Below are 123,775 nucleotides of genomic sequence, written 5' to 3'. Positions count from 1 at the left end.
ATATATATTTTAATTTGTGCTAAACACTTTTTTTACTTTCTTTTTTTTATTTTTCTTTTCTTTTTTATTTTTGATTTATTTTTTTTTGTTATTATTATGTTACTGTGTTTTTTATATATTTTTTTTCTTTTTTTTTTAATTTTTTCAAACCACATTAACAAATTATGCCTAGTTAGTAGGTATATATTACATTTACAACTTGTATTTACATAATTTAACATGTTTATAAATGAGATGAAGAATTTCCATATCATTTGTAAATATTAAAGTATTAAGATTTATTGGGAAAAACATTTTAAATTTTTTAATTCCTTACAAAGGTCGTTTATATTATTTATTTGTAAATGACATTCTAATATGACATGTGTTAGATCTCCGATTTTGCCACAAGTACAATTAGGAGTATCTGACAAGCCGATTCTATGTATGTAAGATGGCGTAAGAGCATGATTGGCTCTCAGCCGATTAATGGTCTTTATAAAATGTCTATTAAATTTTGTGTAAAACCATCTTCCCGAGAATATCCTAGGGCCTAGGGTTACCATGAGCAAAATTTGAGCCAGTATTACATTCTCTGTAATACATTTGCCAATTATTTTTAAGTTTTTGTCTGCTAAAAGTATCGATATCTGAAGCTTTTTTTTTTGTAAGCATTTATTAACAATCAAAATTACATATTCTATAAGCTAATTTGATAACAAGTACAATAACATATATCAATGTATTATTGTACACTAAAATGGCGTTATGAGGTACATCACCCAGCGGTTTCACCTCAGTTTCAGCGAAGATCTATGGGCCATAATCTTCGCAATCTTCTGTTGTTTAGTGGCTGCAGTAATGGTAATATTAATTGGTTGGGGTGGTCTTCCAATTTCTCGTGATGTCTGTTGGCTCTTTTTTGAATTACTGTGCTGACTAACGGGATGTTTAGGTCTGTATGAAGGGTTTGGTTGGAAATGTACCATGGGGCATTTGCGATGGTGCGTAGAATTTTTGATTGAGTTCTTTGGATAATTTTTGTGTTTGATTTGCTGGCACAACTCCATAGTTCTATACCGTACGTCCATATAGGTTTGATGACTGTTTTATAAATCAGCAGTTTGTTCTCAATTGAGAGTCGAGATTTTCTACCTATAAGCCAATTTATTTCTTTCACTCTCAACTCAATTTGTTTCTTCTTCTTTAAAATGTGTTGTTTCCAGTTTAATTTAGAATCAAGATGAAGCCCCAGGTATTTGACGATGTTCTGTTGTGGTATGTTGACTTGATTAAGGCTAATATTTGGGCATTGGTCTTTCCTTAGTGTGAAAGTTATATGTGTTGACTTAGTTTCGTTAGCTTTTATCTTCCATTTCTTTAACCACTGTCCAATTTGGTCTAGGTGTTCTTGAAGTTTTAATACTGCAGCTCTTGGATCCTCTTCAGTTGCAAATATTGCTGTGTCATCAGCGAAAGTTCCAATGGTGGTTTTTGGAGAGGTTGGTAAATCGGATGTGTACAGTACATAAAGAAGTGGACCCAATATACTACCTTGTGGGACTCCTGATTGAATTTTGTTACGGTTTGATAGTTCATCCTCCACTTTAGTTTCAAATTCTCTGTGATTTAGATATGATTTTAATAAGTCAAAGTATTTGTTGGGTAGGGAGTTTTTGATTTTATAAAGTAATCCTGGGTGCCATACCTTATCAAATGCTTGGCTGATGTCCAGAAAGGCTGCTGTGCAATACTGTTTATTGTCCAAAGCTCTATTAATTACATTTGATATGCGATGGCATTGTTGCACTGTAGAATGACCTTGCCGGAATCCAAATTGGTGTTCTGGGATCCAGTTTTGGAATTCTAGGTCGCTCATAATTCTTTTAAGTAACAGCTTTTCAAGAAGTTTTGACATTATTGGCAGTATACTTATTGGGCGGTATGATGAAACATCCGTTAAAGCTTTACCAGGTTTCGGTATCATAATTACTTGGGCAATTTTTAGTGATATAGGCCAATAATTAAGTCTTAAGTTTGCTTTTAATATGTACAATAACTTCATTATACCTTTTTTAGGAAGTTGTTTTAGCATTGTTGCTGTTATGAGATCAGTGCCTGGTGCCTTCTTTTCATTCAAATGATTAATTTTATCTTTGATCTCCTTCGGTGTAATTAAAGTTAGTCGCTCTCGTTGATTAATTGGTAAGGCTAGTTCCTGCTCTACTTCTTGTACTTGGTCATTGTCGTGTGGCTTGAAGACTTCAGTTAGATGTTCAGCAAATAAATCAGCTTTTTCTTTGTTGCTTTTTGCCCATGGTCCTGGTGGTAATGAGTTTTTCCGAATTGGAGGTGAAGTATTTATTGGTTTATTTTTGTTTTTGATTGGTTTCCAGATAGAGTTATCTTGACGCGAAAGGTTTGATACATAGTTTTCAAATGAGTTGTTTCTCATCTGTTCTAGAGCTGTTTTTAAGTTTCTTGTTTTGTTATTATAAATTGTCCTGTCGTCTGGTCTGTGAGTTCTTTGCCAAATTGATCTGGCTTTTCGTTTTTCTGCTACTAGTCTTTTTATTTCAAGAGGAATGTTGGTTGAAAATTTTTTTTGTCCAGGTTGAGGGGTAGACTGTTTGGCAGCATTTTGAAGTAAGTTGATTAGATTATTAGTTTCTGTTTCTATTTGTTCGGGAGTTTGCAATCTCACTAGTAGATTTACTTCCTGTTCTATGATTAGCCGGTATGTGTCCCAGTTTGTTTTGAAGTTATGCAGTCGAGGTGTTGGTTTTTTGATTATCACCGTTGTGCTAATTGTGGCAATTATGGGACTATGATCTGATGATAAATCAAAACTTGGTACTACATCTGTATATGATTGAGATATTCCGTTTGTAATAAAGAAATCCAATAGGTCTGGTGTTTTATTTGGATCGGTTGGCCAATATGTCGGTGATCCCGTCGATAGGAATGAGTAGCTTTTATCCTGGATAACTTTTGCTAGCTCTCTGCCTTTGGTGGTTGTTAGGCGTGAACCCCATAGCGTATGTTTACAGTTGTAATCTCCACCTGCTATAAATTTTGGCCCTAGAGTTTCGAAAAAGGGTAGATCTTCTTTTGTATGTCTATGCCTGGGCGGACAATAAATTGCTGTGACAGTTATATCATATGTAGTGATGAGCAAAACAAGAACAAGACCAAGACCAGGCTAGTCTTGGTCTTGGTCTTGTTCTTGCAAGCTTGGTCTTGGTCTTGGTCTTGCAGCTAAAAGGCAGTCTTGGTCTTGGTCTTGGTCTTGCACTAGCTGGTCTTGTTCTTGGTCTTGGTCTTGCTGCAAGAGTCTTGCTGGTCTTGCTTTTTTGGTAGTAATAATTTGAACCAAACAATTTCGAATAAAATGTACATTGAAATAAATAAAGATGTGAAGAATGAAACTATATTTTTTGCTTTAAAATTTTAAAAGAATGTAGAATGTAGTTTCAAACGGATACCAATTTTAACATTATACATTCACCTAATGACCTAATTATTTCTCTCTATATAAAGAGATTAGAGTATATTTTTATAATGGTTATGTTTATCAGTAGGAAAAACCTGCATTTACAACCCTTGTTGCAATTACCGGCCTTCGGTTGTGTCACGTTGTGTTTTGCATGCTGACGATACCTGCCGCCTGCCTTCAGACCACGTCTTGAGTCTGGATTATTGTTTATTGCCCCTGTATTTTAATAAAATGTTAAAGAAAGAGAGCTTCGTAAAGGTGTCACAAATGGTCGGGGACCTTAAATTCACGGATTTTACGAAAAGGGATAAACGGTTTATAGTTGTTGTTAACAGATAATGATCTGCTCCTTTCACTCGAACACTGTAGTATTTATCCTACGAGGGTCAAATTTAAGAACATAAATTAAATTTTTTTAAGAGAACACAAAAATCAAATATTTTTACTCTATTTAATCATTATTTAATATAATTAACTTTTTTTATAAACTAACTAAAACATACTTTTTAGTAAATACGTACATATTTACCATACCTATTAATAGACCTAATACTATAACATAATAACTAAACCTAATGGGGAGTTATAAACGCTTAATTCTGTAATTTGTTATCTTGCAGTTCTTTAATTTTATTTAAACTACATTGCTCTCGTAACACGAGTTATTCGCACTTTTTATTTTCACATATTAATGGATTGAATACCCATTATGACATTTAAAAAGTTGAAAATATTCGGATGTGGGTAGTAAAAACTAGAATTTAAAACACACTGAAATGATGCGCATGCATTTCAAGTGCGGCACATAATATTTGTACTACTGGCCCTTTCTGGGGAAACCTAGATTCTTCCAAATATTTTTCAACTATGAAATCAGTAAAATTCTTTACACGTTTGTCATCCGGGATTTTCACAAATAATTCAACTTCTAACTTTCGTTGATTGTAAAAAATTAATCCAAAAAATAATTTTAAAAATTTCCCAGTATCGGAATTTTTGTCATTATAATATTCAGAACCTGAACCTAAGCTTTGGATTTTGCGATACCAAGCTTGACACATTGCAATCGACAACTAGTTATTTTTTATTCAGGCCACAATGCTTTCACAGCATTGTGAATCCCTTTTTAAAATCTATTATGATATTTTTTGTATTCATTTTAAATTTAACGACCTACATTTTTCCTCGATTATGCGAAAAGAATTGAAATAAGTGTCAGTATTTTTATTAGACAAAAAAGCGAAAACTACTGGTACATAAAAACCGTTTTTAATTGCATTTTTTTTAAATGGATTACCCTATCTATAATTACATTTTTTTGTCTTACAAGTAATTTCAATTGTCCTTGAACTGTCGCCGTTTGAAAACTTGCCTTTTGGACACTTTGAAGGTTGAGAAAATGCAAACCGTTTGACTTAATCAATACGACTTAAAAATATAACCAAAATATTATGTATTTTAAAAATTCGATATTGTTTAAGGTTTCTTACAATGTCAGTATATATTATTGAACTAAAAAAATAAAGTTAAATAATAAAAACCAATTTTTCTCAAAAAAGTGCAAGAGTCTTGCAGGTTGGTCTTGGTCTTGCGTGGTCTTGCAAGGTGCGGTCTTGGTCTTGGTCTTGTTCTTGCAAGCTTGGTCTTGGTCTTGGTCTTGCAACCAAAAGGCGGTCTTGGTCTTGGTCTTGGTCTTGCTGCAAGACCAAGACCAAGACCGCAAGACCAAGACCAGTCTCGCTCATCACTAATCATATGGAAGAGTTTGTATTTTTATCGATGTTGCTTGAATGTGATTTGTTTCGTATTTTAGCATTTCATAATGTTTTATAGTTTCTCTTATCAATACGGCTGAACCTCCGTGGGCTGTACCATCTGGGTGATTGGTGTAATATAATTTATACTTAGGTATCTTGAAGTAGGTTCTGTCTGTAAAATGGGTTTCACTTACTAGTAGTATGTCAATGAAATTTTGTTCCAGAAATAGTTTTATATCTTCTTTATGATATCTGAAGCTGGAATTAAATTTTTTCTCCGATCATATAAGCTGATTTAGCAAAATTCTCAACTATTTCATTACCTTTTATTCCAGAATGGCCCTTAATCCAAGCAATTGTTACATTTACTCCCAATTGTATAGTTTCAAACAGAGTTTTAAGAATATTCAATTCAATGTGGTTTATATGTTTGACTGTTACTCAATGTGTCCACCACGCTTTTACTGTCAGTAAATATAACATAATTACTAGTTGGATTCAGTATATAGTACATACTGAACAGCAAACATTACTGCTATCATTTCTGCTGTGTATATTGAGCATTCAATAGGTAGGCTATATTGATGATGGTAATTTTTATTTTCGTGGAACACTGCACAGCCCGTTCCATTTGCGTCTTTTGACCCATCGGTAAATATGTACTGAAAATCTTGATTGTGATTTTAGTATAGCTATCACTATAATATACCATCCAATCTGAGTTCAATAGTCAAACAAAAGTTTCTCAACTAAAACTGTCACTATCACATAGAGGTAGTTGCCAAACTCCCCTCATACGTCTAAAGGTGAGAAACTATCAATATAATGTAAATTTGTAGGTTTCTATTCATACTTTCTTATCTCTTTTTATTGCATAACGTATTATGTTTTCAATCTTTTTACCGGTGATTAGCGCACTCATCACTGTATACCGTTAATACCTTATCAAAGTTCCCATCTGACGTCATGCTTCAACGCCTGAATGCACAAGAGACCGTTAGTTGTTTATCGTGTGTCCGACATTACCAACGAATCCGGTAATATCGTATGGCATTTTTGCCGGGGATATCCTTTTTAGGTTCCGGCGCCAATTGCTTCTTTAAGCCTGTTTCAAGTAGCTGGTGCCCATGCATACTAGCCCAGGGGAACAGACGGCTTTACGTGCTCTCCAAAGCAAGGTGAACAGTTCACATCATTTTTAGAAATGGAAATGTCGGTGCTGAGATTCGAACTTGTTCGCTGGCTTAGAAGGCCAGTTATCTTGCCGCTGAGCTACGGCCGTCTACAAATCCGGTATATCAATATAACTAGGCAGTCTGTTAATTACTCATAAAACATTCTTATAATCAAACGAATTTCTCCGCTTGTTAAATAATAAAACAATTCACTTGTTTACGATTTATTAAAAAACATTTCTATTAAGTAAATATAAACACTTAAATATTAATGCTAATGGTACAACTACAGCAATATATTGACCAAACACCCAAAGTTTGTTTCTTAAAATATAATTAAAACTCTATCTGGTCCAGTCTATTAAATTAAAACCCTTACCACTTATCATTACGAGTAGATCTTATATTAACGCTAAATATTATCTATTTTTGAGAGATGTTGAGGAATACGCGGGATATTCAAACCCGGATTCTATAAGGGCGCATCTTCAACTGGATGACGAATATCCATTAAGTACTTTGGAAGAGATGATAGAAATGAATACAAAACTAATCCTTATACAGGAACTAGTGTAGTCAATGTCTCTTCAATAAGTCTTATAAGTTCTAACACATACTTTGACAAGCACTGCAGTGCTGTCACTAATAGTAGTTTATATAATTGCGTTTTTCGTTGTTGTAATTTTTATATGCCGCATCCCACGAGGATAAACACATCGCTTCACAAATACCGAAAGAGCATACAATAGCACATTGGATTAATAAGTGATGTAACATTAGTTGTTAAGGTAACAACAAAATTATTACAACTCGTAAAGTCCATCTATCAACCAAAATGAAGCAAAATACCTAGGGAGGTATGTCGACAGACATCCCATGGAGAAAACACATCAATATTTAAAATCCAGATGGAGTTCTGTTGTGAAGAACAACTCTATATCCAACATAAAGATTTCAAAACGCTTTCAGTCCAAGATATTGCGACTGATGAGCAATCCTTCATGGTTTGTTCCAACGAAGTCCGTTAACTCAGGAATAAAAAACTTTATATGAAATCTTCCGAACGTGTATAAACTCATCCAATGAAACTGGTTCCCAGTCTTACTTTAGAGCTATTACGATGTACAGGCTCAATTGATATACAGTCATGAGTGCACTAATAACCGGCAAAATAACGCAAAAGACCGAAAACATAATACGTTGTGAAATAAACTGAGATGAAACTAGTAGAGGTGGGAAATTATCGATAGTAACCTATAAATTTACATTACATTGATAGTTTTCCACCTTTACACGTATCGGAGGAGTTTGGCAACTGCCACTGGGTGACAGAATTTTATAAAATTCTCCCTCCTGTGATAGTTCTACACGTATCTACTGGTTTCTTCTCTTTTTATTTTACAACGTATTATGTGTTCCTATTTTGCCGGTTATTAGCGCAATCATCATTGAATACCGAGCTACTTAAAAGCTGTATTTTAGCGTGTTGTGTCCCAAATTGTACACTTGTTTTAAATTAGTAAATTTAGAAACTTCAACGCCACCGAGTATTTTCCAACATTACAAAATTATGATCTAATCAGTATAGTTGTTATATTTGTGTACGCAGATTTCAAATAAAATGATATTTCAACTAAAAAACAGTGTTAGACAAGCTTTCATAAAAAATATCGTTAATTTTGATGCACTTGTGTAATTATTTCCGAAAATGTTTCTCATAAGAATACAAAAATTAATACGAGTACAGACTAACAACGAGAATTTAACCGATAAACAAAAAGACATTTGAGTTTATCTTTTCTTAGTATCTAAATATATGTACAGTATGTCCCCGTAAGTTGTATCTATATGGAAAACTTTTTTATTATTAATTTTACGAAAAAAAGTTATTCTTCATAAAAAGCTCTGCATGGTCCAAAACCTAGGATTTAACCATCAAATATCAAATTTTTTGAATATTATACGAGGTATGTCAAAAAGTTTGAAATTCACTCAACAGTAAAGTAGCTTTATTTTTCACAAAATTGACAATTTCATAATATTGACTCTAGTATGCATTACATCCTTCTAATAGAAAATTTTTTTTTTTTTTGAAAATTATGGATAACTAACATTATTTTCAGTTATTTCAATTCAGGGACCTAATTCTTTTATTATTAATTTTACGAAAAAAAGTGATTCTTAATAAAAAGTTCTGTATGGTCTAAAACCGAAAATACAACCATCTTATGTCAAATTTTATCAATTTTATACGAGATATATCAAAAATATGAATTTCGCTCAAGAGTAAAATACGTTTATTTTTCACAATATCGAAAATTGTTACATATTATGAAACGTTATTTAGAATTAAAAACTATGTTTCAGTACGTAATTACATCCTTCTAATTGAAATATTCTGAACTATAAAAGTACTTTACTTTTGACCTAAATTTATCTTTTTTGACATACCTCGTATAAAATTGATAAATTTTGATATCAGATGGTTGTATTTTAGGTTTTAGACCACCCAGAACTTTTTATTAAGAATCACTTTTTTTTCGTAAAATTAATAATAAAAGGGTTATCAGAATTGAAATAACTGAAAATAATGTTAGTTATCCATAATTTTTCAAAAAAATTTTTTTCAATTAGAAAGATGTAATTGCATATTAGAATATAGTTTTTAGTTCAAAACAACTTTTCATAATAGCAATTTTCAATATTGTGAAAAATAAAGCTACTTTACTCTTGAGTGAAATTCAAACTTTTTGACATACCTCGTATTAAATTCATAAAATTTGATATCTGATGGTTGAATCTTTGGTTTTGGACCATCCAGAACTTTTTATAAAGAATAACTTTTTTTCGTAAAATTAATAATACAAGTTTTCCATATGGAAACAACTTACAGGGACATACTGTATATTACTCGCCAAGACTGGTAATGACTTTCGAAATTTTGCTCATCGGAGCCGAGAGCAGACATAGAAAGTATTCGGAAAGAAAGGGATGGATGACCGCCGGGCCTCGACTACGTGATTTTTAGATGTAGTTTACTTCTCCTACTAACATAATTTCCGGTAATTTTGCTGCTCATCAAGTGGGGGTGCCCATTGTAGGATTTTTAAAGTCATTCAGAGTTTTGACAAAGTGTACGAACATGTCGACAAAGAAAATGAAGATAAGCACACCCATAGAATAGAAAAATGCAGATACTCATCAAACTGAAATTTGATTACAGATGCATGTGCTTGGTTGTATGTTTCTAAAAACTGGATAATATTTGATGACAATTAAAAAATTTGCTACAATAAAAAATAGTCACACTTTTGAAATGTAAAATAGCTACAGGAAAAAATTGTGTCTGCATGTCTAAAATTACTTTAACTTTATTATACTTAGTTGTTCTCGCAATTGTTCTTAATAGTCTATGATAAATGTGGCAAGAGTTTGAAGGTAAAAATAAAAAACACAGTAATACGTTTATTGATTGACTTTTTTTGACGGATTGCTCTCTTGTGCTGCGTCTTTGTCGTCTATCTCATCCGCTTTTCTTTTCCTCTTGACCAGATGTGAAATGTCAGTAGCAGGCTTTGAGGAACTGGTAGATGGAGCTGGTTTGTCTGATTTTATTCCTTCCGTCATGGCCGATACTATATTTTTCATTGCCTATAAAATTAAATAAAAAAATATTGATGCTCTTTGTGCTCTACCAACAAAAATATTTATTTTTTAAATAGGTATATAATATGCAATATGTATTATTACTTTATTTTGGGGCTTTAAAGGTCTTGGTCTGGAATTATTTTCCCGTGACGGACCAATAACAGTATGAAAACCCTGTTTTTCATCTGCTAAACTTATCCTTTGATTCGATAGTTCTTGGAAAATTTTAGTTTTAAGTTTTAGGGTAATATTTAACGAGTTTATACCTCTGTAGTTTTCTGGCTGCTTTTTTGAATAGTAGAATTACGTTTGCTAATTAGTTCTCCATTATTCCGATATTTTATAATTTTGTTAATTGTTCTGTCATTGCAGCTTCACAATATTTCAGTAATTAGTTTGGTATTCCGTATTTACCTATCCCTTTCTACACATTTTGGCTTTATTAGTTCCTTTACCTCCGTTGTTTGACCTCTTATAAAGCGCCATATTTCCTTTTGCAGATCATAAAAATCATGTTCCAATTCTTTCGAAAGAAATTACCTTACAAAATGGCATCATTCCGCCATTTTTACGGATGATCCAAAAAGGACACCCCATATATCTTATGGAAAATGTAATGTCACTCAAATACAACAAAATTTACATGAATAGATTCGTCTTGAAATTACAATAATTTCATATCATTGCGTCAACTCTGAATTTTGATTAATAACGGCGTAAATTGATATAAATAAATCTAAAATCAAATGGGTCTGTAAATAAGATAGAAAGAGAAAAGATATTTTGTGAAAAGGCACTTCATAAATCTTTCTGCAGGTATTATGACAATGCAGTTCCAGTGACGCACCGCAAAATACTGGTCCGTCTCACGCTGGGTTAAGCTATTTTTAATAGCGATAATAACTTAGCAACTAATAGTATTAATGAATATGGACTTCAAAAATGTGATTTCGTAAAAAGGTTGGCGCAATGATATGAAATGATTGTAATTTCGAGAAGAATCTATTCATGTAAATTTTATTGTATTTGAATGACATTAAATGTTCTCTAATAGTCCAAGAGGCAGCGCTGAAAAATCTCTTTGAATTTACTAAAGCTAGATTTTTCACAGTTGATTACTGTGATTGTGTAGAGAAACACACTGCGGTCGGTCAAGCGAAACGTAGAACCGGGGTTACTGAGAGGGTATCAAAGTTGCTTTCCTACGAAGGTAATTAAATCCATTTACTAAGGCTGAAAATCAGTACACACATTCTAAATTAAATATAAATAAAAGTTATTATAGTCGGTCAGCTGTATGACGGGACAGAGCCGTTCGGTCGGCCCCAGTGAACGTACAGGGTTATTCACTATATTTTGACCCCCTTGTAAACTGCTTTATTTACAGAATTAGAAAAAATGTAAAATACAAAAGTTATTCGATTTTTAAATTATGATTTTTTGACATATATATCGTACTAGTAACGTCATCCATTTGGGCGTGATGACGTAATCGACTATTTTTTTAAATGGGAATAGGGGTCGAGTGCTAGCTCATTTGAAAGGTTATTCAATTCCCTATGCAGTAATATAAACATTAACATGATGAATTATACAGGGTGTCCAAAAAATTTTTGAATTAAATTAATTGTTTAATTAATCATTCAAAATTTTTTTTGGACACCCTGTATAAATAATGATCTTATTGTTTATAGTACTGTATAGAGAATTGAATAACTTTTCAAATGAGCTAGCACACGACCCCTATTCTCATTTAAAAAAAAATAGTCGATTGCGTCATCACGCCCAGATGGATGACGTCACTAGTACGATATATATGTCAAAAAATCATAATTTAAAAATCGAATAACTTTTGTATTTTACATTTTTTTCCAATTCTGTAAATAAAGCAGTTTACAAGGGGCTCAAAATATAGTGAATAACCCTGTACATTCATTGGGCCGACCGACCGGCTCTGTCCCGTCATACAGCTGACCGACTATAATAACTTTTATTTATATTCAATTTAGAATATGTGTACTGATTTTCAGCCTTAGTAAATGGATTTAATTACCTTCGTAGGAAAGCAACTTTGATACCCTCTCACTGTTCTACGTTTCGCTTGACCGACCGCAGTATGTTTCTCTACACAATCTCAGTAATCAACTGTGAAAAATTTAGCTTAAGTAAATTCAAAAAGATTTTTCAGCGCTGCCTCTCCGTCTATAAGGTGTGCGCGGTGTCCTTCATTAAGTGTTTCGGTTCAAAAATTAGTTAAGAAAAGAAGACTTTAGGACGTGCTATGTACAGCTTAATCGCTATGAAGTGATTAATTTTAAAGCCTATTATCAAACTTTGTAGTGTTTAAGTATTTATTCAATTGGTTAGGAAAGAAATAAAAGCCTACTGATTTATAAATTTTTTTATTAAAAAATAGTACAAAAGTTCAAAAAACGAGGCGAATGCAAAAAAGCAATATTCCTAACATCAGTCTTTAACAATTTTGATTAATTTGAGTATTTAACATAAGCAGCTATGTACAAAATTATTAACTGACACTTGGATGCTGTGAATAAAATTATTAAAACGAGACATGTTCACCCAAAAAGTTCCTGTTTTTTTTTTAATAAATATAAAGTTCTTAAAGTACAAAAGTAAATAATGAGAAATGGTAAACAGTAAGTAGTATATTAATAACTAATAAAAAAACTACAGAAAATTCTCTGTTTACTCGTTTAAAAAGACAAACAAGGCCTTTTATAAAACATACGTGATTACAAGATTTTAATTTGTATTTTGAGAACGGTTTAAGTAAATCGGAGTGTCAAATTTAAACCATTTTAATCAAAATTCTAGTTTACTTCCATTAAATATAGAACTTAAGGAGAAGAACTTATGTCTGTAACTTAAGAACTTATAGAGGGTAGGAGAAGCGTAAGAAAGAGACGCGTTTTCTGGTTGAAGAACCTGAGATAATAGTTTGGTTGCAGCTGAACGCAACTGTTCAGAGCAGCTGCCTCGAAGGCCAAAATAGCCATGATGATTGCTAACCTTCGTCACGGAGATGATACTTAAAGATGATAACACTTAAAACCACCACACACTGGCATAAATGCTGTGTGACTGGACTCAGCCTCCCTACCCTACAGAATACAAATAAAAGCCTTTGGAGAAGATAATAATAAATAATCATTAATAAGAAGACGAACATAATGTACAAATGGATGTACAATAAAACAAGGTACATATATTAAAGGATGATAAAATTACATTTTAGGATTTAAATAGAATGTATTAACAAATGAAGAACAAAATATGATGAAAAAAGAATACAAATGTCTAAAATATACTCACGGACAAAAATATTGCATATGCATATGAAATGAATTTTTTTTGTGCTGCTATCCTTAGCCCCCCAGTATCATGAGAATAGGATTTCGTTTCCGAATGTGATGTTTTAGTCATATAAATCCTATAGTCGGGTATATACTGGCCAATATAATTTTTAAATTGAATTTCATCAAGGTAAGTATTCACTATTCTAGCGACATGAAGACGTGCATTAGCGCCAATGTCTTTTATATAGTAGCGCCTATATGAAAATGTTTTTATCACCTCCACGTGTTCGGTATGTCATTTCAAAACAATATCGCTCCATGTCACTATGCCGCCACCACCATAACTAACGCTCTGTATGAGGTTACAACTGACATACTTTTCGCTAACTTATTTGTAGACGAAGTTTTGTCAATCTTGCTTCCATATCATGAACGGTAGTGGAGTGGTATTTCTTGGAAAGGAGATATCGAATTTGTGGAGGTGATTGGGTGAATGACAGCTGATATGTACATTAAAACCATTTTAGAAGATAATATTTTGCCATTTGCCAGCCACATTGGATAACAAATTCGTGTTAATGCATCATAAAGCAGGTCTTCATGTCGGTAGAATATTGAATACTTATCTTGATGAGATTCAATTTAAAAATTATATTGGCCACCATATAGCCCATATTAAATTTAAATCCGATTGAAGTAAAAAACATACGTACTCTCAATCATTTATTGTAACTTCCGACGACCGGTTTAGCTCTCTAAAGTATGAAGAGCATCGTCAGGTCAACGGTTACAAGTCACTAAATGCTACAAATAAAGACCAGAGTTAGAACAATGTCTGGTTGTAAAAAATGCTAAAGATCCATAAGATCAAGACAATATTGAACAACATACATAAAAGTACACTCGGGGGGCGGTAACAAACGTCCCCAAGCTCACAAACACATGCAGATGTATGCCGTCTGTAATCATGCAATGATAACGTGTCGTACTTACATTCGGTTACCAGAAGCTACTTCTTGAGTATTCATTAACCTGATATCTTGCTTAAGTTATGCTAACGGGATATGGTGGAATAGACGGAGAATGTTGTAAAGATTAACAAGTTTTATGGAAATTGGAAATTCTTGAGGGTGATGTGATAGTTGGAGAAAGACAACCAACAAATCTGTGCCTGTTATTTTTTGTTTGTGAAGTAGACTAAAGTGAATGTCATATATACAATTTTAATATGTGATGGTGATTTTTATTTCTATTTATTAAAAGATTTTTATTTATATTTATTAAAAGAATGTAGCTACAATTTTTAAGCTTTCCGACTTTTCATCCCTTATGCGACCACTACTCCTCTCATTAGAACATCAAGGAGTATTGACCTTAACAATTTGGGTTACAGCTGCACGTCCACAGCTAATACTAGATATCAACCCGTTTTGATCCAAACGTTGTCAGCCTTACACTAACACATACATTAATAAATAGAATTCTTTTAATAAATATAAATAAAAATCTTTTAATAAATAGAAATAAAAATCTTTCAAGACCATCACATATTAAAATTGTATATGACATTCACTTTAGTCTACTTCACAAACAAAAAATAACAGGCACATATTTGTTGGTTGTCTTTCTCCAACTATCACATCATCCTCAAAAATTTCCAATTTCCATAAAACTTGTTAACCTTTACAACATTCTCCGTCTATTCCACCATATCCCGTTAGCATAACTTAAGCAAGATATCATGTTAATGAATACTCAAGAAGTAGCTCCTTGTAACCGAATGTAAGTATGACACGTTATCATTGCATGATTACAGACGGCATACATCTGCATGTGTTTGTGAGCTTGGGGACGTTTGTTACCGCCCCCCGAGTACTTTTATGTATGTTGTTCAATATTGTCTTGATCTTATGGATCTTTAGCATTTTTTACAACCAGACATTGTTCTAACTCTGGTCTTTATTTGTAGCATTTAGTGACTTGTAACCGTTGACCTGAAGATGCTCTGCATACTTTAGAGAGCGAAACTGGTCGTAGGAAGTTACAATAAATGATTGAGAGTACGTCTGTTTTTTACTTCATTCAAAATGAACTCTCATATGCAACCCATTCAACATTTAAATCAGATTATTCCATTTATATGATACTTTAAAACATCGCATTCGGAAAAGAAATCCTATTTCTATGACACTGGGGACAGCACAAAAAATTTCATTTCACACGTTAATTTCAAAATATGTAATATTTTGTCAGTGAGATACAAAAATAAAAAGTGACTACCTAAAATTAAGAAGCAATATCCTTAGCATAATTCAAAAAGCAACAAATAAAATCTACAAACTCTAAATTAAAATTCCATATAATTTTCTTCTTTGATATCCATAGTGAGTATTATGAAAAATATACATATCGAAAACATCAACACCTATATCTAATATCCGTCTCACCTTGACTACAGTATAAGGAACATTGGAAATGTAGTCCTTATAAGAGTTTTTAGCGCGGTGATGCCGATTTTATCAAAAAGAATTTGTAACGGAACATTAAAAATGTTTTAGAAAGGCAATCTACAATTTTGAGATTCATATGCGTTTTAAGTTTATTTGATATACTATAGTTATTACGCATATGAATCCGAAAATTGTAGATTGCCTTTCTAAAACAGTTTTAATTTAATTTCTCTAATGTTCGATTACGCATTTTTTTTGATGAAATCGGCATCACCGCGCTAAAAACTCTCATAAGGACTGCATTGAATATGTTCTTTATACTGTAAAGTCAAGGTGAGACGGACTATAGACAAAAACAAGACATCCAAGTGCCAACTAGTAATTTTAGTTTAAACCATTCTTGTTCTATTTAAATGGCAACTTTCTCAAGAGCTTCTTCAATTGTGGTAGGCTTTCTTTTGACTTCAAGTTTATTAACACAACATGACTCGACTTTTTCGAAATTTGGCTTACAGACAAAATTTTTTATGGTGGTTCTAATATCACATTTACATACCTCATCTTTGTAAGTTTTCATGTCGGTAACTTTTTCCTGTATATCCGGTATGAGACTCTTGATTTCCTTAATTTCTTCATCGACCTCGTCTTTTTTGTCTTCGACACTTTCCAAATGGGCGATTCTGTTGTTAAGGTATTCTAAGGAACTGTTGAAACTGTTTATAGCTTCGTCTATTTGGGTGTTCGTAGAGTAAGCTACTCCTAACTTGTAATACGTTTCTGCTACCGTTCTGGAATCTTTTGCGAATATGTCTTTTTGTATTTTTAAACCTTCCGTGATGTCGTTGACGGCCGATTCGAAATTTTCGCTTTCCAATGAAACTTCGCCTAAAACTATCAGTGTTTCGGCAAGGTTCTTTTTGGCGGCGGTACCCTGTTTTTGGAAGATTTTCTTGGCCAGCTCAAGAACCTCCCAGGCGACTTGAAGATCTGTTGGTTCGTCCTCAGTTTCAGCTGCGGTGTCTTCTAAAAAAATAAATAAATAAATAAATAAATAATATCTGAAATCTTATTATAAACCAGAGCATTTAGCACAAAATAAATCGATTTTTAAATACAGTACCTAGAGACTTGCAAAGGAAAGCATAGCTGCATTTAAAAGTGCATAAAAAATATCCAAAAGTGCATAAACATGTCAAAATAAATATATTAACCCCTTCGGTACGGTGATGCACCCGTGTGCATCATGCTTGACTGTCTGGTCAGTACGGTGATGCACACGGGTGCATCATGAGTTTTCGTTCGCCATAAGGCGGTGACACCATCCTCATCATATTTCAGGTATTTTTGTTCCGTCCGAATTACCTTATTCAAATCTAAAAGTGGGAAAACCACGCCTAAAAGTGGATGATGCCCAGAAGGAGATTAGATTTAGTTAATTTGATTGGTGATAAGGTTGTTTGGATGTTTTGACTGATGGGATTGTGTGGGAGGTGAAGGTACTGTGCTGCTGTTTACAACTTACCTTACTATCCGTCATTCTCTTTGCCTTATCCCTATGCGGGGTCGGCTTCCCTAATTGCATTTCTCCACACAATTCTATCTTGGGTCATATCAATGTTAATCCCCTTTACCAACATGTCCTGCCTTATCGTCTCTCCCCAGGTCTTCTTTGGTCTTCCTCTCCTACTCCTACCAGGAATCTGCACTTCAGATATTCTTCGTATTGGGTGATTAACGTCTCGACGTTGAACATGACCAAACCATCTTAACCTATGCTCTCTCATTTTGGCATCAATTGGTGCCACACCTAGAATTCCCCTAATATACTCATTTCTAATTTTATCATTCTTTGTCACTCCACTCGTCCATCTAAGCATTCTCATTTCCGTCACATGCATTCGTTGTTCCTCTTTCTTTTTCACTGCCCAACATTCAGTTCCGTACGTCATAGCCGGTCTTATGGCTGTTTTATAGAATTTCCCCTTCAGCTTCATTGGAATTTTTCTGTCACACAACACACCACTCGCTTCTTTCCACTTCATCAATCCAGCCCTAATTCTACTGCATGCATCTCCATTTCTCCATTACTCTGTAATACCGATCTTAGGTACTTAAAACTATCGCTTTTCACAATCATTTCACCATCCAAAAATACCATTTTATTTGTAGTAACTCCATCTTTAAATGAACATTCCAAATACTCTGTTTTTGTCCTACTAAGTTTTAAACCTTTTTCCTCCAGAGCCTGTCTCCACTGTTTCAGTTTTTGTTCTAAGTCTCTTTCACTATTTCCTATTAACACTACATCATCAGCATACATTAAGCACCATGGAATGTTACCCTGTAGTTTCGCTGTTATCTGGTCCAAAACTAATGAGAATAAATACGGACTAAGCACAGAGCCTTGGTGCAATCCTACTTTCACATGAAATTATCAGTCTCTCCCACACCTGTCCTAACACTAGTCGTTACTCCCTCATACATATCCCTCACAATCTTTACATATTCACCAGGGACTCCTTTCTTATTGAGTGCCCACCACAGAATCTCTCGAGTAACTCTATCATATGCTTTCTCAAGATCAATGAATACCATATGAGCGTTTGTTTCTTTACTCCTGTATTTTTCCATCACCTGTATTTTTCCATCTCCTGTATTTTTCCTTACTATCCCTTGCAAGATAATTCGGATGGAATTTCCCAGATTAGGAGACTGGGGCAATATCAAGCACAAAATAATCTGGGAAATTCCATCCGAATTATCTTGTTTATCTTTTTTACTAATTTTTATTTAAAATGGTATTTTATGGATAAAATTAAATTTAACTCACATACTATGTAGAATAATAAGTTTAATAAATAGTATATTACTTTATGAGGCGGAGAAGCATGACTTTTCTTGACGCGCCCGATATTACGCGCCGAACAAAGTGAGGCGCGTAATAGAGGGCAAGTCAAGAAAAGTCGCTTCTTTGCCGAATAAAGTATACTATTTTTCTTCAAACGTAGCAAAATCTAGAATGCCTCAAATGACATGGGGGCTGGAAATCAAGCACGGTTGCCGAAGGATATATAGAGGATTCAATAAGAAATAAGAACGATAATGCTCAAAAAATTTTAAACCCTCATGATTCGGGAACATCGGGAATGATTGCTGAAAGTTGTGCTCGACCATCAGTATCATCAACAATTACCAATGCGTATCAAGAGTCGGGAACATTTTTGCACGGTTTCAATTTTGAAAATGCCTCGTTAACTAATTGTACTTTTAATATTACTATAAATAAAAATGATGTTTAATTGTTGTTAATGACATTTGTATTGTTGCTTTGTGACATGTTTCATATTGTTGCCATGACAACATTTTTCCCTCCGCCGTAAAGAAATGGGAAAAAAAACTGCTGCCGGCGGAGACATCAAACTTTGACAGGATCAAGTTAGATAAGTAATGTCATCATTATTTGACGTTTGAAGAAAAAATAGTTTTATTTCTAAAATTAGTGTTATTATTACATTAACTTTAATTAGTTGTAGTGTGATACTGTATTTTAACCGACCGCGCGAAGCCGCTTGGTAAATGGTCGAATCCGTATACAGGAGCTGACTTGCCGAATGACGATACGGCACGAAAGGGTTAAGGGCGATATGTTGTTACTCAGGGGTTTTTAGGGTCGCCGAAGACGAATACGTCATCAGAACCGACCACCGAAGCATGTGGTGCCCAGGTTCACTGCTAAGGCAAGTCATCTGAAGTTTCGAGGGTATTCGGCACTAAATTGATGCAAACAGATTACTCGGGGGTTTTTGGGGTCGCTGCACAAGAATACGCCATCAGAACCGGTCCCCGCTGCATCTGGTACTCAAAAACCCTCCAAACTCCAGAAGATAACATACCTTAACAGTAACCTTGGGCACCAGGTGGTCCGTGGGTCGGTTCTGATACCGTATTCGTATTCGGCGACTCCAAAAACCGCTTAGTGATCTATTTGCATGCATTTAAGGCCGAAAACCTTCGAAACTCCAGAAGATGACCTGCCTTAGCAGTTACCATGGGCACCAGGTGTTGCGGGTGTAAGTTTTGATGGCCTATTTCGTGTTTAAATAATTGATGGATTCGACCGTTACTTGATGGAAGTTGTTATCTAACAAAAGTATTGTTATCTAACAATAAAACACTGAAAACGTTTTTTTTTCTATACTTCCACAAAATTTAGTACAACTATGTGACTACAGCTGTTTCGGCAGAGTGCCTTTCTCAAGTGATCTATATTACTATGGGTTTGCCATTTTGAAGTCTTTACCTGAAGAGGTTGAGGAGTGAGGATATATATGTGACAGATATATTTATGAACCAGCTTCAAACAACAATTTCTAAACATGCCGTATTTAAACAGTTCTTATATTGGTGGAGGTGCGTGGATGATATACTAGTATGCTTTACAGGAACTAACAGGCAACTTGACCAATTTCTATCATACATTAATTCACTTCATAGTAACATTGAGTTTACAATAGAAACCGAAGAGAATAAGTCCATAAACTTTCTAGATGTAACAATTAGCAGACTACACAACAAACCATATATCATAAACCTACCCATACTGACACAACTATACACAATTCATCATCTCATCCTACACAACACAAATTTTAGCAGCCTACCATAGCATGATACACAGACTGACAGAAATTCGCAAGTCAAAAAATAACTTCGAGATAGAACTGAACACCATTAAACAAATTGCAGTAAACAATGGCTATAACGAACAAACAATTAACAAAATTTTAAACCAAAAACTCCATAAGAAAGCCCTGAAATTAGTCTATCCACCACCACAGAAAGAACCCAGTACCTTCTGCTCTATCACATACACTGGCAAGATAACAACAAAAATAGCCAGATACATAAAAAAGAAAGGAATAACACCAGCTTTCAGAACTAACAACAACTTAAGCAAATATATTAAGAACAATACGAGCCGAAAGAGAAATCAACTACAGAGTGGTGTTTACAAACTAACTTGTGGTGACTGTCCGAAAACTTACATCGGTCAAACTGGCAGAACCTTTGACAAACGGATAACAGAACACAAAAGGGCTTTCAACTATAGAAAAACAGACACCTCTACATACGCACTTCACCTTCTAGATCATAATCATTCTTTTAATGAACAGTTTCAAATTCTGCATATTCAAATTAAAGGCCTTAAGCTTAAGCTATCTTTATTAGAATCTATGGAAATTAATAAATTGAAAAATACAGATATAATTCTGAATGACCAACTCGAGACAAACAGCTCCCCACTCCTCAACCACTTCAGGTAAAGACTTTAAAATGGCAAACCCATAGTATAGTAATACAAATCACTTGAGAAAGGCACTCTGCCGAAACAGCTGTAGTCACATAGATGGAATACATTTTGTGGAAGTATAGAAAACAAACGTTTTCAGTGTTTTATTGTTAGATATTTCGTGTTTATTAACACTAAAAACCCCTCGTATAATCGGTTTGCATCAATTTAATGCCGAAATCCCTCGAAACTCCAGAAGGAGATGTGGCCCTAGAAACCAGGTGCTACAGTTGTCAGTTCTGATGGCATATTCGTCAAAAACCGCCCGAGTAATCTATTTGCATCAATTTAATGCTGAAAACTCTCGAACCTCCAAATGATTTTCCTTAGCAGTGACCCTGAGCACCAGGTGCTGCGGAGGTCGATTCTGATGGCGTAGTCGTCTTTAGCGACCTCAAAAACCCTCGAATAACAAAATCCGGCCCTTAATATGCTTATTTTGACATGTTTATGCACTTTAAAATGCAACTAAGCATTTCCACCCATTTTTCTATAGTAGACTTTTTTCCTGACATGCTGAACACAATGTAAAAAGTTGGAAAAACGTTGTAATCAAAATTTAGTCTAGTTCCCAGAAATGAAATCTCTAAAAACGAAAGGAACAATCTGAATTTTGCTGAGAATATCAAAATAAAGTTTGAGGAAGTGATCCGGACCCAAAAAATAAGGGATCACTAGACTAGATTCTGTATGGCATCTACGGTACCTGCATGACTACTATATCATATCTTATTTTATCTTATTTGTGGGGCAGAGCCTGATGATTAAAATTGTCTATACCCTGTTTTTAAACTAGGAGGAGTAAACTCAAAAGACAGATTCACACCCAATACTGTCACTAGAAAAATCACCAGATTCATCTTCTTTTTTTGTTGATCATGTCGGCCTTCGACGGTAATCCATAAATATGATATTATACTAATACGTCGTTAAAAAGTTCTAAAAACAACTGTTTTTTTATATAAATACAAACTAAAAATGTAAAAATTAAAGGAATAACGCAGAAAACACATAAAATCGCCGATATAACCTACAGTAGGAAAAATGAAAGAATACCCATGAACGAACATATAAAACACGCTGTATTTTTCTGTCACGGTGTCACAAAAAAAAATTGGCCAACGCAAGTACATGTAATAATTATTATTGTTGCATGTACTTGCACTGGACAATTTTCTTTGTGACAAGTTGACAGGAAAATACAGCGTGTTTTATATATGTTCGTTCATGGGTATTCTTTAATTTTTCCGACTGTATGAATTTTAAATGCAAATAGTGTCAAAATTTCAAAATTTAATGGGGTAAACTTGCCTGCGGTTGGACCAATTACGTAATTGGTATGTAATTGTAAGTGTATTAAATAGTGTGTTGTTACTGCCTTCTGGTTCTAATTAATTAAAAAGACTAAACACGTCTTATTCACTGGTATCCAATATCTAAACAATAACATTAATGATTCATAGCGCCTCGCCTTACTACATACTAACTTCTACTAATTATTTGTATATCTATATCCATACTGATTGCTCAGCGTATTTTTATACCTATCTGAACCATAACAAATATAGTTCAAGTTCACTCGTAATAAACATGTGATACAAACTATAAGCTATTGTTTTTATGTATGTTCAATACCCTAAAGGTTAATAACATCATATTTAAATTATGATTTATACAGAGGGTTCATAATATACCACATAAGGGTAAGAACAGAACAAGTCGCGGTGGAGGTGGAGGTCGCGGTCGACATCCATGTAAAACAAACACATTGTACTGAATGAAAGAGAACAGAGCAGGTAAGTCGCGGTGGAGGTTTAGCGCGATGCCATCCAGGAGGTTTACATCGATGCTTTTGAAAATAAAATGAGTTTGTTTTACACGGATGTCTACTGCGCCGCCTACAAGGATGTTTCCATGTAATTGGTCCGTTCGAAGCCAAGTTGTCATTACCTGCGCTATCTGAGTCGATACTTTTTATATAATCCCTTTTTTGTGTTCAGTTTATTTTTTAATTTCTTCAAATTTCATTAAACTACTTCACTTGATAGTGGTTCTAGCTCGACTGACAGCGCAGGTGACCTCCTTGCTATGTGCTGTCGACATCGCCCGCGACCTAACTAGTGGCATCCACCGCGACCTACACCTCCACCTCGACCCACTTGTTCTGTTCTTACCCTTACTCCTCCTAGTTTAAAAACGAGGTATAGTTTTATGAGAAGGGAAGGTTTATAAAACACTTTAGAACAGTGGTGGGCAAACTTTTTAAATGGGGGCCACAAAGTTCAACAAAATCTATAGGAGGGCCAGAATTATAGAAACCAATGCATTTTGTTTTAAAGCTATAGTATACTATTTATGTCGATGAACCCTTGGCGGGCCGGATTAAATACTTTCGCGGGCCGTACTTTGCCAATCACTGCTTTAGAAGTACACTCATGATTGGCATTAAATACTCATAAAATTTTAAAATATTCCAAGTAAGTAAAAAAATTACCATCAGCTCCATCTTCTTTCGTGATTCCGTTTGATGTACCTTCGCCGGAACCGTTTGCGACTGTTGTACCATTTTGTTTTTCGCCATCTGATTGTTTAGCATCATCTGTTTTTTTAGCATCATCGGACTTCTCAGCTTCTTTAGCCTCATTTTCATTATTCTCTTGTGGTTCGGTACTATTTTCACCTTCCTCGTCGTTCTCTTCAGTTTCATCAGCGTTATCTTCTTCTGACGATTCTTCATTTCTAGGCACGGCGTCACCTAAAATTCAAATTAAAAATTAGATTATTCTAAGACTAATAATAGACTGAAGTACTCCCACCAAAGTAGTTAGGCCAGTAGAATAGATTTGGAAGCAGGTAAAACTACCACAAGACTGGAACGTAGGTATAGTAATTGTACCTATTCACAAGAAAGGAGACCAAACTGTTTGTGATAACTAGAGAGGCATTACCCTCCTAAACGTGACCTACAAAATATTGGACTACATTCTTTAAGATCGACTGTCGGAATATTGTGAAAGCATAATAGGCAAATACCAGTGTGGGTTTCGCAAAGATAAGCCTACTATCCATCAAATATTCCTTCTAAGACAGGCTATGGAAAAAACATGAGTATGGAATTGATACTTATTATTTGTTTGAGATTTTAGATGTGCCTATGACAGTGAAGATAGAAATGCACTATTCAAAGCCATGGTAGAATTTAATATCCCAATACACTTAGTGAAATTGGTGAAAGCAACTCTCTCAACAGTCGAGTGTAAGGTTAGAGTGCAGGGGCCCTATTTTCGAATTCATTCGCATTCGAGTATATTTCGCATACGAAATTAGAAGAATTTCGCTCGAAATCCAGTTTTTTGTATTTTCGAATACTTCGTGTACGAATTTTTTCGTATACGATGACTCCAATGGGTATGAACCATTCGAATTTGGATGCTCGTATACGAATTGTTTTGTTGTCATTTCAAGGTCATTTCAGTTGTCATTGATGGTTTTATTCGTTGTTGTATACAATATTTTTACATTGAACTTTCTTTTCGATGGGTGGTTTAAAATATTTTTTTAATAGAAGGAAACGACATACTGTACGATAATGCATTGAATATATAACCTAACCTAACTTTATGTACGTATTCTAGCATTGGATGTAAGCTCTAAGCTACTATTCCATTATATAAAGTTATTTAAAAATAGTTTTGAAACCCCTCAGTTTGTTTTGAAAATTAAATAGTAAAATATCAGTGTAAATTCTCAATTTTTTCATACTATCACATTATATAAACGTGCATTTAAAAAATCGTTTTGAAACACCAAAAAACTAGTAAAATATCAGTGTAAATACAGGCTACAAAAATAATAAACAAAATAGTTGACTTTGCAAACCGATATTACTAATATTATGTACGCTTAAGATTCGATTCCAGCTAATATTTTAGCTATTTTTTTAATAATGTAATTATACCATTGATTGAAATTATACAAGAAATTAATAAAATAATTATGACAACACTGTGACTCTTCAGATGAAGGTTGAGCCCAATTTTGTTCGAATTTGCAGTGTTGCCGGTGCAAATTTCGAAGGACGTTAAAAAATACAGATTCAGATTCGTATACGAAATTTTTTATTTGAGTTAACTCGTATGCGAACAAATTCGATTGAATTCGAAAATACGACCCCAGAACAGAGTATCAAGAATTTTCCAGGCACAAACAGGACTTCGACAGGGAGCCAGCCTATCGTGCCTTCTATTCAACACTGCCATAGCCACCTTTACTTAACAAGCCATGAAGTTGAAATTTGGCAACATCTATTGGTAGACCGATTAATTCTGACAGTTCTCATTTGTTTTTAAATAATTTTCACTGTATTTACAGAGAAACTGAAATATTTTACAATATTTCGTGTTCCAAGTTATAAAGAACATTAAAAGGTATGTTATTAAGATGATTTTAGTTCAATATAATATATTTTTATATAAACTTGCGTGGATATAGAAATCCGTCCACTTAAAAATTTTGTCATTTTTAATGTCTTATATTTCCTAAACCTGTTGGCAGATTTAAGTGATTTTTTTAATATGTTATTGGTTATAGCCTAATTCTTTTACAATACCGCTGTAATAATATTGTTGCTAATCAGTTAAATTTTTATGGTGTACGTACCGGGCATTGGGCATTATAAAATTCTGAAATTAAAACCCAACTATAGACTCCGGTTTTCTTAACATTCTGTTTTTTTTATTAATTCGCTTATGTTTAACAACTAGAATTGTTCTTTATCAATTCAGGGTGTTTCTAAATGAGTGCGACAAACTATAAGTGGAAAGGAACAAAATGCAAAATTTTGACGCCTGTATTTTAAATGTAATCATTTTTTTCGAATCCTGAGAAAACTAATAAGTATTTTTGAAAAATTTAAACGCAGAATGAAAGATTAGTTTATTGCTGAGGGCCGAAAGTCCCTTAGAATGAATAAAAAGGTTTTTTTAATGACATATTTGAAAGTAAAAATCACACTAAATTTTCTTAGTTTTTCACCCCTGTGAAACTTATTAAAATAAACATAGAAGTTTTCAGGGACTTTCGGCCCTCGGTCCTAACGTAGTCTTTCATTCTGCGTTTAAATTTTTGAAAAATACTTACTCGTTTTCTTAGAATTCGAAAAAAATGAATCCCGTTTATATTCTTGTTATTGGTTTTTTTTTTGTATAATAAACGTTACTTACAAGGAATTACTTTTAATATTATTTTGTACAAACTTCTAATTAATAATATTTTCTTGTTCGACTCAAAAAATACTATAAATTTTACCAGAATTTGTACTTTACAATCGTAGTTTCGAAAGCGGTAGCCGAAAGTCAGACTACCGACGTCATCAATTGCGACGTTGCCTTTTTCTCTTCATGGCTTGTAAAGTAAAGGTGGCTATGACACTGCCCTAGAAAAAGTTATTAGAGAAACTGGAGTAGCAGCAAGGGGGGGGGGCATTATTAAGGCCTGGCGCAAATTGAACCTAAGCCAGACACAACCTGCGCCGGCGGCACGGGTGACCCGTGCATTTATTTTTCTAGCGTGCCGCATATTGAACACAAGCCAACCCAACCGTTGGCAATCGACGTGGCGAATAGAGACGGGCAAAATCAGTGCGGACATGTAACGGTTACTTTTGATACCGGTTCTCAGTGGTACTGAGTATTACAAAATACTGATGTATCTGATCCTTGTACTGAATTGAGTAGGCAACTTAAAATCTGTATTTCCGTACTTGTAACTAGTACCGTTTTAAAAATATCTTACAGGTCCCTAGTAGTCGTAGCGGTATGACTTTCGAAAACATCGAATTTGATCATAAGCGGGTGCATAAAACGATATCTTACACTGAGTATTTTATTTCTGCGCGTAATACCTACATATTTAAAATAATCTCTCCCCTACTGCTCGGACATAACTCATATTCCTCAATTTACTGCTCGGACATAACTCATATTCCTCAATTTACTGCTCGAATCACAATCATTTACAATTACTGCGGGATCGCAATCATTTACAATTACTGCAGGTCATAATTCATAATCCCTCCGCTACTGATCGGTCATAAAAAATAACACTATTTGTAATAAACAAAAATGTAATATGCCGACAAGTTAAATTTGACGGTAATACGATATTTTTATCGATCACGGTTTTAAGTAACATGAATATTTTCTTATGTGTTTTTGTAAAGGCATAACTTTGATTATTAATTTCGTATAGCCGCTTATTTAGTCTACCAAAAGTTATCAGAATTTAATGACAAAGACAACGCAGTTTTCACTTGGGGTGTTGACTTAGCTAATATTTTTATTTATCATAATAAATTGTACTTAGGTACCATCCGTATTCTTATCAGATACGTCCACCTCGCAAACAAAAACAAGTAAAAATAAACATCTGGCGGTGAGTCACGCGTCCCACGGCCCAAGAAAACTGTACGCCGATGACAAACGTTCCCAAGCTTGACCTGCGAATGAATGAACTGATAGTAGGATGCGCAGAACTGTCTACGCAGTTCGCCGGCGCAGTTTGTGTCTGGCTTAGATTCAATTTGCGCCGGGCCTAATAGGAGTGTATAAATACTAGCGTATGCAGACGATATTGATATTGATATCATAGCAAGAAGAAAGACGGACCTGGTTCAGTCGTTCACGGCATTGGAAGCATCAGCAATCTGATTAGGGTTAGGAATCTGATGAGGAGATAAAAGAAGCACTGCACGATATACATATACATTCTTCAATGAACACTCAGTGAGTCAAATATAATGATTAAACTTACCAAGAGCTTCAGATTCTTCCCGCGATAATCCAAGGAGCGATTTACCATAATATAGATATACTTCACCGAGCGATTCGTGCAAATCGTCTCCATGTTCATCTGCCAGAAGTTGGCTGGCTTTACCTAAAGCCGAGACAGCCGTCGAGAAGTCTCTTAGAATGAAGGCTCGTACACCTTGGCCGTATAATTCTTTTGAATTTTTGCTCTCAGCGTCTACTACGACATCAGCCATCTAGAATAAAAAAATAGATAAATTTTCAAAATTATAAAAAGCGAGAATAATTATACTAGTATCTAAGTATAATATCATGTGCAATAGTGGTAGTAGCAGTAGAAAGGAGTAAGAATAGCACAAATTAGAACATAACTATTAACAATCAACGAAGACAAACCAAATATATTGTATGTGCATTAACAGACAAAGAAGCCACGATAGAAGACTAACTCTCAACAGCCTAACACAAACATAAAAAACAGGATATATAAAACAGTGATTAGACCGGTGTTCATGTATGGGTGTAAGACGTGGACGCTGACAAAAGCAATGGAAAGAAAACTGGAAATAAAAGATGTTTTTACAGAAAAATCCTCGAAAGGATCTTCGCACCCTATAACTAACCAATACTAAATTAGAACAAACAAAAGATTAAATCCCAACGTATAAGACTATGTCCATAGGTTCCCTAATAAACGACTTACTAAGTTAATCTGGGAGGATGTCCCGACAAGGAGACGGCCCTTAGGACGTCCAAGAATGCTATGGGGAGATAACACGTTATGGTTAGATTTGGATATGGTCTCTTTGTACGGTCCAAATCTGCTAATTTTGTTTTTAAACAAGAATTTAGAGGAATGGAGTTTATATACTTTTTATTGGAGTTTTTTATTTTTAGAATATTAGTGGAGTCAGTGAAGGTGTATATGAGCTACTACCTCTGATTTCGTTCAACCTCCATCGATTTGCATGAAAATTGGTGAGTGGTTAGAGGATATCTCAAGAAACAAAGGTGACATGGTGCCAACTTGCGCTTTACCCTGGGGGTGGATGCCACCCCTTCTCGGGGTGAAAATTATTTTATTAAAAATAACCCCATAATTAGATAGAAGGACAAATTATAAGCGAAATTTGATATATAAAGTTATTAAAATAAATCAAAACTTTTTGAGTTATTAAAGATCAAAATTTTTAATTTTTCGTAAGAAAAATGCATGTTTTTAACCGATTTTTCATAGATAACTCAAAAACTGTGTTTTTGCAAAAAAGTTATTACAAAAATTGAAGCTAATAAAAAATTAAATAAACTCCTTACTAAAAAAACCTTTTAGTATTAACTAAAAGTGAGTTATAAGTAATTAAATGCATATTCTTTTCGGCAAGTACCCAAATCTAAGTATTCAAGCTTAAATTACGGGAAAATGATCCATTTTATAAAATAAACTTATTAAATATTTGTGAAATTACTTAAAAATATCTATCAAATGAGATACCGAACAAGTTAATAGCATTAAAATTTATGCTCAAAAATATTTCAAACTTGTATCTTTTAAAAATTTTTCCAAAAAATGTTATCGTTTTTTTTAATAACTCCGTTAATTTTTAAGATATCAGGTTCACCTAAAAACGCTTTAAAAGGTAATTCCAAATGCTATTAAAACGCGTTAAACATACTCTTTCAAATCCCTTACTTTTTTAAAACTCAAAGATTAAATGGCCACGGTTACATGGTTCTCGTAGCAAAATTTAAGCTTTAAACGTTTCTATCTCGGTTATTTTTCACCCTACAGAAATGGTAGAAAAGGTATGCTATTTGGTATAGAAAAAACTAAAATTTTGTTATTTACAATTTTTTACGTATATTGAGTATTTTCAGTTTTTTTTTATGGCATAGACTTGGGTGTCATTTAGCCAGTCACAACTTTTTTTGTTTTCTGTGCATCCATAAGGAAGGCAATGAGGTCCTTAGAGTTCCATAGCAAACTCTTCTACAGCTCTCTACTCAGTTCAAAAGCTGGCCGCTATGGACTGTCCAAGTTGCTCACCACATTTTCCATTATGTATCTTCTTCTTCTTCTTTTTTCATATGTACATAATATACCAAATTATCAGGATTAATAAGTTTAGAGGTTAATTTTAGTTTCACAGATAAATTTCATTAAACAATCATATATGTTCTTGCTGTTCAGAGACAATAGATAGGATATATATATTTGGAACAGAAGGTTGAATCAGTGAATACTGAGATTTCGATTGTTTACAAAGATCTTGCCATGATTGACTCCACTGATTTTTAACTCGATGCTTAATAGTGTTAACTAAGTCAGATATGCAAAACTTACGATTATGTGAAGTACCATATTCAATAGCTTTTTTAGCCAAACTATCAACATATTCATTATGCGTTAGTCCTATATGAGCCTTAACCCATAAAAAGTTCACTCTTCTTTTATTTTTATGAATTTCAAAAAGGATTTTCTTAATTAGTAGGATATAAATATTTGAATTGTTATTGGGAAAATCTATAGTTTGAATAGCAAGAAGAACAGAGAGTGAATCGGAAATAATTGTTGCAGATATATCTTCTGATTCTTTAAAATATTGCAGGGCCTCATAAATTGCTATGGCTTCAGCACTGAAGATAGAAAAATCATGGCCTAACTTAAATATTTTTTCTGTTTTAGTAGCAGGTATGAAAAAGGCACATCCAGTGCCAACTAACGTCTTAGATGCATCTGTATATTATATATTTATAGAATCTGGCCAATTATCTAAGAATGTTCTTAAGATGTTAGAGTTAATATTACTGTTTTCATGATAACTTGGTTTTACTAATTTAACTGTATGTAAAAAATAATGAAAATCTTTAAGTCCAAAAGTCCAACAGATCTCGAAAAGCCTCGCAAAGTGGAGGAGAGTTCTTTAGCTTCCAGTATTTATTAGTTAAATCCGCTACATTCAGCTTGTTAATATTTTGGTAAAGACCGATATTTAGGTAACGAATTTTCATTAAAAATTTCTGGCTGAGATATTTCCTTCTATAATTGAGTGGAATTTCTAAAGCTTCTACATGTAAAGCTTTATTTGGAGTTGATTTCATAGCTCCCAAACAGATACGGAGTCCTAAGTTCTGTACAACGTCTACTTTGTTTAAAATATGTTTAGAAGCTGAGCCATATAGAATACTACCATAATCAATTATAGATCTAATATATGATCGATAGAAAAGCAAGGAAGTTTCAACATCAGCTCCCCACCAAATCCTTGAAACTGATTTAAGAAAATTTAGACCCTTATTACATCGATTTATCATAAAGTCAATATGGAATTTCCAAGTCAATTTACGATCCAAACTCATTCCCAAATACTTAATGGAAGAAGCAAATGCGTAGTCGTAGCCATTAAGTTTTAAATTCTCTATTTTTGGGATATTATATATTTTCATAGTTATTATCAAAAGAAAATGAAAATGACGATAATTTTAAAAATTCTGATTTTTTTTAAATTATATCTTTTTTCAAAAATGTACATTTTAAACCGGTGAAAATTGTTAAAATCATTACTTATGCTAATACAAATAAATTTTTTTAAGGATTACTATAAATTTTCATTTTTGTACAAATGGCGTATTTTTCACTTTTTCGTAAAAAATCCGAAAGGGTTCTCTTAGTTTCATCATAACTTGCTTAATTTTGATGATATATTAACTTCTTCTGGAGTTTATTTATTAGGTATTCTGAAGTACTTTGATAAGTGTTAAACAAGTGTATTTTATAAAATGCATCGTTTTCCCGTTATTTAAGCTTGAATACTTATTTGAGTACTCATCGAAAAAAATATACATTCAATTACCTATAACTCACTTTAAATTAACATTAGTTTAGTACTTTGAGTGAATAGTGTATTCAATTTTTTATTGTCTTCAATTTGGGTAAGAATAACTTTTTTGTAACAGCTAATATTTTTTGAGTTATAAGTAAAAAACAGCTTTAAAACATGCATTTTTTTACGAAAAAATAAAATTATGATCTTTAATAACTCAAAAAGTATTGATTTACGTTAATAACTTAATATAACAAATTTTGCTTAGACTTTGTCCCTCTATCGATTTATGGTATTATTTTTAATAAAATAATTTTCACCCCAGAAAATGGGCGGCATCCACCCCTAGGGTAAAAGCGAAAGTTGGCATCATGTCACCTTTGTTCCTTGAGGTATCCTCTAACTGCTCACCAATTTTCATGAAAATCTATGGAGGTTCAACGAAATCGGAGGTGAAAACCTTCAGTGACTGCACTATATAGCTTTATTTAAAAAAACATCAACTATTTTGTTTTAAAAATACAGAAATAAGGCCCGATAGTACGTGATGCGATTTTTATACAGTGATGAGTGTGCTAAAAACCAACAAAATAACGCAAAAGATAAAAAGAAGAAAGAAAAGATAAAAAGAGATGAATCTAGCAGAAGTGGGAAATTATTGTTAGAAATCTATAAATTTCCATTACATTACATAATAGTTTCCCACCTGTAGACGTTCCCTTAAGAGCTATACTAAATTCCAATAAGCGATGCGGTGCATGTGAACAACGATTTACATTGTTAAATATGTTCAAAATTAATCTATTCATTCCATAATAACAGTATATTATTAAAATCACTGTATCACTTTTTTATTTTCTCCAATATTAGTTTTTATCGTATAGTATATAAATTATTGTAATCACTGAATACATAGATAGTGAAAAAATAATCCTATTAATTAAATTAAGCATAATTTAGGCGATTATACAAGTAACTATTATCCAAAAATATTCAAAAACTGAAATAAATAGCCATCTCGTTCGTTGCTGATGACGATATTGCTGTCAACTTATGTTTACATCTACTGCATAGTTTTATTATAGTTGACTTCAATCATAATTAATTATACGTATGATAAATAGTAAAATATTTTAGTTGAGGTATTTTTATCATTAGTTTGATTTACAATTAAAATGGCTACTAATTAATGCTGTTTACTAGCATCTGCCTTAATTTATTCAATCATTTGTTGTAACACTATGCTTTCGACGTCATAAGTATAATTATGACTGAAGTCAACTAGCCACGTATAAAAACAATAGCTTCATCTCGCACTATCTCACAACTTAATATGTTTTCCATCTTTTACGCTATTTTGCCGGTTCTTCGGACTCTCATCACTGTATATAAATTCCTGCATATTACATGATTTAATGATGCCTTAACCTTCGGATGACCAAGCAGGGGAAATTGTGACCCTAGCGTATGTTTTTCTTTAATAAATTCAAAAGTATTTTTAATTTTTAACTCATTATTTTTTTATTTGACTTTAATATCATTTTAGATATCCTCATATTTTGAAATAAAAAACATTCCCTATATTTTACGAATAAAAAATATATTCTGAAGTTGATATTTAGTAAAATAGCGTCTATGTGTAATTACAAGTAGTTTTACGCTAATGACGTTGACTTTGCAAAGTAACAAGACACTTACTTCAACATACACACTACACATGACACTAATACTCATGTTGTGACTGGCTGAATGACATAAAGTCCATGCAAAAAAAAAATTAAAAATTAAAAAAAAAACTTTATTTTTTTGTTAATTGTCATTTTTGACATTTTTGACCTGGGGACATTTTCCCCCCCGTTGGTCATCCGTGTAACAAAAAAAAGTTGGTCATCGGAAGGTTAATGAGTATACAGTGGGTGATCATATTATTAGAGCCACCTAGTAAATTTCAATGTTTTAGAGGAAGGGTATACAGGGTGAGTAATGAGGAACTGTACATACTCCTACCTTGTATAGAGGCTCCTATGGGGAATAACAAATGACCAATAAAAGTATCTGCTCCCATTGTTTTTTAATATACAGGGCGAGTTTCGCATTTTGAAAGAAAATTTGTATTAGTCATAATTTTTGAACGGTCAGATTGATGTGTCTCTTATTTTGGTCAATCGTTACACTATTACCACACCACCTAATCAACTGATTTATTCAAACTAGAAAAAAATCAGGTCCGGCTTTAAAAAATTAGTTCGTTTGGGTCTATAAGAGGTACGAGTATGTACAGTTCCTCATGACTCACCCTGTATAATTGAGCTGTATCATATATTAATTAATTTGTTTCCATTTGGCTGTCTTGTTACACTTTATGAAATTGCAGTAAATAGTCTGACAATAGTGGCAGCATGCATGTGTGGCAATGCGTGACTCAGATGCCATTGCTTGTCAGTGCTGCCCAGCCTCGCTTGCAACTCATGTGCCTATTATTTTGTATTCTTGGTGTTTAGAGTTATAATAAACTTTGTGAGTTTCCATTGCTCTCTAGTGATATTCTGACAGTCCTATACTATATTTTGTGAATTTAGTAAAAATTGCGCGTTCGTTACAGTAGTTGTACCAGAACATCATGGGAAATCCAAAGACATCTCACCAACGAAAATAGCAGAAATAAAAACTTTAATATTCAATACTAATCACTCCAACAGAAACATAGCATCCATTTCTAAAGTTTCAAAGGCAACGTGGACCGTATAAAGAAAAAACGTACATACCATTATTAAACAAAAGTAAAATTTTCTGAGGTGGCTCTAATAATATGATCACCCACTGTACTATACAGTTATACATATACATAGATAAATAATTTATATAAATAGGGCAGTCAATGAGAGCAAGAACAGGTTATTACCTCCGAATTCTATCCTACTGCATGGATTTTAATGAAATTTTAGGAATAACCTGAAAATCTCTCATTATTCAAAGTCTACCCTATGCCGATGTGTGCTTTTGTCTTGGGGGCGGTTACCACCCCTTCTCGGGGGTGGAAAATTGCTTGGTTAAACAACTACGGAAGTTGCTAGAGAACCTAATTCTAAGCAAATACTGTTCTATAATTTTTTTTTTTCGAAAACTCAATACTTTTTGAGTTATTCGTGGTTGAAAATTGGTCATTTTCATTGAAATATAACACCTTTTCAAACGGTTTTTTGCGAATACCTTAAAAACAATGCATCTAACTAAAAAATTGTATAAAACATTTTTGTAGCTCACAAAAAAACAAAGAGATTCGTTCCTTCTTCAATCTTCTAGTCATAACACAAAAAGAGATATGGTACGTAAAAAGAGTTTGTTTTTTCGGTGCATGCTCAAATCAGTGTATTCAACTTGAATTAACAGAGAAACGGTCGATTTTAGGTGTATAATGCTACCAGTACCTTTTATTGTGCTTGAAAAGTCCTTTCAAATATGCAATATTAAATGTCGTTTAGATTCAAACTAAACGAGATATGCTGCAAAAAATTGATGACTAACGAATTTTAAGAAAAAAATTGAGAAGTATATTTAACCCCTCATCCACAAGAATTTAAATGCACCATTTTCCTTCTACAATACATTTTACTACAGTGTTATTTTTATGTTCAAAAAGTTGAGCGGGTTTAAAATGAATGGTTTTTGAAAAAAAAAATAAGATCAAATTATAGAGCGCATATTTAAATTTTCTTAAAAATCTTCCTTTTTCTCTATGTAACTTGAAAACGATAAGAGATACTGTTATAAAAAAAATCAAAATGTTTACCTAGAAGAAACCTACATTTTTGTATGGCATTTTTTTTGGCATCTCTTATCATTTTCGAGTTACATGGAGAAATAGGAAGATTTTTAAGAAAATTTAAAAATGCGCTCAATAATTTGATCTTATTTTTTTCAAAAACCATTCATTTTAAACCCGCCCATTGAACATAAAAAGAACACTATAGTAAAATGTATTGTAGAAGGAAAACGATGCATTTAAATTCTTGTGGATGAAGGGTTAAATATACTTCTCATTTTTTTCTTAAAATACGTTAGTCATCAAATTTTTTACAGTTTATCTCGCATAGTTTGAATGTAATCGACATTTAATAATGCTTAATTTATAGGTCTTTTCAAGCACAACAAAAGATATTGGTAGCATTATACACCTAAAATCGACCGTTTCTCTGTTATTTCAAGTTAAATACACTGATTTGAGCATGCACCAAGAAAACAAGTTTTTTTCACTTACCATATCTCTTTTTGTGTTATAACTAGAAGATTCATAAAGGAAAGAATCTCTTTGTTATTTTATAAGCTACAAAAATGTTTTATATAGTTTTTTTAGTTAGATGCATAGTCTTTAAGGTATTCGCAAAAAACCGTTTGAAAAGGTGTTATGTTTCAATGAAGATGGCCAATTTTCAACCAGGAATAACTCAAAAAGTATTGAGTTTTCGAAAAAAAAATTATAGAACAGTTTTTGCTTAGTATTAGGTTCTCTAGCAACTTCCGTAGTTATTTAAGCAAAACAATTTCCACCCCCGAGAAGGGGTGAGAACCGCCCCCAAGACAAAAGCACACATCGGCATAGGGTAGACTTTGTTTCCTGGCCTATTCCCTACTTACTGTGAAAATATCACGTAAATCGATATAGTAGGATGGAATTCGGAGCCACATACCCTCATTGACTGCCCTAAAAAATAGCTCAAAACTTTTGCTTTTTTTCAAACAGTTGCAAAAAAATACGTATCTACAACACCTACAGCGTAACCGGTCAACACTTGTTATACAAATATGGGAATTATAGCTCCCAGGAAGCTTCTAGCATAATCAAACAACGCTACAAAAACAATAATAATGGTAATGGTGGGTTCAACATAATAAGATCAATTATCTTACCAGTGATTATTAGTAGCTACCAACATGTAAACGCGAAATCGACTTTTATGAAAAACGTCAAAAACTACAAAACAACCGAAATATTGCCGCCGACGCTGGTCGTCGTCGCGACCAGTGTTTATCGACGTATAATTTGGCGATGTTGCCAAATCGCCCAAGGATAATGGATCCGTATAGAATAATGACCTTAACACAAAAAGTGCATTAAGTGAATTGGTCGATAACAACAGACTAAATAAAGGAACAACAGTTTTTTTTATAAATGTACATATTATAATTCAATAATTGTATCTACCGTAAGTGTCTTCTGCTAGCTGAACATATTATTTCAACGATATTTCAGATTACTAATTCCTCCATTGTAACTTGATAAATCCAATACAGCGAAAGAGCTATTTACATAAATATGATAATCTTTCATGAGCTAATTCTCGGGATACAATGAAAGTAGTAAACTAAGATTGATAGTTCTAAAATACAGTTGCCAAAACTACTTCTACAAACAAAACATGATTTCCCTACATTGGCAGCAGAGAAGGGGTCTCCCTTGTTTGGACTGCTCTTTGATTTATAGAGTATAATGATAATGAGAGACAAAATTTTTACCGACCGTTATGAAATGATGAGCGCGCTAATAACCTGCAAAATAACGCAAAAGATGGAAAACATAATACATTGTGAACTAAAAAGAGATGAAACTAGTAGAGATGAAAATTATCGATGATATAAACGTATAAATTTAATATTATATTACATAGTTTCCTACCTTTAGACGTCTGTGACAGGAGTATTTTATAAAATTCTCCTGTCCTGTGACAGTTGCCATACTCGTCCGGTACGTCTAAAGGTGGGAAACTATGTAATGTAATGTTAATGTAATGTATATGTATGAAAAGGGGAACTTACTCACTTAAAATCAGAAAAAGGGGAAGGCCGAAAAACTCCTGGAAAAGAGATATCGACGAAGGAATGGCAAACTATACTAAATTTACAATCAAGATGCAGTAAAAATAAACACACCAAGACACGTTAAATGCTACTAGGAGCACTCCGGAATCATCATTTACAATTGTAACGGTCCCAATTTATCGTCGTATAAATATATCAGGTCCAACCCTGTGTGATGAATAAATTAGGCGTAAGGTATTGCGTAATCCTCGTTCCCACATCGATATATGGTGTATTCCACGAATATATACGTCTGTTTTGGATTATCGCGACAACGAATATTTTAGTATGCAACATAAGAAGTACGAAAGTATTTTGCTCTAATAATTACTCCAATAAACAACAATATAATTTGCATTTTACTTTCGTTCTTCATACTTTGCACAGTAAAATATTCGTTGTCGCGATAATCCAAAACAGACGTATATTCGTGGAATGGGGTATATTTTCCGTTTGCCCAGAAGTAAAGAATTTGTATATCTTCGGCGAATTATCAAAAGATTTAATGATTTTTCGAGACAAGAGTCTGAGTTTTTGTTGATAAGTGGTACTCATTAAGATCAGATTTCTGCAGCTGGTGAAGTGTGATGATAGCACTTCTGTGGAAAACGCGAAGGCTAAAGCTGATCTAGCTATATGATTTTTATTGGTTAAAAGAAGATTTACAACTTTTAGTGGGATGTTCTTAGGAACATACCCTGGCTATTTTATCGGCAGACGAAATTTTTGGTTTCTTTTAATTGGATAACTATCTGATGGTTGCCAGAATGGGAGTATAAATTTCTGTGTTTGAAAGGAATCTTGTCTTGAATGAGAACAAGAACGAGGAGTCAAGATCTAGCTACGACAGTGTATCGTAGCGGACCGATTTGGTCTACTCCGCGAGACAGTTTTGGTTTTGTGAGTTATCAGATGGAGTGATCTCCTATTTAGTATGTTTTCTTGGTGAGAAAACAAATGTTGGTTATAGTGAATACCACGATAGTATGTTTTGTGTCTAGTTGTCTAGCGTATTAGAAAGAATAGCTTCGTTATGTTGTTCTTAAGAAGAAATTAATACAAGTTCGCGGAGCGAGTTTCTCCAACTTTATAATAAGATAAAAAACTTATTTTTTTTTAAAACAAAATTTTACTATGCTCAAATGAACAGTGTTTACATCGTTCCAATGTGGAATGTTCCAATAACAATCAATAATTAGCAGTTACCTTTTTGCTAAAATAAAACAAAAAACTTTGGAATTTTATTCTCATATCATAAAATGTTGTGAAATAGTACTCTAGTTCTTAGGTGGATCGGTCGAGTAGTTTTTCAGTTACAATATCTACCGCATTTGAAAGAGCAGTTTTGAGAAAACCGCGTTTAACTTTGTCTTCGTCTTCTTATTTGTCTATCAAATCGTAAAGTGATGCACACCGGAATATGTTTTTGAATCGCGGAGTAATCTACAAAAGAGAAACGGAACAGGTTGTTGAACGTTTCTCACTACGCTCAAGCGTGCTGGTGCAAAGCGAGTCGAAGGAAGGAATATTGAAAATGCTGTATCTCTGGTAATTTTACTCCGATAAATCAGACATTTTCAGAGTATTCTTGAGGTTATGCACGTTTATAATTGAAGAAAATACTACCAAAAAATTATTTTACCTTTAGGATATAAAACAATGTATCAAAGGGGAACTTTACGATATGACTGAGTAACAATTATATCAATGTCTCCCAAAAAAAGTAGATAAAGGAAATGTGTAGATCGGCGAATGATATCCCTGGTAAGTCATGCTGCAAAGAACTTATATTACGAAAATATTTTTTATTGGATTCAAAACAGATATATGTAATAATATGACAGTGAAGAATATATGTAATAATATGAGTCGTTTCCTATACAGTCTAAGAAAATAACGGCGGAGAGATATACAGGGTGTCTGCGTAACTTGGAACCATATGGGAAACTTTTTTAATATAAATTTTACGAAAAAAGTCATTCTTTATAAAGTGCTCTGCATAGTCTAAAACCTAAGATGCAATCATCAGATATCAAATTTTGTCAATAGTATACGGGGTATGTCAAAAAATATGAATTTCGCTCAAGAGCAAACTACCTTTACATTTCAAAATATCAAAAAATTTTATTATGAAAAGTTATTTGTAATTAAAAACCATATTCAAATAAGCAATAACAGCCTTTTACTTGAAAAAAAAATTTCTGAAATTTTCCTAAATGACCGATTCCGAACATCATTTTTATTTATTAGACATGTAATAACTCTTTTATTAATAATTTTAGGAAAAAGGTATTCTTCATAAAAATCTGTGCATGGTCTAAACCTCAAGATGCAACCATCAGTTATCCAAGTTTGTTAATTTTATACGAGATGTGTCAAATAATATGAATTTAGAAAGAATTTCTAATTTTGCATCTTGAGGTTTAGGCCATGCACAGATTTTTATGAAGAATAACTTCTTTTCCTAAAATTATTAATAAAAGAGTTATTACATGTCTAATAAATAAAAATGATGTTCGGAATCGGTAATTTAGGAAAATTTCAGATTTTTTTTTTTCAAGTAGAAGGCTGTTATTGCATATTTGAATATGGTTTTTAATTACAAATAACTTTTCATAATAAAATTTTAGAAATATTTTGAAATATAAAGGTAGTTTGCTCTTGAGCGAAATTCATATTTTTTGACATACCTCGTATACTGTTGACAAAATTTGATATCTGATGATTGCATCTTAGATTTTAGACTATGCAGAGCACTTTATAAAGAATTACTTTTTTTCGAAAAATTGATATTAAAAAAGTTTCCCATATGGTTCCAAGTTACGCAGACACCCTGTATATAGACGTTAAAAAAATTATAGCTCAATCGTTGTGATTTCGTAGTTATGTGATATGAGAAAATTTTCGCATTATAACGAGTGAGAGCCCCGCCTTTTTTAAATCTGAACATACTTTATTGTCTTGTATTTATATTTATGTACATATATGTAATACTATTTATAAATCTTGGCAACGCAGCATATAAGTGTAAAGTACGCAACGCGGTAACCCTATATATGCCTCCAGTTAGAAAGGGTAGTGCTTTTAGGGAGGGTTTCCGCGGTTAATAAACTGAACAAATTCGATAAGAGAAATGTGAAAATTTTACAAAAAAAGCGTGAGCTGTCACGCCCGAGACAAGTCCGATCCATTGTTGAAACTCCACCAAAAATTCAATTATACCATCTAAAAAAAATTAGTAAAAAACCCCTTATAAGTAGTATAGAACGTATGATTACTGAGTGTTACCAATCTGTGTAAGAAGTCAATTAAAAAAAATTAATAATAAATATATTATAGTGCTTTTGAGTAAAGTTAAAAGTGCCTACGCGTTTTTCTATATTTTCGGAAAATATTTGAATGATTTCGCAATAAATTAGGTAAGACCTTTTAACTTAATATAATATTATGTAAATAATTTATGATTAATATTGCATTTTTTATTGTTAATACCAGCAATACAAATTTTTTTCATGAAATTAATTACAAAAAAAAAAACGAACACAACGAACAATATAAATTACTTAGACTTTAGACAATAAAGACACACCGACAGCAAAAAATTATAAATCAAATTGAAACATTTTAAAACAATCAAATATTACTTAATACAAAACAAAAATATTAATTATCAAAACATTTGAAAAGAACGCGAATCTGAGATACCTAATTACAAAGTTATTGGGAAAATATATGAAAATGGAAAATATTAACGAAAACAGACGCATCACAGAAAAGTGAAAAATGTGCAAAATATCAGTTACTACACAAAAAAATATAAATTAAATATTGCGACTCGTAAATCTTTGAATAATTTCATAAAAATATTCAGGGATAGTATAAAAAACTTTTAAGTAATATTTAGTGATGAGTTTCTTCTTTTTTTGCAGCTCTATCTCATACACTCAAGCTATCGCTTCTTATATAAATGTCGCTTCTTCAATTTTTTGGCGACATTTGAATATTATGGTTGTTTATTTTGGACTAGTGAACATTTTTCCTTCTATTATTATTATCATTAAAATTACCCTCTATTGATTTTTAGTACCTGTCTGGCAACAGGGACAACACCGGACATTAAAATCTCATCAATGTAGTTGATTTTATTTCCCAATTGAAGTAGATGTGAGAATTGAATGTTTTGGGTTGGGTCATTAGCCGGAGTCCCCAAACATTTTAATTTTTTAATTAATATATTTGCCAGATTGAAAATATTAGATTTGAGAATTCCAGACCGGAAATCGCTTTTACAAGTTCATGAAAAATTTTAATAAATCACTTTTGTTTTTATTTCTTGAAAACAAAAGTCTAAGGCCCGGTACTTTATGTCTCGATTAACAGCCGGCAGCCGGTTAGTTAATCTGGGTTTAATCGGGACCTCTTTAGGGTCTCTTGCGTTGTAATAAATGCAATTATAATTATTATTATACTTATTTATAATTATACTGATACTTGTAATTGCATTCATTACAACGCAAGATACCCTAAATAGGTCCCGATTAATCCCCGGTTACTAACCGGCTGTTAATCGAGACACAAAGTACCGGGCCTAAGTCTATCTGTGAAAAAATAATCGGCTTTTGAAGGTTCTAAAAGATATATGAGTGATAGCTGATGGTAAAGATTCCAAAATACAACATACAAAATCGTAAATCTGATTTTGCTTTGTTTTTTTTTAAATATGTAATCATAAAAGTGAAAAAATAATTTCTTTCAAAATTAGTAGAAACTATAAGTAGTATAGAACGGATATTTACTGAATGTTACCAATCTGTGTAAGAAGTCAATTAAAAAAATTATAATATAGTGCTTCGGGAATCTTTAAAGATTTAAAACGGTATATTTAAAAGACCCCAATAAGGGTTACATCACAAAACAAAACGTTTTCGGATTAACAAGTAATCCATCATCAGTGTTAAGCCCTAAAATGATAAGTATAACCTAATTAATAAGAGACAATGTTGTAAAAGTTGACTAAGGTTAAGAATTGACTGAGGTCATACTTACAATAGCATGCATGCGTGAGCCACCAAAAAATTATGGGTAAAAACCCTTTAAAAGGTTTAAGATCTTATATTCTACTACATATTATGTTTAAGATAGTTGGATGTCCAACTATCTTAAACATCATATTAATATAAGATCTTGAAACATTTAAAGGGTTTTTACCCATAACTTTTTGGTGGCTCACGCATGCATGCTATTGTAAGTATGACCTCAGTCAATTCTTAACCTTAAGGCTGTATGACACTATGCATTTTCTTGTATCATTTCTAATACGTTTCTGATATGTCAAAAAAATGCGTAGTGTCATACACAGATACAAGAAACGATACAAGAATTTGTGTCGGGCACAGATTCTTGTACAAGAACTGCGCCAATTTCTGCGCAAAGAGCAAAAACGTAAAACCTGCTGGTAAAACTTCTAAATGTCATAATGGCGGATGAAAATGAGATCATATGATTTATGTCTTGATGAATTTATTTGTGTTTTTGTAGGTATTATTTATAAATCTTTTATTGATACTTAATATACCGTTTGGTATGGACTACTGTTCTACTAATAAACATATATTTAGCTTCTAATAAAGTTTAAACTATGTATAACTTTGGGTTTCATGTTGCATAATTTTTTAGTAGAGGAAAATACAATAGTTCCTAATTTGGATCAAACTGAAGATAATTCTAATGCAAATATTTTAGCAAAAATATCAAAACAAAATAAAAAACACAAATAATCAACAGTCAACGTAAAAATTCTAGTTAACATTAAATATTTGTTTTTAAAAGTTTATAAATTTTATAAAATCCTTAAAATCAGCTGTAGACGCAGTACTACTATACAAATGTAACGTGACACAGGGTGACAAACAAAATTTCGACCAATCACGTGCCGAATTTCATACAATTTTCGATACAAGAACTTGCATAGTATCATACAGGGCACAAATGTACGTACAAGAAACGATACAAGAAAATGTATATCAGAAACGATATCAGAAACGATATTAGAAATGATACAAGAAAATGCATAGTGTCATACAGCCTTTAGTCAACTTTTACAACATTGTCTCTTATTAATTAGGTTATACTTATCATTTTAGGGCTTAACACTGATGATGGATTACTTGTTAATCCGAAAACGTTTTGTTTTGTGATGTAACCCTTATTGGGGTCTTTTAAATATACCTTTTACAAAGGATCCTGTATTTTTTGTGATTTATGGTATACAGCCAGCTACAGGAATTTTATTTTCCTCGTGGATTTTTAAAGGGGAAGAAGCCAATAAATTAAGAAGCGAATTTTGAGTGAAAGGATGACTCTCGGTGTCCTACAGAAACTACCAGGAGTAAAAACTATCTCCAGAGAGGCAAAATTGAGACTACACAGAACAGTGATCCAGACCACAATCCGTTACGGAAGCGAAACATGGGTTGTGAACAAAAATCAAGAAAATATGCTGAACATAGCTGGGAGCGAGAGTAAAAGACGTTTGGAGGAGACGAGCAAATGCAGAGATCAGAGAGCTGTACTGGCAACTAGTAGAAATTAGCCAGATCGCCAGAACAAAGAGACTTGGATGATTACGTCATCTTGCGAGAATGGCTGAGAGGGGAAGGAAAGTATAGAACAGGACGACCACGGAAAAAGTGGCCAGAAGCGTGTAGGGAAGACCTTGGAACAATCGGTATACAAAATTGGAGGACTGCGGCATGGACACAGGAAAATGGAGGAAAAGAGTGAAAAAATTCCAAGCCACGGCCTGTTGAGCTGTATATATGTATGTTATAGTCAAAGCCCGAATTTCAGGCACTCCTAGGTTTGACTAGGCAATCCTCAGGTCTGACTGACGGTCTTAGTCAAAGCCCGAAATAAATTACAGTTTCGGCCTTTGACTAGTCAAACCTAGGACAGACTACGTTGGTCAGGCAAAGGTCGAAATTTAATTTTATGAAATCGGGGTTTGACTAGTCAAACCCCGATCAGCTATTAAAATGTCGTAATTTGTTAGATTAGGTTTAATAAAACGCCATTTTTTAATTTTAATGTTTATTATTTTTATTATGTCGTAATTAAAATAAAAAATAATAGTGTTGATTCTCACATGTTGAGGCATTATGACATTTAGTTTTTTATAAGTATCTCCAGAACACTTCTATTTAGAAAAACGAAAACTGGTACGCTTATTTATCTCCCAGATATAAATCGATTCCATTAATTACAAATTTCTAGTACCGGTCATAGGCGTCTGTTTTGGGTAGGGCAACGGATATTTTATCTCATAACTTTTTTGTCATTGACTTCTAAGCACTTTTGACACTGGATTATTAAATTGTGAGGTATTATAGTATTAAAAGGTACTTTTGCTCTAAGTAGGTAGGATGCACCGTTTCTAGAAAAGTCGATTTGAAAATTTTTCGTTTTTTTTTAATTTGAAAAAACATAAAAAAACTATTTAGAAAAACGAAAACTGGTACGTTTTTTTTGCAAAATTGTAGTACAGGTCATATGCGTCCGTTTTGGGTAGGGCGACTCAGGAAACAAATTGATAATTTTAGAGCTCTCATGCAGTTACTACTGAAATTTTTTTCCAAATTCAAAAAACTAAAAATTTTCAAATCGATTTTTCTAGAAAACGGTGCATTTTATAGACTTAAAGTAAGAGTAACTTTTAGTATTAGAATGCCTCATAATTTAATAATCCAGTGCCAAAAATGCTTAGAAGTTAAAGACAAAAAAGTTATGCGATAAAATAACCACTGCGCTACTCAAAACGGACGCCTATGACCTGTACTAGAAATTCGTAATTATTGATGGAATCGATTTATCTCTGGAAGATAAATAAGCGTACCAGTTTTCGTTTTTCTAAATAGAAGTGTTCTGGGGATATTTAAGAAAAACTAAATGCCATAATGCCTCAACATGTGAGAATAAACACTAATTTATTTATTTTAATTACGACAATATAAAAATAATAACCAATAAAATTAAAAAATGGCATTTTATTAAACCTAATCTAACAAATTACGACATTTTAATACCTGACCGGGGTTTGACTAGTCACAGCCCGATTTCATAAAATTTAATTTCGACCTTTGCCTGACCAACTTAGTCTCTCCTAGGTTTGACTAGTCAAAGGCCGAAACTGTAATTTATTTCGGCCTTTGACTAAGACCGTCAGTCAGACCTGAGGATTGCCTAGTCAAACCTAGGAGTGCCTGAAATTCGAGCTTTGACTATAACATATACACTGTTCTGCATGCACTTAACTTTCCTTATTAGTCCAGAAAGAAAAATTTTGAGTAGCATACAAGATAAAACAATTGACGGTTTATATAGAGTTGATACGAAACACGGAACAATAAACACACTTTTTTCAATAAATCAAATAAGAGAATGCAAAGAGAAATCTCCTAATTTCGAAGATGTTCCAGACGTTAAGCTGTCTCTGTCTCTAAGAGAAATTAGTACAAAAGATTCTAAATTTGGAAGACAAGGATTTATAAAATGATACTGCAATAAGAAATGCTCTTTCAAATTACGTAAATGTAAAAGGTCTAACGTATTGTGCAACTCTAAATGCCATAATGCGTCAACATGTGAGAATAAACACTAATTTTTTTTATTTTAATTACGACAACATAAAAATAATAAACATTAAAATTAAAAAATGACGTTTTATTAAACCTAATCTAACAAATTACATTTTAATAGCTGATCGGGGTTTGACTAGTCAAACCCCCATTTCATAAAATTTAATTTCGACCTTTGCCTGACCAACGTAGTCTCTCCTAAGTTTGACTAGTCAAAGGCCGAAATTGTAATTTATTTCGGGCTTTGACTAAGACCGTCAGTCAGACCTGAGGATTGCCTAGTCAAACCTAGGAGTGCCTGCAATTCGGGCTTTGACTATAACATATACACACATCAAAACAATCTAGGGGACACCTATATTAACAGCTTTAAATCAATGTTAGCTGCAAATGCAAAAATAAATTTATGATTTTAATATTTATTGCTGTTTTTTCGATTGTGGTAATGCTGAAGAAGAACTTGGACGGTAATGCCGAGGAGAATGGCTATAAAAAATAAAACGTTCAGTATGCGTTTTTATCTTTAAAATAAAAAGTAATATTTTTTTATTGGCACTTGATTTTCCATGTCTATGTGGATTTTTATTTAGTTTTGCAATTGCCAATAATGGAGAGACACCATTTAAATCGCGAAATGCAGTGGCGTGCTAGCGGGATGCTTAGACCTGGCAGAAGTGAAAGAGACGTTGCTGAGGTCCTCCACATGAACAGCAATGTCGCTAATTGTTTGTGGTTAAGGTTTCATGAAACTGGTGACGTTGCTGAACGTTATACAGGCCCGTACAAGGATATCAAACCAGATTGAAGACCGTTTTCTTAGGTTGCAGGCTTTGCGAGATCTCACTATAACTGCATCACAATTACAAATGAGGCAGCAAGGGACCCATCAGGTGTTCTTGAGTTACCAAACTATTAGAAATAAACTGCATGAAGTAGCTTTAGATGCTTGTAGACCTGTGAGAGTGCCTGTGTTATCCAGAGGAAATCGCGTTCGCCGACTTCAGTGGGTACAAGAACACGCAAATGGGGTTAGACGTGAGTGGACCTCTACTTTGTTCACAGATGAGTCTCGATTTGGATTTGGACCAGATACGAGACTGACAAGAATTTAGAGACGATCTGGCAATGCTGAACGATTGGTCGCCGCGCAGGAGGTTCATAGTCAGTAAGGCGGCAGCATAATGGTATTACCCCAGTTAATAGGGAAAAAAACATGAAAAAATGTTAAGCAGGGTTTTGAAGGTGCTAAACGGTACATAAGAGATAAATGATGATAATTCCGTGAAGACGTACAGCTAATTTTTTTTCTTCTTTTTTTTAAACAGGTACAAAGAATGACAATCTCAGTTTTTTGACTATAAAACGTTTCTTGTAAATTTTAGAGAAAAATGTTTTAAATAAGTGTTGTAGACCTTAAAAAGTTCTTGAATTTGATAGTACCCATATTAATATATATAAACAATTGACCTAGATAATTGCAAACAACTCTCATTTTTGCACTAATTTTTAAATATTAATAACTTTACTTTTTACACAATGATATATAATTTAACTACTTTAAATTATGCCATTTAATGGTTTCTTTAAGTGCACTAAATTTCAACCAGATTGACCAAATAGTTTATAAGTTATTCAATTTGTTTATCCCAGAGAGCAATTGTTTATACAACTGTTCTTGCCCTAACAGTGAATCTAGAGATATTTAGCAAATCGCAATCAATTATCCGAGAGTCTACTTTTAAGATGCATTAAGAAAAAATTAACATTTTATTAAAATTGTTATTAAAAAACTCGTTTGAAAAAGACCCTACTTTCTAGGTTATAAACAATTTGAATAACTTTGACAGTTTTTATGTCACACGCTTGCATGTAGGCTCACTGAAAAGCTGGTGAAAAAATACATATTAAAAAAGAAAAAATAATTTTATATGACAAATAGGAAACAAGTCAGTATTTTTTTTATAAATCAAATTTTGCATTGTTTATAAACATCTGTATTTTACGATCCAGTTTATAGATTGCATATGCAGTGAAATAATAAAAACTTATGACCTGTTAAACTGATGGTACTCGTGAAACACCTCCAACGAAAGTGAAGGTGGGAATTGTTCAAGCTTCGCTTCCTTTTTTGGGAAAAAACTGCAATATATTATCACCTTCCATAGCATGCACAACCTTCTTTTTTAACTGGAGTAGCTCAAGAAAATAATAATTTCTGACGAAAAATATATAAGAACCCAACGTATTTTCTTAGATGAAAATGTTTAAAACTATTACAACTATAATAGATAGATTTTGCTTTTGCGCCTTTTTTTTCAAAATATATGTTATTGTTCGGAGCAGAGAGTTGCGTCAATATTATGAGTATATCAGTATCATTACCAATTATTACAATGGTCTTGTTAGTTTCATATGTATGTTCGTGAAGAGCTGTCTGCACTATTAATACGTCTGCATCTTCATCTGCTACTTTAGTTCGGTACCCAGATTTGTTGAGCTCTGCACATAAAAGTTGAATCAATTGCTTTTTATTTTTACTAACTGCTAAAAATATTTTTTGTTTTATGGATAAGATCGTGTTTTCAACCAATTTATTTTCTGGGCCTGAGCTAATTATTATTGTATATTTATATAAATAATATTCTTTAATTAGTAAAATATAAGTAATCCTTACGAGAAATTATTGTAAAATTAAAGCAAGTAATAGCAATTAAACTGCAAATTTTTTCAACATGTTTCAAATTGGGATTCCATTCTAAAAAATAAAACGAAGCTATTCTCACCTTCACATTTGTTGGCGGTGTTTCACGAGTACCATCAGTTTAATGAGTCATGACTTTTTATTTTTTTTACTGCATATGCAATCTATAAACTGGATCGTAAAATATAGACTTTCTTAAACAACTTATTCAATTTTCAGCTCTTAATGTTTATAAAAAATGGAAATATGATTTATTGAAAAAAAATTCTAACTCGATTTCTATTAGTCATATAAAATCCACTTTATTATTTTAATGTGTATATTTTCACCAGCTTTTCAGTGAGCCTACATACGAGCGTGTAACGTAAAAATTGTCAAAGTTAGTCTAATTGTTTATAACCTAAAAAGTAGGGTCTTTTTTAGGGGGTTTTTTTAACAACAATTTTGATAAAATCTTAAAACATTTTCAATAAATCTTAAAACTAAAGTCTCAAATAATCGATTGCGATTTGTAAAATATCTCTAGAGTCACTGTTAGGGCAAGAACAGTTGTTTAAACAATTGCTGTCTGGGATAAACAAATTGAATAACTTATAAACTATTTGGTCGATCTGGTTGAAATTTAGCTCACTAAAATAACCCATTAATTGGCATAATTTAAAGTAGTTAAATTAAATATCGTTGTGCAAAAAATACAGTTATTAATATTTAACAATTAGTGCAAAAATGAGAGTTTTTTACAATTATCTCGGTCAATTGTTTATATATTGCAATATGTGTCACACCAAATTGAAGAACTTTTTAAGGTCTACAATATTTATTTGAAACATTTTTCTCTAAAATGGATAAGAAACGTTTTATAGTAAAAAAACTTAGTTTTTCATTCTTTATAACTGTTTTAAAAAAAGAAGAAGAAAAATTAGCTGTACGTCTTCACGGAATTATCATCATTTATACCTCATCTATCGCTTAAAACCTTCAAAACCCTGCTTAACATTTTTACGTGAAATCGATGATTTTTTTCCCTATTAACTGGTGTATATGGAGTGGCATCACTCTTGGTGTAATAACCAATCTCGTTTGTCTGGAACGGTTTATAAATGCAACAGGCTACCACGATATTATTCTTGAAATTATTGTTGTACCTTTTGCATAACAAGTTGGTTCCCAATTTCAATTAGTGCACGACAATGCGCGTCCACATAATGCCATGGTCTTGCAATCATTCCTCGAAGATTGAAAATTGAGGTTTTATCATGGCCTGCACAACCGCCAGATTTAAACCCAATTGAACATGTATGGGACATATTGGGCAGATGCATTTTACAACAAAATATTGCGTTCAATACAAGACAGTAACTGTTTTGAGTGCCTTTCAATGGAGTGGAGCAAAATATCGCAGAAAGACACTGACCATCTAATCATAAGTTAAACTAACAGATGTAGGACAATAATCAACAACCGTGGAGGTCATACACTATACTAACTTAGCCTAAAGACTACTTTGTTGGGAGTTTAGGGACAATAAATTAGTTTTTTTTTAATTTTTTTATGTTAGAATTTTTTGACTTATGGATTTCTCTCTTAATTTATCTAAGAGCTATTGCGATCTAAGAAAATATGTTTATTTTATATTCGGGACACAAAAAATCTTTTTTTAAATATTTGAAATAAATTATTTGAAATCCGTCTGTAATCTTGCATTTTGTTTTTGTCCCCTAGATTATTTGGATGTGTGTATGTATCTATATACATAAAATCATTTCTATTACAAAGTAAAATAAGAACAAATTCTCTACGACGATACAATCCGCTTATTTGTGTTTTTAATACTTAAAAACATACATTCGACAGGTCTTAGTTAAACCTAAAGTTAAATACCCTTTAATTTGATTATTTTCTTAGTAAACCAACTCGTTCGTTAAGTCCTTGAAAGAATTTCACCATTAGACTGGAAAATATTAATATTCCATAATCTCGAATTACAAAACCCTGACCTAACCTAAAAACCTATATTTCTAGCTTATATTATTCAAGAATTTGATCGTGTTTCGTCATAATTCACAAAACAATCGACAAACCGTGAATTATCGACGACGGGTTAAATTCAACAGGGCAAAATTGTATCAATGTAGGTTAATTTATGGTTTTAGCAATAAATAAAGTACTGTATACCAACTTTACAATGAGGACGTTTAGATTGGAATAAATTCATTTTCTCGAGAATGGGCGATTTTGGAGGGAAATGCCGAAACAGGTCAATTTTTATTTTTAAATTATGATTTTTTGGCATATACATCATACTAGTGACGTCATCCATCTGGGCGTGATGACGTAATCGATAATTTTTTTAAATGAGAGTAAGGGTCGTTTGATAGCTCATTTGAAAGGTTATTTAATTCTCTATTCAGTAATATAAGCGTTAACAATATTTACCTATTTATACAGGGTGTCCAAATTTTTTTTTAATTATATTAATTGAGACAAAAAAAAAGAATGTACGTAATTCATTTAATTCAGAAAACAGAAAAAAAGTTTATTTGACAAATAAATATTACTTTTCACTTAAATTCAATGTTAAAGCTGCCACCCACCTATCTCTTAGCAGTTTGAACATTGACTTTAAGCGAAAAGCAATGTTTATTTTGCGAAATAAATATATTTACCTGTTTTATGACAGCAGCAAAATGTATTATGAATTAAATAAATTGCTTACATTCTTCTTTTGTGTCAATTAATTTTCGTCTCAAAAAAAATTTTTTTGGACACCCTGTAAAATAATTATGTTAATGTTTATAATACTGAATAGACAATAAAGAATTGAATACTCTTTTAAATGAGCTAGCACACGACTCCAATTCTCATTTAAAAAATCATCGTTTCGTCATCACTCCCAAATTGATGACGTCACTAGTATGATATACATGCCAGAAAAATCATAATTCAAAAATAAAAATCGACATGTTTCGGGATTTATTTCCATTCTTGAGAAAATGAATTTATTCCAACCTAAACGTCCTCACTGTATAATATAGTATACGTTAAACTAGTCTGATAACTAATCTAATTTGAAAGAAAAAATAGTTATTTTCCTAACAAGTGCAGAAAGTCATACTTTTCCGCACGCGATTGCAGTTTGCCGAACGAAGCGAAGCGGAGTTCGGCAAGCAGTCGAGTGCGGAAAAGAGACTTTCTGCAAGAGTTAGGAACAATATTTTTTCTACGAGCATTTAAAAATGACCAAATCTTAATCAATTAATTGAATTAATATAAAAATACATACACAAATTAAATCTTTGACAAGGTTATGACGACGATCTAATAACACCGAATTAAATTCAATGCGGTGCCTAAATTCCTGTTATGTACAGGTTTTAATATTTTAAAGGCAAAGCAACGATGTCAAACAAAGCAATTATTGTCAAGAAGCACGTCACATATTTTAAAATTGATCTATACTTACGAATTAAAAAATAATTCAGTGATTTAGATGGCATCAAGTGACGAAGAACTACCTCCATCTATCCTCGACATTGTCAATTATCTTAATTTGTTACCGGAAAAATCAGCAAACAGGTACAAGAAAGAATACAATATTTTTATGAGCTGGTGTAAAGAAAAAAGTGTAAATATCTTAAAAGAGGAAGTGTTGTTTGGCTTATTTTATTAGTCTATCCAAAATCTGCAAACCAAATACTTTGTGGTCCCGCTATTCCATGCTCAAGTCAGTATTAAAAATTGAAAAAAAATGTCAATATAGGCGATTATTTTAAGTTAACAGCATATTTGAAGAAAAAAGCGTAGGATTCAGTTGTACGTTCAATATAAACATTGTAAATAATAAATAGATATAATTAAAATTACATATTTTGTATTTGATAATAATAAAATTGTTAAAAAGTTGACTTAAATCTTTGACAATGTTGTCAAAACCAAACTTTCAATATAATTAGTTAGCATGACGACGATCTTGGTTTCCATGACGGTGGATACGCGTGCGGAAAAGTAAAAACCGCGTGCGGAAAAGTAAACCGCGTGCGGAAAAGTAACACGCGTGCGGAAAAGTAAAACTTTCTAAACTAAAATGCGTGCGCGAAAGTAGACATTTTTGCACGCTCGTAGAAAAAATATTTTTCCAAAAAATTCTTTTATTTTATTCGATATAGTGTGATTTTAGCTCAATACAAAGATTCCAGCGATTTTCCAACTTCTTTATGCCGTCCGAATAAGTGTAGAACTATAGTGAAGCGTCGCAGCTCGCCAAGCACATTGCTAGGACCATCGTCGAAGAAACAAATCCATTAATTTAAATAGCAGTGAACATAGTGAAGCCTCCCACCCCGCCAGGCAGCTCGCCAGGCAGCTCGCTTTTTGTTTTTAGTGCCTGGCGAGGTGCGATGCTTCAATATATCTTCTTCTTCTTTTTTTGGCATCATAACCCTGGATGGGTCTTTGCCTGTCTGGCTATGTCTTTACATTCAGATCTCTCTTGTGCCCTTCTCCTCCATTGTCTTATATTCATGGTTTTCAGGTCGTCTTCCACGTCATCCAACCATCTCGTCCTGGGCCTTCCTTTCTTTCGCCTTCCTACCGGCTTCCACCGTAATATTTTCTTTGTCGTTTTCATATCTTCTTGTCGCTGAACATGTCCCAGCCATGACAGTCTTTGACTTTTCACAAATCTTACAATATCTTCATTCAGTTCATTAATCTTGTCGTTTCTCTTGATTTTCCATGTGCCGTCTTCCTCTTGCACCGGGCCATATACTTTTCACAGTATCTTTCTCTCGAATGTCCTGAGTTGGGCTTCATCGCTTTTCGTCATCACCCAGGTTTCACAACCATAGGTCACCACGAGTCTAATTAAGGTTCTGTAGATAGTCATTTTGGTTCTTTTGTCTAATAATTTCGATGTTAGCAATGCTTTTTTATGCCCTTTTATTAGCAATGCTTCAATATACACACATGTCCAAAAGTTTGGAATACGTACAAATAATATATCTACGCCTATGGTGGTTTCAAAACTGTTGTTGATATTCATTTTAGAGCGTTTTTACATGAAAATGATAAAAACTTTGAATCGTTTTTGTATCATTTTGCCCATGTTGGTCACATTCAACTGATTAGCGTATTTACACATTATTTCAGTCTGTGTTTAAATTTGAATTGAGCTGTTTAAAAATGCTTAGAAACGTGATATCTCACTTTGACAGATCTAGGGTAATTGTTTTGTTACAACAGGGCTTTAGTCAAAGTGATATCGCGAATATTGTTGATGTTACTCAGAGTGCTGTATCTAAAATTAAAAAAAAATCCAAGAGACAAATGACGTCAAGGATCGTCCCAGAAGTGGTAGAAGTCGATGTAAAACAGCAGCACAAGATCGGCAGATAACATTGATAGCTCGAAGAAATCGTCTGGAATCTACAACTGATATATCCAGAGGAATTTGTGGGCTGCAAGGACTGAATATTTCACGGCAAACAATAACACGCCGACTAAATGCGGTAAATTTGTATCGTAGAAGTCCCTTACATGTTCCTAAACTAACCTACCAACACAAAATAGTAAGGTTGCAATGGGCTAGAGAAATGGTGCAACATGGTCCTACTGGAATAACGTGATGTTCTCTGATGAGTCAAAAATTGGCTTGGTATCTGATTCGTGAATAACACTGGTTTGGAGGGCCCCAGGACGACAAGCCCGACTAGAAACAGCCCAACCGTGTGTCCCCTTTGAAGGTGGCAGTATTATGGTTTGGGGTGGTATTATGAGTGGTACACGGACGCCACTGCTGGTTCTGGAGCGAAGTGTCACTGGTGCTGTGTACATCGAGGAAGTTTTAAATCCTGTAGTACGTCTATTCCGAGGGGCAGTAGGTGATGAATTTGTGTTTATGCATGACAACGCACCTCCTCATCGAACAGCAGCAGTACAAAATTTTCTGGAAGAAGAAGGAATATCTACATTACAGTGGTCCTCGAATTCCCCCGATATGAACGTTATTGAATATGCTTGGGACATTCTCAAAACACGCATCAAAAAGCGAAACATCCCCCTATTACACTTCGCGAACTAAAAGATGCTGCTCGTAAAGAATGGGAGAGAATTCCGCAAGCCCAGCTCGACCAGTTAATCGGCAGCATGCCAAATCGCCTACAGGCATGCATACAGGCCAATGGAGGAAATACTAATGATTACTTTTATTGAAAATTATTTTTTTCTTTACCAATTTATTTTTAAATGTAAGTTGTACTTTCAAGTTTTTCACTCCAAGAGAATAAATAATTTTTTTTGCATATCGTTTATTTGGCTTTGAGATTTATTTAGTATTGTTAAGAATTGAAACAAAATGATGTTTAACTATTCAGAAAAGTTTATATATAAAAATCAATAAAAATACGAAATATTCCAATATTCCAAACTTTTGGACATGTGTGTATACCTACACTAATATGATTCTGGAAGTTTTGCAAAATAGGTGTTTGTTTACAAGTCATCTATTCAGATTTGGGAACACATAATAATCGCAGGGGGCCAAATCCGGAGAATAAGCCGCATGAGAAAGCAATTTGAAACCTAACTCACGAATTTTTGCCATTGTCATAATTCTCTTGGGAGTCGGTGCATTCTCTTGGAGAAACAAAACTTTTTCTTCTGCATATGGAGTCCCTTTTCACAGAGTTTCTGCTCCAGTTTGTCCAATAATACACAATAATATTGGTTATTGATAATTTTACCCCTTTCAAAATAATAAATTAAAATTATGTTAAGCCGTTATGGCTTGCAAATTTTAGAAGCCTCGGAGGTGTGACCAGAGAAGGTTCCCATTGTTTTCAGTCTGGTGGGATGTAGAGTCATATTTTTGATGTTGTTTTATGTGCTATTAGATTGAAAACTTAGTCTTTTGTAGCAGTTGCCGCTAGGGCATCCCTGCCATTTCGTTCGTTGCAATCCGTAACTGCACGCCGGGGTTTGTCCTGGTTGGGTCAGAGAGAGCAGCATATGTGTCTCCTGATGAGAGACTAATAAGTTTCGAAATCGGTAGAGGTGCTTGCTGCACTCTGATTGAACTAGAATATAATGCGGCTGAGGTTTTGTGTTGCAACGAAATTGAAAATTGTTTTTCATTTTTAAAAGTATGCCTTTGTAATCCTAAAATGCAGTGGCCATTAGCATTTTGACCCATTGATCGAGTTTTGACCGCTTCGAAGCACTTTAGCTGGCTTCAGTCCATTTCCTTGCATTCATTATTCGTATGGTCTCCAGTGTAGTATTTCCTTGTTCGTCTCCGTGTCTGATTTTGTGCCCCGCAAATTTTCATTTAGATTCGGCTACTTTTTCTCTTACATCCTTCAACTTTGTAATATTTCGAATTCACTCGTTTCGTTTTTTCTCCTTCGAGCGTATTTGCAACATCTGTTGTTCCATTCCATATTCTAGATCTAAACCATCCCAAGTGAATACACCAAAGTACTGCAGTTCCTAAAAGACACTAATGCCTGGTTGCACCACCAGATCTTAAGCTTAAGACAAGAATAAGATAAGAATTTAATATAATAGAATTATACTATAATAAGGATATTAAATATAATGATAGATATAATTAATAATAAGGCAAGAATCGAAAATTATGGTGCAAGGTATGTGATACTCAAGGCGGCCCTATATACAGGGTGTTTCATTAATAATTAGCCATATAGTAACTGGCGAAACCTTAGCACAAAATACGAAGATTTAAACTAAAACACTTAAATAAAATGTGGTTCCTTACTGAGTTACAGGGTGTTTTATCTAAAAATTTGAAAACTATGTTTGCTCAGCATTTTAAAACTATTCGGCGTATCCTTTTCATACTTGGCAGATAGTGCGACTACTATACACCCTACTAAATTATGATAAACAAACGCTTCTAGCTACTACCAGAGGCGTACGACAGGGGGTAGTGAATGGTTGACCCTTCTCAAATTCTACGTCACTAGAGGAATTACTATTTTAGTACCATTTTTAGATTCTCCAATACTTTCTACGTAAATAATATACTCATTGGTAACGTTAAAGTCATTAGTTTTCGAGATATTTGAAGTTAAATATGAAACGGCACAGTTATTTTGATTAATTTATGATATGATTCATACGATTAAAATTTAAAAACTATTTGTACCCAGTACTTAAAACTATTTGGCGTATCCTTATCATACTACTAAATTAAGATAAAAAATAAACGTTTCTAGCTACTACCAGAGGCGTACGACAGGGGATAGTGGCTAGTCGACCCTTCCCAAATTCTACGCCACTGACGAAAATGCTATTTTAGTGTAATTTTTTGATTTTTTAATACTTTTTATGTAAATAATATACTCTTCATTCGAAACGATAAAATGATTAGTTTTTGAGATATTTGAAATTAAAAATGAAGCGACACAATACATTAATCAAAATAACCGTGTCGTTTCATTTTTAACTTCAAAGATCTCGAAAACTAATGACTTTGTCGTTACGAATGAAGAGTATAGTATTTTCATAGAAAGTATTGGAGAATCCAAAAATTGAACTAAAATAGCAATTCCGCCAGTGCGTAGAAATTGGAAAGGGTCAACCATTCACTTTCCCCCGTCGTACGCCTCTGGTAATAGACAGAAACGTTTGTTTAACATAATTTAGTAGTTTGTACAGTACCTATACTTCCTGCCAAGTATGAAAAGGATACATCGAATAGTTTTAAAATGCTAAGCAAAAATAGTTTTTAAATTTTTAGATAAAACACCCTGTAACTCAGTAAGGAACCACATTTTATTTAAGTGATTTAGGTTAAATCTTCGTATTTTGTGCTAAGGTTTCTCCAGTCACTATATGGACAATTATTAATGAAACACCCTGTATAAGTTGAGCTGGGCTAAGCTGGAACTTAAGATCTGTTGGTGCAACCAGGCATCTTTTTAATAAAATTTAATACCTATTTCAGATGTTCCACGCCAACAGCCTTGGTTGTCGAGGCATTATTTTTTCTCATCACTGTATGTAGTTTTATGTTATGGCCCTGGCACAATAATCCCACTGTCCAGGGTTGGAAACACTGTATGTAATTCCTATGATTATCAGAACTCCTCGTTACATATTTTTTAATGTCCCTAGTAATGATTTACGTTCACTACTACGTTATTATGTTGGCTATTACAAAAAACTCCTTTAAAGTTTTTCAAGGAAGTCGGATGATTAGCATAAAACAAATCTATTCCCTGAAACCACCCGCCCTTGAACCGCGGGCTAAGGTCGAAAGTTATTAATAAACCCCGAATTGTGAGACACGTAATGGTATCAATCAGTGATGGTATCATACGCCAGGGCAGATAAATAAAAATGAGCGATTTCAGGGTAAAAATCAATACAGGTATTTGAAGGTGCTAAATCGTAGGGGGGACATAGTTAATTAAAAATACATACAGAGGTACTCGCAAATCAACCTCAGTTTTTTTATAAACACAGGCTAAAGTCAGAAAATATGGTTTTTTGCCTGTAGCATTTTTTGTATCATGTTTACAGCAAAAGTTGTATTATGAAAGTTATGTATCATAAAAAAACAATTAATTTTAATTTTGATTAGTTAAAATTGATAAATAATTAACCGAGATAATTGCAAAAAACCACATTTTTTGCACTATTTTGTAAATGTTAATAACTTTTACTAAATATGACCTAAGGAACATATTGTACCTTAATTATGAGGATATTATGTGCCCTTACTAGAGTGCAAAGTATCAAGAAGATCGTTTTGTTAGTTTACTAGTTACGTTAATTGTTTATCCAAAACATTGAATGTTTAAACATCTATTGTTGCCCAAGGGGTATTTTCAGAGCTTTTTAGCCAAGTGGAATGAGTTTTTAAAGACTCAAACTACTAAGAAATTAAAAAAAAAATGATACATTTATTATTTAAATGCTCTTAAACAAGTCGTTTAATAAATAGCGAGTTTTTCCTTATAAACATTTAGAATAACTTTGTTATTTTTCACGACAAATAATTATAATTAGTTGTATCAGAAAAGTGGTAAAAAACACATATTAAAAACTAAAAATAAACTTTCTATGACCAATAATACCCAACTTATACTTTTTTTTTTGAAAAATCGTATCTGTATTGTTTATAAATATTAAGAGTCGAAATTTGCAAAAAATCATAATAGACATCTATATTTTACATTGCAATTAATAACTACTGTATATCTTGTATTTAAAATGAGTAATAACCCTTTAAAATGAAGGTACTCGAGCTGACTTAACTGGGACCGTGTGATGGGGGAAGGATCTCTGAGTCCGCTTTCGCGCTTCGAGATTTTGGTATGGAAAGTTCAAATTGGAGCACTTGAAAATTTTTACAATAACTCCGCTTCCAGAGAACGTAGAGCCTTAATTTTTTTTTAAATTGGGGTAACTGGAGGAAATAATAACGACTAGCTAATTTCCACTCACCGGAAAAATCGGGAAATTCTGGAAAATGGACTTTTTTATTCAACATTCATTTACAACGTTAACACTAATATATTTCAATAAATATTTTCATAGCATATTATAAATTTGTAAATAAATAATAAATGTACAGTATATATATATCTTTATATAGATATACAGGGTGGTTCATCGTATTTGCCTCGGTCTCTGTACGGAAAACGACTTGATATTTAAAAAAATATTCTTGACAGCAATTTACAGGGCAATTAACACTACAATCTAAAACTAATGAAAATTATACAGGGTGCTTCAAAAAAGAGGGGTATATTAAAGTTATATTTTCTCTTATGGAACACCCTACTCGTGAGCCATTTTTGAATTTTCCTTAAAAAAATAAGCTATATTTTTATAAGGGTTTCCTACACGTAAATACATGGTGTTTTGATTTATTTCAATTTTTATAAGAATGTAAGGTTTAAGAAAAAAAAATTAATATCTACGAATCTAAGAATCCGTGACAAAATTTTTCTTGGATCTTTATAATAGACTATTCAGCATATTGGAACAGATATTTATTGTAATAATATTTATAATTATTTAATCGTACATTTTTAGATTTAAAAATTAATTAAAAACAAAAACATTCAACAAAACTGAAAACATAAACAAAAACATACCTCATTATAGGGCCAAAACTAGTTTTAATGTGTATCTACAAAAACACATAATATGTTTTTGTTTATGTTTTCAGTTTTGTTGAATGTTTTTGTTTTTAATTAATTTTTAAATCTAAAAATGTACGATTAAATAATTATAAATATTATTAAGTATGTGTTTTTGTGTTTTGTGTTTCTCCACAATACACCAGGGTAGAAAAATAAATATGAGCGATTTCAGGGTAAAAATCAATACAGGTATTTAAAGGTGCTAAATCGTAGGGGGATATAGTTTATTAATAATACATACAGAGGTACTCGTAAATCGACCTCATTTTTTTATAAACAAAGACCAAAGTCAGAAAATATTAGTTTAACATAGTTTACAAAATCTCAAGAAGATCTGTTTGTTAGTTTACAAGTTATATTAAATGTTTATCCCAGACATCGAATATTTAAACAATCATTGTTGCCCAAGGAGTGTTTTCAGAGCTTTTTGGCAAAGTGCAATGACTACTTAAAAACTCAAAGTACTAAGTAAGTTAGAAAAAATAATATATTTATTTTTTAAATGTTGTTAAACAAGTCGATAAAAAAATGGTAAGTTTTTTCCTTATAAACAATTAGAATATCTTTGTCATTTTTTCTGATAAATAATTATAATTGGATGTGTCAAAAAGCTGGTAAAAAAATGTACATTAAAATAAAAAAAAAACTTTCTAGGACCTATAATAGCCAAGTTATACTTTTTTTTTGAAAAATCACATCTCTATTGTTTATAAATATTAAGAGTTGAAATTTTTAGAGCATGGTAATAAATATCTATATTTTATGACAATTGATAAGTACGAACTATTTTCTATATAAAACGAGTAATAACCCTTTAAAGTCAAGTTACTCACGCTGACTGAGCTGGGACCGTGTGATATGGAAGAATGTCGGAGTCCAGTTTCTCGCGTTGAGATTTTGCTATAAAAAGTTCAATTTGGAGCGCTTGAAAAATTTTACAATATCTCACCTTCCAGACAACGTAGAGCCTTTAATTTTTTTTGGGGTAACTCGACGAAAGTATACCAACTAGCTAATTTTCATTGGCCGAAAAAATCGGAAAATTCTGGAAAATGTATTTTTTATTCAACATTCATTTACAACGTTAGCACTAATACATTTTGATAAATATTTTCATAAAAAATTATAAATTTGTGAATAAATATTAAAATATAATTATAGTATGTATACAGGGTTGTTCATTTTATTCGCCTCGGTGTCTGTACGGAAAACGAATTGATTTAAAAAAAATTCTTCATAGAAATATACAGGGCCATTAACACTACAATTTAAAAATAATATGAATTATACAGGGTGCTTTAAAAAAGAGTGGTATATCAAAGACATATTTTCTATAGAACACTCTACACCTGATGAAATTTTTGAATTTGCCCTTAAACAATAAGCTAGACTATACCTAAGTGCAGGGTGTTTTGATTTATTTCAATTTAAAAAAAATGTAATGTTTTAAAAAAAAAATAAACAGGTATTTACGAATCTAAGAATCGGTGACAAATTTTTTTTGGATCTTCATAATAGACTATTTAGCATATTTAAGCAGATTTTTATTGTAACAAAATTTATAATTACATGATCGTACAAAAAAAAAACGTTCTCAAATTGAAAAAAAATGTATAGATTATAATTATTGATCTTCGTTAATTCTACACAGTTTTTGTACAGGTTCATCAATTTCTTCCACATTATCCATAATTTCTTAAAATAAATCAATTGTACCGAGCTTTGCATAAATTGCAAATATGATACTGATGAACAAAGATGCTACAACCTTTTGACAGTTATTATAGATGACAAAAGTGAAGTTGAAGAAGATTTGTTTAAAAAAAATAGAGATAATGTTTAAGAAATTAATAAATCTGTACATAAACTGTGTATAATTAACGAAGATCAATAATTATAATCTATACATATACATTTTTTCTTAATTTGAGAATGTTTTTGTTTCCAATTAGTTTTTAAATCTTAAAATGTACGATCAATGGCCGGTTTCACCAACGACGAATAGTAGTTTATTCTATGATTAAAGTTATTCGACCAATAAACTGGCATATCTCCATTTTACTAACGTCAAATAAGACTTATTTTATTTATTTATCAAAAAAATACTTACTCTTTGACTAAATTGGCAAGTTAATCTGACTGTAAATATTTAGAAGAAAGTAAATTCGCCAGTTTCACTTTAAATTATTAAAATTATATTGAAACAAAATATAAACTTAAACATCTAATACATTTTATTGGACGAATAGCATTCATTGATTTATTTGTTGTTGGGGAAATTGGACCTAAGTAATTATAAATTTTGTTACAATAAACATCTGTTTAAATATGCGAAATAGTCTATTATGAAGATACAAGAAATAATTGTCAACGATTCTTAGATTCGTAAATATTTATTTTTTTCTAAAATTTTACATTTTTCTAAAAATTTAAATGAATTAAAACACCCTGTACTTAGGTATAGTCTAGCTAGCAGCTAGCATATTGTTTCAATTTGAGCAATTCAAAAATTTCATCAGGTGTAGGGTGTTCAATAAAAAATATATCTTTGACATACCACTCTTTTTTGAAGCACCCTGTATAATTCATATTATTTTTAGATTGTAGTGTTAATGGCTTTGTATATTTCTATGAAGAATTTTTTTTAAATCAAGTCGTTTTCCGTACAAACACTGAGGCGAATAAAATGAACAACCCTGTATATAAATAAATATATAGGTACATACCATAATTATACTTTAATATTTATTCACAAATTTATAATATTTTATGAAAATGTTTATCAAAATATATTACTGTTAACGTTGTAAATAGAATGTTGAATAAAAAAATCCATTTTCCAGAATTTTCCGATTTTTCCAGTCAATGAAAATTAGCTAGTTGTTATTCTTTCGTCGAGTTACCCCAATTTAAAAAAAAATTGAAGGCTCTACGTTCTCTGGAAGCTGAGATATTATAAAGTTTTTCAAGCGCTCCAAATTGAACTTTCTATAGCAAAATCTCGACTAGAGAAACTGAACTCCGACATTCTTCCATATCACACGGTCCCAGCTCAGTCGGCGTGAGTAACTTGATTTTACAGGGTTATTACTCGTTTTAAATAGAAGATATTTGGTACTTATCAATTGTCATATAAAATATAGATATTTATTACCATGCTGTAAAAATTTCAACTCTTAATATTTATAAACAATAGAGATGTGATTTTTCAAAAAAAAAAGTATAACTTGGCTATTATTGGTCCTAGAAAGTTATTTTTTTCATTTTAATGTGCATTTTTTTACCTGATTTTTGACACAACCAATTATAATTATTTATCAGAAAAAATGGCAGAGATATTCTAATTGTTTATTAAGAAAAAACTTACCATTTCTTTATCGACTTGTTTAACAACATTTAAAAAACAAATATATTATTTTTTTTAATTTTCTTATTACTTTGAGTCTTTAAGTAGTCATTGCACTTTGCTAAAAAGCTCTGAAAACACTCCTTGGGCAACAATGATTGTTTAAACATTTGATGTCTGGGATAAACATTTAACATAACTTGTAAACTAACAAACAGATCTTCTTGAGATTTTGTAAACTAATAAAGGCACTTAATTACCTTATGATCAAGGTACAATAAGTTCCTTACAACCTATTTAGTAAAAGTTATTAACATTTCCAAAATAGTGCGAAAAACGTGGTTTTTTGCAATTATCTCGGTTAATTCTTGATGGATTTTAACTTGTAAAAATTTAAATTAATCGTTTTTTTGTGATACACAACTTTCATAATACAACTTTTGCTGTAAATATGATACTAAAAATGCTATAGGCAAAAAACAATATTTTCTGACTTTGGCATTTTTTTATAAAAAAATGAGGTCGATTTACGAGTACCTCTGTATGTATTTTTAATTAACTATATACTCCCTACGATTTAGCACCTTCAAATACCTGTATTGATTTTTTTCCCGTTTTTATTTTTCTACCCTGGTCTATCAGTATTGTATTTTTAAATTATAGCAAACGGCAAAGGCGGTGCATTTCTTTCAATAATTTATATCGAAACGACTTTTTCTTTATCTATCAGCAACTAGTTTGGAGTTTCGTGATTTATTAAAAAAAACTTTGATCTAGTTGGGGTTAAAAATCAATAAATAGTTAAACACATGCAGTAACATCGTCTTTGAGCTTTTTATTCCATAACACTTGGTGTAGGAGATTATTCTTTTGTTCTAAAGGAGCCAATTAACACACACAGTATACAGTTTACAGTTGGCAGCACTGAGTGTTGACAATTGCTACCAGGAAATTTATAAGCCGGATTTATACTCAGCCATTGCCACTGCTGCTGCCGTTGCCGGAAATATTGTCCGAAATACGATATCGACGCGAGTGAGGTGTTCACATCAGTTCCTCGCCAATGTCCTCACAACTCATTTACCGAACGACTCTCAAGAATGGAATGTGACGACGCAGCATCGTCTTGCTCCCTTACTCGCTTTGCCGGCGGCAAGTGAGAGAGAGAGAGTAGTTGAATGTGAATGCTTACTCGCGCTCGCGCTGCCAGTCCTTTGACTTCCATCTCGAAAACCGACTTTTGAGGGAGCGCCGTGCAATGACAGTAGCATGAGCAGCGGCAGCACGAGTGAGCTATTTACACATTCACGCTGCCCACTTCCCTCCCCAATTCCCTGTCCAACATGACTGAGTGTAAATGCGGTAATAGACTTGGAGGATGCTAATAAACAGCTCTCCCGTATGAATGCTGCACGATGAGGGCAACTGATTGGAACTTATAAAATCTTTTAAACTAGTGACTGCGCGTCCTACACCGTAAGAATTTTTGGAAGCGTGCATCGGTGTGTGAAGATAACGGGTAGCAAATTCAGTCGAAGTCAGGATTCGTTTTTAACTTATTTTAGAAGCAAAACATACAAAAAGATGAGATAATTAGCGTTAATTACTTGTTAATTACAATCTACATACCGGACTTTCGTAAACCTCGGGCCGACGCGACGTGACGATATCTGATACATGAATGAATGATACTAAACGACGATAGGAATTGCATTTATTTATTAACGTGAAATGGACATATAAGGAGAGGACATCTCGCTCAACTCACCAGAAGGAAAGACATGTAAAGAATTAAGATCACCTTTCGTATATAATGGGTAAAATTAAACGTCGAAATCGCTCAACGCACCAAGTCGACGGGGCTCGGAAGGGTTTCGGAATATGGTCGGGATTATTTAAATCACCTACTATACCTTCTTGTTTATTCTCCGTTCAGCTCACCGAGAATAATCAAATGGCTTTCCGTTTCGTGTTTTATACTGTTAGAAACGGTATAAAAACACATTTTGCTTAATACATTGGCGTACTCTAGATGATAAAATTACATTATCGTCACAGGTGTAAAGAACTAAATCAAAAGATGTTTTGTCTAGTATTTCTCGGAATGCTTTCTTTATAAGAGTAGGGGGTGTGTCATATTTGTTGTAAACGGTGAGGAAGGTGTCGAATAAAGTGAGGAATTTGGTACAGGGAGGGGTGACTGGAGAAGGGAAAGATCAGTGGTCTTAAAATCAATAGATTATTGAAAATATGACTACTGACTCGTGATTGGTTTAGATAAAGCCGCATGTAAAATTCGCATTTTAAATATCTATAGTATAAAAACTTGGGAGTTTAGAGGTATTAAAGTGTATACTTTTTTTTGGTGCTACTACAGTATGCGGTCTACCGTCGCGTTTCTGCTATAGCTTGCTGTCCACCGAGTATGTGCTGTATGTGAAAATTTAAACGTCGACTCCGGCCGACTAAGTGTAGAGAAGCTACATTAGACAGATTACGAGTTTGAGATTTGTCAAGACCTTTAAACCGACATCATTCGGCACAAAAGGCGGACACGCACCTCTAAGCTAATTAGGTTTGAAATTGTGAAGAAAGACAAAACTGTTCTCACTGGTTAAAACCAATGTACCTACTTTTTAAAACTATATTCTAAATATACTAACTGATGATACATCGTTTTCTTTTTCAGGTGTCTAGCAAAAAGGAAACGCACATCTGGAACAAACATCCAAAACCAAAACCAACCTGTTGTGCATACTATTTTAGAAAACCAAAGTTTTGCTACATAAAAACTAAATTGTACAAAAAACTAATCTCCAATGAACAAAAATGGCTTGCAGCAAATCTAAAATAACGGTACTACATAATTTGGCCTAACGGTACTACCTAATCAAATAAAAAATAAGTAGAAACCGAAATCGGCTTCTTACCAGTATATTAGTAAGTATCAAACGACACAACGACGTTTCTTAAGTGCGACAATATCCTGTGCTTCCTCAGGGAGGTTGCCATCAAACTGAAGAAGCACGAGCAAGAGTACGACCTTCTCATTGTCGATTACGAGCCTTCTCTGATGGAGAACTCGGACGCAGACGACGAAACAGGTTGGAACTGCAGTGTCCATCCTAGCGTATTCTTTCTCTTAGGTAAGTTAATTTTACCTTTTTGAAGAACAATAATTTCGACCAATGTCGCACTTGCCATTGTCGAGTCCGGTGTCGGAAAGTTGGTCGAGAACACTTCGTCGACGGAAAATTAGTCGACAACAGTTGGTCGAATGCACAATTCATTGAATGTACAATTCGTCGATGAACATTTGATCGAATGGATTTTTCGTCGACAAAGACCCAAAGGGAATAATGGTGACAAATGAAGGATTATTGATTTTTATTTTTTTTTCAAGATTTTGTTTAAATCTTCTGCTGTAGTCTAAAATGTTGATAAGTATCAATTGTCACCAAAAAGAAGAACGCTACAACATCACTAATTAAAATATCGGTTTATTTTTGCTGTCTACTCTCCCACCGCAGCCAATTTTTTCATGAAATTTAAAAATAATTAAGATTTAGAAAAAAAATTAACAAAACCCCGAAAAAAAAATAAATTCAGATATGTATAATACAATAGTCCAGTTAACAAAATAAAAACCAATAATCCGTCGTTTGTCACCATTAATCCCTTTATCCTAAAGAGAAATAACAGTTTGTCGACGAAAAATCCATTCGATCAAAAATGTTCGTCGACGAATTGTATATTCGATGAATTGTGCATTCGACCAACTGTTTGTCGACTAATTTTCCGTCGACGAAGTGTTGTCGACCAACTTTCCAAGACCCGTCGAGTCAGGGCCTGGATTCCGTGCACTGTAGATATCTACAGTCGCCTTCTATCGATGTCACGTGTCATGAAAATATTTGAATTTTTAGCTTTAATTGAATTATTTTCTAGTTTTGCTAGGTTATACTCTAATTGATGCTGAAGTGACACTTAGTAAAACAAGAAAATATTTGAATTAAAACTAAAAATTCAAATATTTTCATGACAATTGCCATCGACAGAAAGCGACTGTAGATATCTACAGTGCACGGAATCTAGGCCCAGGTAGTTCCGCTTCTCGCTGTTGCTTGAAGCAGGGTTGCCAGATGATATTTTTTTAATTCCCTAGAATTTTTGCCAAAATTTCTCTAGATTTCCCTAACAACTTGACAACAATTTTTAACCTAGAATTCCCTATATATTTTCAATAGGTCTATTCGCTAAGCACATCCTAAACTTATCCAGAGGGAGAACGCATGCGCATTACAAAATTGGGCGTTGGACAAGGTCGAATTTTTCACTCTGAGCAGCTAATGCGCATGCGTTCTCCCTCTCGGTAAGTTCAGGATGTGCTCTGCGAGTAGATCTAGTATTTTTGTGTATATGTTATGAGTTATGAGCAATGCCCGAAATTGGACAATCCTAGCATTGTACGGAAAATATTGTACACTTCTAGCAGTGTACTCCCAAACTGTACAATGCCCGAAATGGTCAAAATTAAAAATAATCGAAACGAATGATCGATTCGAATCGATTATTACTGACAAGCGATACACCAAATCAAAAATCGAACATTTATGGTTATCTTTTTTATATTTTCTATGTATAGAGTTGTTTTTTGTAGACTCAACAATGTGATAAAATGCTGTGTCCAACTACAGAAATTAATTCTAGCATCTCGAATTTTACATAATTGTTTATACCATGGTAATGGAAGAACCAAATCCCAGAGAGATCTCTGTGGATTTTATATATGGACAATAATTTAATCCTACAATCCAGAAATCAGAAACCCTGATTAATTATGGATTTACGATTTACAGCATAACCTTATTGATGTTTGTTTGCCTTTATTGACAAATGGGGAATAATCGTAAAAATCGATCTGAATCGATATCTGTCATATTCTCTTCACTTCTAAACTTTGACGCATTGCTGTGATTCCCGAATAATACGATTTCCAAGTAGATAATACATGTGCAATTTTGTAAAGTTTATAAAATCCAACAGATTTTTTAAAATCGTCTTACAAATATTAAAAATTCCCTAGATTTTTCATAGAATTGAATAAAATTTCCCTTTTCCCTAAGCTGGCTCAAAATTCCCTAGGTCTGGTAACCCTGGCTTGAGGCCAACTAACTGAACTGACTCTTCTTATCGATACTGTCACTTATATAGTCGATCGTGATACGCTTAATCCGCACGCGCGGTTCCTGACTCTTCTTATTGGCTCTGTATAGGTTGGTTGAGCAGGAGGGGTGATCGGCGTCGATGTCGTTGCCTGATTTATTTTGGCCTTTTTCTTCAGTACCGTTTTCCATGTTGTAGGAAGCCTTTGACCATCATCTCTTTGGTTTAGACTGTTGGGTTTTTTTTTATTTCTATCGATTCTCTGATTTCACTATTTTGATTTTTATGTTAGTTTCATCGTCGTGTGGTTCAGGTTTATTGTATGTCCTGTATTTGCGACATGTTGTGCAAGGGATGTTAGCTGTTAGCCGAAGAATATGGTAAAAATTAATAAATTACCTACAGATAAACTCCATTATAAAATTGCAAACACGTGAAATACATATGCACAGTACATCTAAATTACGTACGTTGTATACAGTATTGTTCATTTATTGGTTAAAAACTCAGTCAAACTGAAAAAATGTTTGTTTTTTCTGATAAAAATCGGTTCGGGTTAACCGGACTTCCGGGTTATCGGAGGCCGACTTATCGGGGTTCCACTGTATTGCTAATTTTGTCTACCCATGATATTGGTAATATTCTTCGATAACACCAACGCTCAAAAGCGTTGTGTTGTGATAAAATCGATTTTATTTTGTGTTTTCACTCTCCCTATTTTCTCTGTTGTATCCTTCACATCTGGCAGAATGGTTTTGCCAATCGGTTTTACGTCTTCAGTTGGGCCCTTAATTCTTCTTCGAGCACTCTGAGCTTTTTCGATAGTGTATGTTGAGAAGCAGTCTTTTCTTAACGCTGTTTTTCACATTATGCATTTCTTCATTTTGATGTTCTTGGTCTGTCAGTCTTTCGGATCTTGTAATCAAGGTTTTGATGACTGAATGTAATTGTTCAGAGTGATGATGTGAAACAGCATGTATATATTTGTCGGTTTTCGATACACTGTATGGCCTATGTGTCCGTCTTCTTTCTTTATTATTAACACATCTAAGAATGATATTTGATCGTTTTCTTCCAGCTCCATAGTAAATTGAATTTTATGATGGATATTGTTGATGTGTTCTAAAAATACTTTTAATTTTTCTTCTCCGTGGGTCCAGATGATAAAAGTGTCATCCACGTATCTAAGCCAATGTTTAATTTTTAAACACTAACAATATTTTGTCAGTCTAGATAAAAAAAGATTATTACAGCTAGACTTAACACCAAGTGATATAGTCCAAGTAATGAAGCTTAAAATAGGACAAAACCTCGCAATTTTTACAAAACAGATCGATTTGCTTGAAAATTTGAGAATAAGTAGAGGATAGTCCAAGGATCAAAATCTATATCATGCCAAAAGGCGCTTTTACCATGGGGGTGGTTGCCACCCCATCTCGGGGATGAAAATTTTTATTATATTTTGACTGCAAGAGTTGGTAAAAACATTCATTATAAGCAAAAAACGTTCTATACATTTCTTTTGATAAAATTAATAGTTTTCGATTTATTCGCTACCGAAAGTGTGAGTTTTATATCGAAAAAATCAATGTTTTTAATCAGTTTTCTGCTAATAACTCAAAAAGTTTTCGTTTTATCAAAACAACTTTACTTAACAAAAATGTACCTTTTGAAAAAATAAACAAAACCGTTTTTTTTTTAATTTTCCTTAAGACCAATAGTAATCGAGCTATACTTTATTATATGTTGGCTCTTCTTCGTCAAATGCTAAATATTGTAGTTTCAAAGTCAAAGGACGGGAAAACTATGCATTTTTCGAGAATAACTCGTTAAAACTAATTTAAAGTATTTAACAAAATGTATCTCTAGAAATAAAAAAAAATCTCTAGCTAAAAAAAATTAAGTGACTTATAATGAAAAGAATGTCAGTCCCTATTTTTTTCAGCAAAAAAGTGATCGTAAACAACCCCCTAATCACCACCCTAATTAAAATTTGTCATTGACCTGATTTGGTTTTCTTGATTTATGTATTATTAATAGGTTCTAGAAGTTTGATCGGCTTAGGATGATTAGTTTAAAAAAAATGGAGTTAAAAGCGAATAACGAGTTTTTGTAGTTTGGTAAAAAATGCCCTTTCCTTCAGAATAGAAAGATTAGCATCAGAGATACGAAAAAATATTTCAATATGAAATTATAGCTTATTTAATTCCCAAGAACCTGGTTTGCAAAAATTTTTTTACATCAAAAATTGAGAGAGCTATTGACAATTAAAACTTGTAATATCATGCAAAAACCACCTTTACGAACCCTTTCAATGCCACCTCTTTTTGTGACTGAGAATTTTAAAAGGATTTAATATTAATAGCCTTATAGATCTTGTAAAAACCTACAAAATTCTTTTTTAACGAACTTTCCAAGACAAAAAATTAAAAAAGTTACGGTTAAAAAATCAATATATTTTTTGAAAAAAAAAGGAGAAATCCAATTGGAAGCATAATAATGTTAGCGGCTTATTTAGTCATTGGCCTTATTTAATCTTCTCTATTTATGTATTATTAAGGGGCTATCCTAGTGTAAAAGTACGATATTCATATACTTTTTTTGATAATTTCTTAAATAAAAAGTACTGTACCAATTGTTTTGAAAATTTGCATGAGCATTTATTATAAAAAGAAGTGCATGTTAAACAATTTTGATAAAAAAAATATTGAAAAGTAAACGAATTATGCGCCATCTACTGACGCCATGAAAATAAAAACATATCTCTACTGCTGCAGTGATTGGGACTAAAAGAGATCCTGAAACATAAAATTTCAAAGTTATTATTGAAATATAAGTTATTTTCTATACCATCAACTAGGGGTTTTGTGATCGGATAAAAAATGTCAATTTGGCGGTTTTTGAAACAGAAAATGTTTTAGCTAATTTTAAAAAAAATTCAACACTTCGTCATTTTTCCAAATTTTAATATTTTTCAAAAATCCTAGTTGATGGTATAGGAAATAACTTATATTTCAATAATCACTTTGAAATTTTATGTTTCAGGATCTATATTAGTCTCAATCACTGCAGCAGTGGAGCCATGTTTTTATTTTCACGGTGCCAGTAGATGGCGCATAAATCGTTTAATGTTTAATATTTTTTTATGAAAACTGTTTACATGTACAGTGGAACCCCGATAAGTCGGCCCCCGATAACCCGGAAGTCCGGCTAACCCGGACCGATTTTCATCAGACAAAAATTTAACAAATAATTTAACAATTTTATCAAATAAAAATGTATGTAGGCCAAATAATATTTCAGAGATAATGTGTATTTGTGTAATTTGAACACATAAGTACAATAGTAAAAATGATTCATGCACACGGCGGCAGCCAGAGCGACCGTCTCAGCTTATCGGATAGAACAGACACCTGTCTGTATTCCTTTTTCTTTATTTATGTCAAACTGTCTTAGTATTGTTTAAAAAAGACGTGACTATTTAAAAATTCTTGTATTGTGTGTAGTACAGCCTATTAATCACTTCCGTTCTGTAATGTAATCGTGCTTCAGATTGTGTTTGCTTTGTCTACGTAATGGTAACAAAACGTAAAAACGTTGCAGTGACAATGGAAAAGAAACTAGAAACATTAGGTAGGATTGATAAAGACGAATCTTTAAAATAAATTTATTGCAGCATCATAATATGATATTATGCTACCATAGGTCTGGATCCCGCGTATGAAAAAAAAGTTGATTAATAGCAAGCTAAAAATTTATTAATAGCTTAAGGGTGTCTCGTCGGATAAACTTTGATATATGAGAACACTGGAACAGGGGCAGTTTTAATTGTGGAACAGGTCAAAAATTTGGAACGGTCAGAACACGAAAATGGCACATTTGTTTTGTCCGACAGAACAGACATAAACTCTCCGAACAGAGATTAAACTCTCATGCAAAAATCAGACTGCTATTTATCACCTGTCATAATTCCTGTCATTTGACATATTCTACATGTTCCACTCATTAAAACGCCAATTTGGTGATAAATAGCAGTCTGATTTTTGCATGAGAGTTTAATCTCTGTTCGGAGAGTTTAAGTCTGTTCTGTCGGAAAAAATACATGTGCCGTTTTCGTGGTCTGACCGTTCCAAATTTTTAACCTGTTCCACAGTTAAAACTTCCCCTGTTCCAGTGTTCCCATATATTAATGTTTGTCCGACTAGACACCCTTAAGCTAATAACAAATTTTCAGCTTGCTATTTATCAATTTTTTTTTGTACGCAGGATCCAGACCTACCATATTATGGTGTCGGTACATCTCTACAGTATGACTGAGTTTTTTACCAAGAAATGAACAAAACTCTACACTCTATACAACTATACGTAATTTAGATGTGTACTGTGCATATGTGTTTCATGTTTTTGTAATTGTAATGGAGGTTATTTATTAATTTTTACTATATTCTCCGGCTAACCCGGATTTTCGATAACCCGGATCGGCCGCGGTCCCGATTAATCCGAGTTATCGAGGTTCCACTGTACTTCTTTTTATAATAAATGCCCATGAAAATTTTCAAAACAATTGGTAAACTACTTTTTATTTTAGAAATTCCCAAAAAAAGTATATGAATTTCGTACTTTTACACTAGGATAGCCCCTTAATAGATTTTAGAAGTTTGACTTTCTTAGAATGATTAGTTTTTAAAAAACCGAAGTTTAAAGCGAATAACGAATGTTTGCAATTTGGTAAAAAATGCCATTCTCTTCAGAATAGAAAGATTAGCATCACAGATACGAAAAAATCTATGAATATGAAATTGTAGGTAATTTAATTCCCAAGAACTTGGTTTGATAAAATTTGTTCTACGACAAAAATTGAGTGAATCGTAAATGAGTATACCATCGAAAAACATTGATTTTTTCGATATAAAACTGACACTTTCGATAGCGAATAAATCAAAAACTATCAATTTTATCAAAAAAATGTATAGAACATTTTTTGCTTAGAATAAATGTTTTTATTAACTTTTGCGGTCAAAATATAATAAAAAATTTCCACCCCCATGGTAAAAGCGCCTGTCTGATTTTGATCCATGGACTATCCATTACTTATTCTCAAATTTTCAAGCAAATTGATCCATTCTGTAAAAATTGTGAGGTGAAACGCTTTGGTTCTTGGACTAATACCGCTACCGCGACATATAGCAGGATAGTCTGCTACCTCTGGGGTCTACTATCTTACTAAAAGTCGCATGGTCGATGTTTTTTTATTTATTTACAGTCAAATATTTACCATGAGTCGTTCGTTTATTCAAATTTAATTTCTAGGAACTCTAGTGCTAACAACTTGCGCAACGGGAATGCTTTGCGCAGCCATCATGACCGACCATTGGGAAGAGGTGACGTGGGACAAAAATGGTGTAGATTTTTTGGCTAATAGCTCAGTCAGAGTACAGTGGCTGCTTGACAGAACTGTTGCTAGGATATCAACGAACGAGCGAGATAGAACGATAGCATTTTTAGTGCCAATGCATGGGGGAATTTGGACATTGTGTGTTAGTTTATCAGGTAAGATGATTTACATATATAGATTTTGTATAACAGTTTTGTATCACTCGGTTTTAAAATGTTAAATCCGAAAACTCGATAACAAAATTACCTCGATATTTAAATGACAGCGGAATAAATCGATTTTTAAATACAGCACTTATTGACTTGCAACTTATATTGTGTTCAGGATGACGTTAGCAAGAAAGTCTACAACATAAAAATGAGTGGAAATGCATTATTGCATTTTAAAATGCACCCAAAAGTGCATAAACATGTCAAAATCAATATATTAAGAGGGCCAGATTTTGTTATTAGGGACGTTTCTGAGGTCACTGAACATCAATACGATATCAGAACCGACCCCCAGAGCATCTGGTGCCCAGGATGACTGCTGAGGCACGTCATCTTCTGAAGTTCCGAGGGGTTTCGGCAATAAATTCATACAACCAGATTACTCGGGGAGTTTTTGGAGTTGCTGCACACGAATATGACATCAGAACCGTCCCTCAGAACACCTAGTGCCCAGGTTGACTGATATGCACGTCATCTTATGGAATTTCGAAGGTTTTAGGAGGTCGGTTCTGATGGCGTATTTCTGTTCAGCAACTCCAAAAATCCCCTGAAAAATCTAATTGCATCAATGTAGTATCGGAGACGCTCGAAATTCCAGAAGATGAGGTCCTATCAGTCACTTATTATCAGTAAATTATGATGTCATATTCATTATATTAACAGTGTTCTATTATTAAAACCGTTGTGAAAACTAAAAGTGTTTAAAGGCGGCCCTTATTTAAAGTGTTGTCAGCGCAAGGACTTTTCCGGTCGTCTAAAACGAGTTCTTACCAACAATAATCAAAGACGCGTTCCCAGAGCTTATAGTCTCCAAAACGAAGCCTTCAACATACTTCGTTTAAACTGAATATCAGTGAAACATCCACACGTACACTGTTCAAATCTCCTGGGGGTTATCCTTACCGCTCACGTTTTGTTCGAGATTTAGGAAAACAGTATATCTGGTCGAACTGAATCAGAGTATCCAGCTCACTCACCTGATCTGACAGCATCCGATTTATACATTTGGCACATGCTGAACGAATCAGTATTAAAGTCAAAAATTCCGCCAGCAGATATTAGAGAACTATGACAAATAATAACTTGTTTTCAACAACTGCAGTACCCAATTTTTATAAATGAGGCCTATAGAATCAAAACCTGCTAGATCCATGTTTTCAAATTTTGCCAGGAGACTAAAAAAACATTAAAAATGTCCATTTTCCAAAAAGTATCCGGCATTTCTCATTCAAAGGGTCATCAATAAATGTCATAAAATTGAACACTGATTTGTCATTTTTCTGTATCTTCATCTTCAGAAATTTGTACTTTAATTTGGATTTAGCAGAACGAAAAATTTAGGATTTAGCAGGTTTTGATTCTGATGGGCTCAAATATGCTGGATTAACTGGAAAATAGTTAGCAAGCTTATTTGCAACGCAATGGTACACATTTCCGATATGTAAATTAAATAAACACTTTTAGTACTGTATAACATTAAAAACAAGAAGATATCCTACTACAGCAGTAGCAGAGCTTTCAAGGGGAGATTAGACAAGCACTTAGGGGTGACGTATATGTTTCTTCACTATGAAGACGACTGGTGCAAGGTGCAAGCATGTTTAAGATGTCTGCTACAGCAGTGACAGTAGCAGAGCTTCAAAGGGAGATCAGACATGCAGTTACGGTTAACTTATCTGTTTATGCACTACGAAGATGACAGTTACAAACAGATTTAAGATATCGGCGACCATCAAGAGTTTCTCGACTGAACCGTGAAAAACGAGAGTCTACACTGTAGTGGGCTGGAATTCGGTCACGCTTTTCTGAGAAACCGGGGTTTGCTTGATAAATGATAGTTGCGGGATTCATTGTTTAGAGCCAACCAACAAGAGCTGTCCAATTAGCCCATAATCACCCTATTCCTCCATTTACAGGAGGAAGCGCCATGTTTTTGGCTGGTATTATGGCTGATGGACTTATCTGCGATTAAGACAAAATGATGGATGATAGATGTATCAACATCCTGTCATTGGACTGCAGCGAGGAGCTGTGGGCAATAATTTTGTATTATGAACAATGCAATGCCCGGATTTTCGTACAACAGAGGTGGATGACTATCTTCAAGGTGAGGAATCAACCGTTTGGAATGTCCCCTGATATGAAGCATATATAGCATGCTTGGAATTTATATTATCTGCTTGGATTATAAAATTATTTAGTATTCAGTAGATGACACACACACACATATATATATATATATATATATATATATATATATATATATATATATATATATATATATATATATATATATATATAAAGTAGTTCACGTAGTAGTTTTTCTACGAATGAATCATTTACCATAGACTTTTCGTCGACTATACTATATCCTTTTTACTTGTGACGTTATAGCATTAAGTTGACTACTGCTCATCATCTTTTCCTCGTGCATGTAGTATTGCTTCCAAGAATGAATGAGTCATGTTTTTTATTTGGTCTGACCATCGCAATGTGTTTCTTTCTCTAGATATTTTTTCAGCTAATTGCCTTTAACTACCATCCGTTCCATATCTATTCTTCTGCTACTAATGCGTTCAAACATCTCAGTATACTTTGAGTTATTGGGGGCACTTGGTTAAAGTTTCAAAACGTCCCTGTGTCTCACTACCAAAAGTGAGTTAATGTTACTACTGTTGTTACACTGCTATCTATGAGATCTAGTGTCCCCCTTTTCTTGACTTCTCTGATTGTTTCTTAGTGGTTACAGCACGCAAGAAGTTTTGATTATCTAGAGACTGCTAGATAAATCCCCTTTTTATATTTGATATGCTTTCAGATAACGTGCATGAGTTCCTTAGGACACACAGTGGTTCCAAATGCCGAAAACGTGGTCATGAACCTTTAAAAGCGTATATTGTTTAAACATTTTGGAATTACTTTCGTTCTTAAGGGTTTTTGGCATCGCTGATTACGAATCTGGCATTATTTTTTTCTGAAAAACAAAATGGCGGATCCAACATGGCGGAAAGAAATTGAAAATATCAATCAAAAAGAAAAAATGTTTGTCAAATTTGTAGGTTAAGGTCGCTGATTACAAATCTAACTTTACTTTTTTTTTAAACAACATGGCGGATTCAATATGGCCAAAGTAATTCGAAAATTTTATTTTAGCCGCATTTTTGTTTAAAATTTTATATTATAAAGGACTTTTGAAACTGCTGATTACATAGGCGTAACCAGGGGGGGGTTTTGGGGGTTGTAACCCCCCCCCCCATTGGGATGTACTTCCAGCTCTATACGCTTAACATCATATCCCTCAGATATTTCCAGTAGTTGTAACCCCCCCCCTTTCAGGTAGATGTAACCCCCCCCCTTAGAATCATCCTGGTTACGCCTATGGCTGATTACCAATACATTTTCTTTATGAAGTACAATATTCAGAACATATTTCTTATGTACAACTGCCCATACATACTCAACAATCGCCAGAATCATGTAATATGCGTCATTTCCCACTTTTGTATTCAAACAACTGCCAGCAATGCATAGGCAGTTATAGGCAGCTAAACCAAAGTGATTCTGTATCTCCTTACAATATATTTTAAGACTAATAGACATTAGTCGCAGAATTATGCAGAATTTTGTACTTTTTGAATGCATCTTTACAAAATTTTAATTATTTCAAGTAAATTTTCACTATTTATGCATTAACAAATTTAAGGCATTTATTGTTAATAAATGTTGATTTAAGTTACATATTACATTACTACATACTTAAAAAAAAAGAATCTGCTTTACAGCGATAAAATTGATAAACTACAAAACATTTTACAGCGTTTTCAATATACGCGTTCTTTTTCACTTTCTTTGCCGACCAAAATAATCCCGGACATGGCCCACTTGTTCCTGAGTTGTGAACCAGAATACATCCAGTCTGATCCTCATACCTGCGTATTAGGACTCTACGATACTATGAGAAAACAACTGTAAACATGAAAATCCCCAAATATGGACTCCTTTTTTCGCCTCATGACCATGTTTTCAGCATTTGGAACCACTGTGCAGCAGGTTGAGAGTATATGCAGAGAAGTTTCAACCTTTACTCTCCAGAACCTGCATTATGTTATATTTACTATTTGCAGGTGCTTTCTAGTCGATAATGACCTGTATGTATTCGTGTTGAACAAGGTAAACGCTTTGTATTTAAACTAATGCAATCTTTAAATCGGCTATGAATATAGCTAGGGCTAGCTCTCTAGAAGTATTTTGAACAACATAGTTTTTTACCTATTTTGATAGGAGGGCCGGAGTAGCTCAGGTGGTAGTATGTCTGACTCCCATGCAGGTAGACCCGGGTTCAAATCCCAGCGCCGGCGAGAACAGCTAATAGGCCCCAGGTCGACTCAGCCTGAATAAAACGAGTACCTTGGGTAAAACCAGGGGTAATAATAGGCGGTTGAAGCGTAGCACTGGCCCTGTTACCTTCCTTTGTATACCGTAGGCCCTAGATATATCAGATTACCCTGCTATAATCCCAAAGCCGCGTTAGCGGTATAAAACGGGAGACTATTATTATTACCTATTTTGATACATTATTCGATAAGTTGGCTTCCTTCCTCTCCGCTATATCCGCAATCATAGAAGTGTAACTAAATGTTCATTGCTCAGTTCATTTAATTTCGTTAAACATTCCTATATCATTGTGGAGTTACGGTGTCGGTTGCTTCACCAACAGACATTTCTTTTTATCTAAGATGTTTTGTCCACTCCACGTTTAGTTAGCCGCATCTTCCTGGCGTGGCTTTCCCTTTTAAATATGCAAGGTATTTTACCCAGGCTGTCCGAGAATTTGGTTCTAGATCAGTAGACTCATATTCCAGTTCCTTCCAGTTTTAAAAATGAATTCCATTAATCCTCAATCTTCAAAAGTGACTTGAACGTGTATTCATGCATGGTTTTTTATACTGTTTATATTTATATTTATTGTATTTTGTTTCAGATGAAGAAATAAATCTACTGGGTAGGGTGGGTTTTCCAACCGTCCAGTCATGTGTCAACTATTTGTCTGGTGGAATAGATGGTGTACGAGGGTATGAACCAAGAGCTGATTGGCAACACCGTAAGTAATTAATTTAAGTACACTATCTTTTTTTGGAGCTAATGATAATTTATATAAACTGACCTCAGCTTCTTTTTCGAGATTATTTTTAGGTATATATTATATTTTTTATACATTATGTTTATATGGGATTAGCCACAGTTAGGTTGTAATGACAATTATATTTTTAAATAGAAAAGCACAACATCTATTTTTTCTCACAGCAAAGATAAATTAAAAACGTCTAAAAGTGGCATATATAAATTGTCATGTGGAGACTGCGACCTATGTGGGTAGAGCCATGCGACCTTTGGAAACACGTATTTGTCCAATGTAAACATTTGTCCAAGATTGATAAATCCAGTTTTGGTAATCATTTACATATTTCTAAACATAACTTCAGTCCCCAAAGAGATAGTAGAATTCTACATAGTATACTTGGTTTGTTTTCATCTATCTTACTTCTATTATTTAGTCAAGCATTAACGGTTTTGTCTTTAAAAATACTTTGATAATTTTGATAATTTATACACATTTTAACTTTTCACTTTACATTAACAATTTTAATTTAAAAAAATTAGCTTCCAGAATTTTATATTAACTTCACTTGACTTCATTTAACCTATATATGACAACTGACAACGTTGTCATTTTCAATTTTTTTTATTATTATTTAATAATATAGAGGTCTCCAGTTTGTTAGTCTCTGTGTCCAGGTCTGGAGACCAAGAGAGAACAGGCGAGGAGTAGGCAGACCGCAGAAGAGGTGGGCAGATGATATCAAACAAGTCGCGGGCAAGCAGTGGATGAGAATTGCCAAGAGTAGAAATCGATGGAAGCAAATGGAAGAGGCCTATGTCCAGCAGTGGACGAACACAGGCTGAAGAAGAAGAAGAAGAATATAGAGGTCGCATGAGACTCTGTTTCCGTTTAGCTTCCTTCTTCGTCATTTCAACATTGTCAGTAACAGCTGTTCATGTAATATGGTAGCCATATTGTGAAATACTCACATCAATGTGATATTTTATATATTTTAAGGGTTCTTTACCCATGACCAGAGGCTTAGCCCTGAGTCAATTTTAAATCTAGTGTGTTGGTCAACAATTACTCTTCTTTTGAGGTATTTATACCTACAAGACGTAAGTTTTTTCTACCTTTGTATTTTTTATGAATAAGTCACTTAACTTTATAGGTCTGGATCCCGCGTATGAAAAAAAAGTTGATTAATAGCAAGCTGAAAATTTGTTAATAGCTTAAAGGTGTCTAGTCGGACAAACTTTGATATATGGGAACACTGGAACAGGGGAAGTTTTAATTGTGGAACAGGTTAAAAATTTGGAACGATCAGACCACGAAAACGGCACATGTATTTTGTCCGACAGAACAGACTTAAACTCTCCAAACAGAGATTAAACTCTCATGCAAAAATCAGACTGTTATTTATCACCAAATGGCGTTTTAATGAGTGGAACATGTAGAATATGTCAAATGACAGGAATTATGACAGGTGATAAATAGCAGTCTGATTTTTGCATGAGAGTTTAATCTCTGCTCGGAGAGTTTAAGTCTGTTCTGTCGGACAAAATAAATGTGCCGTTTTCGTAGTCTGACCGTTCCAAATTTTTAACCTGTTCCACAATTAAAACTGCTCCTGTTCCAGTGTTCCCATATATCAAAGTTTATCCGACTAGACACCGTTAAGCTATTAACAAATTTTCAGCTTGCTATTAATCAACTTTTTTTTCATACGCGGGATCCAGACCTATAGTCTTTTTATAGGAAGCTCTGATGATGGCATTTTGAGATGCTGAAAGTACTTAGCTGATTTTTAATAAATGTTTTACACACTATCAGTTTTTTTGAAAACATGCACCTGTTGCCGTGTTGATTTTTTTATTTATATTTTTACCTAAAAAATACTTGATATTTTAATTTCCACTCCGGAAATCGTTTTCGAAAGATTAACGAGAAAATCAATCGTAAACTACACATATATAGGATGCAACACACAATACACGAAAATATTTTTTATAATTTATACCCCAGTAATTAATAACTTACATGTACCCCAATGACTTGACGACAATAATCTTTTGAACTCGATTTCCAGAGTGGAAATCGAGTTCAAAGCATTTTTTAGGCAAAAATGTAATTGTCATTATAACCTAACAGTGGCGTATCCCATATAAACATAACATTTAACTTAGACATGCCACAAGATAAGAATTTCAGAACCTTATATTTTTTACAGGTATGCAAAACTTGTCAATATCATGCGCCCTAGTTTGTCTCATAATTTTGGGTAGTGCTGCCCTAATCGGAGCCTTTGGGGTTTTCCAGCATCAGATAAGTGCCGTCCTAGTTACAGGAGTAATGTATTTATTAGCAGGTAAAACAATTTTTTAGAAGAATATTTTTTAAGAAATTTTTATTAAAGAATACTATATCAACAAAGACTGGATGGCAAACTAATGAATATAACTGAAACATCAACAGTAGAGGAGGTATATAGAAACGTAGTCGTTAGCGTTAAAAAAGCTGCAGAAGAAGCACTCGGCTTTAACACTCAAAGACAAAGTGAAAAACTATGGTGGAACAAAGAAATAGAAGCACTCGTAGAAGAGAAAAAGCAAGCGTATATCAGATGGCTGAGCAGTAAACAACAAAAAGATAGAGATGAATACCTGGAACTCAAAAGAATAACAAGAAGAACAACAGTAAAAGCAAAAAGAGAAATGTGGGATAAGAAGTGCCAGGAAATTAATACCTACCTGGGAGGCAGAAAATGTACAGAAACATGGAAGTTCCTCAATAAAATAAGAACTAACGAAACGAAGAGCACAAACATTCAATTAATATCCACACAAAAATGGGAAAAGTACTATGGGGAACTACTGACAGAAAATAGGGACGAATACTTAACTCAATCACCAACAGAGGTTAACATTGAAGGAGAAGATATAACAATACAAGTGACAGAAATTAGAAAAGCTATAAAAGAACTGAAAAACGGTAGGTCTCCAGGACCAGGGGATATCCCAGCCGAACTAATAAAATGTGGATCACAAAAATTGTTTGAAACCGTCACTTGGTGCATAAATCAATTTATAAATGGTTCTCCCGTACCCGACGAGTGGAAAATTGCTTATATTTCGTCGATCCATAAGAAAGGAGATAAGCTTAAATGTGAAAACTATAGAGGGATATCAGTGACTAGTACATTCAGCCGTTTGTATGGACGAATAATTAGAGACCGCATTGAGAAGGAGTACAAAGACCAAGAGGAAGAAGAACAATCCGGTTTTCGAACAGGAAGAAGCTGTACTGATAATATCTTCTGCCTCAAACAACTCATAGAAAAAAAATTAAGCACAAATCAAGAAACCCACCTCATGTTTATTGACTTGCAGAAGGCGTACGATACAGTTCCTGTAAACAAACTCTGGAACGTGTTACGACAGACGAATATTAGTGTCACCTTAATAAAAGCCTTAAGAAAATTGTATGAAGGGTCAACATCACAAATAAAAACTGGAAACAGATTATCGCAAAGCTTCCTGGTTAATAAAGGTCTACGTCAGGGGTGTTGTGTATCACCGACCGTATTTAAAATATATGTTGCAAAGGCATTGAAAGAGTGGAAACGAAAATGCAGAGGCATGGGCGTAGACCTTGGAGAGATTTGCTTATATACATTGCAGTTTGCTGATGACCAGGTTGTTATAGCAAACGATAAAGATGATTTAGAGTACATGGCAAGGAAATTACAAGAAGAATATAGAAAGTGGGGACTAGAAATTAATACAGAAAAAACAAAATACATACCTGCCAATAGGTACCGAACTATCGAACATCACATTAGAAAATAATGAAATCATCATGCCCTGCGACCATTACACATATCTAGGAATCGTTTTTGACACAACGGGGAAAGATGATGAAGAAATAAAGAGAAGAATAACACAATCCAGAAAAACAATAGGTTGTCTAAACAGCGTACTGTGGAATCATGAAATAGGAAAAAGAAGAAAACACAATATCTACGAATCTCTTATTAAAAGCAGTCTATTGTACGGAGCAGAAACTTGGCGGATAACCGAAAACAACAGAAGAAAACTGGAGGCAGTAGAAATGGACGCTTTTAGAAGATCAGTAGGAGTGTCACGCAGAGAGAGAATACGTAATGATGAGATAAGACAGCGAATGGGGGTTGACGGCTCTCTAACAACAGACATAGAAAGAAAACAGCTGATATGGTACGGACACGTCCAGAGGATGGATAACTCAAGACTAACTAAAATAATTATGCAAGGGGTACCACCAAACCGCAGAAAGAGAGGAAGACCCAAGAAATCTTGGAGAGAGGGAGTAACGAAGGCGATGAGCGCAAGAGATCTTAGAGAGGGCCAATGGGATGATAGAGTGTCATGGAAATTAGGCATCGGACAACGTCGCAAGACGTTTTAAAACCAATTGATATATATATATATATATATATGAAACTTAAAGCTAAAATCAATATCAACAAAAGAATATTAAAATTAAACTCACCAGGCTTCCGGGTTGAACCGCGTCGTTGGTTTCTAGGCCGAGCTTTCGACGTCCTCTCTGACGTCATCTTCAGGGCTTCCGGGGTCTCAGTCTCCTGAGGCTCCAGACACTACACTCACTACTCACTACTTCACTACTCACTGCAATACTGTTGTTGCTGACGCTGGGGCGGTCATTTATACCGTGGACTGGTGTGACTGACGTGGCTGTCGATGACGTGGCGGAGTGGGAATTAGCGCGAAGACGATTTGGAGAGGCGCGAAGATTTTTGACGGCGGGAATTGTATTTGTAGATGGAGCGGACGATGTTTTCTTTAGGAGGGGTCTCCAAGTCGAAGGTAAACGGATGCCGTCATCTCTTTTATTGAGACAATTTGGCCGTTTTTCGATTTCTATGGCTTCTCGGATAATTCTTTGTTTATAGAAGCGGATGGGGGCTATGGTTCTGGAGTGTTCAAAGTCAATTTTGTGACCTGTATGAAGATGGTGTTGGCCTAGGGCTGAAACTGAATCGGAATTGCGAACAGATATGGAATGTTCATAAATCCTATTTTGGATTCTACGATTGGTTTGTCCTATGTAAGATCGGGGGCAGTCTGCACAAGGAATTTCATAAACTCCGTGTTGTTCATTTGGAATGTTGTCTTTGACGGGTCGGACAAGAGATGAAAGTTTTTGTTGGGGGGTAAATACTGTTTTTATTCCTCGTGGTTTAAGAATTCTGTCGATTTTGTCAGTAACACCTTTGATATAGGGAAGAAAAGCTTTCGTGTGATCAGGATCTGACTCTTTGGGTTGTGATTGAGCGGGAGATTGAAGTTTATGGATGCTCCTATCGATGTGATTTTCGCGGTAACCGTTTTGGATGAGGGCTTGTTTTAAAGAAGAGAGTTCAGTAGATCTACTTGCATCATCGGAAAGACGGATTGATCTGGAGACAAGAGTATTAATGACTGAATTAATTTGAGAAGGTGGGTGATGAGAGTTGCCATGCAAGTAGCGGTTGGTATGGGTGGGTTTTCGATAAACAGAGTGATGAAAACCTTGTGATTGGTTCTTCTTAATAAGAACGTCGAGAAACGGTAAGGATGAGTCAGTCTCCATCTCCATCGTGAACTGGATACTGGGATGTATACCATTCAGATGGGTCTGAAAAGACGCTAAAGCATCCCTGCCGTGGGGCCAAATGACGAATGTATCGTCAACATATCGTAGCCAACATGTGGGTTTGAGCGTAGATGTGGATAGTGCTCGGGTCTCAAAATCTTCCATAAAGATATTAGCAATTACTGGAGAGAGTGGTGAGCCCATTGGGGCACCATTTATTTGTCTGTAGAATTGATTTTGGAAGATGAAATAAGTGTTGGACATGCAATGTTTAATGAGAGATAAGTGGTCTTGCTGGATACTGTGTTTCGTTTCCAGAATATTTAGGGTGTCATCTATAGGAATGTTAGTAAAAAGTGAAACGATGTCGAAACTTACTAGAATGTCTGAGGGTGAGATAGGATATTGTTTGAGAAGTTCGATGAAATGAAAAGAATTTTTGACGAAAGATGAGGCATTTTCGGCGAAAGGTTGAAGAGTTTTGGCTAGATATTTTGCCAAAGGTTGTGTCGGACAGTTGTGTCGGACAGACAACATTCCAAATGAACAACACGGAGTTTATGAAATTCCTTGTGCAGACTGCCCCCGATCTTACATAGGACAAACCAATCGTAGAATCCAAAATAGGATTTATGAACATTCCATATCTGTTCGCAATTCCGATTCAGTTTCAGCCCTAGGCCAACACCATCTTCATACAGGTCACAAAATTGACTTTGAACACTCCAGAACCATAGCCCCCATCCGCTTCTATAAACAAAGAATTATCCGAGAAGCCATAGAAATCGAAAAACGGCCAAATTGTCTCAATAAAAGAGATGACGGCATCCGTTTACCTTCGACTTGGAGACCCCTCCTAAAGAAAACATCGTCCGCTCCATCTACAAATACAATTCCCGCCGTCAAAAATCTTCGCGCCTCTCCAAATCGTCTTCGCGCTAATTCCCACTCCGCCACGTCATCGACAGCCACGTCAGTCACACCAGTCCACGGTATAAATGACCGCCCCAGCGTCAGCAACAACAGTATTGCAGTGAGTAGTGAAGTAGTGAGTAGTGAGTGTAGTGTCTGGAGCCTCAGGAGACTGAGACCCCGGAAGCCCTGAAGATGACGTCAGAGAGGACGTCGAAAGCTCGGCCTAGAAACCAACGACGCGGTTCAACCCGGAAGCCTGGTGAGTTTAATTTTAATATTAATTCTTTTGTTGATATTGATTTTAGCTTTAAGTTTCATTGTATTAACCGCGGAAACCTTTCCGAACATTATATATATATATATATATATACATATATATATATATATATATATATATATATATATATATATATATATATATATATATATATATATATATATATATATAAAACAATTTTTTTTATTTATACAAACAATGGAGCCTCCGTTATCAGTCGAATCAATTATTAGTTACCAAACTAGTGAAGTGAATCCTGAAGTGGATTTAGAGCAACGGCTGCAACTTTGTGAAAAGTAAGAGTGTTAATAAACTAGGTCCCTATTCCGCAGTAACGCGAAAATAGATGAAGAAGCATGCATGCAGTAGCCTTAGAGCAGAATGGATGAAATGGAAGGAGGCGAGAGATGTGTTGTGCGACAAGGATTCCAAGGAAACTGAAAGGAAAATCCATAAAATTGCCATAAGACCAGTTATGATGTATGGCACTGAATTGACAGTCAAAAATAAGGAAGAACAAAGCATGTAGCTGACATGAAAAAGTTGTGACAAAATGAAAAAAAAATCAATATGTATATATTACCGGAGGTCTACAGGCGGAATCAACTGCCGCCGAAATGAAAGAGTATGGGTTAAGATGGTTAGTGCACGTTCAACACTGAGATGATAATCACCCAAAATAAACAATCGCTAAGTTGCAAGTTACTGGAAGGAGTAGTAGTAGAAGAGGAAGACTAAAGAAGTTAACCATTTTTTCTAGGAATACGGAATACACTAGCAAATAAGACTTGGTGGGAGACGCTTAAACAAGAAATGCGATGGGGGTTAATGTTAGATTACAGCTGCTCGAAGATAGAACCTATGGAGAAACAATAATTAATTATTAGGGAAGACTATAACTCCTTATGTGGTTAACTTAGAGGAAATGGAATTTTACATTATTAGAATTATGTCATTGATTATTATTAGTATAGTATAGTTAATCCAAAAGATGGCATAACCCAGACATCCAAAGCGAAAGTTATCCTTCAACACCAAATTGTTCTATATGGTCCACACAATGTCCAGAAAAAAGTCACACCATTTTGAGCGTCGGGTTTGGGGGGGGGGAGAGAGGGGTGAGAAATCGTTAAATTCGTAGTTTTTAAGTTTTTCGCCAATATTTCTAAAACTATGCGGTTTAGCATGAACAACCCTCTATACAAAATTATTCTACATTAAATTTGAAATAAAAAAGGCCCTATGCATAATCTTTCTAAAATGAATGGTTCCAAAGTTACGGAGGTAGTATAGTATAACTGGTCCAAAAAAAGGCCTAACCCAAACATCCAAAGTAAAAGTTTTCCTAAAACATTAAAGTGTTCTATATGGTCCACACATTGTTCAGTAAAAAGTCACACCATTTTGAGCGTCCGGTTTGGGAGGGAGATGGGTAGCGTTACCAGGTGTCCCGATTTGCGCGGGACGTCCCGATTTTCAGGGGTCTGGGGACGCATACCGATTTGTACCTGATCGGGACACTAAATGTCCCGATTTTCACCCACGAAATCCAATTTCAGGAGGACTTGCAGTGAATTTTATAAATATCTTATAAAAACAAGGCATTCCTAAAAGCGGCAAAATCGAATGAACAATATAATTTTAATGAAAAATAAATAATTTGCTAAATCTACGATTTTTTTTTGTAATTTCGTCCGATTATTATTATTATGTAGGATTAAATACAGATTCTAGAAACACCTTGTAGTCCAGTACATGAACGGGAAGATACGGCGATACCGTGTAATTTTCAGGATCAACTCCGAATTGCATGAAAACGGATTTGGACGGCTTGTGCGCCATCGGTTGCTTTTACTCGGGGGGTGACAGTCATCCCCCGATAGGTATTTGGGGGTGAAAAACCGCGCGCTTAAAATAAGTGCGGAGTTGGAAAAATTGACTAATTTTAAGCAATTTTAGTTCTATAGAATTTAACTTAGTTAATACTTTTCGAGTTATTTACGATTGAAAATGTTTATTTTTCGACAAAAAAATCATGTTTTCAGGAGATTTTCACAAATAACTCAAAAAGTATTTGATCGAAAAAAATATTCTTAGCAAAAATATAGCATAATATAAAAAAATGAAAAAAAATGTGAACTCCTAAAGTCTATAGAACCAGCAAAAGCAAAGTTGTAGCTCATGAAAAATACGTTCTTATTCGTCAAATTCCAAATCAAATATTTCAACGTGAAATAACCAAGAAATGAAGCACTTTTCGGGAAAACCAATTAAAACTTTTCTAATAAAGCTTTATGTTTATGTTTTAAAAAAGTTTCTAACATCAAAACTAAGCGATTTATACTCAAAATCAAGTTAACTCCTTTTTTTGGTCCTATTTAGCACCCCAAATGAAATTAGTCGTTACCGCTTTACAAACAATTTACTTTACTTATATATTTTTTACATGATTGAAAGGGCCTAAACGAGTCACTAATCACGGGTTTATGCAAAATATGAACAACCAATTTTAACCAATTTTTGTCTTACAGAAAACCAAAATGAATCAATATTTATAAAAGCAAAACCTACCTACTTTTTACTCCTTGAGATTTTTAATATCCCTAATACTTTTTAAATTATTTTAAAAAAAGGCATTTTCCAATATTTTAGAAAAAATTTATTTTTACTATAAATTTTTTTTTTTCAAAACTAAGCACTCCGAACCGGTAAACCTTACAGATTGTATAAACAATACACATATAAAGTAAATAGTAAAGGGGAACGATTAATTTTATTTACGGTGCTAAATTTAATAGGGGGAGATTTTCACGATTTTTTTTACCAAAAAAAGGAGCCAACTTTAATTTGAGCGTAACTCGCTTAGTTTTAAAACTACTAGAGACTTTCATATACAACAAAATTAAAGATATTTTTAAACACTTTAAAAATTTTTAATAGGTTTTGCCCGAAAATTGCTTAATTTTTTGGTTATTTCAAGTTGAAAAATTCGATTTGGAATTTGACGAATAAGAACGTATTTTCGATGAGCTACAACTTTGCTTTTACTGGTTTTATAGACTTTCTGAACATATAATTTTTTTGCTTTTTTAAAAGCTACATTTTTTCTAAAAATATTTTTTTCGATAAAATTACTCGAAAAGTATTGACTTAGTTTAAAAATTATATAGAACAAAAGTTTTTTAGAGTTAGTCATTTAATCCATTTTGGGACTTACTTTAAACGTGCGTTTTTTTACCCCCGAACAGGGGTAACTGTAACTGTCACCCCCCAAGTAAAAGCAACCAACGGCACAAGTTCAACTTTGAAGTAGACAGTAAGTAGAACCTAAAACCAGATTTTCATGCAATTGGGAGTTAACTCTGAAAATTACACTCCAATACGGTCATTGTTGTTTATTTGTCCCGATCTACAACCCTAAATCCCGATATGTTTTTGCTTATGTACCGATTAAAAACAAATCGGACCTGGCAACACTAGAGATGGGAGAGAAGCCGGTAAATTAGTAGTTTTTTTACGATTTTCGTCAATATTTCTAAAACCATGCTTTAGCGTAAACAATGTTATATACAAGAATGTTCTACATGAAATTAAAAACAAAAAATGTTCTATACATAATTGTTATAAAATCAACGGTTCCAGAGTTACGGAGGGTGAAAAGTCGAGGTTTTCGATACTTTTTATATTTTTTGGACAATATTTATGATAGATATAACTATACCAAAAACCCAGACATCCGAAGTGAAAGTTATCCTCCAACACCAAATTGTTCTATATGGTCCACATAATGTTCAGAAAAAAATCACACTATTTTGAGCGTCGGGTTTGGGGAGGGGGGGGGGGGAGAAATCGGTAAATATAAAAAGTATCGAAAACCTCCACTTTTCACCCTCCGTAACTCTGGAACCGTTGATTTTATAACAATTATGTATAGAACCTTTTTTGTTTTAAATTTTATGTAGAATATTTTTCTATAGAACATTCCTTACGCTAAAGCATAGTTTTAGAAATATTGACGAAAAACGTAAAAAACTACTAATTTACCAACTTCTCCCCCATCTCCCCCCCCCCCAAAGCGGACGCTCAAAATGGTGTGACTTTTTACTGAACAATATGTGGACCATATATAACAATTTGGTGTTGAAGGAAAACTTTTACTTTGGATGTCTGGGTTAGGCCTTTTTGTGGACCAATTATACTATACTACCCCCGTAACTTTGGAACCGTTCATTTTAGAAGGGTTATGCATAGGACTTTTTTATTTCAAATTTAATGTAGAAAAATTTTGTGTAGAAGGTTGTTCATGCTAAACCGCTTAGTTTTAGAAATATTGACGAAAAACGTAAAAAACTACGAATTTACAGATTTCTCCCCCCTCTCCCCCCCCCAAACCCGACGCTCAAAATGGTGTGGCTTTTTTCTGAACATTATGTGGACCATATAGAACAATTTGGTGTTGGAGGATAACTTTCACTTTGGATGTCTGGGTTTGGGTCTAACTATACCATACTATACAGGGTGGTGAATCGGAAAACGGGCCATAGGATACTCAATGTAAAATTCTAAACTGTTGAATTTCTGCTTCCCTAATTATGTTACATCAAAAGTCATGAGAAGTTATTTGTAGAGGATTGAAATCTGTATTAGAAACAGAAGTTACAATTGTTCTACGATTTAAACACATTCCAAAATTTTGAAAAAGTATAATGTATTTACCGCAGTAGGTATGTGTGGGCATGTTAGGCCACACGTTACTATTTAACTGACAGTGAGCACATTATTGACTGAAGAAGATATCTTTATTATTAATACTTCTCCTTAACCAAGGGTATCTTATCAACTTTATTGTGTTTTAAACAATAAGTGATAAAATAAATAAAAAAATTGACATTTCAAATTGTTAATATTATAATAAATTTTTTGTCAACAAATGCAACCTTATACACATTATGGTATTGCGTGTGGCCTAACTTTGGCGTATTACTCTGAAAAATGTATTCTATTTTTACAAAATTTTGAATAATTATTGTTCGTAGAACAATATTAACAGTTGTTTTCAATACAGATTTCAATTCTCTACAAATAGTTTCTTATGACTTTTGATGTAAAATAATTAGGGAAGCAGGAATTCAACAGTTTAGAATTTTACATTGAGTTTCCTATGGCCCGCTTTCCAATTCACCACCCGGTATGAATAATTACACCTGAAGAAATACTTGATATTCGCATTATTATATTAATAGGATTGCACTTTCGTCATTTATTTCAAAGATTGATTTTTCATGTCTTTTAAAAGACATTTTTGTATTTTTTTTTAAACTACGGTAGAAATATTTTATTTTTAAATTAAATACACATCAGTACAATTCAAAGAATATTCAAAAAAATTTAAGGCAAAATATTGAAAAACACAAGCCAACGGTGTCAAATTCTTAGGGTAAGAACAGAACAAGTGGGTCGAGGTGGAGGTGTAGGTCGAGGTGGATGCTACTAGTTAAGTCGCGGTCGATGTCGACAGCACATAGCAAGGAGGTCACCTGCGCTGCCAGTCGAGCTAGAACCACTATCAAGTGAAGTAGTTTAATGAAATTTTAATAACAAAAAGACTGTGCTTTTGCGACGTTGTGTCAGTCAAGTGATGATAGTGATGAAATGTTAGCTGTAAATAATCAGATCCTCCTTCCAGTGGCGGCCGGTCAGGGTCGGCAGTGCCGACCCACACATTTATATAGATAGATTTTTTAAATATTTGTATCTGTGAAGTAAAAAAAATCTGTCAGATAATACAGACTAAATTTTATTCATCGTTTTTAAAAGGATTTGATCAATCTGAGCGTTAAGTGATCCCTGCGCATAACAGACTTTTCAAAAAATGAATGATCCGAGCCATTCATCTGACTTTTCGGCTAGCCGTACCTAACTCATCCGTAGCACTCCGTAGCTTGACGATTTACGCGTAAAACTCAACGAAATAACAAGTCAATGAGCAAGCGAACATACATTCTCTCCGTAGGCAGGTACAGCATATTTAAATCTGCCGGTCGGTGTTTCATTTGGCATCGCCAGATCGCATCGGCAGAAATTGTCAAAAATAATCACGCCGTTTTACGTCGTTTAATTGATATTGTAATTTTTTTAAGTTGTCAGGAATTATCATTTAGTGGACATGATGGATCGAAGCATTTGTTAAAAATCAAAGTAATTATAGAGAAAATAATGAAATTGTTTTAGAAATATTTACTTTCTGATTCGAAGTGTATTCGTAATACAGAATGAACTAATACATATACCTAATCAAATAGTTACATTTTGAATAACGTTATTGAATCTGAGATTTAGAAAACCATTTGCTTTTCGCTGGAAGTAGATGAAACTTCTGATTATTATGTCATTCACAATTATCAATTATTGTTGTTCGATACGCGTTACGTGGTAATATTTATGAGAGGTTTTTAGGTTTTAGAGACGTGAGTAAAAGCAATAAGGCAGAATATATTTTTGGTGTTTTAAAGAACAGATTAAAATTTTTTGATATAAAAAATAAATTGGTAGGGCAAACTGGGGCAATCTTATGACGGCGTTGCTGTGATGTGTGGTGAATTGAATGGTCTCCAGTCAAAAGTTAAAACTACATATTGCATCACAAGCTTTATTTACTCACTATTATGCGCATATAATGAATTTAGTTTTGCATGATACGTGTAAAAAAATAAAGAATATCGTCTTTCCTTGCCAGTTTAGCTCACCTAAACGGATTACTGCTTTAGAACAAATTTGTTTCGAAAAAAAAAAGCGAACAGTTTGTCAGACGCGATGAAATTTTAAATCTCGATTAGTTTTATCTAAGCAGATTATCTCTGGTAGTTTTAGTATCTGTAACAGATTTTCGTGAACAGCTTTTGGAAGTTTTTGATTTTATTATCGAAGGCGACGATTTTGAAATTGGTGATACCTCGATCCGTGAAGCAATCGGTTTGAGAACTTTATTAAATAATTACTCTTTTAATATTCTTTTACATATTTTTAAGACATAGTTTGCCAAGATATTCATTATTGTTCAAAATCAGTCAACTGACATTATTTATTCAAAAAATAGAATACGAAAGCTGGTGCAAAATCTCAGAGATTTTCGTAATGATAGTAGTTTCCAATATATACGCAGTGACATTTTGGATTCGTTTGATATTTCCGAACCATCCCAAAAAGGACAACAACATGATGCATCTCTCGAAAAACGAGTAGGTATATCTTGAAATTTTGGATACCTACTAATATATGCAAATAGATACTCGTTTTTCGAATTTTGAAGATTTTGCAAATTTTTGACCTCTTTGACGATTCAAAATTTAAAAGTTACCTTCGCCAAAGAATTTCCAAGATATTTATTATAACAAGTTAGGTACTTAAAAATTATGCCGATCCAAATATTTTCAGAAAGTGGGATAAGTTACAAAATATGTATGTATAATTCTATGTAGTAATGTACTGCAATTCATTATAACAAACTGTTCATCAATTTTCTTATCACCACCACCACCAATTTCTGCCTCAAATAAACGGGATTTATCTTGTCTCAAAAGAATCAACACGTATTGTCGAAACACCATGAAACAAGAGAGAATGTCAAGTACATCAAATAAAAAAACAAAAAACAACAAAATCTCCTATGATGATTTAAGCCTTTTAGTTTGATGGTATACCTATATGAGGAGACAAAAAAACCTTGCCGACCCTGTCTCCAAGGCCATGAGCCGCCACTGCCTCCTTCATGTTTCAAAAATTTACTGAATTTAATTACTTTAGAAATTCAAAAATGAACTGAATACACAAAAGGGATTATATTATAAAAAGTACCAACTCAGATAGCACAGGTAATGACAACTTGGCTTCGAACGGACCAATCACAGGGAAGCATCATTATAGGCCGCGCAGTAGACATCCATGTAAAACAAACTCATTTTATTTTCAAAAGCATCGATGTAAACCTCCTGGATGGCATCGCGCTAAACCTCCACCGCGACTTACGTGCTCTGTTCTGTTTCATTTACTACAATGTGTTTGTTTTACACTTTGAAAAACTAGTTTCGAGAAAAACGCGTTTAACGCTTTGATAACTTCGTCTTCATTTTTGTCTATCAAATCGTAAAGTGATGCAAACCGGGATATGTTTTTAAATCGCGGAGTAATCTACAAAAGAGAAGTGGAACAGTTGTTGAACGTTTCTCACTAAGCTCAAGCGTGCTGGCGCTAAACCGCGGCAAATCGAGTCGAAGGTAGGAATATTCAAGATGCTGTATCTCTGGTAATTTTACTCCGATTAATCTGAAATTTCAGAGGGTATTCTTGAAGTTATGCACTTTCATTTAAAATTAAAACATTGGAAATTTCAAACCACACCCAGATTATAGATTTCCAAGTTATTTAATAGATTTTTCAAGCTTATAAAATTAAATCTATGTGAAACTATTAATATTGTCAAGTAATCTACATTTTATAGATTTTATGTATTGATAAATTAATTGATTGAAACGTTGAACAAAAATGGCAGTAATAACCTATCTATTTGTTATAGCCTCTTTTGCGCTTTTCACGTTGACTATCATCCATTTCAAGAGACTCCACAGCCGCCCCCACATGGACGAGTCCGAGGGAACGGTGGACGGAGTCGTCAGCCCCACCGGGGGCAGGGGAGTAAAAGACTTATTACCCGCCAGAGTGTTTACGACTTCTTGGTCTCTAGATTTAGGTTGGGGAGGAGTTATGTTGTGCGTTATGACTTCTGTGCTTTGGATACTGTTGTCGAAAATAATGAGGTTTAATCCTATCTCCAGCATGATAAATTAAGTAAAAAATGATCATAAACATTGGTGGAAGGGTTATAAAAATCTTGTTTTTTTATATTAAACAGTTTAATTTTGAGTTTTAATTAATTTAAAATTTCTGAAGACCTTACACATGTATTATCTTCTTTTAGGAGTTGGTAGCTTCCTTGACAATTTGCCGATATGGCTCGTAACAATTCATCTGCTGAAAAGCCAGTCAATTGACGAAGGTTTCGGAGCCACGAATATTTATTGGAATGAAAACATCGAAAACTAATCGATATCCTAAAATCATCAGGACTCGATGGTAAGGATATAAGACTCGTCTCAAACTTATATTTCCAACAAAAAGCAACAGTTCGATTCGAAAATGAACTGTCCAAAATCTTCACAGTCGAAAAAGGAGTTAGACAGGGTTGCATACTGTCACCAGCATTATTTAACATATACTCTGAAAACATCTTTAGAGAGGCCTTGGACGAACAGAAGAAGGTATTGCAGGAAATGGACAACTTATAAATAATATTAGATATGCAGACGATACAGTATTGCTGGCAGATAGTGCGCAGGGGCTCCAAAGGATCATGGATAATGTTGTAGAAGCATGTAACAAATACGGCCTAAAACTAAACTGTAAGAAGACAAAAATAATGATCATTAGTAAAAACACCAACATAAACGCCCAAATTACCGTAAACAATACACCCCTAGAGAGAGTACAGAAAATATGCTATCTCGGCTGCAACATTAAGGATACCTGGGATCATAGCTACGAAATAAGAACTCGTATTGCAAAAGCCAGAAGCTCTTTTAACAGTCTTAGGAAAATTCTGTGCAACTTGTCTTTAAGTATCAATGTACGCATAAGAATTCTTAGATGTTACATCTTTAGTGTCCTCCTCTACAGAGTTGAAAGCTGGAGCCTGACAGAAGATGCCATAAAACGGTTAGAGGCGTTTGAAATGTGGTGCTACCGACGTATGTTGAGGGTCTCATATATACACCACACAACTAATAGAACTATTCTCCAGAGCCTAAGAAAAGACAAAGAAGTGGTTAACACCGTAAAGAACAGAAAATTGGCTTACTTCGGCCACATTATGCGTAATGAAAAATACCGACTGCAACAGTTGATTCTACAAGGCAAGATTGAGGGTAGGAGAAGCCCTGGACGTAGACGTATATCCTGGCTGGCCAATCTTAGAAAGTGGACTGGTCTAACGTCAACTGATCTATTTCGAGCTGCCGTAAATAGAGTAAGATGGGTCAATGTGGTCGCCAACATCTCCAGAAGATAGGCACCTTTAGAAGAAGAAGAAGAATATTTCTTCCTACCAATTCCTCTTTTCCGTCGATGATTCCGATATTCAAGTTTTCTCTTTTTTATCATCTTCATCAAGTCACCTTCTCCTTGACCTACTATGTTGTTTAAATCCTTCCCTGAAACCGAATTGTTTCTCATTGTTTCCTTACATTTCACATTTATTATACGGAAGGACATTTAGCACGTCTACATGATTTGGGTTAAATAAATCTTATTTCATTTCTTTGGTGGCAGCAGTTTGAATGCATATGTATAGAGATTTCAACCTCTACCTGACAGAATCTACTACTTTTAATATTTTCAGGTACAGTCGGCAATGATCTGAGAATTGAAGAACTGTTCTTTCAGAGACAACGCTTGAAGCGATTATTGATATTCTTCAAAATCTATAACATGAAATTTCGATTTTAAGTTTTTGACAAATATGAGTCATTTGAGATATGGCTAAAAATGCTAAATTTAAACTTTCACATTACAAACCAATAGATACCTATAATCAGTTACGGAGATGTTGAAGAGGAAGACACACTTAATGACACAATCTGGAAGAACAAACACCTAAGACAAGACACAAAAGCAAGATTCTATAAAGCAGTAATTAGACCTATACTGGCATACACGGCGGAGACAAGACCTGACACATCTAAAATGAGACGACTACTAGAAACAACAGGGATGAAAATACTGTGACGAATACCAAGAAAAAGTCTGTTGGATAGGGAGAGAAGCGAAAACATAAGAAGATCATGCAATGTAGAAGATATAAATGGATGGGTGACAAAACGGAAACAGGAGTGGAACGAACACATTAGTAGAATGGCAGAGGATAGGATAGTACGAATAGCAGGAGATAAGTCACCAAATAGACGAATAAGTATTGGCAGACCAAGAAAAAGATGGTGCGATAATTTAAACAATTTAGGAGGCTAATATTGAAGAAAAAACAGGCTTTAAAGCCTACATACAAGAGAGAAGAAGAAGAAGCAGAGATTACAAACGATCTCGCGTCACTGGAAATGATTCCACGAAAACGGCATTGGGTGGAATTTGTCGCTGAAGTTCAATCGAAAAGAAGCAGTTATAAACATTTTAGATTGTTTGTAATGTGAAACTCATATTTCAAACTCCCTCATATTGTTTGCCATAACTTTAAAATCGAAATTCTTTATTATGGGTCTTAAAGATTAGTCTCTAAAAATGGAAAATCCATAGCGACGGTCCTTTGTAAGTGATACATTTTATTGATCTCACGAGAATCATGAATAAAAAAATAGCAAAAATCGCACGTGTATTTATTGAACAGCTCTACTGACTTCATTTACGGCAAAATGCAAAAATTGCAAATGATTTTGATTTTTGTCTATAGGACACTGATCAAAAGATGTCGATTTTCATCATCGAGTTGATACAAATTTTATTTAAAACTGACATTCAAAATCGTCGGTCTTTTCAACCGTTGCTTCTGAGAGGATGGTTCATTCTACACAACAAGTGCTAATAAACATTTTTGGTCAAAATTATCTCAACAGTATTTCTAGTTTGAAACATTTTTTTCTACGACGTACAGATTTGTGATAAATCGATGTTTTCCATTTTCCGCCCCTACGCACGAGGGGTAGTTTTAGGGGAAAGCCAGGAGAGGCAAACTTTTTTGCATCTTTTGGGTCCCAAAATCGACTTTCTAAGCAAAATTCAGCGTGTTCTTATGATTTTTAGAGGTTCAGTGGCATTTTCGTCTATGGATCGTTTACAATCTGACAAGCGAGAGCTGGCGGGTGTCACAAATGCGTGGTTGCCGTATCAAAAATTTAGTTGGGATCTGAAAATTACGTTAGTAGATATTATTTACTATGACGTGAACTCCTAGCCGACAGCAACAGAAATGAGCAATCCCTTCCACTTTTCAATTTTTCTACGCGCAACCCGCCAGCACTCACTTGTCGGATTGTACTGGACTACAAGACTTTATATAAATCTAGTTTTTGTATAACCGTTCCACCAATATTTATTATATAAAAACTATGTATATGAAATCTATTTTGTTTGAATGTTTTAGTTGCAGAACACCTCCATATTTAAGTGAAAAACAAATTATAAAATGTTCATCAGTGTATTTTAGTTCAATAAGATACCAGTCTAGCAGCTGAATTACACTGACCTCTCTTTGTGACTCCCTTAGAATGTACATAAATCTTTTATAAGTGTATCTTTTTCTCCCATTTATGAAATAGGTTTATGATAACAATGTAGTATAACCCTAGCATACTGATGCCTTACTTTTTCTGTAACCTTCATCTGAAATGAAATCGGAGACTTCCATGACCAGAGACCGAATTATCAATTATGTAGTTGTTTTCCGGGTTTGTACCGTGTTTTGATTGGACGATCAATGTGTGAGTTTATCTCAAAGACTCATTGACAAAAAATATACAATTACGCAACATTTATAAACATTACAAACAAATACTATGTATAAATACTATTAATAACAAATACTATTAATACAAATAAATATGTATATAGAATTACAATTAAATTTAACGCTTCAGAGATTGTTTAAAGGCACTTAAGGACAAGTTAAAAAGAATTGTCTCATGAGGCAACCGATTAGCATGAACAAGAAGTCTGACCAGATGAAGGTATCTTCGAGATGAACCTACACACTAGTTGTCCAAACAAGAGTCAGTCCAAATCGGAAGACTAATATAATTCTTCATCGTATGCTACTTCCTTTTTAGTAACTGTACTCGTAGATAGTACTACCAGTCTTCCTCTCTTTCCTTTACATATTTTAGCACAAGGTGTATCTGCTACTTATGTTCAAATAGTGAAGGTTTGTATATAAATATAGTAAAACAAAAAGCATAATGTACATTAAAATCATCTCATAACATCTTCCTGTGCAGTGAAAGAGGCAGAAATCCTTTAAATTTCAAGACTAACTAGACGAATATCCTAATATACACTGGCGGGCAAAAAATGTAGGTCACTAGATGAATTATTTGATGCCTCGGATTTCCTAAACCTGTTGTCCGATTTCAGTGATTTTTTTTAGTATGTTATAGCGTTATTATTTAAGAATCTTAATCTGTTAATATTGTTGCTAGACAGGTAAATGTCATTTTATACCGGGTGTAACAATCATACTGTGTTTTTCCTTAAAGTTCGGAACACTCTGTGGAATATTATAGCATAGATAAAATATTGAAATTAGAACTCAATTGTAGCCTTAGTTTTTCTTAACATTTCCTTTTTTGATTCATTTGGTTATGTTGGATAATAAAAAAGTTAGGTACTTTAACAACTAGCCATGTTCTTCATCAATACAGGGTGTTTCTAAATAAAGGCGACAAACTTTAAGGGGCGATTCTACATGAAAAAATAATGACTGTTTGCTTTATAAACATATGTCCACAAATGCCTAATTTCCGTGATACGGGATGTTGAATGTTTTCTTACCAACTGACAGTTTATTTGTTGCTCTAAAACGGATTGAGATATGCAACTGAAATTTGGTAGGTTTTAAAAGGTAGATATTGCGCATTGTTTGACATATAATTAAGAATTTTATGTTCACCATTGGCGTGCATACGGGTATAAATATTTTAGATACATCCTGTATGCACGCCAATGGTGAATATAAAATTCTTAATTGTATGTCAAACAATGCACAATAACTACCTCTTAAAACCTACCAAATTTCAGTTGCATATCTCAATCGGTTTTAGAGCAACAAATAAACCGTCAGTTTTTAAGAAAAAATTCAACATTCTGTATCACGGAAATTAAGCATTTTAAGTTTAAAGTTTGTCGCCCTTATTTAGAAACACCCTGTATTGATGAAGAACATGGCTAGTTGTTAAAGTACCTAACTTTTTTATTATTCAACATAAGCAAATGAATTAAAAAGAAAATGTTAAGAAAGACTAAGGCTACAATTGAGTTCTAATTTCAATATTTTATCTATGCTATAATATTCCAGAGTGTTCCGAACTTTAAGAAAAACACAGTATGATTGTTACACCCGGTATAAAATGACATTTACCTGTCTAGCAACAATATTAACACATTAAGATTCTTAAATAATAACGCTATAACATACTAAAAAAATCATTCAAATCGGACAACAGGTTTAGGAAATCCGAGGCATCAAATAATTCATCTAGTGACCTAAATTTTTTGCTCGCCAGTGTAGTTACTACTACTATACTAGATTCCAGTATATTCATATGCACAAAAGAAATCACACAAAAATAATATCTGAATTTCAATAAAAATGATCCATCTGATCACGTTCGTTTCTGATCACGTTGCCAAGATTCGGAATCTTGGCAACGATCCCGCTGCTCCGGCAGTCAACATGACAGAAGTCACACCCGATCAGATAGCCCATCATCTTCTAATGAACGGTAAGACGACATCAAGAAAGAACAAGGTGAGAGCTCAACGGAATATCGACGAAGAAAGAGATGTTCTAGGTACCTCTTTTTGTCTAGAGGAGATGAGAGGCGCGATCCATCAAATGAAAGATAATAAAGCGGCTGGCCTGGACGACATACGAACAGAGCAAATAAAGAACTTTGGACTAAAAACCGTAGAGTGGCTCGTAAAAATGATGAATGGCTGCATCCGTACATTACAAATCCCCAAAATCTGGAGAAAAGCTAGAGTAATAGCCCTCTTAAAACCAGGGAAGGATCCGGCGGATACAAAGAGTTTTAGACCTGTATCTCTCTTGTGCCACCTTTTCAAGGCCTTTGAAAGAATGATACTGAACCGGATCGCAGAATATGTGGAGACTAAAATTATTCCAGAACAAGCAGGATTCAGACCCGGAAAGTGCTGCTGCAGTCAAATTCTTAATCTCACCCAACATATTGAAGATGGTTTTGAACGGAAGGAAATAACAGGAGTAGCGTTCATAGACCTAACTGCCGCCTATGATACAGTTAACCATCAACGGCTACTCGCAAAACTCTACGAAACTACAAAGGACTTCCGACTAACAAGGTTAGTGAAATGTCTCCTCCAGAATAGACGCTTCTACGTAACGCTCCAGTCCAAGAACAGTCGGTGGAGGGACCAAAAAAATGGGCTACCACAGGGAAGTGTCCTCGCGCCGTTTCTATACAACATATACACCAACGACCAACCCATACACCAACAAACAAGGCAATTTATTTACGCTGATGATACAGCGGTGGCAGCTCAGGGAAGAACCTTCAATGAAGTCGAAGTGAAGCTGACAGATGCCCTGGGAGACTTAGCTCTATACTATGATAAAAACCATCTGAAACCCAATCCCACAAAAACCCAGGTATGTGCTTTCCACCTGAGAAACAAGCATGCCCGAAGGTTGCTGGAGGTGGAATGGCGTGGTCAGATGCTGGAACACAACAAGACGCCAAAATACCTTGGCGTCCGTCTGGATAGAACTCTATCTTACCGATACCACTGTCAAGATGTTAAGAAGAAAGTAAGTGCCAGAAATAATATCATCCGCAAGCTAACTAATACAAAATGGGGAGCACAACCACACACTCTCCGCACTTCTGCCTTGGCATTATGTTTTTCGGCCGCGGAGTTTGGAGCACCAGTATGGGCAAACTCTGCTCACGCAAAGAACGTCGACGTGGCTCTAAATGAAACGGTCCGTATAATATCGGGTTGCCTGAAACCGACACCTATCGAAGAGGTATACCCCATTGCTGGAATTGCTCCACCACCAATCAGGAGAAAGGTCACGTCAGAGGTAGAACGGAAAAAGCAGGAGACGGACCGAAGACACCCCTTATATGACCACCAAACTCAGCCAAGCAGACTAAGATCTCGGAAAAGCTTCCTGAAAACATCAAGATCCATCCCCGAAGCGCCAGAGACGCGCCGAATACACCTATGGCAAGCGTCAACTACTGCGACACATTTTCCTCCCTCGGAGGAAATGGCTGCTGGACACAATTTACCGTATCCGACTTGGAAAGCGCTAAACAGACTAAGAACCGGCGTTTCACGTTGTGCTAGTAACCTGAAAAAATGGGGATACCAGGAGGACGATACCTGCGACTGTGGCGCGGTTCAGACCAGCCGGCATCTACTATCATGCACAGAGATGAGAGAGACCTGCACAGAACAAGACTTAATTATAGCAAATGACAGGGCCATCTATGTGGCCAACCATTGGAAATACAGAATTTAAAGTTGTTGGTGTTCCGGACACGGAAAGTAAGTAAGTATCTGATCACGTAGTTGTATTGCTACAAATGTTCTGTAGTTGTGGTATAGATTGATAAAATACAATTTAGAACAAGTCCAAACCAACGAAAAAGGCAATCAACTGATATTAACCAATCATATCCCATTAATAGAATACAATAATTTCATTAAGCAAATAAAGCAATATATTTTATTTTAGTCAGCTGTTTAAGATGGTGCTTAAAATCGCATACCCCATGTAACAACACAGAACAAATAAAATTCCAGATGCATATTCGTGTTCAGCAACCCCAAAAACCCCACAAGTAATCTGTTTGTATTAATTTAGTGACGGAAACCCTCGAAACTCCAGAAGATGATGTGCCTCAGCAGTGACCCTGGGCACCAGGTGTTCTGGGAGAGCGGTTCTGATGACGTATTCATGTTCAACAATCCCAAAAACATCCGAGTAATCTATTTACATCAGTTGAGTGCCGAAAACTCTTGTAACTTCAGATGACGTGCCTTAGCAGTAACCTTGAGCACCAGGTACTCCGGGGATTCTGTTCTGATTATGTATTCGTATTCAGTGACCCCAGAAACTCCATGAATAATAAAATCTGGCCTCTAATATACCTATTTTGACGTGTTTATGCACTTTTGGATGCATTTTATGAACTTTAAAGTGCTATTAAACATTTCCACCAATTTTTGTATACTTAGGGCCGGTTGTTCGAACGCTAATCAACAATGATCATTATCAAATATTTCATTACTGTCACCAACTGTCAATGTCAACTTTGTTTGGGTTGCTGAAAACATAATTAATTACAATAATTATGAGATTTATTAATCGATTATGTTGATAATTGTTATGTTAATTGATTAACTAGTCTCATAATTGTAGTCATTTATGTTTTCAGCAACCCAAACAAAGTTGACATTGACAGTTGGTGAGAGTAATTAAATATTTGATAATAATCATTGTTGATTAGCGTTCGAACAACCGGCTCTTAGCAGACTTTTTTCCTGACGTCGTCATCCTGAACATAATGCAAACAGTTGTAAGTCTCTAGGTGCTGTATTTAAAAATCGATTTATTACGGTGTTTTTAGTGCTAAATGCCCTGGTCTAATAAGAACACAGAACAAATAACATAAACAACTTAAATAAAACAGATTCCACATTGTCGAGACGAAATTTCAGAACTATGATTTCTGGAGTATACAGGGTGTCCCGAAAAATAGTGCGTTCCTTTAAGGTATGGAGAGAATACACAATTTGGAACAAAAAAGTCCTATACCATTTTTTTCTAAAGTTAACCGTTTCCAAAAAAAAGTTAACATTGTTTTCCATATACCTGTATTTTAATGTTTGGAAATTTTAATAAACTGGCAACATCGTACGCACTACGGAATAATAACATAATAAGAACTCGTTTGTGATTGTGATTAACAGTATTTAAAATAATCCAACCTAATAGTAGGTAATACTTATGTATTTACTATTTGTTTACTAAAATTATTTTCTTTTGAAATGTATTGAAATACCTATTGCATAATTTTAAACGAATTGCACATCTTTTAACATAAAAACACATCTTTTAACTGAACTAGTATTATGTATTTAGTAAGGTTTAAATGGGTTGAATGCTGAGTATTGCTGAGGGCTTTAACTGAATTACATAGTTTTAATAGTTTACAGTGGAACTTAAATACACCAGATAATGTCTCAGTAATTTGTTTACTTGTGAACTGAAATAACTAAGTTGTACTTACTTGAAAATAATTATTATACCGAATAGATGTTTCAAGTAACCTTTCACAAACACTATTCATAGGTAATAACATAATAGGTAATACACTCACTATTCGAAAACATTTTCGGCATTGACACTAAACAGGATTCTTTAAAACTATCTGTTTACTATCTATCTTCTATCTTTATGGGACTGTCTATGCTTAAATTTGTCAGATTTAAATTTGCCTACCAAAATACATTGTAATTTTTTGGTCAAACGGTTGCATTTAGAAAAAAATGTTATAAGAGTTTTTTGTTCTACATGGTGCCTTCTACCTATACCTTTAAGGAACCCACTATTTTCCGGGACACTCTGTATATATTTTGCATTTAAAAATCAATTATAGTACAAAAATAATGGTAGTTACTGAACTAAGAGTAAAAATATTTTGTTCCTTTGTAAAGCCTTTACAGAAACATAAAATTGTACATTTAAAAATATATGAAGGATTTCTGACTGTTTATACTGCGCTGACCAATGTACTCTTTAATGTATACAGCTGGCCTCTAAAATTTTTGTTAAATCTGTTTTATGTTTTGTTACAATCTTTATAACATGATTATTGAGTTGTTGTAACTATTTATATTTTATAAATGACAGGGTGTTAGTTGTTGAGAAAGTTTATATTAAACTAAGTAGAAAATGAAACCGATATACAGGTAACAATACTCTTTTAGCTCAGACTGTATCAGTTCATAAATGTTTGTAGTGAAAACGATTGTTGCTGAAATGTTTCTGGAAAGTTATTTATAACTTAATTTTTTATATATTCATAAAATTCTTTTATAAACATATTTTGACGAAAAATTTCATTGAGAAATTTTACTTCAAGTTTTAGGAATATGCAGGATAAGAGCTTTAAAATAGTTATAACAAAATAGTAAAAGTAATTAACTATTTAAAATAGCTGTAAAAGTACAGCTTTTTGTTCTAAAATTTTTTGTAATTTTTTCACTAACCTTTTAAGAGGAAAATCTCGAAATTCTAGTAATAACGTAATTTCCGGAGACATTTCTACAAAAATCTAAGTTCCTGCTTACTACAACCAACTTAGCTATTTTTAGATAGATGCCCACTAAACTATTCTACCACAAATACAAACAAACAAAATCAAGTGCTGAAATGAAAAGTAACAAATAATTAAAAAAACCACATTGAAATAGCACTGGATTCAAAAATCATCCTAAATGATAATTTTGCCAAAGTCTCTGAGAAATTTTTACTTATAATGGAACTTATACTAAAAGAAGCTTGTATCGGTTTGTATACTCAATAAATATTTATTGATTGATTTCCACAAAATGCAATATTAAAGTCATAGACAGCCAATATAGACCAAGCAGTATCTATTATAAGCATATATACTTATATGTAGTCAACTTTAAATTATCCGCTAATGTTAGAGGCCTTTCATGGTTTCGGCATACCAGCCACAAGCCCTTTGACTGACTTGATGGACAGCTGACAGATGAGATTAGAGGATGAGATTATGAGGTTGGGGAAGAACACATTTTAAGATTATGATTATGAAAGTTAAATCAAGAAATATATTAAGTTAAGGTTGCCATCCGAGTTTTATTTGTGAAACAAGACCAACATATACATAATTTATTGCATAAATCTCTTCCAAGTCTACATCTGTTAACATAATTTCAACATGTACTTTGAAAAAAAAAGTCAACAATTTAAAGTTATTCTAATTATTGTTTATTAGCTCAGAAATTCAAATTATTAATGAATGCCCCTAGGCCCTCCTAATTAACGAATTTTAATTTTTCAAAATGGATTTGAAAGTTTGAAGGCCCTCCTATATGTCATAAAATTTTTAAATTTCTGAAAAATTCATGAAAAAATTTTACAAAATTTTGAATTTGAAATATTAACTTTTTCAAAAAAGTTAGATTGAAATAAATGAAAAATGGGAGGAAAATGTTGTGACATTAAGAGGGTCAACCATAATATGTCAATTTCTGTCTTAAGAATTCTTCATAAACAGCATTAAAATATGATAGTGTACATGGCAGACCAAATATATAAGGCGTTTTTGCAGTTGGACACTGCAAAGTTGATGTTATTGGAATTCAACTTTGCAGTGTCCAAATGTAAAATCTACTACTACTACTACTCCACGGCGCTACAGTCCATGATGATACCGAGCCTGATTCAACTTCTGGCCTCCAAGCAGATCAACCTTAACACTTTGACTGCCAGACTGCCACGATAGTGAAAAAAAAAAGAAGTTCCTTCCAGCTGCAAATATTTTATCCTTTATATACACATACAAGCGCGAATCAATTGTTGATTCTCGTGGCTATAGATATTGAATGTGCATCACATTATGATTCTCATGGCAATTAACCTGTTAAGTTATTGTTAACCCTTCTGACTCCCAATTCTCCCCTAATACCATTAATCCAACGAAGACGAGGTTTTCCTCAAAGTCTTCTGTCCACACGACCTGTCCATTTCCACTACCAAATCAGATTTTCCATGCATGATGAAGACTTCAGTGTTTCTTATTACTGTATTGATGTATATTTGTTGTTATATGTTATTATGTCATTTATAATTATATTGTCCTTGCATGCCATACACTAAATAAAAATAAAACTACTCCTTGTAAGAAAATATCTAAGATTCTACCCCACTGGTTTTACTAAGACTTTGTAAACTTTGATATTTGATGTTCAACTCAGCAGCTAATTGTTAAATATTTTATTTAATGTGAAAAAACACCTATACCAGCTGCTATCCTTGCCTTTATTAGGTCTTGATGAACATTTCACATACCTGGATACCAAAGTATTTGAAATTGGGTAGTGCATGCACTCATCATCATCAATAATGACATTTGTGTATGGATCTTATACCCATCTTCACTTAGTTTTCAAGGTATTTGATTTTATGTCAAACCATAAAATCATGGAACAATAATAGTTAATAAACATGTTTTTACAGGACATCTATTCCAGGCATTACTCTTGCTTCTTCTGCTGAGCATCAAGAAATAACTCATAAATGGTGATTCGCAAGACATGTTTGATCTTCCTCTTCAGATATAACTGAATGGCATTTGGATATAACTGGATAGCACTGTCTCTCAGAATGGCAATGACTTTTTTATGTGTATATGATCATTACTAATGACTAGGCATAGCCACTTGGTGGAAACTTGGAAGGAATATAAAAAACAATGTCTTATAATTGAATCAGTTGTTTGAGATACCTGACATGTCCACAAAAGCAAAGTTGTGGAAAAGTACAAAAAATATCTCTGGGTTGCCGGGTTTCTCTAGATTCAGAAAAATTTCTCAACTCTCTAGGTCCATTTATAATGTTATACACACTCGGATTTCTGTCTACAGATGTGACTCTATATGTACAATTCCAACATCGATGGCAGGCAGTAGACGGCAACTGCAAACAGCAGTTACAGTTGTTACCATGACATACATATTTACTTTGCACTATTATAGTATATTATAGTTGCTAATAATTATACAAATTAATAGTGCAAAGTAAATACGTATGTCATGCTAACAACTGTAACTGCCGTTTGCAGTTGCCGTCAATGTCTGAATCATACCTTGTATCTAAGGTTAGTAAAAATACCAAAAATAAAAACGAAAATCGATTTTTCTGGACATTTCTCTGGGGTTTCTCAAACGATTGATTCAATTATTGTTAAAGATCAGAAAGCTCAATTATTGTTAAAGATCCATACTCAGTTAAAATTAGCAATTCAAAGAATATTAGATGATAAAATTAAAAATTAAAAAGTAACTGTTAATAAAATTCAAATCATTATGATGATCAGTAATAGATGCTCAATTGACAGTTTAAGAAAAAGACTTACAAGAGTATCTTGCCAAATAGACCTACTAGTTAGTATGTTGGTTATATTTGTTTGTAGTTTGTACCATAAAAACATAAATATGACCAATGTTTGGATGTTAAAAGAGTATGTTACCTGTAATAAAAGTTATGGAACTTCCTACTGTATATAGAGTATCTAACTGAAAATAAGCAAAACTGATATACTACCTATTCAACACAATAATGATTACTTTTTACAACATAATTTGACATTTTCTAAGACCAAGTACAAATGAGCCTTAATGTCTTATATTTTGCACCTCTACAAACGTGGCCTAAATATTCCAGCTTTCTTGTTTTGATGTTCTTTAAGACCTCGCAATCCTTTTGTGACCTTCTTAACACCAGGGCCCCCGTAAGGTCTACTGGCACCTGTATGCAAAAAGGGATTTTGTGCCCCTTAAGGCATTTTGGATCATGTTTTTTTATTTATTTTTTTTTAAGGCAGGTATTGTAGGTGGTAGGTGTAGGGTAGGTGGTATAATAAGACTCATATTACCCGTATACGCGCCAATGGTGAATATTAAATTCCTAACTGAATATCAAAAAATGTGCAATAACTCTATATCTCTTAGAACCAACCAAATTTCATTTGCATATCTTAACCAGTTTTAGAGCAATGAATAAATCGTCAGTTTGTAAGAAAAATTTCAATACCACGTATCTCAAAAACGAAGTATTTATGGAAAAACATTTATAAAGCAAACTGTCATAATTTTTTCATGCAGAATTACACCGTAAAGTTTTTGCACACCTTACACATATGGTAGCGGGGGCCCTGCTTAACACTTCTGCATTTGTAATTCGTTGGATCCATGATATTTTCAAAATGCTTCTATAGCACCACATCTCAAATAATGCTTTCAACTTCTTTATATTAACCACCTTTAGTCATAGGCGTAACCAGGGGGGGTTTTGGGGGTTATAACCCCCCCCCCCATTGGGATGTACTTTGAGCTCTATACACTTAACACCATAGCCCTCAGAGACCTTCCAGTAGTTGTAACCCCCCCTTTCAGGTAGTTGTAACCCCCCCCTTAGGATCATCCTGGTTACGCCTATGCCTTTAGTGTCTAGATTTCCATTCCATACAACAGAGTCGAGAATGTGTATAGTTGTGCAATCAAACTAAGACATATTCACCTCAGAGGGTACTATTATTGAAAATGTGTACTTAATTAACAAGGTATCAATCTGTAAAAATACAGGTAGATCCTGTGTTGAAGGAAATTCACACCTTAGAATAGCACCCCGCTGAGTTGAAAATTAATGACTCTCTTAGTTCAATTGCACGGCTACAGCACCTTAAGGCTCTTATCCACAGCACCAGAGGAAGGTCTCGATTAACAACATTCATTTTTATAAATGATTGTCTTGCGATATCAATACCTGCCCTGATTTCTCTATCTTGGTCATTGTTTTCATTTACCCAGGTTCTAATAAGTACTTAAGCTATCTTAAATTGTTTGGGCACCTCATTTTAAACAATTTTTTTTTTTAATTTTAAAGGTATTGTAGGCAATTACCTACATTTTTACAATATTTTATTCAGTAATATGGTGGATGTTGGTAGGAAGTTCCATAAACAACCTGTTAGAAATTTCCCCCTTAGAAAAAAGAATGGGAACTGAAATATTAAATTAATGCAAATTGCCTTGAACAAAGCCTGAATGTTTTTGTAGAGATAAGGATAATAAATACTCGTTTTTATATGCTTATTTATCAATTACTGCTCGCTTTTTTGCATTCTGTATATTCTTGCAGTAAAGGTTACGAACAAAATGGAGTTTTATTTTATAAATTAATAAACAAACTTACCTTTAATAGTAGGAATAAAATTCAACACTTCAAATATATTAACACAGATAAAAAACAATGTGAAAAGCGGAATTTTTGCAAAATTAAGGAAGAGTACCGCTAAATCTACAGTTGCTAAGACGGCGGCAAAATTGACAGTGACAATGACAGATGACAGTGACATGAAAACCGAGTTGCTGAAATATCGAAATCGACGAATCCATACAATCGAAAATCGAATCATGACCGGAGTGACGAGGTAATTTGGGGGCATTGTTGGCTTCCCAATCTACAGTATATTCGCTAATCGTGATTATAATAATTGACGAATCCGAATTTCTTAAATTAGCCTGACTAACGCTATAATTACTGTTAGTGAATAGAGGCCATTAAATAATTTACAAAAAAGTTTTATTGAAAAATTCTTTATAAAAGGTATAAAATTTATAAAAATCCCTTAAAGGGCTACATCAATCACAGAACGTTTTCGATATATAAAATATCATCATCAGTGTTAAAACTGATAATGGGTCATTGAAAAATTGATATGGGCCATTCCACGAACATACGCCTGTTTTGGATAAATTCGACAACGAATATTTTACTGTGCGACATAAGAAGTATGAAAGTAAATGGCGCTAATAATTATTCCAATAAACAACAATGTAATTTGCAATTTACTTTTGTTCTTCTTATTTTGCACAGTAAAATATTCGTTGTCGAAATAATCCAAAACAGGCGTATGTTCGTGGAATGGCCCATACTTAAAATTCCAAACGATGGATAACATTGATAAAGATAAGCCCCTTAGGCGCTGTATGACTCCCGTGTGACTCCCCCATCACGTCCCGATTAAATTTTATCATGCAAAAGTACCGGCCCTTATAGGAATGTTAATATACGTACAAACTGGCATTTGAAAACAAAATAGCGTACTATTACCTCTAACTTATCGATAAAGGTTCATGCGGTTCGCAACATTAAGTGCGTTCGCGGGTATAGTTGACAAATTGTCGCCGACAATTTCTAACCTCACTTAATATAAATAATACCGTTAATAGATAAATATACAAGGTATATTTACTTTTAATTAATATTAATAACCAATTATTAAATTATCCTAGGTAAATATACCTTAATATTTATCTATTAACGATATTATTTATATCATTTTAAAGTGCGCATGCGTTTTGCTGCTAATTTGTCGCCGACTAGTCGTCGACAGGCACCCGCGAACGCACTTAATGAAGAGTCACCTAAGACATTACCTGCAGTCACATTGTCAAACGAGATAGCTTGAGCGACGTGATGCGAACTCTTGCAAAGTTTTTAAAGAAATACAGTTTTGGAGGGATACAAAGACTGCCAAAGCCAATATTCTCATTCGAGCTTCCTGTAATTGCGAGTTTATTATTCCGCTGTTTACACTGCATAACATATCCAATCAGCAAAATCTTACATGACCCTAGCATGGACGTCGCGATGGCAAATGCAAAATTTTCGACGCTCAAGGTGTACGAGTACGACGGCATGAGAGCTAATGTTGATAGCCACGTCACTCGTATTGTTAAAGAGGCGAAGGCAGTTATGGAAGACGTGGAGATAAGTCTCGTCTTACAGGCAGACAAAGACACAGGAGAAACTGCGATCATAATGAGGATGCTTTAAAATATTGGAAAAGAAATGTTTTTATTCCGACACTGGACGATGTTACGACTGGCATATGAGAGAACGTTTTGCTGAAGAAAATATTTATCATTTCAAATTCAACATACTTTTGCCCTACTACTGAAACATGACGGTAATTAACTGAACTACCATTCTTTAAAGAATAATCAGCCTTTGTAGTTAAAAAGAGACTAATGAGAAATATTTTTCTATACAAGCAAACGAGCATAAACGCATTAATGATCGCAGTTCTATTATCCAAGCGTTTTCTATTTGTCCTAGATCAGACTATCCAACTTTGCACATGCTGTAAAAATATTTGCTTGTGTCTATTGTTACAGTAGAAAGAAGTTTTTCAACATTGCTGGGTACAAAGACATGGCTGAAGTCGACAATGAGAGAGGAACGACTTTTTGGATTAGCTCTGTTGAACACTCACCGCTGACATTGATTGTCCTATTGCGATGTAATTAACCAATTTGTCAGCAAGAATAGACGCATAGAATTCATCGTTTATCTAAGAGAACCACAATTATTGTAACTTTTTTATATCATAAGATGGCATATGTGTATAATCAGTTGTATATGTGTATAATTAGTTTGAATAAAACTTTCTTAAACTTTGCATGTGATTTGATTATTATTTTTTATTAGGTATAAGGTATAATGGTATAAAGGTATCCGCCACTGTATAGAATTACTTTGGGTAGATGTCGCGGCGTCATTTGGGAAGGCAGTAATTTGCATATTATTGCACTTGTATAGGGCTTTTCATCGATTGTCATTTGTTTCGAGCTTCTGTCATATGTTGTATAGTCTGTGTATAATATTAATATACACGGATTATACGACATTTGACAGAAGCTCGAAACAAATGACTGTGAATGAAAAGCCCTATAGAAGTTAAGTTAAAGTTTGAAGTTTTTCCTAAGCCACACCTTAGCAATAAATAATTTCAGTACTCAGTAGCAAAATTAAAAAATGCCAGTAACCAATCACCAACTGTAAAGACGGTTCTTAGACCATTTTTAGATGCGACATAACGTGTAAATTAGTGCCTTCCCAAATTATGGGACCTCTAACAGCTTCTCAGAAAACATTCTGCTAATTTTGTTGGGCCTTAATTCTGCTAGTTTTTGCATTTAAAATTAATAAGCGAAAATAGTTTATAGTGCACTATCATAGAAAATAGAAAATAGTTCGGATATAATTAGCGTCTCTTTGTAAAGAAAATGATGTCGCCTTTACTAAGTAAAATATATTTAATCAACACCCTACACACTACATTAGGTATCTGATTGCAAAATCAACTGTAATGGCCAATGGCCATTAGCTGTGGAGGCAATAAGCTAAATAAAACAAAAAAGAAAAATTTAGAAAGAGAGATGAAAAAAAATCAACTGTTTTATTTCAAAAATTCAGAAATAATTCCTGATAGTACTTATCGCGATTTTTAAAACAAAATCCTGCATACTGCATACTACATGGTTTAATGATGTCGTTATCATACTTTCCAGTGGTACTCTTATACTCGTAAACTTGAAAAACGCCAAAAATACCAAAACAACCGAAATATTGCCGCCGCGACGCCAACGTCTTGTCGCGACATACGATTATCGACGTCTACTTTGGCGATGTTGCCAAATCGCCCAAGGATAATGGTTTCGTATGGAATAGTGCATTACTTTGAATTGAAGGACGATAACTACGTAGCCTAATAAAGGAAAGTTTTTTTTGCAAACTATTATTTTTCAATAACTGTATCTCCAATAAGTACCTCCTGCTAGCTCAATATACTTATTATCTTAATGATATTTCAAATTACTAATGCCTCCATTGTAACTTGATAAATTCAATTCCTCGAAGGAGCTATTTACACTTCTTCATCTTCTTGCAATACCGTCTCCTATCTTAACTTTGTTGGCTGTAGCTCTGAATAATTGTATTGAACTGCACCCGCTATTTATACATATGATAATAATCTTTCAAGAGTCAAATCTCGAGATACGTTGAATACGTGTCCGGACATGTCATTCATAGAAGTTCGACCCAGTATCGGGATACGTCGGTTATATTTTTGTTGGCGAACCACGAATCTTCGAGGGTACACTGATTAGGACAGTTTCTGCATGTAAGAAGATGTTTCATATTCTGTGTTTTTCCAGTCACAGTCCCCTTCATCTTGGTCTTTTGCTCCCGTTTATTCTGCCTCTGCCGTTATTATTAAGACGCGGGGACATGCACCCCATTTACTTCCCGTTAGCTTTCTGAGTATTAGTGATGTTGAAAAAGTAACTATTCGTTACAAAGTACTCGTTACTTACGAATACCGAAAGTAACGATTACTATACAGAGAGGTAAATCGTTACTTTGATTGCTCTGATTACTTCGTTACTTCATACCAATTGTATCAGAGCGAGTACCTATTTTGATTTTGAGTATTGTATCTACGGTTGATATCGGAGTCGGAACGGTATTCCACGAGTGTTCGGTATCAGTACAGTTAACTAAAATTTTATCTATGAAGGGCGAAGGTTATGAAGAGTTTTACATGATTACAGGGCACTGTGAAGTAGCTGAAACAGAGGGAGGTATATCGTTTAACAAAGCATGCAACCAGAAACAGATGTCTATACGATTTGTCGAGGTAGATAATTCACATAATTTCACAGATGTTAGTTATTTTGAAAATAAAAATGCAACACATTAGATTTTAATAATAAATACACACTATTCTTATCAGGCCTAGAAAAAATAGCTTAGATTGACCGGAAAATATGTAGAACTGATATGTTTCTATCTAACTTTATTTTACATGTAGGTATAGCATTGTTTTTATTATACCAGGGCATTTAACACTAAAAACACAGGAATAAATCTATTTTTAAATATACATACAGTCGGAAAAATGAAAGAATACCCATGAACGAATATATAAAACACGCTGTATTTTCCTGTCACCGTGTCACAAAGAAAATTGCCCAGCGCAAGTACATGTAATAATAATTAGGTACATGTACTTGCGCTGGCCAATTTTTTGTGTGACACGATGACAGAAAAATACAGCGTGTTTTATATGTTCGTTCGTGGGTATTGTTTCATTTTTCCTACTGTAGTGACTTGCAACTTTTTGCATTGTATTTAGGATTAGGATGACGTCTGGAAAAAAGTCTACAATACAAAAATAGGTGGAAATGCATTATTACATTTTAAAGTGTATAAAACGAATCGAAAAATGCATAAACATGTTAAAATCAGTATATTAAGGGCCAGATTTTCTTATTTTGGGGTATTTGGGATCACTGAACACGAATTTGCAATCAAAACCGACCTCCGAAGCATCTGGGTGCCCAGGGTTACTGCTAAGTTACGTCATCTAGAGTTTCGAGGGTTTGTTTTTGGCACTTAATTGATTCAAACAGATTACTCGAGATTACTTATATTGTGGAGCAGCGATGACAGAACAATTACATATCATTTAATTTCTATCCATTAAATAGATCGGTGAAGGTCGTTGTTATATCGGATCTTATACTTATACGAAATACTGAGAAATGCGATTCTCGATATGATTACCGGTACTCAAATACAAAAGTATCAAAAGTAATCAAAGTAATCAGAATAACGAATACTTTAAATGATTACTTTATACAAAAGTAACGATTTGTAACGAATACTCGAAAGTAACTATAATCAACATCATTACTGAGTATGATGTCCCCAGTTGTTACTTTTTCTCTCGTTTTTATGCAATGTTGTCTGTAGGTGAGGGACCGGCCCAGAGTTACTCCAACATGTATCGTTTGGTCTGTGTGTTCTAATGTACTACCATTCCACGCAATCAATTTGTAGTTTTTCGCTTGACTTCCTTTGAGCAAAGGTGGAAGGCGCAGACTTGGGTTTTAGAAGGATTGGGTCTCAGGGAACTCTGCAGGTAGTACGCTGTCATTATTTTTAAGACATTTTCGAGTTTCTCCTCCACTTCTTCATAACTATTTCCTTGAGCATATGTTGTGAGATTGATAGTTCTAAAATACGGTTGCCAAAACCACTCCTGTTGATCAAACAGTTTTCTCGGGTTCCTCTACAGTGATAACCCAGGCAACCAAACGACGTTTTTATAACGTAGATAGCACGTCATAAAAATGACCAATTGACGTGTTTCTATGACGTAGTATCGACGTTGAAAATCACGTGTATTTGTCTCATCGATTTGACGTCATAATTGTGACGATTTTAAAACGTCTAAAAGGTGACGTCTTTTATACGTCGGTAATATTCACGTCTTTAATGCTTTCAAAAAGTGACCTCTTTCAGATGTTTCAAAATAGGTAGTATAAAAAATAGGTAACATGAAACCTATAGGTCTACGTCTCATGTGTCGATGAAGATATACTACTATTTGTTTAAGATCGCTTGTGCATTAGAAGTAATCTAACATTGATTCTGCATGATTGTACCAGCCCTCGCATTATAGAATTTTCACTATTTATATAAGTATACCTACTTACTGTGTCAAAACTGAAAAAACACAAACTAATAAATAATTTATTAACAAATTACTCGATAAAAGTCGAAAACACATAATTAGTTCATTAACAGAAAATAAACATAACCTCAAACAGTTGTCAAGAAGAATACTGCATTAAACTAACTCACTGAGCAAAAACGAATACAAATCTCTTAATTAACACGTTTCTTCAACTAAATATCTAAACGAAAAGTCTTATTTTATCACACAGGACACAAACCACGTAAACAATAAATGAGAAATTTCTTATGAAAATTATTTAACGAAATTGTTTGGAGTAATACAAACAAGCTCCTCCCAATTTTGTGACGTCAGACTTAAACTGTCTGAAAAGAAAACGTTTTTTAAACGTTACTTTAACGTCATTAATCTTACGTATTTAAAGTCACCTACAAAAGACGTCTATATGACGTAATTTTCAAATACGTGTATATATTCAACCAAAACTGACGTTTCCTCGACGTTATATGACGTCAGTTAGTTGCCTGGGAACTGAGAACGTGTGACCTTTTTTTGGACTGCTCTTTGACTTAGAGTGTATAATGGGATATGGATAGCCATATGGATAGCCACACTATACAAATAAAGATATAATGAACAAGGAAAGGTACCCAGACATTACCTATTATTATTCTATTAACTTCTGGTGCCATTGCGAAACACTTCGAACATCAAACAGATGGTTCTTAGTGGTCTTAGTGAATATCTTTATATCATGCAAAAAACGGTACTACTCGCGACGTGCGGATACAGGGCAGATCTCCCGAAAGTCACCTAGGGCTCGATAACAAGGAAAGAGTTCCCCAGAGCTCAATCCTTTTGATTTCTTAGTTATGTGGGATGAGTATCGCAGCAAAGCACCGCATTGTTTAAATCCGAATATACTCTATTGTCTTGTATTTATATTTATATATAGATACTATTTATACATCTTGGCAACGCAGCATATAACTGAAAATAAACAACGCAGTAACGCGGTAAACGGTAACCCTATAACATGCTTTTAGTTGGGAAAGGATAGTGCTTTTAGGTAGGATTTCTCTGGTTAGTAAACTGAAAAAATTCGATTAGTGAAATGTGAAAATTTTAGAAAAAAAGCGTGAACCGTCACGTTTGAGACAAGTGACAAGTGCGATCCATTGATCAAAAATATACCACCACAAATTTAATTATACCATACCTGAATCAAAAATTAGTAAAAAACCATTTTCCGAGTTACCAATTTGTGTAAGAAGCCAATTAATAGTTATTTATGTACCAAGTCAGTAAAGTGACTCTTTATCGAACGAGTCTGATATTACGAGAAGAGCGAGCGTAGCGAGCGAGGCGAGTAACAGAAGAATTCGATAAGGAGTCTTTACTGACGTGGTGCATACAAAATTTTATCGCCAACATATATTTTTTAAATTTAATGTCGTCCGAACCACTGGGGTTATAAACGACAACAATTGAAAATACATATTAAAAATAAAAAGAGATTGTAATATTAAGTAAATACATATGTACTAACAAAAAGTATACCTGAAAAATTTGTGATACAATTAAATGTCTTTTGTTCCTATTTCCGTTAAAAACTTTATGATATTGACGATATTGTTGATATTTGTATTGTCTCTAAGAAGCTCAGATATATCCCTGGAAGGTTTAGTTTATTTCTCGTTTGCTATTGCTGGTATATTTGACAATCGGTTAAGATATGTTTTATTGATGTAAAAAAATATTTTTCTACGAGCGTGCAAAAATGTCTACTTTCGCGCACGCATTTTAGTTTAGAAAGTTTCACTTTTCCGCACGCGTGCTACTTTTCCGCACGCGGTTTTTACTTTTCCGCACGCGTGTTAATTTAGATATGTTAATATGGCCTTAAAGTAATTATAATACATGCAATAAACTAATATTTAGATATTATTTACTAATTTATTTCAAATATATCTTATTGCCCAGCAAACAGACCGACGTGTTAATTACGTGAATTTCTGGTACATTTGTCACCAATATACGTAAATTGCTTACGTGAATTTCACGTGAAAATTTGGTTGGAATGTCACATTGAAAATACGTCTTTAAATTACGTGAATAACTCGTCTTCAATAGACGTGTTATTCACCTTAAATACCAATAAAATGTTTCGGGAAATTCACGTTGCAAATACGTGTTGATTAACATATCTTTTAGGGAATGTATATATTAGTATTCACGTGAAAGATACGTCCTCGGTTCACGTAAATAATTCGACCTTAATTAACTTACTAATCATGTATACCTCGTCCAATTTACTTACCGTTGCACGTAATCCGCGCCATAGCCTGTGACACGATACCAACACGAAATATCTAGGCGGTAGGTGTGTTCCCCTTTAGCATCATTTTGATCATAGATTAATAATATAGTATTACCGGATAGATAGGTAACTCACTGTAAAAATTTGGTTCCTTTCGCCACTTGCGACCGTAGTGTTAACTAATCACCATTTGGCGGGAAATTTAAATGGACAAGCATTAATTTCATCCGTTCAGCGCCTCTTGCGGGCCCTTTCGTTATTAATTAAAATATCTTCTTATAATCTCACCTATATTATTAAAATAAAATACCAGAACTTACTAAGCTTGTTAAAGTATTTTATTTAAATAATATCTAAGTAATACTCATAAATTATTCGGAATTCCCAAGTTACAAAAATATGTTATTTTTGCTGTCAAATTTAGTAAGGAAAAGGGATATAAAAAAAGTTATGACAATGTTTTTCTAAATATAGGTACGTGTATTTATTTTTGTTTCAGATAAAACAGTTATAAACTAATTACTATTTACCTATCTATGCATTTTTCTAAGTTTTCTATGATTTGTACACAACGGTACACAACAATAATAAACCATGTTCAGTTTTTTTATTAACACAACACAAAAGTTCTTTCGTTTCGTAACTAAAACAAAACTACACTTTATCAACGAAGGATAAGGAACCAACTTAAATTGAAATTACTAAGAACAAATCGTTAAAGGTAATACAATAGGAGTTTTTGTTGCTACGTAACGTACGCATCTCCGTATACGTAAAGCAACTAACGTGTCGTAGAGGATGAATGTTAAAATAGGTAGTTTTTGTAACTGCCTTAACGCAACGTTAACTGCCTTAAAGCAAATCGTAATGTCATTTTTAAATTCCGTTGACATTAAAAAATAAAACAATGTTCGCACACAATATACAATTAATATACAAATGTAAAAAAAGATAAATGAATGATGAAATTGTATGGTTTTAATTGCTTCTATTTAAATATAAAAATATTATTTTTCCTTAGGTTAAATTTTTTTTATTTTTGTTGATACCTACTTTTTAGTTGTAAATTATTGTACCTACATCAGAATTCCAGTATAATGTAAATAGTTTGGTAATATTAATACAAGATTTGTTTGTTTTGCTTTACTAATAGACAACTTAAAAACAATACAATTTTAAATCTATTATGAAGTTCCAATTTCCAATTACAAACACAGAATAATTTTACTCAAATAGACTAAACCAATAACCAATATATAACCTTAAAATGTTTATAAATGGGTAGTACGCTGATGAAATGTTCATTTGGTAGGTAATCGGGCAAGATCCTCGTGTGCATTTGGTGACTTTCGGCTCGATAGGGATGCGTATGAACCTAACGTACCAGCCCGTAACCTTAGGTAATAGGGAGTTTTTGTGCACACAAATACGTAAACGTAACGCATCTTTTTGACATATACGCTTGCGCATTAATGGTTGAACTCCCGTATCGCGCTACGTATTACCTAAGGTTACGGGCTGGTACGTTAGGTTCATACGCATCCCTATCGAGCCGAAAGTCACCGAATGCACACAGGATCTTGCCCGATTACCTACCAAATGAACATTTCATCAGCGTACTACTCGTTTCTAAATTTAAGGTTATATTGGTTATTGGTTTAGTCTATTTGAGTAAAATTATTCTGTGTTTGTAATTGGAAATTGGAACTTCATAATAGATTTAAAATTTTATTGTTTTTAAGTTGTCTATTAATAAAGCAAAACAAACAAATCTTGTATTAATTTAAGAAATACAGTGATCACCACAATTAATAACTAGATAAACAAATGACCTAGTTTCAGTAAAATTTTCAAATAAATATTACCACACTATTTACATTATACCTACTGGAATTCTGATGTAGGTATACAATAATTTACAACTAAAAAGTAGGTATAAACAAAAATAAAAAATTTTAACCTAAGGAAAAATAATATTTTTATATTTAAATAGAAGCAATTAAAACCATACAATTTCATCATTCATTTATCTTTTTTTACATTTGTATATTAATTGTATATTGTGTGAACATTGTTTTATTTTTTTAATGTCAACGGAATTTAAAAATGACTACGATTTGCTTTACGTTACGTTAAGGCAGTTACAAAAACTACCTATTTTAACATTCATCCTCTACGACACGTTAGTTGCTTTACGTATACGGAGATGCGTACGTTACGTAGCAACAAAAACTCCCTATTACGTATCGCGATACGGGAGTTAAACCATTAATGCGCAAGCGTATATGTCAAAAAGATGCGTTACGTTTACGTATTTGTGTGCACAAAAACTCCCTAATAAAAAATAAAAACTGTAAACTAATGGAAAATTTTTTCCACTAACTGTCATTACTTTTGACAGAATTGACATTGCCGAGTTAAGCCTCGTTTGATTATTTTATTTATGACATTCAGATATGGCGTTAACATAAATGATTGGTTAAAGTCTTCGTGAGCGAGATAGGCTGTCACATGCCCCGGAATCTTATATGAACAAACTGGGGAATTTCCCCCATCACTTTCACTACCGTCAGCTAATAAAGAGAAATGACAGCCTATCTCGCTCACGAAGACTTTAACCAATCATTTATGTTAACGCCATATCTGAATGTCATAAATAAAATAATCAAACGAGGCTTAACTCGGCAATGTCAATTCTGTCAAAAGTAATGACAGTTAGTGGAAAAAATTTTCCATTAGTTTACAGTTTTTATTTTTTATTGTATTACCTTTAACGATTTGTTCTTAGTAATTTCAATTTAAGTTGGTTCCTTATCCTTCGTTGATAAAGTGTAGTTTTGTTTTAGTTACGAAACGAAAGAACTTTTGTGTTGTGTTAATAAAAAAAACTGAACATGGTTTATTATTGTTGTGTACCGTTGTGTACAAATCATAGAAAAGTTAGAAAAATGCATAGATAGGTAAATAGTAATTAGTTTATAACTGTTTTATCTGAAACAACAAATAAATACACGTACCTATATTTAGAAAAACATTGTCATAACTTTTTTATATCCCTTTTTCTTACTAAATTTGACAGCAAAAATAACATATTTTTGTAACTTGGGAATTCCGAATAATTTATGAGTATTACTTAGATATTATTTAAATAAAATACTTTAACAAGCTTAGTAAGTTCTGGTATTTTATTTTAATAATATAGGTGAGATTATAAGAAGATATTTTAATTAGTAACGAAAGGGCCCGCAAGAGGCGCTGAACGGATGAAATTAATGCTTGTCCATTTAAATTTCCCGCCAAATGGTGATTAGTTAACACTACGGTCGCAAGTGGCGAAAGGAACCAAATTTTTACAGTGAGTTGCCTATCTATCCGGTAATACTATATTATTAATCTATGGGCTGTCATTTCTCTTTATTAGCTGACGGTAGTGAAAGTGATGGGGGAAATTCCCCAGTTTGTTCATATAAGATTCCGGGGCATGATTTTGATTCTAAAAAAGAACACACCCACCGCCTAAATATTTCGTGTTGGTATCGTGGCACAGGCTATGGCGCGGATGACGTGCAACGGTAAGTAAATTGGACGAGGTATAATTATTATCCTCATATGACATAAATAAAACAAGCCTATAAAGTATTAACAATGTATTTATTTAGTAGAATTTAGAGACTTTAAAACATTTGTCTTGTATAATTATTATACAAGATAATGAACCAAAAATGCTACCGACCTAAAGACGCATTAAAAAATTTGCCAACACAAAACACAACACAGGTCACTTTTTATTTTGACGACACTTTCTTGTTTTTTCACGACACTTCAACCCTCGAGCAGTGAGGTAAACGTTAATACGAAAGGCATTATTATAAATAAACCCGCCTAAAATAAAACGAGGGAAATAAAGCTCTTCACGTTTCACTTTCACTTTTTGTTGTGAGAAATGTGAGAAGCTGATATTAGAGAATTAGAGGTTATGCTCATCGATTATAAAAATCGATTATTTTTAAATTACAGTTAAACTACTTACTTTAAATTAGTATTACATATTTACTTTTTGTTTTCAAACTTCTTCTGCTATTACGTAATTGGTCTTACTAAAAATCTATTTCAATACCAGAATAATATAAAAAAAAATAATCCTATCGAAACGTATCTATTATTCGATAAATCGATTAATTTAGTTTTCGAACCAACTATGTTAATCACGTATCGTGGTCACGTGATAGTTGGTAGTACGTCATCACCGCGCGCGATTTGAAAATTAGACTCGACATCATTTTAGCTGTGATATTTTTAAAGAAAAAAAAAAAAAATAGCAGAAATAGCTTCAAATCAAGGTTGGATTGAAATAGTTATGCTAAATGATTTTAAAAGCGAAATCATAAACTTTTTGTTTAAATATTGGTATTATTTACATTACTTTACGTGGAATACATCTAATTTTTAAACGTCCATAAAATACAGGGAGTAAAATTCAAGCGGTACGTATTTAACCAACACCGTTGTAAAATTTTGTTTTCAAAAATATTTCTCAAAATTTAACCAAAGGAAGTTATTTCTGTTTCGTGATTATTACGTGAAATAAACGTACCTTTGCGATGTAACCGACATTCACACCTATGATAAAAAACATGTACAATATTCGTCATTATGATTTTATATTATTCTAATGTCAAACATGTATAAAGGAAGCAAAAATATATTGGTGAATGATTTGGCACTGAAATACGTTTTCTTCCCGTCATAAATCTCCGAGTTACGTATTCGTTGAAATTTGCCGTAAATTTAACGTAATTATCACGTAACTGGGCTCAAACCTGTTTGCTGGGTGTGTTCCTGTTTTAATGAAATTAACGCGACAATTCGATGAAATAAAATTATTTTGACATAATATTCGAAAGTCAAATCGGTAGACAATAACAGTCGTTTTGAATCATCGTCATGGAAACCAAGATCGTCGTCATGCTATCTAATTATATTGAAAGTTTGGTTTTGACAACCTTGTCAAAGAATTAATTTGTGTATGTATTTTCATATTAATTAAATTAATTGATTAAGATTTGGTAATTTTTTAAAGACTCTTAGAAAAAATATTGTTCCTAACTCTTGCAGAAAGTCTCTTTTCCGCACTCGACTGCTTGCCGAACTCCCGCTTCGCGTCGTTCGGCAAACTGCAGTCGCGTGCGGAAAAGAATGACGTTCTGCACTTGTTAGGAAAATAACTATTGCCAACATAATTTGATATTGGTTTTAACACTTACTTGCAATTTA

General features: G+C 33.6%; 2 protein-coding genes across 4 annotated transcripts; one reads left to right on the top strand and one right to left on the bottom strand.

The window, feature by feature from the left end:
- Nucleotides 1-9,857: 9,857 nt before the first annotated feature.
- LOC126884622 (protein HGV2) lies at nucleotides 9,858-110,184 on the bottom strand. Of its 3 annotated transcripts, none has more exons than XM_050650680.1 (5): nucleotides 110,043-110,184; nucleotides 27,983-28,214; nucleotides 23,667-23,927; nucleotides 16,379-16,845; nucleotides 9,858-10,058 (listed from the first exon to the last, which is right to left on the bottom strand). In XM_050650680.1, exons 2-5 carry the CDS (start codon nucleotides 28,212-28,214, stop codon nucleotides 9,873-9,875), a joined length of 1,146 nt encoding a protein of 381 aa, XP_050506637.1. In that variant the 5' UTR covers nucleotides 110,043-110,184; the 3' UTR covers nucleotides 9,858-9,872. The 3 variants fall into 3 exon arrangements, with proteins under 3 accessions (XP_050506637.1, XP_050506639.1, XP_050506638.1); XM_050650682.1 differs by having other exon boundaries at nucleotides 16,379-16,842; nucleotides 110,043-110,177; XM_050650681.1 differs by lacking the exon at nucleotides 110,043-110,184 and adding an exon at nucleotides 36,708-36,809.
- LOC126884623 (uncharacterized) lies at nucleotides 40,742-95,053 on the top strand. Its single transcript, XM_050650683.1, has 6 exons — nucleotides 40,742-41,074; nucleotides 66,199-66,655; nucleotides 73,986-74,225; nucleotides 79,261-79,380; nucleotides 81,611-81,748; nucleotides 94,782-95,053. The coding sequence occupies exons 2-6, from the start codon at nucleotides 66,583-66,585 to the stop codon at nucleotides 95,051-95,053; spliced, it is 843 nt and encodes a 280-aa protein (XP_050506640.1). The 5' UTR covers nucleotides 40,742-41,074; nucleotides 66,199-66,582.
- Nucleotides 110,185-123,775: the final 13,591 nt, after the last annotated feature.

Source organism: Diabrotica virgifera, chromosome 5, assembly GCF_917563875.1.
Source record: "Diabrotica virgifera virgifera chromosome 5, PGI_DIABVI_V3a".
NCBI lineage: Eukaryota > Metazoa > Arthropoda > Insecta > Coleoptera > Chrysomelidae > Diabrotica > Diabrotica virgifera.
Note: the sequence above shows the minus strand (reverse complement) of the source record. Positions and strands in the feature narration are given on the sequence as shown.

Coding starts and splice junctions, on each gene's coding strand:
- LOC126884622 (XM_050650680.1), bottom strand. CDS start 28,214: ATGGCTGATGTCGTAGTAGACGCTGAGAGCAAAAATTCAAAAGAATTA. Junction 16,846..23,666: donor GAAAGAAGATGGAGCTGATG/GTAATTTTTTTA, acceptor TTATTTTTTTAG/AAGACACCGCAGCTGAAACT. Junction 10,059..16,378: donor TGAAAACTTACAAAGATGAG/GTATGTAAATGT, acceptor TTAATTTTATAG/GCAATGAAAAATATAGTATC.
- LOC126884623 (XM_050650683.1), top strand. CDS start 66,583: ATGGAGAACTCGGACGCAGACGACGAAACAGGTTGGAACTGCAGTGTC. Junction 79,381..81,610: donor AAGAGCTGATTGGCAACACC/GTAAGTAATTAA, acceptor TATTTTTTACAG/GTATGCAAAACTTGTCAATA. Junction 81,749..94,781: donor AGTAATGTATTTATTAGCAG/GTAAAACAATTT, acceptor TATTTGTTATAG/CCTCTTTTGCGCTTTTCACG.